At 35.6% G+C, this 112,389-nt stretch overlaps 4 protein-coding genes across 5 annotated transcripts; 1 reads left to right on the top strand and 3 right to left on the bottom strand.

Moving 5' to 3' along the window:
• Window positions 1-3,915: 3,915 nt before the first annotated feature.
• On the bottom strand, window positions 3,916-9,524 carry Tat (Tyrosine aminotransferase). Of its 2 annotated transcripts, none has more exons than XM_015323809.2 (11): window positions 8,940-9,512; window positions 8,081-8,185; window positions 7,942-8,009; window positions 7,079-7,237; window positions 6,405-6,596; window positions 5,858-5,940; window positions 5,655-5,724; window positions 5,031-5,159; window positions 4,796-4,879; window positions 4,408-4,506; window positions 3,916-4,333 (listed from the first exon to the last, which is right to left on the bottom strand). In XM_015323809.2, the coding sequence occupies exons 1-11, from the start codon at window positions 9,079-9,081 to the stop codon at window positions 4,184-4,186; spliced, it is 1,281 nt and encodes a 426-aa protein (XP_015179295.1). In that variant the 5' UTR covers window positions 9,082-9,512; the 3' UTR covers window positions 3,916-4,183. The 2 variants fall into 2 exon arrangements, 1 of the variants encoding a protein (XP_015179295.1); XR_016176526.1 differs by having other exon boundaries at window positions 4,316-4,333; window positions 4,706-4,879; window positions 8,940-9,524.
• Window positions 9,525-10,738: 1,214 nt separating this feature from the next.
• Col4a1 (Collagen type IV alpha 1) lies at window positions 10,739-22,469 on the bottom strand. The gene is given in 26 exon segments (XM_015323719.2): window positions 10,739-11,835; window positions 11,969-12,083; window positions 12,447-12,618; window positions 12,726-13,097; window positions 13,195-13,410; window positions 13,505-13,870; window positions 13,967-14,212; window positions 14,278-14,449; window positions 14,526-14,792; window positions 14,904-15,253; window positions 15,349-15,597; window positions 15,600-15,786; window positions 15,877-16,004; window positions 16,102-16,270; window positions 16,349-16,555; window positions 16,649-17,032; window positions 17,097-17,399; window positions 17,496-17,660; window positions 17,750-17,866; window positions 17,968-18,159; window positions 18,245-18,466; window positions 18,539-18,646; window positions 18,741-18,875; window positions 18,962-19,744; window positions 22,128-22,170; window positions 22,328-22,469. Coding segments are annotated over 26 exon segments (5,946 nt in total). The 5' UTR covers window positions 22,348-22,469; the 3' UTR covers window positions 10,739-11,577.
• A 1,035-nt stretch (window positions 22,470-23,504) lies between these two features.
• LOC107067849 (uncharacterized) lies at window positions 23,505-42,779 on the top strand. Its single transcript, XM_015323720.2, has 27 exons — window positions 23,505-23,640; window positions 30,297-30,482; window positions 34,428-34,472; window positions 34,581-34,802; window positions 34,921-34,983; window positions 35,609-35,845; window positions 35,928-36,089; window positions 36,169-36,295; window positions 36,373-36,522; window positions 36,627-36,803; window positions 36,892-37,056; window positions 37,169-37,518; window positions 37,600-37,849; window positions 37,938-38,131; window positions 38,244-38,450; window positions 38,523-38,628; window positions 38,747-39,291; window positions 39,368-39,566; window positions 39,677-39,876; window positions 39,944-40,043; window positions 40,125-40,310; window positions 40,419-40,711; window positions 40,808-40,895; window positions 40,986-41,156; window positions 41,279-41,464; window positions 41,558-41,850; window positions 41,935-42,779. Exons 1-27 carry the CDS (start codon window positions 23,533-23,535, stop codon window positions 42,394-42,396), a joined length of 5,472 nt encoding a protein of 1,823 aa, XP_015179206.1. The 5' UTR covers window positions 23,505-23,532; the 3' UTR covers window positions 42,397-42,779.
• Window positions 42,780-44,957: 2,178 nt separating this feature from the next.
• On the bottom strand, window positions 44,958-100,271 carry LOC107067890 (uncharacterized). The gene is given in 4 exon segments (XM_089172399.1): window positions 44,958-46,054; window positions 46,056-47,869; window positions 48,297-48,517; window positions 100,097-100,271. Coding segments are annotated over 3 exon segments (2,082 nt in total). The 5' UTR covers window positions 48,375-48,517; window positions 100,097-100,271; the 3' UTR covers window positions 44,958-45,864.
• Between the last annotated feature and the right edge of the window lie 12,118 nt (window positions 100,272-112,389).

The following is a 112,389-nucleotide window of genomic DNA, read 5'->3' as shown; positions in this document are numbered from 1 at the left end:
AACGATCGAAATACATATGATATATATATATACCGTATATTTTACTCGGAAGAAAAAAAAACCTCCCCCAAGAAAACAAAAACAGGGAAAACGAAGTAGGTGCGATACTTCACTGTTAAGAAGCCGGGTCGTTTGGGTGTTCCTCGTTCGTATCGTTTTTTTTTTTTTGACGAGGAAAAAATGCAAATAAAAAGGGTAATATAAAGAATATATATATTTATAATATAGGTTGAATGTGTAATTATAAAAGAAAAAAAGTTTATATATGATTTCGAAAGAAGCGACAATAACGCTTCGAAGTTGACGCGGCTGTGGGGCGCGGGCCACTACCTCCACGAGCCTCCCGGATCGTTCGGTAGAACAACGATGGTGGGGCTCTTCCATTTGGCGTGCCGACTCCCCCACCACCACCACCACCACCTCCACATCCAAACCCGTCTTCTCTCTCTCTCTCCAGAGAGAACTTCATTTCACGCATGCTCCTCGAGAGCGGTCTCTACCAGCACGATCCGCAACTTCTCCTGTCAAAGGTTACGCTCGCCTTTACGCTTCCCTTTACCCTACCCTACCCTACCTTACCCTACCCTATCCTACCCTTTCACTCCTACCTATCCTCTTTACACTTCCCCCTTTAACCCTTTATATTAGCGCAATGGAACTTTTAAGTCATCCTCCTTTTGTGTCTTTACGTTTAACTTGCTTTTTTTTCCTTTTTTTTTATTTTTGTATTTCAATTATCCTTAAAGTTGTTGCCTTTTTTCTTTTTTTTCGTGTTACTTGAAAACAATGTGATCTTATTTATTTATTTTGTATTTTTCTCTTTTTTCAACATAATCATATTATAAATTATGAAACATTTCTCTTCCGTTGCTCTAGACAAATAAAAGTAGCATCGTGCAATACTTTAAAATCGAAATAATATTAGGCTTTTATCTTCAAATTGAGCCGAGAGGAAGAGATAGTCTAATACCGGCTATTTGAATCATCTCTAAGATGAGTTATATATACATATATATATACCCTTCTCTCAGAGGGGAGCTTACTCTCCAACGATATCTGAATATTGCAATTTCATCCACTTCAACTTGACTCCATCATTCGCTTCAAGTTTCTCGCTTACTTCGTCTATCCGTAAGATGTAATCGCATACGCTTTAAAGGCTTAACGAGTCAATCATGTCTAAAGTTGAGGATAATATTTTATTTACAATATGTAATATACCAAGCAAAACAACATTTATTAGATCTTAGATACCTTCCATAATCTTAGACGAGAAGGAAAAATAACAAAAGAAATTATATTAATCGAACTGATATTTGAAAAATACATTTATCTTCGATGATCCCTTTGAGAAAAAAAAATAAACAAAAATTCTTTGATTCAATCAACTTGCACTATAGACATTGCAACCACGACGATGATCTATTACGATTTGATTTTTTTTCGAAATAATAAATCTTATTATATATAACAGTCTATTTTTTTCGTGTTTAAATCGCTAGACGAAAAAAAGGGTAAATTCAACTGGTACGAAAATCGATCGAGTTTTCGTTTCGCAAAGAGAATAAAAAAATATAATCACCGACAATATCATTCGACGCGTCACTTAACGACATTAAGAATGACGTTTTCCGTGGACAGAACACACAAGAGAAAGAGAGGGAGAGAGAGGCGCATTTAATATCGAATTATCTTTTCGATTTCGAGAGAGAGACTAATCATTTTACCTTTTGCACGAACGTTCTATGCATACCGATGTTTCACCTAATGCAACTAATACAACGTTTAAACCAATAAAATACATTTAAATCTCAACGAGAAAAAAAACATTTGGATGAAAATAAACGATCGAGCATAAGTAAGTTGTTCGACTTATTTCCAAGTGAGACTTTTATTTTTTTTGGTTGAAACTCTCGATAAAGAAAAAAAGAAAAAATAAAAGAAACAAATCTCTCTTAAAAAAAGAAAGAAAATTGGTTGCAAGTTCGAATTGAAAAGAAGTGCCAACGTAAGATTCGAGGAACGGATTCGTGTTTTTTTTTCTTTTTTTTCTTTCTTTTTCTCGCTCGAGAGGTTGCAGGGAGAAAGAAACGAGACGAGTGGAATGGCCTATCGAGTCGTACTAACGAGATGAAGCCGGAAGAAACGATCGAAGACGTCGAAGGTGTAATCGAGTTCCACGAATCCGAACGATCAATTTGTGTGTGTCTCAGCTAAATCGTGCGAATAATTTTAAACGAACTCTAATACAAATTTTCAGTATTCATTCACGGTCTCTAGAACCTTTGTTATTTAACACTTAAACAAACTTGTAAAATGATTTTACGTTTGATCGTAAATTTGATCTAACTTTTTTTCCATCATTTGTAATATACAATAGGTAAGAAGAAAAAAAAAAGGATTTTTACAAAAGGAAATGTTTATTGTAACGAACGGTAATAAGGTAAATAGTTAGTTACGTTTGATACGTACCTTAAAGTAAAAAGATCAACAACAATTCATTGATTAAACTAAAAATAAAAGTAACTCTCTCTCTCTCTCTCTCTCTCTCTCTCTCTCTCTCTCTCATCTCTACCCAAGAAGAAAAAGGAATGAAATGATTTAAATGGCGGACGTAGTAGCAAAGACGTAGTAGTAAAGACGTAGTAGCGCAATTGAAAAACGTTGTACTCGTACGTTAGCATTGACTTCGTTGGTTCATTAGATTCAACGTTCAATCGATCGACCACGACGACACGAAAAGCGAATTTCTCTGGAACAGACTAGCGTGCTTTTATACAAAAAGGAATACGGAACTATAATCGATTTTACTTACGGATTCAGACGTTCCCTACTATACTATTTATTCTCTTAAGCCTAGAAAATTCCGTTTTACTTCTAACAATAAGTGCCAATGCTTTTCCAACAACGTTCTGTCGTTCGTGAGATCTTTGAATTCTTTCGTTAAAGCAATAAGACCGAGAAAAATCAAGCCTTTTTTCGTATTCGTTTTCATTATTATTATTATTATTATTATTATTATTATTATTATTATTATTATTATTATTATTATTTCGATCATTTTATTTGGTAAAAATGCAGGCAATATTTCTTTAAAAGGATTATTACTCGCTTAAAAAAAAATAAAATGTAAGGTGAGTCGGGGTTTCTGCCACTTTGCTATATCTCCTATAATTATAAGTAGATATCGATAGGAGCAAGATTGAGGTGTTTATTATGTACAGCTGACCATACTGCGTGAATACTACAGTATACCAACGTAGTTTTTTGCTTTCTAAACACAGTTGGATTAAATTGGTGAGAATCTAAAATTTTCTGTAACTTTAATGTTTATTTTCTATCATATTTATACGTTTTTCTTAAAACGAGTTTTTGTATATTGTGTAGAATTAATAATATTTCATAACGGCACTGATTTTAAAACATAATAAGAAAGATTTTTTCTTTTTTTTTTACTTAACAATTTTTTTGTGCATTCGGGGCAAAATGCCACAAAATGAGAGTTGGGGTAATATGCCAGTGAAGACTTTTGTCCTGTGTGTCACATAAGTTTTTATAGTAAGAAAGGACCGAAATGCGATTGGGTGCAATGTGGCAAATGTGAAAAATGGATGCACGAAACTTGTTGTGAAAGTGAAACTTGTCCTCTATGTAAATCATAAAATTTGTCAAATTTCTTATTAATGTTATCTCGTTTTTTTGAAGCTATTTATTATAATTATTAATGTAGTTAATAGAAATTATATTTGTTATACTGTAAAAGTATTAAATTACGAGTTATTTGTGATATTTATATGAAATTAAGTTCTTTTTTGAGTAAGTGGCATATTACTCCTACATGTGGGGAATATGTCACTTTCAGTCGCACTAATTTATTGTTATTAATTAATAAATAAATAAATATTTAGACAAATGTTATTATGCATATAATAAATAGAGGCCATGTTTATTAAATCCACGTATTTAAGTTTCATTAAATTTATTTATGTACTTTTTAGATTGATTTTTTCCTTAGCTGTGGCATATTCCCCCGACTTACCTTATATTAAAACGATAATTCTTTTTATCGTAAGATTGTCATTGGTTGTGTCTATTTTATGAATAATATTATTATAGAATTTTCACGATAATTATTCTAATTCACATCTATTTCATTCGTCAAAGCATAACATGTAATAGTTATCTAATTTTCAATCAAACTTTTTTTCCTACTAATTTGTGACGTTTTGTAATGGTGTCTCCAGCAAAATTCTTCGATTCTTTTGCATGCTTCCTCAAGCATATCTTTAGGTATGGTAATTACCAGTCTCATATACGAAGGGTAGTCGAAACACTATAAGAAATAAAATTGACCGTATAAATAATAAATCAATAAGTTACTAAAGATCAAATTTATTTTTAACTTACTTGACCCGGCAGACAAAAAACGGATTCTTCCATGAGCAAACGTTGGACGAAATCAACGTCGGTATTAAATTCAGGAAAACAAGATAAGTCTATAAAAACCTGAAAATCAATACGACAATTAATATCGATCGTTTTATTTTAATTCATGAAAATGAAATAAAATAATCAAAGTGTATTGTGGACATGAAATTGATTAATGTTTGCAATAAAATGAAAAAAAAATATATATATATATATAATATTATAAATAATCGAAAATAGGAATGGAAATATTTGTGTGTTATTCAATTAGATTGACCGTAATATAGTTGTTGGACGTTAATGTGGATGATCTAGATTATATCATGATTGGAAGAGATGTTTCGATTCAAGCCTAATCGTAGTTTACCATCATATACATCGCACCGCCTGGCATTATCGGCTTCAATCCTGGTATCTTAGCTATACAATTATAACACAATTTCGAATGAGTCTGCAAAAAAAACAGTCCATTAAAAATATAACATAGTTGATTTGTTAACAATGATAAAAAGTAACCGATAGATTAATAACGGATTATAACATTGGATGAATAAAATGTAGAAAATGAGAGAGGGGTAAAAAAAGAAAAAGGAAAGACTTACGAACAAGATAGACATGACATCGTCGTAAAATTTTTGTGGTGTATTTTTTAAAATGGCAGGTAAGGCACCCTGTATAAGCGTATTGCTACCAATAATTCGTTGACTCAAACATTGCAAACCCTTGCGAATCTGAAACGTGATTGTCGAGATTTATAAACATATTTTACGAAAGAAAAAAAAAACAAGAGAAACAAAATGAGGAAAATTAATTTTTTTTTGCAAAGAAAATAATTGATTTATATACGGCAATACAAGCACACATTTTCTTTTTTGTTTGTATCGATTTTAAAGAAAAAAAGATATACATATATAAAAGTTGTTAAAGTTAAATTACGAATTGAAAATTGGAAAGATTGTCAGAACGATCTCGAGATAGGGGAGGGGTGGGGAGGGGAAGGGGAAGGGGGGGGGGGGTTGGTACAAAACTTTTCAAGTTTTATCGACAAAATTTAATCCGATCCACACTTTTAGCTTCGTACAACGAGTTTAAAGTAGAAGATTCGCGGATACCTTAGGATAGTGACCTCGATTCGAAAATAATCCTTTTGCAAAAAAAGTAGGTAATTAATTTCGACTTGGTCGATAGTCTTTTGTTTTAAAAAAGATCGATCTTTTTACACTTACCTCTTCCTCTAGTACATTTTGTTTGTCGTGGATGATTATCCATCCCATACGCCAGCCAGGTACCAAAAACCTTTAAGAATATTCACGTATGAATAAATCGTTGAAAAATTGATGAAGATTTAAAACCACTATCGATCAATAAAACATTCAACCATCTTATCTTATCTATTTGTTTTAATCTTAAAAATCTTTACAACGTTTACCTCTTTCCAAGACCGCTGCATAGTAAAATCGGAACTTCACTAGGGAGAGACGTTAACGAGTGAAAAGTCTGTCCAGGGAAAACCTAGTAGAAAATAAAGATCAGAATGAAATGATTTCAAATGCAAGTATATGGACGATGAATTTTTTTACGTCGTACGTGTTTATGAATATTTATCATCCCCGTTATTATTTCTTTCATTAGGTATCGAATATCGTGCAGCAAACTACTTCCATACGATACATTTTTTAAAAAGAATATGATTATTATCGATGTCTAACGACACACGAGGACACTATGTATGTTTTCTCGTTAGTTCGTAACTATCACACGTGTACGCAGTAGATATAGATATATAGATATATTATATATTTAACAAAACAAAAAAATAGATGGTAGGATTAATATTGAAACGAACGAATTTTATTGCGATTTTATAACGAACGAAAACGCTCACGATGGATATTTGCTTAAATTATTTAACGTTTGAACAAGTGTATGAGGATATAGGGAGAAAAATAAAAAATATAAAAAAAAAACGCTCTTACCATATGTTCGTAAATTTCGTCAGCGATGATAGGTAGGTAGTAACGTGTAGCAATATTCAGAATATCGAGTATATGGTTGCGGCTAAACACAGAACCGCATGGATTCGAGGGATTGTTTATAACTATCGCTGCCGTAGATTCGTCGATCTTCGTCTCCAGGTCATAGAGATCGATTTCCCAATTGCGTTCTGGCTGAAAGCAAACGATTAATATTAATAGAATCCAGCGAGAAGGACTCCTTTCTATTACCATTCGAGGTGGTGGTAGTCCCTGTTATTCATTCCCGTCACCCCCCAAAGGGAAAGAAAAAACGAATTGCTAAAGGAAGGGGTGACTTGTCGTGAATATATGAAAATTAGGGCAAATAATATTCCTGAGCTATTGTTTTAAACTACATAAAATTTGTTTTTTTTTTTTCTTTTCTTATATAAAATCTACGAAATAATATCTTTTAATATGTATATATATATATATATACATTTTTTGTTTGTTTGTTATTTTCAGTATTAGTAGTTCCACAATTGCTGTGTGTGCGCGTAACCGTAAACGATACAACGAATGGATTATTTTTTCGTTAATTATTAATTTGTATATATGACAAATTGTTGAATGAAAATAATTCGACAAATTTATCTTTGATAATTGTTGAACTTTAATACGATATAGAAACTTACGCAAAGATTGTAAGTCTTCACTACGATTCCAAGACCTTCTGCTAACGTTCGATAAATAGAAAAACCAGGACGTGGAATCAGAATGTTCTGTCCTTCTCTTGCCAATACAGTAATACAGAGATCCAGGGCACAGGAACAACCACTACAAAGGATCACGTCCTGGAGAAAAACGGATATAAGTAAGGAATAAGTAGAATTCAAGAATTTCATCGTAATTGAAATTTACTTTGACGTTCAATTCTTTAACGATTTATACGCTTACGTTAACACGTAATTATAATAATGGAAATATACGATCTAATAATCCAAAATTATAAAAATCTAATATTAAATAATAATAACTTTGAATGAACTAAATTAACCAAGTTAACAATACGCGAGTACAATTAAATTGTGAAACGGTTTTTTACAGAACGAAATAAATCATTATTATAATTTTAAAGTGTACCACAAGGAAATTCGTGATTAGCACGATTAGTAAAGGTACGATAGGGTATCGATGAGTTTCTCTTAAATTAAAAAAAAAAAAAAAAAAAAAAAAAAGCAATAACGCTTGCAGGGAATGATATTTTATTAATATTCATGAAAATGTCGATACCCGATATCGAAACATCTGGTAGAAAATAATATCATCGATAGTGGAGGGGAAGGGGGAGAAAAGCAAAAAAAAAATGAAAATAAATGAAAAAAAGTAGACAAAATAAGAATAAACTTAACGACACTGTATCGATCGTACTCTTTCTCTCTCTCTCTCTCTCTCCCTCTCTCTCTCTCTCTCTCTCTTCTCTCTCTCTCTCTCTCTCTCTCCCTCTCTCTCTCTCTCTTTCTCTCTCTTACTTATTTTTCTTCTAACTTGAACGTACCTTGGCTTCTACCTTAACGAAATCGGTAGAACTGTACTCGGCTACAGCTTCTCTTGCTTTTTCATAACCTACGTGAAGGAAAAAAGGAAATAAAATTCCTATTCTTGGATACGCGACTGCATTTTTATTCATATTTTACCTGTACTCGGAGCATAACCATTGTACATTTGCGAAGCAACACTTTCTTGAACAGCTTCAATTACCTCCTTTGCTGGTTTTAAGTTCCCAAAAGTCGTTGGATCACCTTCGAATGTGCAAACATTATTAGAAAACGTTACAATTTCATTCGTTTTATTATACTTTTTTATACACTTTTCGTACGTTTTTAACAAATATTACGAATTATTATTATTATTATTATTATTATTATTATTATCTCCGAAAAAATTGTCGAAAGCAGTTTTGTGTGAAAAATAAAAACCACGATGAATAATTTTGATCGTAAAACTCATCGACTCATTGATTCATATTCGATAATTCAATATTTCAAGGATGCAGTTTTAAAACCTTTTGTCAAATTTTTATACATTCGACATTAAAATGTAAAGTAAAGCATTTTCTATTGTCTTTTAGGTCGAATTTATCTGATTTCAAATTTATACATATCAACTATCATTTGTTCTTTCTTTTTCCAAAGAAATAATTAACGAATTTATCGTTATATATGAAATATTACTAAAGACATATTTTTTCTTTTTTATTAACACGAATTCATTTAAAAAACATTTATCTGAAAATGACGGATTTGATCGATCACCCAATCCAATCATTGAATATAAACAAACGATGGCATATCGATGTATCGTTTACACATGATACATAAAATATCAAATTTTTATTGAATAAATGTTTTTTCTACGTATTACATTTTTTAGAAAAAACCAATAAAACGTATTCCCTGACACAACCCCTTCGAAAAAAAAAGAAACAAAGAAAATGAAAATCGTTCTCCAAATTCATGTCAAAATAAAAGTTCAAAAATTCGTGATAAAACTCACCGATCGACAATGCGATCATTCTCTTCTTAGGATTAGGTTCTACGACGATGTTTTCAACGATCGATCTTATAGGGTTGTGCGTTCTTTTTGCAATATGAGAAGCTCGAACTTCCCATCGTGTTCGTGAATTTAAACCAGACATTTCATTCGATCACCGTTTAATCTGAATTTATTTGTTCTTTGAATAATAAAAAAAAAAAAGGAAAGAAAAGAGAAACAAAAACAATTTATCGATTAGATGATTCGAATAAGTTGCGTTGTTATTCGAAACATAGACGAATTAGAAAACGATTCAAAAATGATCACTACGATCAACTGTTCTTCGATCACTGAGTGGAGATCAACATATGACAATAATATTCGAAATGTTCGAAGGAGGCTGGAAAATAAACAAACCGGTCGGATTGGTCGGTTCAGTTCCACACCTTCTTTTATAATTAATTAAATACAGATTATATGTTTACGTCATTGATTAATATCCTCGTATCAATTTGTTGCACTATATTAGAATCAATAATCTTACATTTATTAATCTACTTTTGTTATATTGATTTACTTTTGATTGATCTTTTTATATTTCGAATGATCAACAAATCGTAACAATATCATTTATTCTTTTTCTTCTTTAAACTATACTATTCGATAAATATAATAATATTTCAAACAATAAAAAAAGAATAGTTAATTTTAAATAAAATTTTAAGAGGAATGCGGTAATTCCGGTTTTCATGAATAAGTTTGGTAATGGTCAAGGATTTGAACTTTATTGAAATTAGTGAATAAGATGATCAGTTCGAAATAAAAAAAAAAAACAAACAAAATATCTACCGGGAGTCTAGAATTTCTTCTATAATATTTCTTCTCACAGAGTAGAAAACAAAATTACGAGTTTGTTGATTTACCGAGCGCTACGAAAAGGTGTGCCCGTTTTCAATGAAAAATAAAACAGCGTATGCTAATTTGAATAGATCAACAAGATCGTTGAAAATAATATAAGAAAATAACATGATACACACAAACTAATTCTCCTATACGCATATTCATCTTACCATTTCATTTGCATTAAAACCGAGAAACTATTCGAGGAAATGTTCCATTTCGAATGAGCTTTGGATTAAACAAAAGTGCATGCAAGGAAATATCACTGCAGTATAAATGTTATTCCTTACTTCCGTCCTTTCGAATATCGAATAGTCAAATAATTTCAATACTTTTCCAAAAACAATGTATCCAATATATCACTAATTATAATATGTGCATATTTAAATAAAGAAACTTTCGCAATTGATAAACTATTTGTTTATCGAAGCTAAACGTTGTTTATAACAGTGTCCCAAGGTTGTCCTTGCAAAAATGCATTCGATCTTACCTGTTACTTGTTCTAGTTCGACGGTATAAACAAATAATAATTGACCACATTGATATCCGTTGAAAACATTTGAAAAAAAAAATAAAAACGAAGGTTCGATGGTCAAGAAAACAACAATAAAAACAACAACATTTGTACAAATAATACAATGTTGCAAACAAGGATGAAAAAAATTATTGAGATTTACAGAATGCTTTATTTTGTCGTTGAATGCGTTATTTTAAAACTATTAATTAGTCGATGTTAAAAAGGAAAGATAAAAAAAAAGAAAGAATTAAGGTAAGGCTCTGATATGCACACGGTTCGACCGTATTATTACGTATTATAGTTACGACTTACATATTATTTTATTTTTACATACATATTTACGTATGTAGATTAATTATATTGCATCTTCGGATGGACAAGACAAATGGATTGATTTAAAAGATAAATTTGAAAATGTCATTTTATTATCTACGTAGCAAAATACCTATTTATTTAAATATTTGGCTTCACACAATTACGAGGCTAAGGATCTTTTTTTTTTATATTTAATATACAATATGTAAAATGTGCCATATTGGATATGGGCAGTGTCCATGGTAGTACGATATAATCTTAACAAATTTTTCTTACAGTTTTTTATACTTTTTTTTTTAACGTTTTTGTATATATTTTTTTTCTTTTTAATTTCTTTTTTATTATTTTGTTTCTTCTTTTAACGAGATATAAATATATTTATATATTTATTATTTTACATGCTAAGTGGGATAGTACGCTAAGGCACTTGAATTGCTTGCTTGATTTAATAGTTATATAAAAATACGTAAGAAGAGAAATTGTCAAAAAGATCGGAAGGAAGAAACATTAATCGAATTGACGAAAGGTTACCACTGATTGATTGTAAGCGTGAAAGAAAGAACAGAAAAGGAAAAAAGAATATTGGAAGTTAGAGAAGTAGAAGAAGAAAAAAATAAGGGGATAAGAAAAATTCGATTATAAAGAAAAAAATAAGGAATCCTTGCGTTCGGATTAAATCTGACCTATTTAATTTTTTTTTATAATCTCTCTTTCTTTTTCTACTTTTTGTTTAAATTTATTCGTCGTATGCTTTCTTTCTTCTTTCGTAAGGCCATTGTGTCGTTGTTTCTTCTCAATAACGATCCCAAATGCGTTTTTATCGTTGCCGCGATAATAAAATAAAAGATAAAGAGAATACAAAGTAAAGGTGGAGAGTAGAGGGTGGGGTGGTGATGGGAAGGAAGGGAAAGGAAGAGATGGGAAAATTTACGTATTCTTTATACAAACTTGGCAGCGACTTATTCCTGACCTAAGGTTTCCTGCCTTTAAGGTCTCTTGTTTGGGCGCACGGAATTGTTGACTATCTTCTATGTTAGACATCCAAAAACTATACTCGTTCGAATAATAATGGCATTGACCTTTCGCGCCATTGCACTCGATGAAAGGAACCGCCCGGAAATCTTCCAAGCATGAACCAGAACCGGACAATGATTGTCCACCACCCTGAGCACCTGCGCCAGTGTGCTGAAAAGAAGAAGAAGAAAAAAAAAGATGGAAAAAGTAAGTAAGACGTGAGAGGAGAGTTTTCTCTCCTCTCATAAGAAAGAAGATGTTAAGGGGACAAATTTTGAAGAATTTCGTTTTTTCTATGACGTACCATTATGAAACTGTATCCAATCCAAAGGCCAGTCCATCCACTTGGACAATCCGGAACGTTTTGGGACTGACTGTGTACCGCTAGAACATTTGCCGGAACTTCGCATACTACGCATCTGTTATTTAAATAAAAAAAAATAAGAAAAATTCTCTTTTAGTACACCTTTTTATATAATAATATCATACATAGTATATCTCCTTCGAACTATTCAAATCGATGTGTGTAACCAATGTAATACGTATCACGAGGCATGACACGGTGTGACGCTTATCAATTATTAATAGCGACACTTCATTTTCATAACTTCATGCGTAAACCCCGCGCGAATTCATGTTTATTAATACGGATACAACACATTTATCGAAATACAATCTTAATCTAAGTCGATGCAAATTTTTATACGAATACATGGAAAATTATGCAAGAGTATTATTATATTTATTTCTACGAGATGTAAAAAACAAATACACAAACATACCTGGAGATGTATTCCTCTATCGCCGATTCTTCGATTGGCATCATAGGAATTGGACTATTCGTTGACAACCAATAAGAACGATCATTGCGACTAGCGTAATTGCAAACATCGTTGATATCGCAAACTAGGAAGGGCATTGTCGAGAATTTTCTTACGCACGAGCCAGCGCTACCTGTTTTTTTTTCCCCCGACAGAGATTTATTGAACGAGTTAATATGCCAATTAATAATTTTTTTTTCATTACGTATGACGTTAGAATAATTGATTTTTTTTTCTTACCTAGATCCTGAGAATGAGCTCTCTCGTCGCCGTCCGTGAATAATAAACTATATCCTTCCCATAATTTGATGTGACCTTGTTCACAGGAAGGTACAAATTGATTCTGACTATGTCGGACTAGTAAAATGCCGGTGAGATAATCGGGTGTTGTTTCGCATGGTTGACCTGGTTCTCCAGCAGGCCCAGGAGCACCAATAGGACCTTCAAGACCTGGCAAACCAGGTGAACCAGGTGGGCCGGCAAGACCTGTCAATCCAATTGGACCAGGAGGTCCCATAAATCCTGGAGCTCCTTTTGCACCGTTCACTCCTGGGAAACCAGGTGGTCCTGGAAGACCTTTCTCTCCTGATTGTCCAGGTAATCCAGCAGGACCTATTAAAAATTAATTCAAAATGATTACATATTAGATCATAGATTTAGTATATGTTTATGCTCAAATTAAATAAAAAGAATAGTTCTACAGTTATACCTGGATAACCGCGATCACCCTTCGGTCCTAATGGAGGTTCAATACAATCGTCACCTTTTTCACCCTTAGCACCAACGTATCCAACGGCACCCATTAAACCCATAGCACCAGGATATCCTCGATCTCCCTTTTCACCAGCTATTCCAGGAAGTCCAGTTGCTCCATCCCAACCAATATCACCCTTTTCTCCAGGAAGACCGTCCAAACCATTTTGACCTAATGTTATGTACACGAAAATTTGTACAATGTACGTGCATATCAAATTTTTAAAAAATAATTTCAAAGGCGTTTTATATAGCAAAAGTTTTACCTGGTTGGCCAGGCTCTCCTTTCTGTCCTGGGGCACCGAAAAGTCCTGGTTGTCCTCTGTCTCCCTTTGGACCTCTATCACCTGGTAAACCCGGTATTCCTTCGAGACCTGGCGCGCCATCGCGTCCAGGTGGACCAGTAAGACCGATAGGACCCTGGTCACCTTTTTCTCCTTGAGGTCCGACAGGACCATAAGGTCCAGTATCTCCTTTTGGTCCAGGCAATCCAGTAAGTCCTTGTTCTCCTTTCTCTCCTGGGCGACCCGGAAGTCCATCTCGTCCATGTTTACCCAACAAACCAGGTAAACCTTTCTCACCCTTAATTGTTATTCCAGGTTGACCAGGAATACCAGATGGACCTTGATCACCTGTTCAAAAGAGATCATTATAGCTTATTACAACTTACATACAAGCCTTAATCACACGGTTAATAAAAGAAAAAAATATATGATAGATAAGATTACCTTTAAGGCCTACCGCTCCAGGTGGGCCAGGACTTCCTACCGGACCAGGAAGACCTCTATCTCCTTTCTCTCCATCGTATCCAGCCATACCTTCCAAACCACGATCACCTTTAGCGCCAGGTAGTCCAGTTAAACCAGGATGACCAGGTTCACCCTTTTCTCCTTTGATTTGAATCGTTGGTCCTGGTGGTCCCTTGTCTCCTTTCTCACCGGGTGATCCAGGAATGCCAGCAATACCAGCAGGACCTTAAAACGATAAAGATCATCCGTTAGAATGATGAAAAAATCACAAAACAACGAATTTAACTCACCTGGAAGACCGCGATCGCCTTTAACTCCATCAAGTCCAGATCGTCCAGGTGCTCCCATTTTTCCCTCAGCTCCAGGGAAACCAGGTGCTCCAGGAGGTCCGACTTCTCCAACCTCACCTGGGAAACCATCCATACCAGGTGGACCTGGTTCTCCTGGTTCTCCTGGTAGACCCTTGATGATAACAATAATTGAAGTACGTGAAACCGGTAATTTTTTAAATTATTACATATAACTATTAAATATTTACCACGTCTCCTTTTAAGCCAACGAATCCTCGTACGCCTGCGTCACCTTTTGGACCTTGAAATCCTGGTAATCCATCACGTCCTGGTAACCCTGGCTCTCCTTTTAAACCAGGCAAACCGTCCCGTCCTATTCCTGGTCTTCCAGGCTCACCTTTGAGACCATCATATCCATCCTTCCCTGGTGGTCCAGGTGGTCCACGAATGCCAGGCATTCCAGGTTCACCTTTCTGTCCTTTTTCCGATACTTGACCTGGCTCTCCTTTCCGGCCCTAATAATATTCAAATAAAAATTAAAAAATATATATCTAATCACGCACAATCAGCTTAATGTATAATTATTATAAAAGATAGATTTGAAATAAATCTAAAGGGTAACGTACAGGTAACCCTGCTGGTCCTGTATCACCTTTCGGTCCGTCATACCCGGGTAATCCCTGTATACCACGAAGACCTTCTGGACCAATGTCTCCTTTTTCTCCTGGTAAACCAGGTCGACCAGGTTTTCCTTCCATACCAGGTAAGCCAGGGAAGCCTGGTGATCCTTTCTCGCCTCTTTCTCCTTTCAAACCAGGCAAACCTTCGCTTCCAGGTCGACCAGATGTACCAGGCAATCCACGTCGTCCAGGATATCCTTTAGGTCCATCAATGCCAGGAACTCCACGATCCCCTTTTGTACCAGGGAATCCTGGAAGTCCTGGTCTACCCGGTTCTCCTAATAATCCTGGTTCACCTATAAGTGAAACGTAATCACTTGTAAGCAACGATTTGATAGGATAGTAAACAAATAAAAATATCTTATTTGAATCAAAAAACAATATTTTGTACCTTTACTGCCGTCAGCTCCAGGCGTTCCAGCAACACCAGGAGGTCCTGGTGGTCCAATTGGTCCGTTATCTCCTTTCTCTCCTGGTATACCTGGTAATCCATTATTTCCTGGAAAGCCGATATCCCCTTTTTCACCAGTAAATCCTGTTAATCCTGGAGATCCAACTTGACCTTCTTTTCCTGGTGGGCCAGGAAGACCTTTTTCTCCCTTCAATCCTGGTGGCCCGGGTAAACCAGGACTACCTTTACAGATATTCCTGGTTCTCCTTTATCGCCTTTTCCTCCAGGAATACCTGGATACCCTCTAAGTCCTTCACGACCAGGTTCACCAGGGAAACCCATTGGTCCTGTGTTTCCTTTATCTCCTCTAGGACCAGGTAAACCACGTGGTCCGACAGGGCCAGTTGCACCACTAGGTCCAACATTTCCTGGGGGACCCTGATGTTGTCCGCCGAAACAAAGCGAAGGTTTACAGTTGTATCCATAAACAATGAATGATAGCATAAAAATTATCATTCATCTACTGACCTGAAGTCCTTGTAAACCTTTGTCACCTGTTGGCCCATCTTTTCCAGGAGGTCCTGGTTCACCTTTGTCGCCTGGACGACCTCTACTACCTTTTAGTCTATCCATAAAATTTAAAGGTTGACACATTCCTAAATAAAAGTAAAAACATAACTTTCTATTAAATATTCTCTTTGTATTTGCAATAAAACAAAATGTAACACTATATATAATAAATATAAATCTTACCAGGTTCACCCTTTTCACCGTAAAATCCAGGTTCACCTTTCGCTCCAGGAGCTCCAGGTCTTCCTGGCTCTCCAGGTTCTCCCTTCACACTAGTTCCTTTTTCACCTTTGCGTCCAGGTGTTCCTGATCTACCAGGCGTACCATCTTGTCCCGGAAATCCACGATCTCCCTACCATTATAATATACATTATGTTATGATCAAACTTAAAATTGTATTTATAAACGAGTAAAAAAAACCCAATAATACCGGCTGTCCTTTCAATCCGGGGAAACCTTCCAATCCTGGTCTACCCTTTTCTCCTGGCGGTCCTTCTGGTCCTGGCGGTCCTGGCCGACCCGTTTCTCCTCTCAATCCTTTATCACCTTTTTCTAATTTTAACATGTCTTTAGTAACTATGCCTGGCGCTCCAGGAGATCCTTGAGGTCCAGGAGATCCTGGAATGCCATCTCTTCCCTTTTGAAATAAAAATTAATCGTATCGTTAATTATCCTATTAATACATTAAATCATTATTCACATTTCATAAGCAATTTAAAGAAAAATATACCGGCGGTCCTGATGGTCCCATCGGTCCTGGCAGTCCATCCAATCCGGGTTCTCCTGGAAAACCACGTTCTCCGGGCGGGCCGCGCGAACCTGGCAAGCCAGGGTTACCATCGAATCCACGATCTCCTTTCGGTCCTCGGGCACCTGGTATGCAATCTTGACAACGACCACCGATATCTCCCTTTTCACCGGGTGATCCGGGGAAGCCAGGTGTACCATCTCTTCCTGGTGTACCAGGCTCTCCGCGTAATCCAGGTGCTCCCGGCGAACCTGGAATTCCATCCAAAGAATCTCCTGGTCGACCTCGTACTCCAACATAACCACGTTCTCCTTTTTGTCCTTTTTCTCCATCTCGACCAGGTGTACCATCCATTCCTTTAGGGCCCTACATAGGAATTAGACGGTAAATAATCGTTCCAGTTTATTTTTAAAGAAAAATCATTACTTACCATAATCGATAATCCTTTTTCACCAGGTAGACCTCGCGGACCTACTGGTCCTTGAGGACCATCGAAACCACGACGACCATCACCACCAGGAAATCCGGTAAGTCCTGGCTCTCCTTTTGCTCCTTTCTCTCCAGGCAACCCTTCCGGACCTGGAATTCCTTGCAAACCAGGTCCACCTTGTAAACCGATAGGACCTTTCGGACCAGGATCGCCCGGGAATCCATCGGAACCCCGAGGACCGATCGGTCCTGGAAATCCTCGTGGACCCTTGGGACCTGGTGGCCCTGGTCTTCCCTTACCACCCTAATAATCGTAATATTTTTCTTAAGTCGATGTCAATACATAATATTATGTAGGATGTAAAATGATGTTTGTCACGAATTTAAGAAAATAACTTACACCCGGTGGACCAGGTGGTCCTCTTAGCCCTGAAACGCCCATAGGTCCATCCTTACCAGGTTCTCCTTTTTGTCCTGGACGACCAGGAAGACCATCCAATCCGTCGTAACCTCGATCACCTTTACGACCAGGTGGTCCAGGAGGTCCAGAGAAACCGTCCCTACCCTAAAAAACATAGAAATTTACTTGAACGTCAGTAAATCTAGAAGGCAACAAAAAAAAACATTTTTCCAACAAACGGCTGCAAAACTTACACGAATACCTGGCGCTCCAGGAAGACCCTTTTCTCCTTTCATGCCTGCTGCACCGGGAAGACCATGATCTCCTATCATTCCTGGTTCTCCTTTTAGACCATCGAATCCCATTTCACCCTAAATCGTATCAATTCGCGTTATACAAAATCCCATATATTGCTTGAAATTAGTTTCAGCGAAAAATAATGAAAGGATTGGATTGAATTAGATTGAATTACTTTATCTCCTTTTTCTCCTGATTCACCAGGTGGTCCAGCCATTTCTGTTCCTATTGTTGACAATGGGACGAACGGTCCTGACGAACCAGGAGGACCTTGCTCTCCTTTCTGTCCTTTATCTCCTTTTAATCCTTCAAATCCAAGACCCATATTACCTTTCTCTCCTTTCTGTCCAGGGATACCAGGTGTACCCTATTATCAAACATAGATTTCTTCGTATACCATAGAATTTAGAAAATATATAGAAGTTTAATGTGTGTGTGAAAGAATTAATCACCTGTGGTCCACGTTCTCCTTTCGGACCGGGATAACCTCGTTGTCCTTGTAATCCTGGAGGTCCTGGAGGACCTCGTACACCATCTATTCCAGGCTCTCCTTTCTGACCAACTGGAAAATTTCCTGCAAAAGCTGGTTGACCCTTTTCTCCTTTCGGACCTGGAGAACCACGAAAACCTCGAGGTCCCATTTCACCAGGTTGACCGTCTTTACCTGGAGCACCCTATTAATGGTTCGGATAATATAAGTGTAATTACGCTTTGAGAAATGTGAACAAAATTCTATATGTACATACGTCTGTTCCATTGCAACCATCTCTACCAGGAAGTCCAGACGCTCCGGGTGGTCCTTGAACTCCAGGAATACCGTTTATTCCAGGAAATCCAGGCATACCCATTTTACCCTTTAAAAAGCGAAATTACATATTAATCGTAACCGAAACTATAGTAGTCTTACGCCCTAAAATATCTGACAATATCTAAAAATATCTTATTTACTCTATCTCCTTTTGATCCACGTGGTCCTTGTGGACCAGGATCACCTTTTTCTCCTTTCGGACCTAAGAGACCTTCCGATCCAGGAAATCCTTGTTGTCCTTTTGGCCCTTGTGGTCCAACAATACCGGGTGGTCCCTATTATATTAACAAAACATTAGTTTTTCGTCGTAAATGTAGATCCTCTAGTAGCGTCATTGATAATCCTTTAAAAGTCAACTCACGCGTGAACCTTTCTCAGCGAAGCATTTTGGTATGCAATTAGCCGAACCAGTGCAATTACGAGATCGATTTGCACCAGGTACAGTAACAACCGAGTAACTGCTTGGATAATTTCCCGATTCTCCAGCCGCTGCGTATCCACCTTGTCCTCTATTGTAACCAGTATTGTAACCACCAGGATTGTAACCAGTAGGATTGTAACCAGTATTATAACCAGTATTGTAACCACCAGGATTGTAATCAGTATTGTAACCAGATTCCCGACCAGAGGAAGAAGATGAAGAGTCCCGATCGTATGAATCAACAGGAGCTCGATTAATATCATAGTTTCGAGCATTATTCTCTGGAATTTGGCCTTGACTATAACTATAAGAATAACTAGGTTCTCTTTGACCGGAAGGATAGTTATATCGATTGTCTTGATTTCTCGATCCAGATGACTCTTCGCCATCCTGTCGTCTCCCAGATTCGGGATACTCTTGATTATATGGGTATTGATCCGAATAATTTGAATTTCTTGACCTATAAGATCCACCAGGTCTTAAGTTTTGATAATATTGTTCTTGTTGATTTTGAGAATTTTCTTCTGGGTAACCGTACTCGAGGCCGCTGCTCGAATTCCAATTATCGCCGTCATTTTTACTTAAATTCTTTAAATTGCCAAATACGAGTCCCCATTTTGCATTATCATAGTCATCGGTGCTGTTTGGGTTTCCAATGTCGCCTCGCATTGGTTCCGAAGGTACTACCGGTTGCTCGTTTCTATTCCATGTGTAATTATTTTCCTAACGAGAATAAAAAACAAAAATGGGGATTCAAAATCTTAGCGATCGGTTAGAATACGTTAAATGTTATTTGGATAATTTTAGAGTTATTTGGATAAATTAAAAAATAAAGAAAATAAAAATAGCATAAAGCTTTAATTAATCGTCATCGTTTTCCAGGAAAGTTTATTGTCTCATCTTCCTTTTTGTTTGGCTCTCTCGTTTAAATCTCGCAGTTACACCCGCCGACGGGAAGTACAAAGAGATAATTGCCTCGTTATCGCTCAGTAACGACAAGCCACCGTTCAGTATCGCATGCTTTTCAGACCTCGAAACGATTGAGTATGATCATTGAGAGATCGTCGTTCATTAACGAATCTTCGAAACGAAAATGTCATCATAGTTATTCTTATTTTTTACGCATTATCAAACATTTATAACGTTCATCGTGAGATATAAACTATCGTTTGAGTCATTTTTATTAACGATTGACTTTTTTTTCACATAATTTATAATATTTCTATCTTTTGAAAAATGTGCACTTTACTTCTGTATAAACGATAGAAAAAGATTAAACGAAAGCATTAAATCGAAAAATCAAATTCAAATTATTCTTTTATATCAATTACAATATAAATGAGAAAAACTAACAAATTGTAATTGCGTCAGGTTAAAAAGAGAATGAGTTACATTTACGATCGTTTATGATCACAATTGCGCGATCCACGCGCGGTTCGTACAATTTTGTCTTTAACGCGTCTCTAACCTAATTTTCTTATTTCAAGATAAAAGATATCTTTTCGTGACGGTTCACAAGAATTGTCCTTTTTATCGGCTATCTCGGCAGCTTTCGTAAAATCACGATTACGTAATGCAAAAGCAACCATAGTGAGAAAGACCTGAGTATATCGCGCCTACCGATCCCTTTACCCGCCCCCGACTATCACTTTCCTCACCCTCCTTTTCCCCCCTGGTACCCTCGACCTTCTTCTCCTTCGTAGTTTCTTTCTTCGGTTTCCTTCTGAATTCCCCTCGCCCCACCCCACACATTCCCTGAAGTTATCTTTCAGTGCAGCGCGGTACCGCGAATCAACCGTTAACTCGACGCTTCGGAACAACGTTGACGTTGGTTCGATGTATACCTACACGCTTATGCATAATACTTACGTGGGATGAGAGGACCATGCATACACTTGGACTTCTTAACTCGGCATTTCTTTTTTTTTTTTTTTTCTTATAAATTGTTCGCGCGCACTGCCAGGCAGGCAATCACGTTTCGAGATTGCCAGACGAGGCACTCACAGCCTGCAAACCGGTGCAGCGAAAAACCGGTATTCTACACGGTCGGTTCGTTACCGTGTTACGACATATTTATCGGCCCTTAAACACGCACCCCACCAAACGTCGCGTAAAGTCAACTGATCCGACTATCCCCGAAAATCCGAACGATCCTTTTATGTCTCGCTTAGATTATTCTGCAAATTATTCCTATTGGAAAAAAAAGGCTCGTTCGACAATTTGTTCTTATTATACAATTTATAATATTTTATATCCAAATAAATTTTAGTACTTTCTTTTTTAGTTCAATTTTTAATATCCTTTACTCGATACCGAAAATCATTTTTTTCGATTAACGAACTCGTCATGTAACTGGAAATTCTTGTAACATCCAAAGAAGTCTACTTTCTCGTTGTTCTTAGAATGCAGTTGAATCTAAATGTCGACGATACACAGTGAAGAAGAGAGGCTTCGATTTCATCGAAACGGAGAGCGAAAGCAAAAGTAGAAGCATTTCCGAACTATTTTCAGTAGTGAGTAAGAAGCAGTCTCGCATGTCGGTATATGTACGTACTAATGTAATAAAATTATGGTGAGCGCAGTTACGGCGCCCCGTGGGCGGACTGGTTCGCATCGTACGACTGCCCCATTTCTGATTTTGTAGCTTTTTGTAGCTGGGGCTACCCTTCCAAACGAAAAGATTTATTTCCAACTATGCAACCAATTCGATACGTTGCTACCCGAATAAATCTAAACGCGTAAGTTTTAGATTTATAGTTAGAGCGTAATAGTCATGGTCGTTAAATCGTCGATCGGATTTGAGAGAAGAGAGCGCGCAAACGTAAGCCTCGCACGTGCACGCACGTGAGACCCGACGGGGTGAGCGAGAGGAATCGTCGAGTAAGGCGCACTCGTTAGGTGTTTTCGATGAATGGAACAACGAAACAGGGCCCGAAGCAACAATCTATCGATATTCTGCCGCACCTCTTTTATGGACATTAAGGATATTTCTTTACGTCAGACGTTGGTTATTTTTCTTGGTGTGATCTTAATAGGATTAATATTCGCAAAGTGCTTTCACTTATAACTAACGATAAATATTTGTATGCATGCATAGTTTACGTACCCCGCTGACGATCCCGGCCAAGCAGACTAGGGATGCGACGAATCTGTAAATAAAAAGAATAAAAATGTATGAAAGAATGAAAACCTACCACCCCCTACGCCGAGTTAAAGGGTGAGAAAAAGAAAGAAAGAGAGGGATATATAATCGATAGGGGAGGATTTAAAATAAAGATGTTAGAAATAATAAAGTGTTAAACTTACCGCAATCCCAACCGGGTCATGTCGAGCTCCCTATTCCCGTAGCGGAGCTGGGGAGCCGAGAAGTCAGTCAAACAGGCACAGGTCAAACGTTAGCTACTCTTCTTCGAACGGATCTCTCAGTCTCACAAAATATCTCGCGTAACCCGGCACCGAGTGGACGCGCTCTGTGGACCGTCCCATCCAGGGAGGGCTCTGAATGAAGTCGGGTGGAGGGAAAGAAGGTGGAGGCAGAGTGGCGAGCCACGCAAGCTAGAATTCCTCCGCCAAAAGGATCCGCGTGCGCGTGCGATCGAAAGAAAAGAGCGCGCGAGTCGTGGTAGTGGGTCGTGGATCGTGGATCGTGGATTGTGGGTCGTGGGTCGTGGGTCGTAGTTGTGGTCGATGGTTATTGTCATCTGCGTCGTGGACGTGGTCGTTGCTTCTTCTCCTGGTGGTGGTTCACGTCTCCCCGTTGGTGGCTACTGCTCCTTTCTCGGTGTGTTTATCTCTCTCACGAGTGAAACCGTCGTTCGCTCGTTTGTGGGAGGGAGAAGGAGAGATCAACGGGGATAGTCCCCCGGCGGCGCTCCTTGTTGTCTTTGGCCCTCTTGTTCTCCGGTTTGGTGCACTCCTCTTCTCGACTCGCTCGCGAGCGGCTACACGGCCAGCTCCGAGCAGGTCGCGCGTCGTTCGACGACTGTTGCGCGGTCGTCGTGTTACTCTCGCGACCGGCGTACAACACTCGCGTAAGGATACCGGTGCGGCACGCCGGGGCCCCTCCCGTCCTCTCTTCGACGACACGCCGGCTCTCTGTGTGTGGCGGTTGAAGCGATCGAGTGGTCGCTATCCTATCTCTCTCTCTTTCTCTCTCTCTCTCTCTCTCTCTCTCTCTCTCTCGTATACACACATTCACATACACGCACACACGAGAGACCGTGCTTGCTCTCTTCCTATCTTTCTCTTTTTCTCTCAGACTCTTCTCTTCACTTGGTAGTTCTTTCTTTCTCTACCTCTGACCGTGGGCCCTTTCAAGACTCGTCCGCAACTCGACTGGACTCCTCTCTGCGCCACGCCACGAAGAAACACCGAATAGACGCGACCCAGACGTCGTCGAAACGATCGCTTGACTCGCTGAATTTTCGCGATAAAGGATCACCGACTCGTCAGGTAGACGAGCGAATCCTCTGGAGAGGGAGGTAAGGAGGTGGAGGAGGAGGCCATCCACGATGCGGCCAGTGGCCGCCAATTTGGATGGGCCTAGCCCTAACATCCTACGAATCGCCTGGGCCCTTCTTATTATCGTCCTTGGGTTTATACCTTCGAACGAAGCTGTGGTGAGTCCTTATATAAATATATATGTAATTATATATTTAGTAAATGCATATTCTCTCGTTAAGGATAACATTCGCTTGTTTGCTTGGTTGCTTGCTTACTTGCATGATTACTTGCCGCTTGCCTGTCAATCGATCGAAAGAAAAAAAGTAATCTGCGTGATGGCACGCTCGAAACACGCGGGCTTGCTTATGAACGTGGGTGAATTACGCTATTCTAGTTTCTTGTCTTTAACTTTTAACTAACGTGTGGGGAGACGACTTAATACGAACGTATCCAATTCATGCTTTTCCATTATTCTCAATGAAAGGTGCTACGATGACGTAACGTAACCTTTCATCATCTACCCTCTTTGATACATCTTCGAATGTTCGACCGGAGGGATCGGTCTATGAATTCAATCGTAAAAGATGGTTCATTCCAAGCCTGAATTATAGATCGTACGAAAGTGAATCTCAATAAAAAAAAGAATCCCTTTAAACTAACACTCCAAGTCGTAGAAAAATATCTATGTGGCATTGTATATATAGGTTGGGCCTAGTTCGAAAATAGTTTAGCTTTTCAAATAGTTTTATCTTTCTGTCTCATTGAAGTCACTCAGCAAGCAGGCAGGCAGGCAGTTCCGCAGGCGATTTCGACGCCCGGTGGTAGGGAACGGTCTTTGTTGTAGGAGACGAAAGAGGAAAGCCGACCGACCGAGTTAGGGGAGGTGTAGGACGATCGTCGTGTCGGTTTCGCAAGACCCAACGCCGGAATCATCCTCCGCTATTATGTTATCCATCTTCTTTCGAACTCAGTTGCCCAGACACGAATTTTATCTCCTACGCGCGCTCTCATTTCTTTCACGTCCCTTCTTATTCTTTTTTCTTTTAATTATTTAATTAAATTGGACCAATTATTGAAATCGATGCGACTTTACTTTTAAAACCCAATGGCTATTCGATTACATTCTGGTTGTCACGTACGTAAATGGTACTGAACGTCGATGAATAAACTGAGAATGGAAGGAAGCATCTATTTCGAGCTTCAGTAGCAAGTCTACACGACAATAGTATTACTTTCACCCGAACTGGAGTTTAATAGTGTGTTAAAATTACGATGTCAGCCCTGAGTTTACTAGCACGAAACTCGTTCGACTCCTTCGAAGTCCTACGATAATTCGAGAAATACCGTTAAACTGAACCCATAAATTCTTAAAATAATTTTACGTATTATTTCCTTTTTCTTACGAGAATGTAAAGAGAAAACCACGTCAAATCGTCGATAAGAAGAATTCATCTTTATGCTTCGTTATCATAAATCGAATATTACGAAGTAAAGCAACTTGCGAATGACATCACGCTTTGAAAATAATTTATTAGAAACTAGCATGAAAGTGATTGATTTATGACGATAAGAATTAGTAGAAAATCATTCGACAATCGAGAAATATTGCAAACGATGGTGATAACCCTTATGATGCGCGTACGCATTTATTTTGCGTGTACGTTAGCGTAAACTCCCCCTTCAAGTTCGACGCATCGTGCTTTGAAATAGTTTGTTTTAGAAAAATGTCAAACCAAATGAACCACGAACAAAGTTTATCGCCAAAGATTGTTCTCTACGTTTGTCGTTGATTCCCATAAATTCGAAAGATTGCAAATGAAATAAAGATATCGTTTAAGATTTCATTCATGAAAAATAAATTCACGTACTTTGATCTTTATTTAAAATTATTAAAAAAAAAAAAAAAGGGATGAATCATATAATCTACAATTTTTATATATATCTGTCGCGTGATAAATTCGAGAGAAACGAGTTACCGATAACGTTCTTCCTTCTATCCTTTCATTTAATTTCCTCCAAACATTTTTTTTTATTTTTATTCAACAATATCTTGATTCTTTAAACTAGGAAAAAAATGTAATTCTCATATACAGAAACATCCTTTGATTTTGTAACGGACTTAGTAGAAATTTGTATATTTGCTTTTACGAAAGATACTGATAAAATTCATTTTAATTGTGTCATAAACATAATTTCAGTTTCATTACACTGTTGTCACGATCCATCAAAAGGAACTCTTATCGCTCGATGAAATGCTTAGAGGTCTTTAATAATTTTCAATGAGATCAACGATCGTGAACTTTCTTGGTGGGTCAAGTTACCAGTCTTCTTGGCAATGAACGTTTAAATAAAATAAAAATATCATATTTCATATACAAATCTATAAATCGTGATTAAAATTTGCATAGAAACGTAAAGAAATAGATGAAGGAAGTTTATGTTTCTAGATACGTTTCAATCTTTATCAAATATTTAAGGGCGTAAGAATATATCTCTTACGAAACAAATAACCTCGATATAATATTATCTCTTGAGCTCGAAAGTTCAAGGGGTTAACCACGATGCGTAAAACGTTCTTTTGAAACAAGTAGTAGCTAACACGTTGACCAATTTTTATTATTTTATTATTTGAATGCGTGCTTGATTCAATAAACAGACTACAGTAAAGAAGATTCATTCTTTAAATTAATTATATTCATACAATTACTTATCTAAATAATATTATCTTCTTCTTGAATCTTTTTTACTTATTTTCATATAATTCGTATAAGCATTAATTTATATCAAACTTTGACTTTTTTTTCTCTCTCTTGCATAGCAGGATCGCCGGATCTTCTTTTAAAAGAAAGAAAAAAAATATCTATTGCGAGTTAAAAATAAAGCATCGTTTAGTCTTCATATCCGTTTCTATTTCCGCGTGAGCCGATAGTCTTTAGCGATGCAGCTATAACGAGATATTTTTTTTCTTTCTCTTTCTTATTCTTTTTTCTTTTTCTGCTTGTTCTCTTCTTCGTCCTACTCTTTCTCATATGTCGTCGATAAATTAAACCAGAAAGAAGCCTGACTCTTGGTATCCTCGCATTTCGCTGCATTCGGAAATACGAGGTCAGTCTCGAAATCGTAGGAAAAGTTCGAACGGCTGTCTGCGTGAGTGAGTCTCCTTAATCTCGAGCTTTATAAATCTAACTTAATCCATTAAAAAAGACCTCTTATCAAACGTATCATTTCGAATAACTATAATAATTAAACAAATAGAAAAGTTATGATAATCGAACTAATTTTAACCCCAATCATACAAAATTGATCATCAATTTTTGCTTTCGTTCTAATTTTGTATCACTCAATCAATTTTAATTATAAGAAGATTAAACACCAAAGATTTATTCGCATCCGAGAATTAACATTGACATTCGTTCGAATTGCTATAGGAAATAGCACAAGTATGATTATTAATTAAATCGAAGGATTCTAAGGTTACGTTAGGGTTCAATGCAATATTTGTTGAGAAAAATGCATCCACCGATCTTGACCGTAATTAACCTTCTACTATTAATTTAATCGATGTTTAATACGACGATACATTTAACGATGATACTAGTCCATCATGTTACTCATCATTTGAATATATCATTTTCCCGTTAAATATATTTCTGTAAAAAAACACTTAACTTAGTTAGCAACGCATAAAACAATTATTATCAATTAAGAAAATTGTCCCACACTCGTTAACCTCGTTTGCGTTAAACATCTAAGACGAAAAAATAATAATTAGTAAAATGACATTACCATAATTCTATGAAATTAAATGGAAAAGAAATAAACGCGGTTTCGAGTATCACAAAAGAAGAGAAGAAAAAAAAAGGGAAGAGAGAAAAAGAAAAGGACGAAATCTCTAAGGTATGCAGTCAAACGAACGGACAAACAGACGAACGGACAGTGAGAGAGAGAAAAAGAGAAAGAAAAAGAGAAATATATTAGCCAGAGGGAGAATTGAAGAATCACGATAGTCAAGAAGAAGTCGTCTTCTTCTACCTACGTCCTATAGCATCCACATTCGCTATTTCGCATGGTCAGCGTCATCCTCTTCGTTGAAGACGATCGCTTATGTTAGTGCAGCACGTTATGCAGATTCCACAAGACTCGTATCATATTTTCACTTCGCTTTCTGTATTTTTGTTCTCTCTCTATGTAATAAAGTAGATTTCTGCCATATACAATGAAAAAACAAATATATCGTTGATTTAGAACACCAAACAATTATAGAAAAAAAAGGAACAGAAAAAATTAATAGGAAAGTCAATAGTCGATAAGAAATATCAAGTTATATCGATATGCGCTGCTCTCTTTTACATTACTTTCTCGTTTAACGATCTGTTCTTAATTTCTTCGTATAGCTTTATTGTTTCTTATCAGTCAGTTCATTCTTATCGGAAATAAAACCAGGTAGACCAAACATCCTCATCATCATCATCATCATTATCATCATCTTAAACGTTCGTTGATCTTAAATGAAAAGATAAAAAAGTGCAAAAATCTCGTATCTTCGATCTGGATCATGTCTGTTAGAATTATTTTGGTTATTTGAAGAAGTTCAACAGCCGCCTAAAATGTTGCTTATGGTTAGATAGATAGATAGAGAGAGAGAGAGAGAGAGGAACGAATATTTTGAGTGATCTCGTAAACTTCCTCCGGTTCTCGGAATGAACTCGACTACGTGCACGTGGCGGACTTTTCTATCAACGCGAGATGAAGAACCTCGCTGCGAGTTGGTAAAATACTCGTGTGTAAGAAAAAAGGTTTAAAGTAAATTACGTTCGAAAGTAGTCAAATCCGTAAAAGGAAAAAGTAATTGTTTTAAATGAACGAAGTATATACTATATATTACAGATAAGCCATAAGCAATAAGAAAAAAGTAAGAAAAAGGTGTTATCGTTAATCGAGATATAATTTGCCGGCAGATCGGCACAGATCGGCGTAGTCTCGACGCCTAACATAAGCCGAGTGCACGGGAAATTATGTCACGCGGCGAATTACCGTTGCGCTTGTGTTACGTCATCGTAAGGCGCAAGGGGAAAAAAAAGTAATAAAAAAATAAAATAAAATAAAACGAAGCAACAAGTGCCGACGGTTTCTTCTCGATAATCACTTTCGAAGAGACAACTACTACCAAGACTGATGATGACAATGATGATGACGATGATTTAAATGACAACTACAATATTATAGGATTTTGTCAGAGTTTCTATTTGACCTAATGAAGATCTTCTTGTCACTTTTGTTAATTAACGTACTAGCTAGTAAAAATAAAAAAAAATAAAAACAAAAAATATTATAATAAATCTAATTGATAGAGAGAGAGAAAGAGAAAAAAGAAAGAGAGAGAATTAGTAGAGATTGAAAAGTCGAAGGTCTTTCAGTTAATTTATCCAACAGATTCGTTAAAAGTCGACGAACACAAAACGCTTAGTTGACACAAGTCGGAATATTCATTCACAAGGCAAACGCGTGGAAGCGGCTCTCCATTTTCGTTCTCCTCCGACGCTCTGCAAATAGAGTTACGCGTCCTTCGATGCTAGCACTCCTCCTTGCTTTAGTCAAGAAAAAAAAAACAAAAGGAAAAGATGACAACTGAGGCATTAGACTTTAACGTGTTCAACGATACTCCTGTTGACCACTTTAAACCCTCTTTGCAACTACTTCTTTTCTCTAAATATAATCCCTTAACAGAAATAATCGTCGATTTGAAAATAATTCGATATTATACTTAATGAAAATATTGACAACAACAAAATACAAACACAAATTGAAATGATTTAAATAGTTGGCATCATTTACGTAATTCGTTTTGTTAAGATTCAATGAATTTAACATAAACGAAGTGTTATACTACGACTATTTTCCCCAAAATGACTTCATCGACTAAACGGAAGACGACTAATCGTCGTACTAATATCGTAAAAACGACCTCGTGAAACGAACGAACGAACAAACGTTTGACGGGACTTGCCGAGGCCAAGAACGATCTACGCGATGTCGGAGAGCAAATGCATTTTCGCATCGACCTCGCGATTACGCTTAGGCATATCCTATGAATGCATGCATAGAACACGATGATACTCGTTTTGCTCGTGTCCTTCGTTTATGTTCGTCCTCATCGTCGTCATCATCATCATCATCATCATCATCATCATTGCTACCGTTGTCATCGTCATCGTTATCGTCATCGTACGGAATCGTCTATTTTCTCGTCGACCAGTCGCGTCAGGGTTTAATCTGATACCAACATGAACGCATATACAACAAATTCTTTTTTTCTTTTATCTTTTCCTTTACTACATACTTTGTGAATAAATTATATCTTTGAAAAATAATATCATCGTATATATTTTTCCTCTTAAACGTCATCAATGATTTTGTTACATCTTCAACAATACGTTTATTAATATCAAATTTTACATTAATACTCTATTAAATTGTTATGCAAATTTAACATTTTAAATACAAAATCTCATTAAAAAGATTGACAATTGACTTGAAAATAATTGCAAACAATTAGAATATGTACAACTACTTTCAAGATGATTTTAACTAACGGTGGACATTATTTTGCATGATAAAAAAGTAAATAATAACGCTTGATTATTCAACATATATTAACCTAATTAGGCTTCTTATTTAACAATATTAATTTAATACCGAAGAAGTTTACTTGGAATAAAATGAACAATTTTGTGTATAAACGTTGTGTATCAATAAACTGTCTATTTCAAAAGATACATAAAAACATAACGTGTAATAATGTCTATTATAATACATTCATTGTGGGTTTCAGATATGCCGGGACACCTACAAGTGCAATTGTACTGGTGTGAAAGGAGAACCTGGCCATCCTGGAATACCTGGACAGCTAGGATTAGAGGGACTTCCGGGTGAAGTTGGACCGGATGGACCACCAGGACCTAAAGGTGAAAAAGGTGCAGGCGGTGAATATGGCGGTACCGGAGAAAAGGGCTATCGAGTAAGTATTTATTTGACAGCATACAAATAAATGTTCTCATGGCAATAGGAATCTAACATTAGGCTACCAATAAATCTCACTTATTTGGAAGGTCAAACTCCCACGTGCGATTTATGTCTTTACAATATGTAAAAAAAAAAATGGACTTTTTTCTTCTTCGTTGTTCGAAAAGAAAATACTTAGATATGGAGAACGTTTAATACATCAGAAATAAAAAGAGTCGTAACGTCAGCGTCTAGAAAGAAGAGGAGAACCGTTTTCCAAATGCGGACAGGCTGAAAACGTTTTACAACTAACAACTCCCACGAATCCGCCCGCACTTATGGTTATTCGTTCAATACGATTCTAACTGAATCTTTTTTATTTTCTTATTTTTTTTTTCATTTTTTGATATAATTAATCGTTTCCGTTTTATCCCGATCTTTAAAAAAGCAAAAAAAAAGAAACTTCCTAAACAACGCTAAACGCATCTCATATTCTCATTGACGAGATATAAAACTCGTAGAATAAGATCAAAAACAGCATAATAATTCGCATAACATATGGATTGGATAAATTAGGACAATTATAGGGAATAAAAGCAAGAAAGAGAGAGAGAGAGAGAGGAAGAATATAAATAAAGAAAAAGGGTCGTAAAAAATAATTCACTCGAGAATGATGCATATCATACTTTTTAAAAGACGACAAGGACAATGCGTCGTGAAAAATAATTCGCGTAACAAAACATTGGGCACACAGTCATACGTTGTTTCTTTTTCTTTTTCTTTTTCTTTCTCTTTCTCTCTCTCTCTCTCTCTCTCTCTCTCTCTCTCTTTATTTCTCTCGATTTATTCTTAACGAACGCTCATCGGTTTGCGGAGAAACGAACGAGTTTACGAGAGAAGAAGGCATATCTCGTTTTATGCGTCGACCGAAAGACACCGGGGTTACGTGCAAGCTGGAGAAGTCTCTTTCAATGACGTCATGCTTCTTAAGAAGATCGAAGCGCGCACACAAGCTGGCTCGACAAAGCAAATGTGAGAGAGAAAGAGAATCGCCCACGGTGATGTTTTATGTTACCCAAAAGCAAACCGTCGGACCACGTTCTTGTTGAGAAAAAAATATCATTCGAAATGCAACACTCGGAGTTAAGTTTAACATTTTAGAACAAATTATTCCATTATATATATACATATATTACTTTCAGTTACTTTCCAATAATAGTCTAAACAACACGTGATATTTATCACTCAGATAAGGGATCTGTGTTAAAAAAAAAAAAAAAGTAGATAAGACACTTTAATTAAGGGCGTTATCCTCAACAACATCAAAGTTGATCTAAACTCTTTATGGGATCGAAAACGATTTGTCGTCTACTTTGAAAATTGCCGTAGGAGTAGTAACGGGGCACGGCACAATTCTGCGCTTTGGGTTAACGAAACGTAAACGTGGGCGTTTAATGATAAATTGCGGTATCTCGAGTTCCAACGCGTTTGGCATTGATCCCTATCTAACGTAACGATTACCCAGATATTACGCGTGTACCCACGTGCTTGACTGCATTCTCTTTCTTTCTCTCTCTTTCTCCGTCACTCTGCGTCACTCTCTCATTCTCATACAATAGTCCTCCTCCTCCTTCCCTCTCTCTCTCTCTCTCTCTCACTCTCTCTCTCACTCTCTCTCTCTCTCTCTCTCTCTCTCTCTCTCTCTCTCGTACGAACTAAATCGTTTTCGTATATAATATCCTGTTATCAAGATCCAAAGAAGCAACCCTAAGCGTTTTTGGGATATTCAAGGATAGTAATACTATACTCTTTATTTTGTACTTACATAAAACGAGAATAATTATATAACGTTAGTTTAATAGACGTCGATTAGGTTTTATAAGGAATCTAGAAAAAATTTTATCATAACATATTATCGAGAGTAAATATTATAATAGAATACTTTTCGTTGACACGTACGAGGGAAACGTTAAATCGTCAAATAAGAACGGAAAAAAAATAACGCACGTGGTAGACTGCTGTTTTGATTCGCTCCAAGAAACTAGGCTATCTAAGCGCCGATAAAGAAATCCCTGTTGACCAATTCGCTGAAAATAACGTCTCCGTATTCTCTTTATATATATATATATTATTCTTTCTCTTTCTTTCACCGAATTATCTTTGCTTTCGTCAATAAGCAAGACACAAAAAAGGAATCATAATATAATTTTTTTCTAAATATATTGAAATCTTCTTAATTATGCGAAACGGAATGATCACTTATCACTTAGCAATTTTCTTTTTATTTTCGTTTGGTAGGATAATTATTGTTCAATTATTTTCAATGGATTAATAGATATATTGTTCTGTAGTACATCGTTTAAAGATATTGCTTATGGTAACATTGCAGTTGCTAACAAAAAGGAACCAACATATTTAGCGATAAGTCTCATCGAACGGATACGCGAGCCAATCCTACGCGTTCCTTGCTCTTCCTATCGCAAATGCGGGGGTGAAGACCATTCTTGTTTCCGTCCTACTATTCACGAAACCGAGAACGCATTTGTCTCCGGAATGAAAGAATATAAATTTTCTTCTTCTCTTATCTCTTAAACGTTTACATACCTAAGAATAATAATTACCAATTAGCTTTCTCATCCGTTCGTAATAAGTTTCTCTAAAGTTCATCGTTCGTCTTGGACATTTCGTACTTTCCTTTTTTTTTTTTTTAAATGTTTCGATATACTTTCGATATACTTTCGATATTCGATGCTTCTCGATATATACATTTATGTTAAACTAATTTACCGAATGTCCAAAAATTGTAAAGATTAATGGTTGTAATAAAAAAAATAAAAAGAACATTCGATATTGTTACTATTTTTTGTTCTATTGTTTTTTTTTTTTTTTGTAAATTATTGTACCAATGGGTTTTATCCCGTTAACAAAAGAATAAACAAAATTAAACAAAATAACGATTTAGGATTATAATTTTGAAACTGCGATCGTTCGATACAAAAAGTAGAGGAAATAAATATTTCGATGTTACGAAATCTTCAGCAAAAATCGAGGACTAAGAATTCAAAAAAGAGGAACACGTGTCGGAACGAGCTATCCTTGTCCTTTGTTAAAAACGTTGAAAAATCATGGGGGGTTTCTTTCGAAATCAGGTCGTTGCGAACTCGGAATCTTGCGTATGTACGGAGAAGAGAAAAAGAGAGGACGAATGAGACAAAAGATGGAAGTCGCTCGTTGATAACGCACTTCCCATTGACAAGTGTACAAGTGTCTCTGTTTCTCTCTTCTCTCTCTCTCTCTCTCTTTCTCATTCACTGTTGCATCCCAACGCTTTCAAACCGGAAGTCGAATGATCTCATATCCAGATATTAGTTGATGCATACTCTCTTCCTTCTCTCCTCTTCGAATCCTCATCAAAACCACACCACGTCCTTTTTTTCGCAATTCACTCCTCTGACGATTGTTATATCGCCATTTTTTTTTCTTTTTTATTTTTTTTATCGATTACACCGTTCCAAGGTTGCGTACGACTATTTTCTTCTTCTTCTTTATCTATTTTTTTTTATTCCTTTAATAAAAATGTTTTTCTCTCTTAATTCGTAAATTAAACAGGGGGAAACAAAACAAAAAGAAAAACGTTCATATCGACATGAATTTTGGTTTAATATTGGAAGTGTCTGGAAGAAAACCATTTACGGTTACGTTTTAATACCAGACGCTACGATTGGGCCCCCTTTCCTTTTCGTGCATACGAAAGTGGTCCAGTCGAATGAAGAAACTTTAAATGGAAGTGTGTCAATTTCGTATGGTGTATGCCCGTAAAGGGCATACGAGAGAGTCTTTACAACGATGCGTTCATCTTTTTATACTTCCAAAACGTATATATATATTACATTAATAACGTAATCTTATATGATTTCATGAATTATGAATCATTTTTCTTTACTTTTTCCTTTTTTTTCAGGGTGAGCCCGGAATACGAGGATTCACTGGAGCTCCTGGACTTTCCGTAAGTACAATAATTAATTCTGATATTAAAATCATACAATCTCGAAGAGAAATAATATTTCAAAAAAAAGAAAAAATCAATAAAATTTGACTTTGAAAATATTCACAGGGTAACACAGGAATTCCTGGTGTTATGGGACCGGACGGTCTTGACGGATGTAACGGTACAGACGGTCGTGCCGGTGCACCAGGTATTTCTGGTGTTTATGGTGAACGGGGACCGGTAGGAGATATTGGAGATTATGGTCCACCTGGTGAACCTGGTGAAGGTGGAATCAATTCGGTAGGCGTGAAAGGAGTTCAGGGTGATTCCGGTATCAATGGACCTCAGGTAAATAATCTGTAATTTAATTAATATCATAATATTACGTTATCCTATATGATTTAGGCCATTGTTAAAGTAACATTAATTGTATTTATACGAGAAAAATGAATTATTTATTATACAGGGTTATCCAGGACCGTACGGAGTTCCAGGAGATATGGGTTATCCAGGAGAAACTGGCGATTTTGTAAGTAATTTTTTTTTTTTTTTAATCATCAACGATAACGGTCAATAATTATTTATACACGTTTTTCTAGGAATTATTTTCAATAAATTGATACAACCGAACGATAGCCTTTCAAAATTTTGTCCAATTGTAAAAGAGGATAAAACAATGATCATCGTCGTGAGACGTGATCATCTCTCTCGGTATTATGATTAAAAAGATCCATCGTCGTCCATGAAAAAGAAAAAAAAAAAAGAGAAAAAAAGAGATTAGTTCCCAAACAACAAGTAAGAAGCAAATTTTAATCGCTCGTACTAAAGTGACTGCGCGTGTACCGAAATCCGAACCGATGATACTCTATCTGCTGATACGACTATCACTGATAGCACAAACCAACTTTCTCGAGAGAAGATTCAAAAAAGAAAGAAAAAAAAATGACGAATATAATATAGACGACTATTTCGATTTCTCGATAGTACATCTCAGTTTTGAAAAATTTTACTACTATTTGTAGATAAAGAATTAGTTGAAAATCATTAAGACAATATCTATAATATGATATTATTACATGGAAATTATGTTAAACATCTTGATAGTTTTTTATTAACGTGTATGTATGTTAGACACTTCTCTTTAATATTTATAGGGCTATCCAGGTGGTCAAGGTCTACCAGGTATGGAAGGTGATCGAGGAGAAACTGTTTATGGTGTAAGAGGAGTACCTGGTGAACAAGGTGACAGAGGTGAACCTGGCTCTAGTAGTGAACAATACGTAAGAGGTAAGGGTACTAGCCCGGTCAAAGGATCTAAAGGTGTGAAAGGACAAAGAGGAGATTATGGATACCGTGGACGAAAAGGAGAAGTAGGAGCAAAGGGACCAATGGTAATGGGAATTTAATATCATTCATGTAGATGATTATTATTAACTAAAAGATGTTAGCAAAAAGGATTTCATATCTCCGTAGGGTCGACCAGGTTTTACTGGATCTAAAGGTTTCAAGGGTGAACAGGGGGATGACGGTCCAAGAGGAAAACAAGGTTACGAAGGACCAGCTGGACCCGCCGGAAGTAAGGGAGAAAAGGGTGCACCGGGTTATGCAGGAAATCCTGGATCAGACGGTCCCGATGTATGCATCCTTCGAAATCCTATAAAATCAATTTGCGTTTTGATATTTTCCATTAACTTTATTTACTATTTCGTTTCAGGGTGAATCCGGAGAAGTTGGTAATCAAGGTCCTCCAGGAAGGCAAGGAGCTGCTGGCGAACCAGGAACGTATATACCAGAACTCGACGAAATAATCGTTGGAAGTATTGGAATTCAAGGAGATCTCGGTAAATTTTGGTCTACAAATTCATCGAAAATATAAATGAACTTCGAATAAAATGTTGACTCTTCTCTTTTTCGATAGGGCCACCTGGTGAGCCAGGTGAACCAGGAACTCCTGGACTTCCTGGAAAAGTTGGATACATTGGTCCTCCAGGACCACCAGGACCTGCTGGACGACCAGGTGAACCAGGACGGAAAGGCTCTTCCATCAAAGGAGAACAAGGAGACGATGGTACGATAAGCAATTAAATATCTAGAAATCTTACGAAAAATTATATTATATACGTATATACTTACTATAGTCAAATAATAAATCATTATTTTGATATTTGACAGGCATTCCTGGACCAATCGGACAACAAGGACCACCCGGTCTTCCTGGTGCGCCTGGACTTATCGGTGCAAAAGGATTTCCTGGTGCCACAATTATAGGTCCACCAGGTCCCGATGGCAAACCTGGATTATCAGGGCTAGCTGGTCCACCTGGAGATCGTGGAGATCCGGGACCACCTGGTAATGAAAACTTCCTTTAGAGAATTAAAGATGATTATAAAATTTTAAAGGATAAATATGTTTGTAACCTTCGTGATCATATTTTTAGGAGAGAAAGGTTTTCCTGGAAAAGGAGTTCAAGTAAGAGGACCACCTGGAGAGCACGGTTTACCAGGATCTCCAGGATTGCCTGGTCCAGATGGATGGCCAGGTAGACCTGGTCCAAAAGGAGTTAAAGGCTACCGCGGAGATGACTGTGGCGTTTGTACGCCAGGTAATCGAAGAAAACATGAACATATAGAAACAGACATACATATAATTTAATATTAGATACTTACAGCGAGACTTACAATCCTATTATTAAAGCTCGTTATACGTTTATGTAGGATTACCTGGTGAAAAGGGTGAACGTGGTGATTCTGGACTGAGCGGATATTCGGGAACTCCTGGATTTCCTGGATTGCCTGGACCTCGAGGATTCAAGGGAATACAAGGAAAAACTGGTCCAGAAGGACCAATGGGATTGGAAGGAGACAGTGGAAGGCCAGGTATTGCTGGACCTCAAGGTCCTAAAGGACAGGCAGGAAAAGTCTTCTTACCGCCAGAAGAAAAGTACGTGAGTCCTCCTGGGGATATCGGTGATAAGGGATACCCTGGATTAGAAGGTCCTATGGGACCGTGGGGTAAAGTTGGTCCGATCGGAGATACCGGAGCACCAGGACCGAAAGGAGAAAAGGTATAAAATGTCTATATACATACACATATAATATGTACATATACATATAACTTGTATAATATTGTTAAATACGATTTTTAGGGTGATCACGGCCTTCCCGGCTTGTTTGGTCGTAATGGAACAGATGGATATGATGGTATACCTGGAGAAAAAGGTGAACCAGCCTCGATACCAATCGAATTTTTACGTGGCGATCCAGGATATGACGGTGTGCCCGGTATAAAAGGTATTGCTGGAGAATTTGGAAAGAAGGGAGAACCAGGTGATTCTACACAATTTTCGATCAAGGCACAGGGAGAAAAAGGATATAAAGGCGAAAGAGGTGCACCTGGTTAGTAACAATTAAAATAGTCTTATCCTAACTTGTAAGACTAACCATATCCTTTGACAATAAGATATTAATTAAACAATGTTTGCAGGCGAGCCTGGTTACAAAGGTTATCAAGGACAAACCGGTGACGAAGGTTTCCCTGGTTTGCCAGGACCTATGGGATCTCCTGGTTTATCGCTTCAAGGACCAATAGGTTTGAAAGGATATCCAGGAATGCCAGGCTTGCAAGGACCTCGTGGCACTGCTGGTTCTCCTGGACTTCAAGGACCAGACGGTTTCCCTGTAAGTATAAACACATTGTCAGTGAAAAATATGTCAAAGAAATAGTAATAACGTTATGATATAAATCACCAATCCAATTACAACATGCAATACTAAAAGATATTTATCGTAGGGTCGTGTTGGTAGTAAAGGAGATCGTGGTGATCCTGGCACAAATCTTCTTTACGGTGAAATAGGTGAACCCGGTTGGTACGGAAGTAAAGGTGAAATTGGAGATGCTGGACCACAAGGTTTCCCTGGTAGACCAGGATTAGATGGACTTAAAGGTATGAAAGGTGCCAAAGGAGCTCCTGGTTTCGAGGGCTTACCAGGTCTTCAGGTTAGTATGTTTATTGAAGAGAGGATTCTAAACGTTATCTTATTAAGTATATTATTATTTTTCTTACTATAGGGAGCTAAAGGCCAACGAGGATATAGTATACAGGGTACAAGAGGTCTTTCAGGAATACCAGGGCAACCAGGAATGCCTGGAAGAATTGGTGATGTAGGAGCTCGTGGTAAGTTACAAGGAAGAAATCATTTATAAGTAGACAGTAATGAGGTCGTAATAATATAAAGTTATGTAACACAAATTAAAAAGGAAAATAATTATGATACATTTATGTACTAATTCAGGACCAGACGGGCCGCCAGGATTCGACGGCATGAAAGGATTAAAAGGAGAAATTGGTTTCATTGGACGACGTGGCGATGATGGAGATATGGGTCCTCAAGGTTACCAAGGTTTAGATGGAAGTACAGGTTTACCTGGACCTCCAGGTCCGGAAGGTGACGTCGGTGAGATTGGTGAACCCGGACCACTCGGTCGGCCTGGTGTCGAAGGATTCGACGGTGTACCAGGTCCAAAGGGAGAAAAAGGAAATATAGGTATCACTGGTAGTCCAGGTTACCTTGGCCAAATAGGTCTAAAGGGTATTCAGGGTGACATTGGACCGGACGGAATACCTGGTCCACCGGGCGACAATTCCTTCAGTGGACCACAAGGTGATATGGGAGATCCTGGTTTTACTGGAGAGATCGGACCCGTTGGACGCGCTGGATTTGATGGTCGACCTGGTTTACCTGGAGAACCTGGCTTAGCTACGGATGGATTAAATGGTTTAACTGGAGAAAAAGGAGAACCAGGATTCGATGGATATAACGGACCACCTGGCCCTAAGGTAATAATCAAAGAAATATTGTTAATAGATATTTAGATTCTTAACAGAAAATAAATGGTAAATGTATTTTATTTAGGGAGAGATAGGTGACATGGGACCGGACGGATTTAAGGGAGAAAGAGGAGATCAAGGTTTCAGGGGTCGACCAGGCTATGCTGGAATTCCAGGTAGTTACGGAGCGAAAGGTCAACGTGGTCCAGCAGGATTACCTGGTTTTGACGGGCCAGATGGAAAGCCAGGTCCCGATGGTGATCCTGGTTTAATGGGCCGCCCAGGTAAAAACTCTTTCATTCAATATATATATATTCTATATATTATTTTAATTATAATATTATTATCGATACATATATCTAATTGCAAATGTAAAATTATTTAAATATTGTAGGTATGCCGGGAGACGATGGCTTGCCAGGTTATCCAGGTATTATGGGTGCACCAGGTCCTAAAGGTCAAGTAGGAGATCCTGGAATGGCATCGTATGCAGTTGCAGAAACAGGTGATCGAGGAAACCCGGGATTAAATGGCTTTCCAGGACAAAAAGGAGAATCAGGTGATCAAGGATATCTTGGAATACCGGGTCAAAAAGTTAGTTTATTTGTACCATACATTACTTCCCCTAAAAGAACTATTAATAAAAAAACAAAATATATAGGGTCAACAAGGTGATATAGGATATCCAGGAGAGTATGGTTTCTCAGGTTTCCCAGGATTAAAAGGAATAATGGGAGATGAAGGTCCTCCTGGTCTTCCCGGTAAAGTATTAAAGAAAAAACGATCATTGATTTTCATTTAGATCGAAAGTACAAATGTATATTATTTGCTTGTTTCGATAGGTCGAACCGAGACATTAGCCGAGCATGGTGAACCAGGACGAGCTGGTCTCGATGGAATGCCTGGAATTCCTGGTCGACCGGGTCAAAAAGGTGCTCCTGGAGAATACGGTTTTAATGGCCCTAAGGGAATTCGTGGAGATGTTGGATTTTCGATTCGTGGACCTAAAGGAATAATAGGAGATCAAGGTAAACGTCCTAGTACTAAATAAATAAACTTCATTTAGACGTGAATGAGAAGAAACGAAAAAGAAAGAAGTTAATTATTGATAATAATTAATGAATCGTATGATGCAGGTCCAACAGGATATGTAGGTTTCCCTGGTACGCCCGGTAACCAGGGATTACCTGGCATGTCAGGTATACTTGGTCCTAAAGGTTATGTTGGTGAACCAGGTGTATCCGCTAGTAGTGCAAAAGGTGCAAAAGGTGAACCAGGTTGGCCAGGGCTGGACGGTCGAATCGGTCCAAAAGGAGCAAGAGGTAACGCAGGTTTACCTGGTTCCCAAGGTTTACCTGGGCCTAAAGGAGAAACAGGAGATAGCGGAGAACCCGGATTACCAGGATTGCCTGGCCCTCCAGGACCACAGGTTATTTCTAATAAATATTTTTTTTCTTTCTTAATAATTGCTTAAGTTTTTAGTAAGTAGGTAACTTATATCAAATATTTTTGTCTTCTTATTAAGGGTCCGAAAGGAGATCGAGGTTTAAATCCATTTTTGAATTTCGATCGACGTGGACTTCCTGGAGATATGGGACCTGCAGGATTGCCAGGTAATGAAGAAATCAATTGAATTGACTTTATAACTGCATGAAAATAACTTACAAAACAAGATGTTTAAATAATTGTTTTTATTTTGATAGGATTTCCTGGACCTCGAGGTCCAATAGGCGACCCTGGTCCAGACGGATTTCCTGGACGAGAAGGAGAACGTGGTATGATCGGGTTACCTGGACCACAAGGACCTGAAGGTAAAGAAGGTCGTGCTGGTCATCCTGGCACACCTGGCACGGTTGGTAGACAAGGTCCCCCTGGTAAGTTTTAATATTAGACTCATTATTATATTGAACTATTGACTAACAATAAGTCGAAAAATAGTATTTTATTCAACTAGAATAAACAGTCGAGGATAATTTACCTTGAAATATTTATCTAGGCAATGTTGGCTTCCCCGGCATACCAGCAGCACCATCACGTGGCCCCGGTAATAGAGGATTCCATTTCGCTAGACACTCGCAATCCGTCATGATTCCACTTTGTCCAAAAAATACAGTTAAATTATGGGATGGATTTTCTTTACTTCATATTATGGGCAATGGTCGAGCCTACGCACAAGATCTTGGTAAGTACAGACAAATATACCTTATAGTATACTCTTATAAAAATTTATAATTGAAAAAATCGCATGCACTTTTACGATGCTTTTTAATTACAGGAAGTGCAGGAAGTTGCGTTAGAAAATTTTCAACGATGCCTTTTACATTCTGTAACATGAACGATGTTTGCTCTTATGCTAATCGTAACGATTATAGTTATTGGCTTAGTACCACCGAACCAATGCCAATGACGATGACACCTATTCCAGCCCCACAGATCGGTAGATACATATCAAGATGTTCAGTTTGCGAGGCTCCCACGAGGATTATTGCTATACACAGTCAATCTATGAATATACCAGAATGTCCTGGAGGTTGGGAAGAATTATGGATCGGTTATAGTTTTTACATGGTAATTACATAAGAATTCAAATTGATTTATTAAAATAATGGTTAAAATCTTGCTCATTATTAATTAACAAAATGAATGTTACAGCACAGAGACGCTGGTGCAGATGGCGGTGGTCAAGCATTGATCTCCCCAGGATCGTGTCTAGAAGAATTCCGTTTTAGACCATTTATCGAGTGTCGTGGCTTGGGTACCTGTAATTTCTTCACCACAGCGACTTCTTATTGGTTGGCGACTATCGAAGACTATGCTATGTTCCGTAAACCTTTGCAACAAACAATGAAAGCAGATCATACATCAAAAATCAGTCGTTGTGCTGTATGCCTTAGACGTCGTATAACCGAAGATCGTTCATTCAAACCAGAAGTAGGTAATATTTATCGTCGACCAACAAATTATCCACAGTCACGTTATTCCCCTAATTACCCACGGCAAAGAACGTCTGCTGGTAGAAATAATAATTATAATGTACCACGTGTACCATATCATTTTCGAAGAGGAGGCCGTTTACGTAAAACCAAACGAATAACAACAGAGGCACCGCCCTAATAAACGAGTCTTCAAATTAGGAGAATTTGAGTAGACAGTGATAAATAGACTCGTTCGATTAACCCTTCTTTGTACATATATTATAAAATTCATATGTATGTAAACTCTTTTTTCTTATGGCTATTGCTAAGTTAGCGAAAATACTCGATTAACTTTTAGCAATTGCACGATGGCCAAATGCGAATTTAAAATTATGTCAAATAACAATAAGAAAAGCGTCAATTTTCTCGCAATCCTGACACAATGGATATCAATTCAATTGAGATATTCACGAATATAATCAAATAATTAAATTAACATTCGCTCATATTACTATGGTACATTTCGTTAATATAAAGCTTTTTAAGTGTATGGAATAAAATAAAGATATTTTCTATAAGCTATTCCTTTGCTTTCTTTTCATAACAGTTTACAGTGACTTATATTATTCCTTATGTTACAGTCTATGGAATACGTCAAGCATCTAAATGTTTATAATTTGTTACTGGTAATTAAATAAGTTACATTTTATTTAATTGTAAGGTATGTTTAGATATGCCAAAGTGAATCTTTTGTAAAACAATTATTCATAATAAGTACTTATCAACCATCGGTTCTCTTTTGGTCGATAAATTCTTATGGTAAGTCTTAAGAAAAGTTATCGTTGATTTTTTAATCAGTTTACCGACATTCTTTACTTTCTTCCTATACTTTCATTGGATATTGCTTGCGTAATATCCAACCAATAAACGTTCTAGGCGGTAACGACAAGTACTTTTGACGTTCTAACTCTTTTATCATTATGCGCTCCGTTTATGTATTTTTCACGTTCAGGAATATCTGGAATTTTATTAAATTAAAAAATGAGAAAAAAACGTCAAAATTTGCATTCAAAGGTGTATATATTGAAGGTATTTTGATAGATACATTAATTTATATATTTCCAAGTAATTAGATATTTTTTTTATTAATTTTCATTCATTTATTAGAACTTCTACTAAACAAATTAACATTAAAATGTGTTGATATTAAAATGTAATATAAAAATATAAAGACGTTCTAATAAAAGTTATATTTGAAGATCATAATGGTAATTCTTTCTTATAATATCTTACACAAAATGAAATTCATTTGAATGTGATAATCGCTTTTATTGATTCATCTATTGATATTAAATGATTAAAAATGCGAATAATTAGATTGAACATAATAATAATAATAATAATAATAATAATAATAATAATAATAATAATAATAATAATAATAATAATAATAATAACAATTATAATAATAATTATAATAATATAATAATAGTAATAGTAATTTAGGATAACACTTTGATAATAAAATAAAATCAATTGACGATATATTTAAGTAGTCATAATTTGTAAATATGGAAAATATTCTGCACATTTTACGTATTTTTATTTTAAAACAGACTATTTTGTTAGGAACATTTACGATTTAAAAGGCACGTGATATTTTATCAGATCTTTTTCTTCGGTATTTTTAAAAATATTTTTCAATGTGTGTACATATTTGTATATATATATTTTCAATCTGATAAAACATACTAATTGCATAAACTTTGTTTTATGCATTTTTTACATAAGATTACAATAGAATAAGAATTTGTTCGTAAATCTTTCTTTTTTTTTCTATATTAGACAATGAAATATCTTTACTTAAATATTTACCAACAAAATTCTTTCTAGTCTTTCGATTATTAATCATACGTTTAGATATAGATCATAAATTTGTCGTATTACAAAATTATATATTACATAAATAGAAATAATATAAGCCAAAATTGCATTTAACTCTTTCGTTATTAGCAACTCATGTAAGGGTTGTGATCGATCTATATAAGGGTCTTAACATACGACGATTTGTATACATGAGCTAATTTATGTGAAATGATACTTGTGCTGAAGCATGCTTTAACGAAAGGGTTAAGTGTGTTTATAAATATATATTTATGTACAATTATAAATTATAGATTCATTCTCTCGCTGTACATTTTTTCTTTCTTTTCCTTTCTTTTTTTTCTTGTATATATTATACATTAACACATTTATATTTGTTGCGATATTGCTACTTTTTGTTGTCATATATAAGACTTTTTTCACAAGAATAAGTGATTATACAAGTGTATACATAAAAGATGAGCACACTTCTGTACCTATATATATATATATATATATATATATGTTACGAGTTTGACATAGAAAAATATTATATGTGTGTTATCTTTTACAATTTAAATATATATATGTTTTGTTCATAATTGTGAGAATACATATGGTCTGATCTTCTAATATCATTAAATACATTCAAACAAGACCAACAAAAAATATAAATTGCAAGGAGGAAGAAAAATCCATCTTACAATGTATAATGTACTACTATATTGCAACACATTTTTAAACTTGTGAAATATTAAATTGCATATTAAATTTAAATTATAATATTATATATATCTCTATATATATAATAGTTAAATAATAGCACAAAAATATTTACATCTTTTCAATGTTACAAATTGTAAGAATTGTTTCAACATTCATCGTATTATTGCAAAAGATACTAACTAGAAAGAGAAACCAATAAAACATCATTTACATAATCTGTGCGTTAAGTGATATGTATATCTACTAACATTCTATATTCAGTATAGATAATTAGAATAATATTTATACACCGGACGATGAGATGTGCTCGAATTTATCGTTAAACATTATCTCTGCATCACTCTACGAAAACTTTTAAGTAAGATTAAATTTCATACAAATAATATATTATTTAAGAACAAAAAACAACAACAAAGGTATACTACTATCTTTCTAAATAAAAATTTAAATAAATGAAATATATGATAAATAATTTTAGCGAAGGCGGCCATCTATCACAGTTCACACAATTTATATAATCTATCTCTAATTGTAATTCTTTATTTGATAAATAATACTCGGCTAATCCGTAATTCATTAAAAGCTACTTAAAATTACAAAAAATACATTTTTCATTCTACGATTCTCTCTTTCAAATAATTTAGTAATTTTTAATTTGATAATAAAAATATTCCACGTGCCACACTGCTACTACGAATTGTTGCTGTTGCTGCTGCTGTAAAGCTTTAACGAACTATAACAATAATCAAGAAATTTATTTCTTTTCAAGGCTTCTCATGCTGAAAAATATGCGTGATTTATTTAGAAGAAATACTAATTTTTAATTTCTTACTCTTTTTGCAGCCGAATCTTATTTGAAATAAGTAATCATAGTCGCATTTAAATTAATCGTTTATTTCTTTTAAAGAAATATCACTTTATTCAAAGCATTAAGCTTTCGTGTGACTTTTTATACAAGTTTTGGCATGGAATGTGATATTTTTATTTATAGAGAATATATTCTATCAGGATAATGATTAACATTCAATCATTTAACTATGGTTTGGTTCTCATTAAATTTCATTTAATCTTGATTTTATTATGGAAGAGAATCAGCACCATTTACTTTAACACCATTAGTTTCTTCTAAAGAAACTTTCTTTTGTTTTTCTTGCATTTTGATACTTTTTTTATTAGCATCATGAAGCTTCTTTGTGTCTGTACCATGTACACATTTTTCTTTATTTATATTACACAAATTATTCGAATTGTCATGATTTTTTTCCTTCTTTTTTAATCTCCTTACTATTTAATTCTATATCCGTTGTATTATTAATATCAGTTTCAATATGACTATTACATTTCTGTTTATTAGAATTAAAATCATTAATGGTTTTTAACGTAGGATCGTAATCATCACTTTTGTGTGAATGGGTTTTCATATGTTTGTCAAGTGACGAATACGAAGTGCAAATGAAATCGCAATCATTGCAATTAATGCTCTCGTTCTTATGATCACTTGTTACATGCTTTTTTAGATCATATCTATTACTAAATGACTCTTCACATAATCTACACGTAAAAGGTTTCTCACCGCTATGCATAGCAATGTGAATTTTGAAGTACCAATCCGTACTGAAGTGTTTGTTGCAATAATTACATTTCAAGTCTTTTTTACGGTTTCTTTTTCGTACATTTTTCTTAACTCCTGACCGTTTACGCTTTGGTAATTCTTCTTTTTTAGGATTTTCTTCTAAATTGCTACTTGGCTTGTCTACAGGTTTTGGTGATATAACAGGCTTTATATCTGGTACAGTTAAAGCTGGTAATGAATTATCTGCCATAATACAAAATTTTGGAATACCTTGTGTTTGATGTAATAACGATGGCTGTGTTATTAAATTAGTAATTGGTACAACACGAATAGGAGTTATAAATGGTTTAGAATTTAGGGAAGAATCTGTAATAATATGAGATTGCGATAACAACCAATCATTCAATAATATAGTTTGTACGTCGGTTTGAGGTGAGTTAGTCAAATTTATTACTTTATTTGGAATCGTAGTAATTGAAGTATTCATTATAGGTTTACTGTCTGGTATATGAGTTATATTAGTTTGCAATGCATTAGTTTCGTTAGAGCCTGCATTTTTATTTAGAACTATATTTTGCTGTGGAAATACCAGAGGTATATTTAGTGGAAATTTTGAAGAGAACATATTACCGATGTTATCCGTTTGTTGCTGATTAATTTGGTTAGACGAGGAAGTTATAATCATACCAGATTGATTAGGAGACTGCGTTTTAGGAATAATTATTAACTCATCATTATTTCTTAAAAAATCCATAGCACGATTATATCCTGTTATTGGATCCATATAATCTTGTTTTTTTGCTTTTGCATTTTCTAACATTTGCAATTCTCTTTCGCGCATTCGTTCTTTCAAAAGTTGCGTGCTATCTATTTTATTATGCCTGTATTCATTTCGTCTTTTGCAATTCTTATGATGTACTCGAGATTTTAATGTTTTCAATCTAACACCACAGATATCACATATTTTATCTTTATCATATCTGTTTAATCCTATAATTGCTCTACGACAACGATCATGGTCGATACTTAATGCGTCACAGGAACTGTTCTTACAATGTTTCGACACAGGTGCATCTATTTCACATTCGTCTATATTAAAAGCTAACATAAGAGATATTCCATTGTTATCTATACACTGTTCAACAATAACATCACAAGTAATGTTCTCACAAGGTTCACAGTGTCCGCAATCCTTTTTCCTTCTTCTAATGGGTAGCAAGGAGATTTCAGATTTTCCTTCTGTTTTGGAAGGTAAAAGATTTTCATCTTCCACATTTTCATCCTTATTTGATTTATTACAATGTATAGTTAATTCTGATTGTTTGTCTCTACTTAAATCCGAATGGGTACCATTGTTTTTATTTCCATATACATTCGTGGAGATTTCGACAGTACTTGAGTTGGTAGCGTTTGATGTCAAATTTGATTTAGGTTGATTATTCAATGGAACAGTTTTGATAATAATATTAGGCTGATTAAGAAGCCGTCTTACTGGTTCAGACTGTAATATCTGTAAATTATAAACATTGTTATAGTAAATAATATTGAGCACATGGAATATCTCAAATGTAAATCATAGTTGATCTATTAAGACAATCGCTATTGGTGTCACATAATTGTATTACATCTATTTTCATTAAGAGTCGAGCATTGCACATTTGTGGTAGTAATTAATGCAACAAATAAGTATAAAGCAGTGGATAGAAACTCTTTTTCAAAGTACAGTAACAAACACGCTAATTAATCATATGAGTTTCAAGCAGCACAATCACATTGTTAAGATTTCTTGTTGAAAACATTACATGATCGCATAGCAGGGCATTTGTCGACACAATTTTTCTAAAGACTATAGACGTATATGATTCATCAATAAATTGTTGTTACGCTTACATGATAGCATCCCCTATATGTATTGAAATATTTGCATTAATACTTACTTCGGATAAAGTCTTCTCAACATTATTAGATGATAATGGATTTAAGCTGATAAATTGCGGCAGTGATGTGTAAGCCATATTAAACACAAAATACGCACAGATTTGAATTTCTGCAAGCACTGCGATTGTGATTAGTGATCGGTGACTTAGAAGAAGAAGAAGAAGAAGAATATTAACAATTATTTAAATTGTTAAATGGACTGCTATTCCTCGAGTTCTTTCTGAAAAACAAATAGGAATTAAACCACATTTTACTTTGTTAGAAAAGAATAGGTTAGTTGATTAAAATCATCTTTATTAGGATAAACACATGAAAAAAAAATTGAAAGATATTTAATAAGCGTAGTGATTACCGTTAAATAAGCTACTTATTACCTATGATCAAGATAAATTAACAATTATAATTAATAACCAAAAAGAAGCAACTAATAATCCAAGAATCCTCAAATGTAATTTAATCGATTTCTTTTATTTTGTCTTCTTTTTTATTTAGCTTCTTTTTTGTGAAACATAAATTTTTTTTTTACTACTTTTCATATAAATCGATTGAAAAAAATAATAGATGAATCAACATACCTCAAGAAAATTGTAACGAATAATCCTATTATATATCTACACTTCACCATAATTACCGGCAATCGTAAATTACCAGAAGCCATTTTATTAATGAAATATTCATATTTACACACTATCGTCAATGTGACAGCTTATGACATAGCCAAAGGTAGCCGTTTATGCGGTTCTGATTGGACACGGTTTACCTCCTGCGCCATCTGCACGAAATCGAATATTATCTCGAACTAATATCGAAATAAATCAAACGATTTATTTTTATTCTCGAAATTAGATGACGTACATTAAATTATTCTAATAGTAATAAATAATATAATTGTAAATAAGTAATAATTATATTTTTAATTAATTGATTATCCAATATTTTGTTTTAAAATTGTTTTTAACTATTAATGAAATTTTTGTTTTAGTTTCAGTTTTTTCCCTGTGATTCAAGTTAAAAGAATTTAAGAAGAACAATTGTTATAAACATCTTTCGGTTATATTTTATTTTCAATATTATATTATTATTATTTTATTTTTTTATATTTAACTACGCATGTAAATGTCGATAAGATCAAATGCAGAAAACTGTAATAGTTCATATACATAAAAAAGTAATAGTTCATATATTCCACGAGAGAGGTCCTTAGTATGAAATATTTTAACATAGCGGAATTTCAAGTTGTTCTTTGCGATGGGGACGATGGTCTTATAGGTCCGATATTATTATTGTTATTTGGTTGTACCATGACCTCCTTTTACACAACGCTTCGTGCATTCGTACTAACCGATCGTGAAAACATCATGCCGAATAAGTAAATTCTAATCATTTGCTAATCAAATTGTCTTTTCTTTTCAAACACAAAATATTTTGAAAAAGTCTAATTATTCGTCTGATCTTTAAACTATTACCAATACAAATTCGTATAATTCATATTATTTATCAATTTATGTAATAATAAATACAATCTTTTAATTTATATTTAATCAAACAAGCCACTGATAATAGACCGATTTTTTTTTCAACTTTTCCAGTCACATGGTACGCTTATCTTGCGCGCGAAATTTAATTCAAAAAACTTTAAATTCAATTTTTTTAATTCAAATTTGACGATGGGTTAAGCAATAGGCTTGCACGCGCATGAGAGAATCCAACATCGCGATATATATATATATATATTATATACATATAGATGAACATTCAGTCTCTCGTCATGTGCATGTGTCAAAATCAATATTTGGCGTCACTAGGTTATGATAACGCTGCAGTATATCGCGCCAGTACATACATATGTGTGTGTACGTGTGCATAATGCTAATGTACATATGTTCCTGTCGTGCGACACGTTCCTTTTTATTTTTATTTTTTTATTTTTAATCAAATATTAATTCTTTATCTATCCATCGAACTTATCGTCCCAATTTTTTTTTTGCCTCTTCATATATTACAAAAAATAATTCTAATAAGTATTATAATAGGCAAAAGTAGATATATATGAAAATATATACAATATAGGAAAAAGAACTATCGACTTTGAAATAAATACAGATTTTTTCCTTGTTTTTTTTTTTTTTATTTATCATAACTAATACATGTAAGTAGATGTAAATCCATTTTCCTAATAAACGATCCTATTATAATAAATTATTAAAATTTTTAATTAAAATTAATTTTAATGAATAATTTCAATATATTATTTAATTATTTATTAATGAATTTGAAACGAAGTTTATTAGCAAAGAGATAATGCAAAGGTTTAAGTTTGGCTTTTTCATTTTATTCTTCCACTAGTGAATATTTGCTAGGAGTATAGACATATGTATGTATGTATATATATATATACATATACGTAGACAGCGCAAGTAAACGTAAGTGCATCATATATATAAGAGAAGATTCTGTGTTTGTGGGTCCGGATATATAAGTCGACGTTGTTACCGCATCTATCACGTCTTCTATTGCAACAGATGCCTGTTGCTATGCAGCCAGTACGACACCGACCTGTTTTCGACCATCTACGATTCCTCCCAACCCCCTTCCGAACGCCTCTTAACCCTCTTTTTCTTCTCGATGACGACGACGACGAACTTTATCTACCTTCTCATAGAATCATATTTCATTATTAACGTTTCATCTGTGTATTTGAGATACGCAATAAAATTACGAGCGTGACGAAAAAAAAAACATCGAAAATTTTCAAACTTATAATCCTAAATCCTATTTTCTTGGGATTGAGGTGGGAGAGTTAAGAATAATAATTAAAAGAGAAACTTATAAACTATTTAATGGAATATGTATGATATCGATCAAATACAACAATATCAACTTTATTACCTGTAATAATGCGTTTAATTGTTATAATTAGCGAAATGGATTATTCGTATTTCCTCTATCATACAAATTCCAAAATCTATTGCGATGTGGAATACGAGAGGTAAAAAAAAAAGAAAATAGAAAGAGAAAGAGTCTGAAAAAAATAGAAAAAATATACTATATCTATATGTATATTAATGCCTCCACGATTATTGAAAATTATTGGAAAAAGCAAATGCAATTAATTTAATCGGAAATTTTTTGATCGTGTCATTGGTGATTCTTGATAAAATTTCGTATTAAACTATTTTCGATAAATTGAACTTTCTATTTGATTTATGGATCATCAAAAAGGGTTAATAGGAAAGTTAAAAATTTAGAAAATTTTTACTTTTTAAATTTCTTTGCTTTTTTTTTTTTTTTTTTTTTTAATATGGTTGTTTAGTAGATGGCGTCGCGTTGAAACGATAAGAAAGAAAAGAAAAAAACGTAGCGTCCCTATCGCGCGTAATTAAGGACCAAGAGGGGGTGGATCGGAGATAGAGGCGGAGAAGGATGAGAGAGAGAGAGAGAGGAGAGGGGTATATAACATCGATCGGTTCTCTCGCGTATAGATATACACACATGTACACGCAGCCACGCACGCATACAGCTGCGTAGTCCCGCGTGGCCAGGAGAGGGCGAGGAATATAAGGGTGGTAAAGGGGTGAAGAGAGTAAGGGGTTTCGTTGTCGAGGTTGTTCGTGCCGAGGGAGACGAAGAAGAAAGAAAAGAGATGGAGATATATAGTCGTTAAAGAAAGAGAAGGAAGGAAGGAAGGTTTAAGAGCTTGCCGAAAGTAAGATAGAAAGAATGTGTGTGTGTGAGAGAGAGAGAGAGAGAGAAAGAAAGAAAAAGAATGAAGGAAAGAAAGAAAGTAAATATATGAAGAAAGAAGAAGAAGAATGGAAGAGGACAAGAGAGAAATATGGACGTTCGGTTGGCTCCGAACCTACCCTAAATCGAAGAAGCATGGGACACACCCTGGAAGAAAATGGGGATGTGGGGTGGTGGTGATGGTGGTGGTTTGGCTGGGCAGGATGGGATAGTACCATCGTCTCGTCCCCACCTTTTATCTTTCTCTCTCTCCGTCATCCTCTCACTCTTCGATATCTTATTTCGTTGTCTCACCCTCTTCCTCTCTACCATCGGACGAACTACCCCCGAAGCATCTCTCGCGTAGGTAACGCGACGGAAGCGCAGCCTCGGCCCAGCAGCAGCCTCTTCGACGAGCCTCGTCTATCCACCGGCGTCGATTCGCCAATGAGGGCCACCCCGCGACGAGGCAGGTGTGCGGGCCACAATGGAAGACGCTGTGTAGAGAGACAGATGCATCAGAGACGGAGAGATGTAGCGCACCCTCTCTCTCTCTTTCTTGGTATGTATATACATGTGTGAGCAAGAGGGAAAGAAAGAGAAAGGGATGTAGTTTGAAAAGAGAAAGAGAGAGGGCGAGGGTGACGGAGATGGAGTGGGAGAGGAGACGGTGGGGGAGAGGGAGAGAGAAGGAGACAGTGAGACGCGGCAACGCCCATTTTTTGATAAGCTAGTTACCCGTCGCCGCCACCACCGCCGCCGCCGCCGCCGCCACTGCCGCACTACCGCACGAGGGGGTGTTTTGAGGCGCAAGGCTGCGTGGGAGGTGAGACGAAGGAGGAACGAGAAGGAGAGAGAGAGAGATAGAGAGAGGGAGACTGAGCAACGATGAGAAGGAGGTAAAGGGGTGGCTAAAGGGGTGGGAGAGGTGAGTGGGTACGCCGGGTGTCGGCTTCTACGGAGATCAATAACTGCATAAAAATAAAGTGAGGCTCTGGCCCGCTACCTTTAACCCACACTACCCCTTCCGAGTTCTCCACCTTCACCTTTTCCTCCACCTCTAACGGCGTAGTTCTCCTACGCCGCCCCTCGGACGCCTCCTCCTCCTCCTCTACGCAACGTCTTTCGAGCTCGATCCCTCTTCACCCTCTCCACCCGTTTCTACCTCTCACTCCTCATTCCTCTCCTCTTTCATCTCCTCTTACTCTTTCTCTTACACCTTCCTGCCTCCAATGAGAATCCGGAGGTTATTGCTTGTATTTTCTTAAGGGATGAATTCTTCTCAAGGAGAGTCCTAACACCGATACCAGCATCATAACCGTACACTTTCATCAACGTGCTTACTCACTTGTTATAACAATTCGCCTACTTGTGGTCCTTGTAACTGGGTGATGGGAAAAGGGGGGTGTAATTTTTTTCGTTTATTTCATTTTTGACCTCTTATTCTATACATCAGTCTTAAGGAATCGTATTTCCTATTCTTCCATGTATTTATATATATGAAAAAAATCAATGGAATTCTTTGGAAAAGAAAAATATGTACGATGATTTTTCTATCTCAAATTTTTGTAATTTTTTTTTTCATTTTCATTTAAAAGAAATTTATGATCGATAAGGAAAGGATGCGATCGAGTTGAAAGATCGTAGACTTTGATAGTTGGAAGTACGTGCATTGAACCCTGCAACGGTTCCTCGTGTTTAGAAAGCAACAAGTCCTTCTTAAGCTACCATGCGAGTCTGGATTTTACTTGGAAACCGAATACAAGAGATCGATACGTTTATCTCGAGGATTCTATGAACGTTTCTAGCAATAATCGAAAAGTACGTTTCTTTCTTATTTGTTCTTTTCTTTTTGTTAAGAAAAAGAAGAAAAATAAGTAAAAAGAAAAAAAAATAATAAATGGAATCTATATATCCTGCTCGACAATGACAATCTTTTCTCGTATCCTGAAATGACACAAAGAAGTTGCATCGATCCTCTTCCAAGAAAGTTATCGTGTTTCCACAGATTTCGTTTTACACTAGCATGCGTACTACTACTACTACAACTATTACTACTACCTCGCTGTTATCGTTTATCCACCACAAATGTGCCTTCCGCGAAAAGAAATTGGATATAAATTAGTCCTACCAACGACCGAACTTCGTAGAAACTATATTTTCTTCTTGGCTTTTCCTATAATCTCATCTACACATGCACGCATATATGTTTTTTTCTTATTTTATCATTTATTATTGGATTAAAATTCACCGTCGAAAAATTCCAAAGTAATAATGTTAAATTATGAATATCGTTTTATTCCGATTCGGTTCGTTCGTAAATATTTAAATAACTCGATTTAAATTGTTGTACAAATCATCGATATACATGTGGTAAATAGAGATTTGGAAAAAAATCTTACGAATTTCTTTCGTTTTCTTTTATTTTATTTTCTTCGTATTCCTTATAACACGTATAAACACAACAGGATACTTGTGTGCGGTACTCAGCAAAATATGAAAATTTAATTGCGGCCCAGCGTAAAACGCTTTGAAAATACGTTTTGCCCTTCTGCGTCACCGGTCGAGTTTCGTTACACGAGCGCGCGCGACTTCAAAGATGAGATCTTAAACGGTTCGCGGATAATGAGCTCGCCGACAATTTTCGATCCAACTTCATTCCTCTTTTTCCCCCCTTTCTCCTTTTTTTATTTTATCGGTAAGACATATTGGTCGACAATTTTATCGAATTTTATACCAACGATAAAATATGTATTTCCAACTTTCTCTTTCACATTTTATCAAAATCAATGTGTTTTTCTCAATTTATTTCATTGACGATGAATCTAAAATTAACGAATAGAAATTTCGATAGAAAAATAGTAAGATAATCGAATGTAGGCAATAATAAAAAAAAAGAGAATAAAGAAAAAAGAAATAAAAGGAAGAAAAAAAGTTTAAAAATTCTGATAAATATTTCATGGGACGAAGAAAACATATGGAAGTGATTAAGGTTGTTTCGTAGTATATGACGCGTTAATAAATATTTCCTAAGTAAATGATATATTCAAAAGGGGAAGTTATATTTTTTGAAAATAAGAATTTTCGGGTTAGCACGCGACCCCGACGACTATGACGACTACGACGACGACGACGACGATGTATAATCGTGGGAGAAATTTTGAAGCCCTCTCTTCGGGATAAGTGCTCGGTGTGCTCGGTGTCTCGAAAGGGCTAAGAAGAGAAGAAGGGTCTCGTCGCCCCTACGTCTACGTGGCGTTCGTACATAAATCACGTAGTAGGGGTAGGTCAGTACGGGCTATCCTCGGAGGGTTAAAACTTTCAGGGGAGCGGCATGCACCGGTCGAGACACGCAAATTTAGGGTGGGTCGTCTCTATTTCTTTCTTTCTCTCTCTCTCTCTCTCTTTTTTTCTTTCTTTCTTTTCATCATACCTGCTACCTAACTTTTACACGAAACTTCTTTACACTTGTTTGTGACGATACAAACTCAAGAGAAATACGGGAAATCGTACATAAACAAATACAACGTAATTTAATGTTTAAAAAAAAAAATAATTTTCACCTCCTTCATATATATATTTTTTTTTATTTCTCTCCTTGTATCCTCCTATATCTCGTGACATTTGTAATTTTTTTGCAACGAAATAGCACGTGAACTTGAACGATTTGAATCGTAAAATAAAAGATGATTGAATTATGAAAACAACACAAAAAAAATTATCTAGACCTCGTTTTCTTCGATCATTCAAATAGAATATTTTATTACCCTTTCCCCCTCCCCTAACTCCCTCTCTTTCTCCTAAAATGATCGATGCTCGCATTATCGTATGATAAAAGTTTCAACGAAACGAATTTAGTCGTACCGCGTGGAATTTATTTACGAGACCAGACGCGTAGTCCATAATAAAAGTTTCGATAATTAATTTGGCCGCTTTGTGCGGAATTCAACGTAACGCGAATTGCGATATTACGCAACGCGAAAAAGCAGTATCCACTCGGTTATACGATTTTATATGAAGCACAAAACGTTATTTTGTTCATGGTTTGAAAAGCGTCATGGAACAGAGAGATAAAATATATTACGAAAACGATCCTACTCGTGACATTCATTTCGTACATTTATATAAATACTAATATTATGTAATAAGTATTAATAAGAATAGACGAATGATTTCTAAAAGATAGAAAAGAAAAGAAGAGAAAAATCGTTAAAAAGAACAACAACAAAAAGGAGGAGGAAGAAGATAGTTACCAACAATGATACTATAATTTAATTTATAAAAAAAAAGTACGTAATTATATTATAACATATCTTTGATCTTTATTTTATTTCATACACATGTTTGTGTATGCGAAAATACTTCAATATGCGGATAAGGATTAGCAAAATACACTTGTCTCGAAATTATAACGACGTCTACCCAATACGCAACGTGTACTTTGGTAACATTTACACTGTGTATACCGTTAAAGTCAGGAGAATGTGCGAGAGACAACTGCTGATGTTGGCGTCGAAACTATAGCGAAATGTGGTTCCCAGTTACAAATGGTGCTACGAGTTTAACACCAATTAACTTAACGCGAATCCTGGAGAAATTTTCGCGACACTCGTGAGCACGATGATAAAACCACAATTTCATAGTAATTATACCGCATTTGTTTACGAATTAACTATATAATGTTTATAGAATGAAAATGAGACCAGAAAATATGTTGTTATAATTGTTAATTTCATATTCAAGTATCTTCTTGAGTACTTTTGAATAATACTCAATAATTAAAAGAAAACAAAAAACAAAGGATATTTCATTCAAGATAATTTAAAATTTGATTTACTTAAACGTTCCACCTATTTACTTTGAAGTCTTACCTTATTATTTTCTTTCAAAAATTTTAGTTGGAACGCATAAGATGATGGTTGGTTGTTGAATAGAAATAACTACGTGTGGTCCCAACGTGGACGACACTAACAGAGAGTTCTTGATTGTCGAAGAAGAAAAAGTACGAGCGTGTGTTCCATCGCTCAATGCCGAAGAGAAAAAAAGGTGTACCGATACAGGTCGTTGAGCAACACCCTGTAGAACCCTAACCCGGAAGTAAAGGTGCACACACGCATCCGCGCGGCTGGATAACAAATCGACCATTGCTCTAGGTAATAAAACCTTTTCTAAGATTTTTTCTCGCGCGATATTGCCGATCCCTTGTGTATCGTCAAAGACACTGTTTTATTCTCGCTCGACTTGAGGAAATGAGACTACGCTATGACCTCCTAGCGTGACCTTTCTACGAGGATAAAATATTTCTATTCGATTTATAGGATTAGTATTTCTTTTTTTTATCATTCGTATCGAGATCAAAATTAAGAATACCTTTACAGGACCATCCGGGAGGGTTATTATTATTTATTGATCATTTATGCCAGACACTAAACAAAATCTAATGGCGAACGAGAGAAAAAGAGACAGAGAGAGAGAAAAAGAGGAATCGATGCATAGATCTACATTATAATTTTAATCGTTCATTTAGAGTACTTAAAATTGTCTTCTCAAAAAAAAAAGAAAGAAAAAAAATAGCTGCATTGAGTTAAGAAGCGAAAGAAAAGAGGGAGGGAAAGTGAAAGAGAGAAAGAGACAGAGAGAGGCAAACATAAGAGAAAGACAATGAGAGGGGAAAGAGAAAGGCAGAGAGGGCCTGGACGGTGGGGAGGAGAGAGAATGGTAAAGGGAACCCTGAAAAGGGTTGCCAGGAGTGTGCAATACTTTTCCGTGAGAGTCTCCGACGCTCGTCTACCGGTGTGCGAGTTGTAAGGATTTGCCTATAGAGCTTTGAAAAGGGCAGACATTCGGAGTCCTTTTAAAAACTTGCATCGATCTGAGACCAGCTCACTTATGGAACAAACATTGTTGTTTCCTTGGAAAGATCGTTATTCCTAGAGCGTTGGTCGATTTTCTTTTTTTTTCGTTCTTTCCTATTCTTTTCTTTTATTTTTCCTTTTCTTTTTTTATTTTTTTTTCTAGAAAATTGTCAAGCCACGTTTAAAAATCGTAGAGAGAATATCGATCCCATTTTTGCTTTTCTCGATGTATCAAAGAAATACCTTGGAAGGATGGTGGAAGGTACGTTACGTTCGAAAAGCGTTCGAAATTCAAAAGGAAAAAAAGAGAGAGGGGGAGGAGAGAGGATAGAGTAGTAATCGGACTCGGTTGATCGACGAATGACAAATCGCAACGGTATTCGGGAGCACCTGAAATTCTTTCTTCGCTTCCAATGCTTTTGGAGCAGCAGTCGTTACCGCGGAGGTACCCCTCGGTACCTCGGCAAAAAGACGAACGGCCCCGGTACGAGTATATATATATATATATATATATATGTATGTATGCGAGCGAGTAAGCTCGTGAGAGAAAGAGAGAGAAAAAGAGAGAGAGAGAGAGTTCTGAAAAGGGGTTGCGATGCGAGTGCAATACTTTTCCGTGAGACGGCACCAGTGTCGTCGGCCCTCAGGGGTGGGTTCAGGCTGGACTGGTGGGTAGAGAGAACTGGTAGGGGGGGATGCGTGGGGTCAACGACCGCAGTTGGGGTGGCTTCCCCCTACCTGCCACCTCTACACCCTCTTCCATCACTCCCCTTAGTCGTACGGCAGGCCACGTTGCGGTAGGTGGAGGTTGGGGCAGGTTAGGCTTAGCTTAGGGTTCAATATCGGGGAAAAAACACGGGCTTTTATTTGATCGCTCGCGTACGTTCTCTCTGCTTGTCTCTCTGGCTACAGAGACGAATACAACGTGAGAGCGAAGGACCCACGAGTGCGATGGTTAAACGTTGAGAGAGAGAGAAAGAAAGAAAGAAAGAGAGAGAGAGAGAGAGAAAGAGGAAATCACGTCCATACCTCTATGATCCTATGAATACATCGGAGCATGAGAAGAGGGCGCATTCATGGTTACCCCAACTCGATGAAAAAGCGCGGCATAACTCATCGGAAAATTCCAATTCGGTTTCGTTACGATCGCTCCACGAACTTTATGCTTTTCTGCCCATGCAATAAGACTCTCGAGTTCTGATCGGTACAAGTGTTACGGATTTTCGATCAGTTACTTTTTATACTTTTCTTTCGTAAAACGAACCTTCTTTTCTTTTCTTTTCTTTCTTCCTTTCTTATCAAAGTATCGAAGTATTTTTTATTCTTGATTGGAAAAGTATTGTCTTATATCTCGTGACGTTATTATTATGCTGTAAACGCGAATCAAAGTCGAGTAGTTTGAGAAGTACATTCTCTTATCGATTTAACTAATTAATTTTATGGCTTTTCTTCGAATTCTTCAACTTTTGAGACTTTTTACAATTTTGTTCCTTTTTTCATTCTAGGTTTTTGAAAAGATATAAAATATATATATATATATATATATATTATGTATATACAATCTAAATCTATGTACGTCGTAGTTTCTAAGCGATTGCAAAGCAAATCGAGCGAAACCGTTCGATGCAACGAATGTGTGAGTATGTGTGTTGATTTACCATATTCTCTCTTCTTCCTCTTCTCTTCCCTTTCGTTCTCTATTGTTTTATGAACACACGTGTGTCGCGCCAACTTTAAATCCGATTATGAGCTTGTGCTATGCGTTGAGACCGAAAGAACATACAATTTATGTCCTCGTGTTTTCCTATTTCGCGGTTTATATTCTCAAATCGAGACTTGAGATTCAACCAAAGTAATTCGATCTTATCGGTCGATTTAGTTGCGTTATATTTGAAAACAATTTTTCTATTTGTAATAATAATATTTCACGCTACCGTATTCACCGTTATTTATTATTTTCGAAAAATAATAAAATATCTTTGTTATTTTCTAACTAACGTACAATATTTTTCTAAAATTTGGAAAGCTTTTTGATTAAATTAATGGAAAGAAAAAAAAAGAAAAAAACAAAAACAAAAGAAAAGGAAAAAAATTATCTTACACGCGAATGTGTGTTTTTTATTTTCTTCTTCGTTGCAACTTTTTTATAGTTTTCTTTTTTTTTTATTGTCGACACACCATAAAAATACTTTCATATGGAATAACTTATTGAATTTGACAAAGATATCGAAACACTCTCGGATGATAGTTAGTTAAAAGAAACATAAATAAATAAAGAAAAAGAAAGAAGGAAAGAGAGAGCATATATAAGCGTGTCGTGTTTGCAAGATAAAAAAATAGAAAAAAAAAGAGAAAAGGAGAGACAGAGAGTGTGTGTGTGTGTGTGTGTGTGTGTGTGTGTGTGTGTGTGTGTGAGTCTCTTCTGACAGAGTTAGCACGGTACAGGCGACAGTTACAAGCTGCTTCCATTTCCGTAATTAAATTCTGATGCCTCGAACGTGCGAAATTCTCCTTTCGCGAGGCCACTCTCTTTCTCGCGGACACACGCGTTTCCGCAATTTACAATGCGAATCCCCTGTTTCGAAGGAAACTTGCTATGCCAATGACGTTGTCGATCTTTCGTTTCTGCCTACCCCCATTGGTAGTTAGATTATCGTTAGGAAATGTCCTTCCAAGTGGTGGACTAAGATTGAAAACTGTACGTTTGATTTTAATGAAATTTAAAAATGCGTATATTCAATGAGAAACGTTGAAAGAAGAAAAAAATATTGATGGAAATAGTTAAAAGACAGTAAGTAAAATGTAAGTTATCGAAGAAGAAAAATAATAAGAATAGAGAGAGAGAGAGAGAGAGAGAGAGAGAGAGAGAGAGAGAGAGAGAGAGAGAGAGGTCTTTGGTTACTTTATCGAGTTCCTATCGGTAATAATTGAACGTTTTTATGCGATATGTCTTGGATATCGAACAAAGATAAAAAGAAAAGAAAAGAAAAAGAAAAAAAAGAGAATATAAAAAGAAAAAACCTTACATACACAATCGTATTTGAACCGCGGCGCCTCGCCCTGCTGTAAATATACTAATTACGGTAGGGGTCGATACTCGTGTCCGTCGGGGATGAGGGTAAAATAGGAAAGAAGGGCTGTTTGCTCGTTGGAGAGGGGGTGAAAATGAAAATTTAAACGGGAGATCGATCGCGCCCCTTTTTCGAAGACATCGTTGTTACGTTGAGAGAAAGAGAAAGAGAAAGAGAGAGAGAGAGAGAGAGAGAGGGAGAGAGAAGCAATGCAAGAAAGAGTTTTTCCTTGCCGAAGGAGGACAATTTTTTTTCATTTAAAATTGACAATATTTTTTTAATACATACACGTTTCGTGAATAAAAACGCCGTTGACTGTCGAAATCGTTTTATCTAACAGAAAGAAAAGAAAATTTATTGTTCCCTATTTTTCAATTAAAATTTATTCTAATTAGATATGTGTACTTGATTTTATTTATTTTTATTCTTTTCTTTTCTTTTCTTTGTCAGTAAATTTCATTGCGAGAATCGTGTGACGTTTTCTCGCGATAACAATGGCATAGAGAAATTTAAAAAAGAAAAAAAAAGGTATTTGAAATAAATTCAGGAAAATTGAGTGGCGGTTATCGGTTACCCCCTCCCCCACCATCATCACCACCATGGTAGTATTCAACATGTTAATAACAGACAATGAACGATACGCGTGCGTTCTGTTTGTAGCTACCTCTTTTGCGGATGACGTATCGATCGCGTGAAATACGTTTTAACGGTCTAAAATTAAACAGCGTAGTATCCTGTATCGCGATCATAGAAGAGTTCTTTTTCTACGGTGCGTGTTCTAGGATCTCGTGCGTGGCACACGCGACTAACCGTCGAATCAGACCGAAACACGGAACCACCGCACGTTGACGAGCGATAATTTAGCGTAACCTGAATTTCTAAAAATGTCGAGTAAAAGCTAGGAATTACTAAATATTACCTTTTATCGATAAGTCCTTTGTTTACCGTACAAATTTAATTACTTTCGAGGACAAACAAAAAAAGAAAATATAAAATAGAAACAGTCTTATCTCTTATCATGTTTTTTCTTTAAAAGCCATAATATTTGTATAATTACTTCCGAGAACAACAAAAAAAAAAATAGAAATAGTCTCGTATCTCTTATAAAAGTTTTCGTTTAAAAAGACATAATATTTGTATATGTTGGATAAAAGTAAAACGCCTATCGAATGTCAGAATGATGACCTTTCGGAAAGGGGACGATTTCGATGTCTGGTAGTTGTTCGTAAAAACGATAATACGATATATCCCTTTTATCGGTTGTTGTTGTTGTTCGTCGTGAATCCAAGACGATGGAGTTTTTCTAAGTAAGATTATAAGAAAAGACGGGGTAAAAGTAGGGGAAGCAGCACCCTGGAGAGGAAGCAGATCTAGAAGGACTCCCCGGAAACTTGAGGAAATGCGAAACGCGGTTACTCGAGTCGCAAAACAAAACGGTTCTCGGTAGGAGGTCGTTCGATCCTTTTGATTAACCTATTTATTTCTCTCCTACACACTCTCTCTCTCTCACACACACACATTCACACTCATGTCTTTTAGCTTTTCGAACTACTTCGACGACAAGAACAACTACAACAACGACGACGACGACGATGACGATGACGATGACGACAAGTAGGAACGTTGACTGAATCGTACATACTTCGATACCTTCCCATAAAATCTTGTATTGTTAGAAAATGGTCGACGAAATCGAGGCTATGCCACTTCATAGAAGTGAACCCACCAGCAGTCGACGACGACGACGACGACGTTTTCATTATTATTTTCTTCTGAAAAGGTATAAGCACGTTGTATATTGCCCAGGCGAGCAGCAGCAGCAGCTAATTGCTGCTTCCAACGATGTGGTTTTTGCACCTTCGATAGAAGTACCCAAGTACCCCTATTCCGATTGGATCAGACGTCATCGTTTTAAGAGAAAGATTCTTTGACGAACGTTCTTCGTCACCTCTTAAACTCTTCTGGACCCTTATTTTTCAAGAAACAGGGCTAGTATAAACATATTCAACCCCATAAATACATTTCACACTACTCATTGATTCTTTATATATCCTTTATTAAGTGGTGTGAAATTACATTTCTTTATCCCTTTACCTTTTTTCCTTTTTCTTTGCCTTTCTTTCTTTCTTTCCATTTTTTCCCCTTTAAATCGACATTTCTTTTTCTTCTCTACAATAGTAGTTTATTACGTCAAATAAAAAGGATAAATAGAAAACAATAAATAATAAACTTGGTAATATTTAATTTTACATTTTGTAAATATGCGTGCAATTGAAAACGTTGTAGGAGGATTCAAGTGGTTGGTTTAATTTGATATTATTTGAAAATATTATTTGGATTATTTATAGAAGCTATGTAAATGGAACCATTAGTTACATTTTCGATCTGTAGAGATCTTCTAAGCGGATTTCATGATTCTAATCGTCGCGTAACGAACTGCTAGAACGGATTGTAAATTTGACGTTCTCTCGACAGTTAATACCGGGTATCATCGAGAATTGTCATCTCTGTTTCCCCAAGTACTACTGCAATTCATGTGTTCTAATTGGATTAAATTCGGGGATGTAGAGAGAGAGATAGATAAATAGATAGATAGATAGAGAAAGAGAGTATAGTTTGTGAGTAAACGAATTTGGGTAAGCATTTCGATTGACTTGTGCGATTATAAATTAAATTTCGAATGAATTTCGTAAACTTTGTCAAAACAAAACTAACGAAATATTATAACTTTTCAGATTGATTTCTATTACGTTTATACGATTAATATAATTAACACGTTAAATGTTGCGAAAGATCAATTAATAGTATATAATTTTGTAGATTTTATTTTCTATTTCTCTAACATAAGATATTTGTTAATGTTTCGATCATAACAAATTCAAATAAAATATTTCTATATTTAAATACGATTAAAACATTACGTACACAATTTTTGTCGTCGTTTTGTATAAATTCTTTGTTTTTCTCCTTTTTTTTTTTTTTTTTAAATACAACATTCACATAAAAATAAATGAGATATATTATAAAAAAGAAAAAAGAAAATTAAAAAGACACACAAGCATTTATAATGATACTCGATTCTTATATTTGATATAAGATGTATAATTCTCGTGTTTTACATTTTACAAAATAAATTCTAGAATTTTTTAGACGATATCTGGGATAATCCCAGGGTATAATAAATTGAGCTTCGAATAAATTATAATAAAATTTGCGATGATAGAATTATTTTTGTTAAAGTTTTTTTATTATTATTTTTTCTTAATAGGAATTTTTTTTCGACAACGACATTTTCTTTGTAAAATCGAATCATTTTTTCGCATACTTTGCAACGAATTTTCTGCAGCAAGTGCTGCCACCGGTTTAAGTCTTTGAGATTCGTCAAACAGACCGGAAAATTTGTAGGCTGCGTAACTCAACGTAGGCGAGCACATGTGTACGAATATGTGTATATTCAAGAGTATATGCCTTGTACATTTTCCTTCTCTTTCTTTCTCGTTATACATAGATATATGCATGATGGTCTTAGAAATAAGGTAAATTTCTTATTTTAACGTGAACGACATTACAGTGATCTTGTCAAATCACTGACATCACTGATCGAGGTCATCATTCCCTCCTTCGATTCTCTCTTTCCCCTCACTCCTTCCTTTTTTATCACTGTCATCATATTGTTTCTCCTCCTCCTGCTCCTCCTCCTCTTCATTTTATTCGAGGCATCTAAAGTAAACCGTTGAAAGATTAATAGTAAGCTATAAATATTGAATTATTACTTGAACGATATATAAATTTATGCATTTTTTCGATATTTAATATCAAAACAAGATTAGACTATGATTTAATGTTTCTTTTTTTTTTTTTTTCTAAGAAAAAAAATCAAAAAGTGACATATAATATATGTACCCATAATTATAAAAGTAATCTAATGTAAGTCAAAATTTATAAAAAAAAAAATCAGTTTATCAGTTATTTCACGCCACATTATTTTAAATTAAATTAATTCAATGTAATTTACACGATATTATCAAAAATGAACCGTTAGATAGTGTTTGTTATTTCAATATTATGTAGAATAATTCATTTAGTGTACAAATGTAATTCTTTTGATATCTCGAAGAGATAATTTTCATAATTATGGACACATATGTATAAATATATAATTTATTTATTGTTTTACCAAATATCACGATTGATAGGTGTTTGAAATCGTTGTAAAAAATATTCAAAATTCTTTTAAATAAAAAATATTAATACGATAGGAAAATAGAGAATGACAAGCACGACAGCTACGACAACGACGACGACAACGAATGCTAAAAGGAGGATGAATGCGGTCGTTGAGGAGGGTCAGGGCCCGCGCCCACATCGCAAACGATATTTTCAGGTCGTGCAGTAGGCATATAAATGTTTGGCGTTGCTAGTCGTTGAGACGTGGTTGCAGGTCACTCACCGAATATGAGTGAACCACCACCAGCCATATACTCTTCCGAACTCACTTGGCTTCCCGATTGCCAACAGACACTCGACTATTCATTTGCTACAGTCTGTTCTTTCATATTTAACAAAAAAAAAAAAGAAAAAAAAGAGGGGAAAACAAAAAGAAAAAGTAAATTGATTGATCTCTATAGGATTGTTATTTCATCGAAATATTTTTCTTAATTTGTATCTTTAATTAGAATAATCAATTTAGTTTTGAAAATAAATGAACAACGTAAATTTATTTTCAATTAACTAACTTTTCCAAATAATAATTCGTTTATTTGATTTTATTTGTAAATTTCTTATTTCTTTTTTTTTTTTTTGATTTGTCGAAAAGAAAAGGAAGACAAATCTTTGTCGTTTGATAGAGTGAACGCGGAGATGAGTACGATGACATTTACGCACACGTAGAAAGATCGAAGACGACGACGTTGCTTGAATAAGCGGAAAGTGGGTTAAAATGTCTGAATGGATGTACTGAAAATACAAGTAGTTCAAGGCACGTAATATTACTTTCAAGATAAAGCAGCGTAAAGTCAGTGGCGTTAGCATTAATGACTCGTGTTACTTTATATACTGTATATACTATATATTATATATAGTTATTATGTAGATACACGTGCATGTATAATACATATAATATATATATATATATATGTATATATGCGTATACCATATATAAATATATATACATGCATATATATAGTTGTTCTATTTGGCAGTTACACACGGATGCGTTCGTGTTATACACGGACCAAGGTGTTTATTCGACTCGCTCGAAAAGTAAGAGGTCGATGCCGCTTCCGTTAAATTATTAAAATGTACGTTCTAGCTTTAATCGTATTTTCGTAATGTAAAAGTCAGTGTAACGGCACGAACGGATAGGTACTCTAGCGAATCTAGAACACGTCCGTTCTTTAAACACTAATATCTAAATAGCGACCCGATTTTCATTTGTATTTTTTCTTTTTTTTGCAAATTTTCTTCCAAGTATTTGCGTAAAAAAAAAAAGAAAAAAAAAGATTCTTTCTTTCTGTTTTTCAATGCACTTTCACGTTTATCCTGCGTCAGCGATATTTCGAACGGTACGTTGGAAAACGGTGCTTCGTTTTTTTTTTTAACGATGATATCTTTCGTGTTAAAAAAAAAAAAAAATAAAAATATAAATTATTATTTCATTTCTATAGGAAGACAATTTTTTCCTTTTTCATTTTATTTTTTTAACGTTATTATACCATTCTCGCGTACGAGGCGTTTCAATTCCGACACGGGTTATACGGTGAACTGGAGGAATGAAAAAAAAAGGAAAATACATATATATATAAAAAAAAACTAAAGAAGGAATGAGATTCAACCGCGTGCAAACCACTCATCGCCGACCATACTTAACGATAAAAGTGTACCGCGTCAATGACCTTGCGTACATGCGTACGGGCTAAAAGTGCAGGCGGCGAATAAAATGCCCTCGACTATATCAAAAGCATTCAATTTTACAGTAGCCACGAAAATTGTTTGGGCTTAAAGAAATATTGTACTAACGGTACCAGGCTTCTTATATTTACGGGAATATGCAAGAATTCGTTCTAACGTCGTACATTTATTTTACGGATTTATTAAACGTGTTTATGAAATTTTATCGGAAGGCTTTTCTTTCTTGTTTTTTTTTTTTTTTATATTTATATTTATATTTATATTTACATTGTTTTGTCAAATTTTATTTATGATTAATAATAAACATTCAATAATTTCGCGTAGAGAAATTATGTTTAAGATTTTTAAGTATTTTAAAATAAGAAAAAGAAATTATTATTTCTGCGCACATTATCTTTTTTGTCATTTATTTATTATTTGTCAAAATTAAATAATAATTTTACCTTACTAAAATTCGATTTATATTTGAAAAGAAAATAGAAAAAGAAACTTAGAATTTATAAAATCATAATGCAGCACCATCTATTGTATTCTAACAGTATAAAAGGACTAAAATAACTTTAAATAATATGTCCCTAAATTAACAATAAACAAATTATACATCGCTAAATATAGTACTCTATCTTTTAAGTTAAAGAAAAACAAATGAAATAAATAAATTTTTATTTAGATCAGTAAAATAGTTTCGATGTTTATCACGGACAAACAATTATAACTAAAAAACGTAATATAATATCATATAGATAATAACTATTATTAATAAAGTAAAATAATAATTTTAAAAGTACAGCTTATTGTATAATAGAAGATTCCTTAACAAACTTTTTGGATAAATTTAATGAGATAATAAACTTGCAAAGGGGAAGGAAAAAAAATATATATATAAACGAATTTTAAAAAATATCTGAAATCTTTCGGCGTTATTTCAAAATGAATTCGAAGTTTTAAATCGACGTTTCAGGCACGACCTCGTCTCTCTGGTGTTAATAAGCTCTTGGCTTCTTCCATGGCGAGCAAAGTTAATCGGATTCGGCGAGAGGCTTAGTGACGAAACTTTGCGGAAGGAAAAAAAAAATTCAAATAAAAAAGATGGTATATGTCCATAGCTAAGCTGGTCATTTGTTGGTTGGTGGTTCCTACAACTATTGTTGCAAAAAGAAATCTTACTTTAATATTTATGACGCGTAACTCGCCAAACAACATTTGATTTATATTTTCACTGAAAATGAAGAAGACCTTGGCACGTTCTTCTTCTGCTTCATTCCAATTTTTTTTTCCTCCCCTTTCCTTTTGTTAATAATTTTTTTTCCCATACTCTTTTGTTTGTTTGTTTTTTTTTTTATTGTTATCACGCGTTCATCATAATAACGTAGATTTTATGTATTCTTTTCTCTCTCTCTCTCTCTCTCTCTCTCTCTCTCTCTCTCTCTCTCTCTAACTCTCATTCATTTTCTTTTTTATTTTATAGTCTAAAGTTTAAAATCATTGCACGTTGAAATAGGGTTCTCCTTTTATGTTTGGTGTTTCGTGTATGAAAAGAGTACTCCTATAGATTTCAAGAGTCACTCATGTGGGTACTTTTATCTTTTAATTCGCTTCTAACGGAATAAACAAATCATTGGTAGATAGGTATACCTATATTAAAAGTGACTTTTCAAACAATTTCGGTTCACGAGTGGTTTTATCATCGATATGAAAATATATACAATTATTTGCTTGTATAATTATTATTTGACATTTTCGAAAAATCATTTTTTATCGATAATTTAATAACAATTACAACACAATAATTTACTTTTTCAAAACAATTTCAATCTAACGTATAGCAAAATCATTTTACATAATTTTGTTTAAAAATTATTCCATTTATTATCATCATTATCCCTAATATTGTTGTATTTAAACAAACAAAATAATAGATTAGTCAAAGAAGCACACGAGCGTAGAGATTTTAAACGAGTCGTCTAAAGTAAAATTGGAATGGCACCATGGGGAAGGCCGCCACATTTGGCGCCCTTCAAAAAAGAAAAGCAAAAAAAAAGAAGAAAAAGAAAAGGAAGAAGAAGAAAAAAGAGAAAGAAAAAAGAAGAAGAAAAAAGAGAAAGAAAAAAGAAGAAGAAAAAAGGAAAAAACACGAGTGGAAAGGGGTGGTTGGTGGTGGTGTTTCGTAACGGGAAAAGGGTTGAGGGCATAGAAGCGTGTAATTTTGTTGCTGACTGTACTACGTGCTTTGGGACAATAGCTTCGCCGTGGTGGCACGCAATCCGAACGCAACCGCGTGCTTAGTGAGGAAGGTTAGGATCGAACATGCGCCTGGAAATATTTTGTCCAAACTATGACGGCGACTTTGTCCGCCGTCAGCCCTCTCACTCTTTCTCTCTCTCTCTTTCTCTCTCTTTCCCTCTGTCGACAAGGTATAACGGAGTTTTTTGGGGTAGGTCCTGGAAATTCTCCTCCTCACGGCTCGTCGAAACGCATAGTCGTCCCTACCAGCCCTTTAAGAAAGGTTCGAGAAAGAGGGGTGGACACAGAGGTCTCTCTCTCTCTCTCTCTCTTTCTCTCTGCATGTCTCGACTTTGGACAAAAATTACTCGATATTTTGCTTGTGTTACGCTTAAAGTTCAAATTATATTCCCATTTTATACGATTATTTACCAACTGTTTATTTATTACAATATTATTATTATTATTATTATTATTATTATTATTATTATTAAACATTTATATTTTAAATGCGTAAAAAAATTGTCTATATATAACAAGGAGTATATAAGGCGTTTATATAAAATAATCGGATAACTGATGGGAAGATTTTATTTTTTATTTTATTGTTATCAATAACATTGGTCACAACAACACAGTTCGAAGGCAATCTTTCGAAACTATCACCACCATCATTCCCTAAACGAAAACAAAAGCTCCATTCTTTTATCGAAAACTTTTGCAAAACGATATGTAGAATGAGTGGTATTTTCGATTCGTAGAGTGATATTCGGTATTTCGGCCGATCGAGATCGATCGTGCGAGCTAGCTACTAGCTAGCTAGCTCGTTTTCAACGGTTGTTTCCTTTCGATTGAAAAAACGATCGAGGGGAGTTAAAAAAAAAAAAGAATGAGTGAGTGAGAGAGAGAGAGGAAGAGAGAGAGGGAGGGAGATTTTTTCAAGTAGCGATACACAGAACCCGCGCGAGGGTGCGTACGTGAATGGCCGCACGGCCGACTCGGTCATTCGCCCTCGAAATCCGACATGAAAATTAAAGAGAGGGCTCTCTTTCTCTCTCTCTCTCTCTCTCTCTCTTAGCAAAGAGAAAACGAGAGAGAGAGAGGGAGAGAGAGAATCGAACAATACCACGGTGGTTTTGTCTGCCATTGGGACGAAACGACATACGAGGAAGGAAAAGTCTTTTTTAACATGGATCGATAAAACATAGGGAAAAAAATAACAAAAAAAAAAAGGATATATAGTATATAACCTTCGAATAGGGAAAACTCGAACACCCTTCAGAAATCTGACGAAATTTGTACTCGTGACATTTTCAAAGAGTTGAGACTCTTTCTCTCTCTCTCTCTGTTTTTCTCTTTTTCTCTGATCAAACTCAACAAGATTCTATGTGTTTTAAAACTTTTTATTTATTCACTCGTTTTTATTTATACCTGTTTTCTTATTTTTTTTTCTATTATAAATTAGTTTATGTTATAATTTATTATGTTATAAATACGGTTTTAATATAAATAATAATTGCAATAATTTTAATCCTTTGCACTCGAAGTTTTTTTTCATTCATATTATCAGCAACTGAATTTCGATTGAAAAAGTAATATTCACATATTATAAATAAGTGATATATATGCGCATTTAATAGAAAAGTCATAATTGATATGTTGTAGACTAAATTGAATTTGCTTTTTTTATTTTTTTTATTTTTATTTATTTTCTTCATTATTTCCATAGCGGAGCCCTCGAGTGCAAAGGTTTAAATAAAAAAAATAAAAAATAAAAAAATAAAAAAATCTCTTTAAAAGAAATTAATGTAACAATATTTGTGTGTGTGTGTGAATATTGACACAAATTTATTAGACTTTTTTTTTACGATGTTTCCATATGAAATAATTCATGTTTTTTTCTTCTTTTCTTTCTATTTAGGTCGAATACATATTTTTAAAAAAAGACAAAAATTACTCTCGAAGGGAAAGTCCTCATTTTGTTTTTGTTCTTATCGACGTAGACATTCTTTTTTTCAGTTGGTTGTTGCTAAACGTCGTTCTGACACGCGATATATTATAACAACATCGATTGATCTTATGGAGAATACCTTAATGCTTTTATGGTAGTAGCAGGTTAGAGAAAAAAAAAATCGTAAGACATTCATTTTCGTTTAACGATCATCGACAACCCGTGAGATGCAACTGGACACACTTAAAGTAAAAGAAAGTAAGAAAGAAAGAAGGAGAAGAGAAAAAAAGAGAGAAGAGAGAATAGCGTAGGAGAGAATATGCGTGTGTATGCGTAAGTACGAGAAAGAGAGAGAAAGAGATAGAAAGGTTTCCTCTCACACACATAAAACGCAGGGCCGTTATCGATCCACGTTTTTCCAGCGTATGATAACTCGTTGCGGAACGTTGATCGAAGAGCACAAAGTACACAATTACGAGCGCCCGCCCGCAGCACGGTTGGTGCCCTTTCAAAGGATAAAAAGTAGCGAAAGAGCGACTAAGAGAGAGAGAAAAAGAGAGAGAGAGAAAGAGAGAGAGAGAGAGAGAGTTGAAAGAGAAAAGAGGGAATAAAAAAAAAAAAGAAAAGGAAAAAAAAAGTTGGCGCAGAGTTTCGCCTTTTCGTCGCGTTTAATTTCTTCCCTCGGCTTCGAATCGCTTCGAAAAAGGTCGCTTTGCTCTCTCTCTTTCTCTTTTTTTCTTTTTTTTTTCTATATCTTTTTTCGCTTTTCTCGCTCTCTTTCTCTTTCTCTCTTGGTCGTATAACGGCTCCATCGGGGGATGGATATATTAGCCTGACGTTTTCCTGCTGATATGACTTTAATATCGAGACACGATACTCGTTGCACGACGAGTACCCGTGGGTACCAAAAGTATACAATGAAAATATTTCGTTAGGTTAGTGTACACGTATATGACGATATAAGAGTTATATATATATAATGTAAAAAGCAAAAAAAAAGAACCAAAGAAGAGTTGCATATAGAAGAGTTTACCTGGGTTTGGGGTAACCAGGGGGTTGAAAATAAAGAGATAAATAAATAAGTAATAATAATAATTAAAAACAAAAAGAGGGAATACCGCAAGTGAAGTTAATGAAAGTTGAAAAGAAAGGATTCGTATGTTACGAAAAAAAAAAATCGGAAAAATAGGATCGTCATCTATAAATCATTTTTTGAAAAGATGGAACGAAGAAGAAGAAGAAGTTGGGAAACGTAGAAAAATGTGTGCGCATCGTCGCAAATTGGAAGATGGAAAATGAGGAAAATGCGTGTGGTGGATTCCAACATAAGCGTGTGCAGGATACGCTAAACGCTTATGAAGTCGTAGTGTACTGTTGTACGGTACGCTAATTTCTGGATCACGCAAAGCCGACGCGTGCTCGTAACGGAGAAGAAAGACTTATTTAATTTCGCTCGACTACTACTCCGGGTTTTCTTCGTGCCTCGTTGAATATACTCTACTCATACTCGACTAATAATCTACCACCAAAGAATTCATTCATTATTATTCGAGTAGATTTTTTTTCTCTTTCTCTCTCTCTCTCTCTCTCTCTCTCTTTCTCTTTCTTATTCTTCTCTTCTCTTTTTCTTTCTCGAACATATTTTACACATGCAGCCGACCAATTTGAAAGTTCGTTTTTCTATTTATACGATTTTACTTATGCATCTATGTATCTATGCGTTAGACATAATTATTTGTTATTAAAACTGTTATCTTAATGGATAGATGGTAGGTTTATAGATATACGAGCGTTTAAATATGTGTTGCATAATACATAATTATTGTATTTAATGTTTCCTTTTTTTTAATGTATTCAATTATTAAAAAAAAGTGATAAAAGGATTAGAAATTATTAGGAGGAATTTAAAGAGTTTCGCATAATTTATTCGTATTATTAAAATTATTTATTGTAAGAGGAATAATTTTTCTCGTCGAAGAGCAGCTGTTACGATCACCTGCCAAATAATATAATATCACGTGTGCAAGCTTTTAAGATTTTGTAAACTATCGGGAAGATTTCAAAATAGGGAGGAAGGGTTAAATTTTCCTTTTGAAATATTCAACGATGTTTATAGATCAACTTCGAAGATCAAGTAAGAAATTACAAACAAACAGACAGTTTAGATTTCAATGTTTACACGATCTTTACGATCTAATGACAAGAAAACGGACAGTAAATAGCAAACATTTGAATATTTGACAGTTCTCGAATGCGCTTAGATTTCGCTAATCAATCGTTCGATGAACATAACACGCACTAGTTATCAAAGATGTTTGAATTAGATTACGTATAATCGATCGATATTTGGATATTTTTGATTGTAATAATTACTAGTATTCTTACACATACACACACACACACACACATATATATATAGATAGATAGGTGTGTTTATAATCGTGAAACGAATAAAATCGCGAGATCGTTAGTGGGTCGGCTTTACTCGGCACGCGTGCTATCGATTTGGTTTCCTTGCAGCTGGATGACAAGGTAGGGTAACCCAACACGCGTTAATCGCACCTATATAGGGGCAGCTTCGTAGACCAGGTTACGGTGAATCGGCATGCAGGATTAGTCACGAGTAAGCTCGTTCCTGGGTAACGACAGCTGCTACCGCCATGCACCACCGTCTTCTACGACTGCAACCGTTACCACTACTACCGCTAATAACATTTATCGCTTTACCAACAATGACGTCGTCGTCGTAGTCGTCGTCGTCGTCGTCGTCGTTGTCGTTGCCTTCGTTAACGAAAAACTTAACCCATTGACTACCAGATATATTTAGATCGTCTTGCTCTAAGTGCCAAGGTTTTATTAGAATATACATGAAATTCTACAAAATATAATAATATTAAGTTACTGATATAATATTGTAATGGTATTTACAAATAATTGATAATTCATGTTTTTGTTTGCACCATATAAATTTTGTACTCATCTTTTTTGAATAATTCTTAACTCAAATAACCATTTGTAATTAATCTAAAATTTTAGCACCACGCTACGAGAGATATCTTGTATTTGGCAGTCAATGGATTAAACTTCAACCATCACGGTCATTATTTACTTTTGTCCATCATTTTATTTCTATATTCTATGTTATAGATATTAATTGAACTTTTAGCAATTACCTAAATCTAGTATCTAAATTTGTCACTTTGTTAGGAGAATGAATTTTATTGATAAATAAATCTAATAGTCCTCACGATGGGGGAAATTTGTTGCAAAGAATTCGAGAATAAGCCAAAGAAGAAATTACAAATAACCATAGGTAATTTCTTACAAATCATGTTCAGCCATGCGAAGAATATTTCTCTTTTGGTCCTAAAGGTAGCACAAGAGGGCGCCAGATGGATAACGTTTGTAAGGATACAGTCGGGAGAAGCTGATACGCAGTTTTCTCCTTGGAAAGAACAAGAAGAAGACGAATAGAAGACGAGGAGAAGAAGGAAGGGGCAGATTGGCCCAAAAAGTCGTGCAAAAGTCGAGAAGAAAAAGAAAAAGAAGAAGAAGAATGAGGATAAGGTGAAGGGTGAGGAAGAGAAGGGTGATGAAGAGAGGAGTCCAGGACCGGCTAAGGACCGTCGTTGGTTTCCCTGCCCCTCCCCAAACCACTCTTTACCTCTCTCTTTCTCTCTCTCTCTTTTCCCTTTTCCTTCTTTCCAATAGAAGAGAGCCCTTTAGCTGGGAGACGACTCGTCTTCTTTCCACCTGAACACGGTACGCACAGGTGCGACGAGGAAACTAAAGTAGAGGAGAGGTGTAGAGTCGGTTGAACGAGGAGGGGACGATGGCACTGACCTAAAGTAACGCGTTTGCTGCGGCCAGATCTCGAAGAAGAAAGAAAGAAAGAAAGAAAGAAGTACGCCAGACTGAAAACGGAGCACCTTCGATGAAGAATAAGAGGAGAACGAGAAAGAGAGAGAGAGAGAGAGAGAGGAAGAAAGAAAAGATGGCGACGTTAATGGCCTACGTCGATGGATTGAGATACTTGTCTTTTTTGTTTATTTTTTTATTTTTTTTTTTTTTTTACGTGAACTTTCATATAGTCTCGCGTTTCTCGATTGATTTTTATTTTAATCAAATTTCATCATTTTTTTTATATTTCATTAACGTTAGTATACGCATATTCGATTGTTTCCGTAAATCGTTAATCATTGACGAATTATGTGCCTTGTTTGATATTTTAATTTTCAAAGTATCCTATAGTATTATATAGGTATCATATAATTAGATATTATTATCTAATTGTAATTGTTTGACCTTCGTTGTGTCTATCCATATGCAAAAGAGAGTGTACTCATTTTTTCAATGCATATACTACACTACTAGTCATTCAATATTATCGATCATTTGAGCAGCCTCTTTTCACGCTCGGCGTCATCGGTTCGGCGAACTTTCCGGTTGAAAGTCGTATTTGGGGTAAGAGTCTTGGCTTCGTTCTCCCGTCTGGGTGGTCTTTTCCATCTCTCTCTCTTTCTCTCTTCACATTCATCCATCTTTCTCGGTTACTTTCTCACGAGAGAGTGCGTTCATACGACACTCGACACGTTCGTTTCGATCGATCGCGAAGGAACTAACTCCGGGCGGAAACGCTTAACGTCCTTCAGTACGCGACACAGCACATATGCTACATAAGCTTTCGAGAGTCTACCGGGTGTCTGCGAAAGATAAGGAGGACGGCCCTTCAGCCGAGACTGTCTGACACTGGGCTAGGTCAGTCGTAGCTTATACGGCCAACAACGTTACACTGAAACCACGAGCATGCTTGTTATCGATCCTAAACAAATCGAGACGTTACTTTTCTTTTCTTTTCTTTTCTCTATCTCTCTCTCTCTCTCTCTCTCTCTCTCTCTCTCTTCTTTTTTTGTGATTATTTGACATCATCGTTGCATTATTTATTATTACAAATTTATTATTAAAATTAGTGTTTAAGCTAAAGCGTACCAGAGAACAATCTTTCGGTGTAACCTTTGAAAAAAATGGGAACCTTTGAAAAAGAGCTGAGATAACGAAATTGTCAACGAGCGGACTCTCTCTCTCTCTCTCTATATATATATATATCTGTCCTGTCCTGTCCTGTCCTGTTATTTTTCTTTGTTTTTTTTTTTTGAAAAAGAAAAAAGAGATTAGAGTGTTCACACGCACGGGTCGAGGCATTCAGTTTTCCACAAAGGCGGCCTGTTTCGGGCCGTCCAATGGCGCCACCTGCTCGGACTTCAACGTTGAAAGTATGTATCGTCGTCGGTGCAAATAGAATTTCAAGAGTCGCGTATTAAACCCTTTATACCGCTCTCGCCCGCAACCTTTTACGACCTTACGGGAACGGTTTCTATGGTAATACCGCGAGGACCTTTTGGAAGGAAGTAATGCTTTCTCTCCCACAAAATTTCCTCGTGAAATAAGCGATGAACGTAGAGCTCTGGATGGCTGGTTGCTTGGTTGCTTGGTTGGTTGGTTGGTGACGAGAAAGGAAAAGAAAAAAAAATGAGAATCTTTATGCGGGCAAGGACACATCGTCGTTTCGGTTAACCTATTTTGGATTTTATCCCTAGATATTCCTCTTCCTTTCTTTTTTTCTTTTTCGTTAGAAAATTCATTGAAAACGTTTTACGTGGTTTAATCTTTGCTTTTTAAATAGCAGTTTTATATTTGCATTACAAGTTTTAAATTAGAAATAAATTTTGTTTTCTGATTTTGAATTTCTTATTTTTTGTTTTTTCAGTTACGACAAATCAAATTAGAGATAAAATATTAAGTAAACGTCAGGAGTAAGATCGTAACAACACTGACCTACTTAAGCGTTCTATTTTTATCAACGTAAGATAAAACAAGAAGTAACAATAAAAATAAATAAATATATATATATATAAGAAGTCGTGCTTTTCCTGGAGCATAAACGGCACTTAAGGCGTGAATCGTTGTTGGTTATCTAAAAACATACATACATATATGCAGCGTCTGTAATTACGACATAGTTACGACACCGAAGAAGTACCATGAGAACGCGTAAATGTCCAACGTGCGTTAACTCAGGTAACTACACATCATTTCAACCAGTATATATTTTATTCAGTACTTATGTTTTACAGTTAAGATTGGATTTGTCAATAAGCTAATGTCAATATTTGTAATATTTCTGTATATAAATACATTTGAAATAATATACATATAACAATCGATACGGGTAATATTATATTCAAAAGAATTCCATTACTCATTGGCTAAGACAGACCCGATACTTGAAATCTCATGGAACGTTATTTTCTTACTTGTAACATAAAAGTGCATGTACAATACTACATTCTTGAGAGTTTTAAAAAATCGATTGAAAATAAAATAAGACTACGTGTGTGTGTATGTATGTATGTGTTTCTCCGCCCGAAGCAGAAATATGACGAGCTTGTAAATAATGAATAAACCAAAGGAAATAATATTTCACGTTTAGTTTTAGTCTATTTTTAAAATATTGTTTATATATATTTATATCAAAAGTTCGTCTTGATAACATGAATTTTGTATTTAACTTGCGAAAGATCGATTACGGTCGACCTGATTTTTTTTTTTTTTTTTTTTTTTTAAAGAAAACGCGAAAAGAAAGTATTCAGTATGAAAAGTGTAAATTATAAAAAAAAAACGTTCCTTTTGTTTTTACTTATGTATTTTTTATTTCCTTGTTGTTATTGTTTTATTCCTTTTCGTTCGTCGAATGCATGCACGTCGCGAATCGACCTTGCTCGTCTTTTCGTCGATTTCGAGAGTGTGCAATCTCTCGAGAGGTCGAGGTTGTAAATCGACTACGACAATGCTTCGGCAACTTTTCGTCGTGGCCTTCGTAAGTTTTAAAACGCCATTTTATGTTAGCCATCCTCCAAGCGTTTCTTCTTCTTCGTTTTCTTCTTCTTTTTCTTTTTCTTTCTTTCCATCGTCCTTCATTTAAACTCCTACTCTTCTTCCTATCTTTCGCTCCACTTTGTTGCACTCACTCACATCAGATGTTTTTTCATTCACATTTTTTTTTTTACATTTCTTTTTCCTTATCAAAAACTTTCATTTAAATTTACGCGGCGGATACATTACTTACTTGCTTTCCAATGATGAATTCGTATTCGATTTCGTAAATTAAAAAAAAAAAAACAAAAATTACGGAATTTTTCGAATGAATTTAAATTGTTAATAGATTAACCGATTTTTAACAGGATTAAAAAAAAAAATAAAATAAAATAAAAACACAAAAGATAGAAGAAAACAAACGAGAAAAATAGGATACAGTGTCTAACGATAATAAATCCTCTTAAAAGAGAAAGAAAATAAAAATAAACTAGTGAGGTGGGGTGGAGGAGATCGGGGAAGAAAAAATAACTGCGTGCTTTGGGCAAGCTGTCAATCAAAGTCGCGCTTCGAAATGAAATACATATGGTCGACATGCATCGGCACGGCCAACAATTTTTTCTTTTTTTTTTTCGACGGAAAATCCTCTATCCTCTCTCTCTTTCTCTCTCTCTCTTTCTCTCTCACTCTATTTTTATTTTTATTTTTTTATTCTCTATCTCGTTGATCGTCGGATTTGATTGTCATATTTTGTTTCTCCCTTCCCCCCCCATTCTCACACTTTTTATATTGTTTCCTCGTTCGATGAAATATCGAACGAAAGCAATTTCCCTAATTTTTCCCACCACGCTTTGTTGATTCTCGCAAACGTTTTAGCTATTAACACGATCGCTATATATATATAAGAGTTATTATTCGCGAATTTAATTAATAATAAATATAATAAAATAATAAAAATAATAAAATATTTAATATAAATAATTAATAATTAATTATTATTAGTTGACTAGACTATTTGTTAATAAACAAATAATTCACAATAAAATAATATTGTGATTATAAATTGAGATATAAACTATCCTATCTTTCAAGTTGGATGAAACTGCACACAGTGTGCAAAAATTTTATTAAAATCGGTTCAGTAGTTTAGGAGTCCATTGCCGACAAACAACGTGACACGTAATTTATATATATTAAAATATAGTAGGTGCAAAAAGTATTTGTAAACCGATCAATTTGAAATAAAATGTTGTGAAACTGTAGTTTATTACCTAATTTTTTATAAACAATGAATTTATACATATTCTTAAAAGTCTTTACAATAGATGTAATGAAACAAAAAGAACACAATCGTACAAAAGAGACTTGTCGATATAAAAATGTCTAATATAAAATGCAGCATATGAAAGAATAAATTCCCAAAGTCTGTATCGATAAAGAATACTTACAATTTAAATACTTTCAGAGATGCATAAGATGTGTACATTGTTTTAAAAATATTTACAGTAACTTTTATAGACGATTCATACGAAGATCATTCTACATGACCTTCTGTGCTATGAGATACTACATTCTATTTATTCTACTCATTATTTTTAAAATAATTATAAGTAACAAGAGTAAAAATTTAATTTGTAATCGAAAAAAGAAACATAAATTTATAACATATCAAAATTATTTTCTATTTAATGAACGTTAAAACATATGAAACGTTTAAACCAATGTATATATGTAGAAACAATCTGAAATGTAATTAGTTATATTAAAATATGAAAATAATTGGTAATTAATTAAAAGAAAGGTTTATTATTGTTTAAAAGCAAAATCTAAAAAACAGATTAAAGTGGTCTTTAGTTAGATTTCACTTGCTATGGAATACATAGCATAACAAAATATGATAAACATTACATGAAAAGTAATATCCATTGCCCAGGTTTAACCACGAGGAAGTAACCGCTTTTTAAGTCCCAAGAGGAATGTGTATCCTAAAGATGCCCACATTTGAAAATAATTCAAAGGAAAGAACCTACCTCTAAGGCCCCACCATAAGAGCACCATCCAAAAAATCTTTAAAATTATTATGTGTATATATATAAATACGATTAAATTTTTATATTGGTTAATTTTTGGTTGGAATAATTTAAACAATAGAATTCTTTTTTCGAATGGTTTAAATACAAAAGTTGTGCTAACAGTCTTAGAAAGGGAGAGGGATAAAGAGAGAAAGAGAGAGAAAGAGAGAATTTAAGGAGAGGTAGAAACAACATCAATTTAAGCCACATGCATCGCTCTGGCTTCGTATTTAGGTGGATAATCGGCTTACAAAGTCGGCCTACCGGGGCAGCAACGGATGCATGCAAGTGTCTGTACGATGCAGTTTACTTGCATTGCACTTTGCTCGCCATTCTCGTTGCATGTCATTAGACGCGACTTTTAGTGTCGTCGAAGCTTTCCTCCTTTTGCTTTAATTACAAAACGAGAATTAGAAGGAAGGAAGAGAGAGAGAGAGAGAGAGAGAGAAGAGAGAGAGAGAGGAGAGATCGTTGCTTGGAATTAGTCTACCTATCTCGTTTAATCGTTTTATACAAACATAGAAATTCTAATGCTCGAAAGATAACCGTTAGAATAGAACTAGAAATTAGAGTTAGAATTAGAAATAAAGAGTTATTTCAGTTTTTTTTTTCTTTTTTTTTTTAAGTGGATGGGTAATTTTTTTTTCATTTTTCAAAGGAAACAAAAAATACATATTCATTTTTAATTTATATTTTTGTAAGATTTTTGTAAGCAACGCATATAAAAAAACAAAACAAAGAAAAGAATAAATAAAAACATTTCTAACTAAAAACTATGATGGTCTAGTTTCATTTTCTTTTCCTACCTTTTCCTTCTCTCTTGCACGCAGCATCACCTGTTGCATGACAGCTGGACAATAATATTTCGAGTATGTCCTATATAGAAAAAAAAAATAGATAAAAAAAATGGGATAAAATACGTAGAATTTAAATTTTTTTAGTTGGAATAATACGATAAGATAGATTTAATAAAGAAATTTTTTAACTCACGCAAATGAATAAAAACTGTCCGAATTATTATAAATTAATTGAATGTATTCAAATATACGTAGTTTATGATTATAGTTATCGAAATTTACGTACTTATCGATTATATTGACTTAACTCTATATCACAAAATACCGTTCGATATTTGGGAAATTTCTCTTATCTACACGGAAATGTGTGAACATGGCTGGTGCCTATGTACCATGGGTGCTTCCGGTAAGTGAAACTGGTTGGTCCATTGGGTGTCGTGAGTGTCGAGCTTGTGTTTCTCGATTTACGTTGTCGAGAGTCTATTCCCGAATACCATGAAATTTCATATAAACCATGAATTACGAGAAACGTTATATAGTATAATACTTCGCCATAAGATTCATTTAATAAGTAAAAAACAAAATGTATGAGTTATAGATAAAATAAAGAGAGAGAGAGAGAGAGAGAGAGAGAGAGAAAGATCAAAAATTAGTATAATATTTATCCAATAAGAAATGAATGTAACAATTATTGAAATTCATTGAAACGTACGTTATCAAAAGTAAGTTTAATTCAACAGGCTGTTACGATTTGGCTACACCGATAAGATCGGATTTCTTCATGTGAGCTCGTGTTATCGGTTCTTATCGTCGATTGCGACGGAACTCGATATTCAAAGAGTTTAAGGAAGAAGAGAGACGAAAGTAAAGTCGTGCTAGCAAAAGAGAAAAGAAAAGAAAAGAAAAGAAAAGAAAAGAAAAGAAAAGAAAAGAAAAGAAAAAAAAAGAAAAGGAAAGAAAAGAAAAGGAAAGGAAGAAAGCGTTCCTTGGAAATTTCCATAAGCACTAAACCAAAAGGCATCGTATGGGCAATACATGCGTAGGCGAAGTATTAAGTTTCGGGGAAACATAAGGCGTTGTAGTTGAGTCGTGAATTATTAAATATTATATTTAATTCCGATGAATCGAAAGATCGGATATCATGAATTATTATTATTATTATTATTTTTATTTTATTTAAAATCTTTAAACGATTGTTTAACGAGAATACTTTTTCGGACCAGACCGTAATGAATTGAAAAGTCTCTTCACAATCTGATATAAAAATGAATTCTTTCTTTTTCTAGTCAAACTTATTTTTATCTATTTTTATCTATTATAAAAATTTGTAAAAAATGAATAAAATCTTAAAAAGAAATTATTTAAAACTCGCCTTATAGTATATTATATATCTAAAATTAACTACGAAAGTGACGATATAAAATTTATCACGAGTGACACGGTTTTGGCAAGGAATTATTATCACCCTTAGATCAATATAATTGTTAAGTAACTATGATAGAACTTAATGAGCGTGTTCTCGTTTAAGTACGTTTAAACCTTTGGGATATAGAGTTAGTTAGAAAAATCTAATCGTCCCTTAGTACATCGGTAGTACTAGACCTAACTAACCCCCCTGATAGTGGTTGTGTTTTAAGTCTTTGTCTCAAAGACTTTACACGCAATTTTTGTAGAAAATCATTAAATAGGTAAATCGTTTGTATAGGAAGTAAAGATAATGTGCATTATGTTAACCCAGACGCCGCAACACGGTAAAACGCTTTGAACGTAAAGGATATTAAAGTTTTGAACGCGGACGAACGAACGATGGCGAAAAGGCGAATTAAAGTCAAAAGAGAAGAAAACGTTTACAACGATGAAGAAGAAGAAGAAGAAGAAGATGAAGAAGAAGACTTAGTAATAGTAGTAGAAGAGGTAAAGAAGAGTGTTCTCTCTTTTTCTCTCTTTCTCTCACTCTCTCTCTCTCTCTCTCTCTCTCTCTCTCTCTCTTACTCTCTCTCATAATCGTCTTTTTCGAAAGACGACAACACCGTGAAATTATTTAGCTTATAAGATACGTGATAATCACCGATCATCGGCCGATCGCTCCAATTAACGTCAAAATATTTGCGCTAAAATTACAGTCCCGGTAGACGACAACGACGACCAGGAGGAAAAGGAGGAGGAGGAGGAGAAGGAGGAGGAAGACGAGGAGGAAGAGGAGGAGGTTGAGAGCGAAACGAATTGGGGTAAGGGGCTAAGAAGGGTAGGGGAAGGGGAAGAGGGACGAAACCTCGCCCAACACCACCGATGGGTAATCGATACAAAAGTCCACAAGGGTTGGGCCGCCTTAGTGGCCCCGGCCGTGTGTTATGCGCATACAAACGTGCAGTCGACCGCACTAGAGTGTGCAATTGCACCACCAACTAGTGAACTTTTTACAAACGAACGTTGGCAATGAGGCAGAGAGAGAGAGAGAGACAGAGGAGGGGTTGAGTCTTTTTTTTTTAGGTGAAAAGGTTGAACAAAGATAATGGAATATTGTTACCACCTTACATTTATTCCTCGAGTTGAAATTTTTCGTGTTAAAATACTGCATTTGCATAAACAAAATCATCGATCCTTATATCTTTTCGATTTCATTAATATTAAAAATAACATATATTTTTATATATTTTCATAATTTCGATTTGATCGTGGATCGATATAGAAACAAATTTTCATTAATTTTTATCAAATTCGTTCGTACACTGTGAGATATTGTTCAATAGGAAGCGACGGAAAAGCGTCGAACTCGCCAAGAACGATGATAACGAAAAATATACGAACAAAATTACGAAGTACGTAGAATTAATTTGTCCGATCATTACTTGTATTAATTTGTATTAATTTTTAATACAAATTAATTCATTGTAAGAAGAAAGAAAAAGGGAGAGAAAGGAAAAAAGGAAAAAGTTTTAATGATAACAAAATAAGCCTTTTGCAACATTATCAAAACTTTTCTTTTTTTTATCTCTATCCCCCTCTGATAAACAAAGCCGACCAATACAACTACACAAAAAACAACTAATACATACTTCTTTCCCATAACGAAAATTCAAAAAAAAAAAAAAAGAAAAACTTAACATCCATCCAGCGCATTTTTCTCTATAGCAAGCAGTCCATGCCTGGACGAGCGCATTTGCGTTAAGCACGCGCTAATCGAAGCCTACGCGGTCGAGAAGGGTTAGAGAAGAACACAGAGAGAGAGAGAGAGAGAGAGTAAAAGAGAGAGAAAGAAAAAGAGAGTGAGAGAGAAGCAAAGGCTCGCGTCTGGCTCGCGCTCAACAGCGAGGAGAAGAGCGGCGTAATAAAGGCGCCCTTTTAATGGCCAATACTAATCAATGAAATACGAAGTCACGGAGCTGTCTATCTTTCTCTTTTTCTCTTTCATACATACATACATACATACATACATACATACATACATACATACATACATACATACATACATACATACATAACATATATGTACATACGTACACGGATATACAAGCATTCGCATAGAGTGAAAGAGGAAGAGCGATGGAACGATGCTGAGTTCGTGCAAACTAAGGGGGTACGCAGTTTTCTCTCTTTCTCACTCTCCTTTTTTCTCTCTCTCTTTTACTTGTATAGATGCACGTATGCACGCACGTATGCACGCACGTACGCACGCCACTCTTTTTCTCCCCTCGACCAAGCTAACTCTGCTCCATACTGAAAGACCATATCTGTATGTGTGTGTGTGTGTTTGTGTGTGAGAGAGGCCACGATATTTTTCAGGATGGGATATTTAACGCGTTGGTCAGGTCAGTAACCCCAGGCAGTCGGGGCCCTGCGATTGGCCGGCCTCGACGACGCTCTGCCACGAATTCCCGGCCCCTCATTGGCCGAGCCGGGCCCTGGACCTACACCAACCTCGTGCGTACCTATACGAGTATACTGCATCATTTCTATCCTTATTCTTCCTCATGTTTTATATCCAACTCTCTCTTTTCTTTCTCTGTGTGTAGATTTGTTTAAGTGTGTGTTTGTGTTTTTATTTATTTGTGTGAATGTGCATGTGCATGTGAAGAAGACGGACCACGCGATACGTCATAGTAGAGAGTGCCGATGTATACTCGAGCCAAACTTTTCCAGTTGTGATATTAGAGTGAATGAGACAGAGTCAGAGAACGAATGTGAGAGAAGGAGAGACAGAGAAAAAGAGAGGGAATGATATAGAAGACTTAAAAGAGAAGGAAGAAGAAGAAGAAGAAGAAGAAGAAAAGTACATTATGCGTGTAAGAGACTCGGCGTGTTCTCACGGCCGAGTCAGGCAAGTTTTTCGGTTCTTTTTCGATTCTTCGGTAAACTGCGAGACATAACGAATACTCTCTCTTTCTCTCACTCACACTTCTCTTTTCCTCTTTTACCTTTCTTTTCCTCTTTTCTTTTTTTTTCTTAGCATGTATAACGTATGTATACTAATTCGATCATGGTCGAATCCGTGAATACTTTCTCAGCTTGAATTTAAAATGATGAATCGCGGACAATCTTCTTTGCTCATTTTTTTTCCTATTATATCTCCTTCATATTTATCTCTTGAAAAATTCGAGGACGATTTTTTCTTTCAAACGATAATTATTATTTTTGTTTTTCTTTACTTTATCAAGAATTAATTTATATAATTGCGTCATTAACAAGTTTTTCATAAAAGCCGATATATAAATTCATAATAGTTATAAAAACTTATTATGTATATGAGAATATGACACAAGGTTTTCACCATGCGCGTGTACAATGTATGATAATTTAAATATTAAATGTAAATATATTGATAATAATTGCCGCAAATTTTTTTTCATGTTTTTTCCTTTTTTTTTTGAATCATTCTTTTTACCTCGGCTCACTTCAATAGTCGAGGTGCTTTAACATCGAAGGAATATTGCATCAGATTAATATCGAACGCAGTTGTATAACAAGGATCATTTGTAACATTGTAGACGTGATATCGGGCGTGTGCAATTAAATCAACAGCGAGTGGTTAATAGTGAAGAACCTAATCTCTCTCTCTCTTTCTCACACATATATATATATATATATATATATATATATATTGATAGCAGGTAGGTAAATCAAAAGGGTAGATATGCCAAATCCATAGGAAGCCCACCCAGATGATATGACACGGCAACTAGTCAAAATTTCGAATAGTATGCTCTTTCGACATACAAATTTATATTACTCAGTGCCATAAGCGCTCTGTATGATGATATGGAATCTCGTTTGATAAACGTCAACGCGGTGCCACATCAAAATCATTGGGCTGCTCTACGAATACGTCGGTTATCTCTATGTATATGAAGAGCTCTAGAGAAAGAGACAGTATGTATGTGAGTGTGAGAAAGATAGAGAGAGAGAGAGAGAGAGAGAGAGAGAGAAAGAGAGAGAGAAAAGCCAGCTTGTAACCGTGCAAGGGTTAAGCCCTTTTTGTCCAGAAGGACGAGCATCGAATAACCAAAGAGAAAGAGAGAGTGAGAGAGAGAGAGAGAGAGAGTGGCGCCCCTTTATGGAGCGAAGGTTAATCCAGCGTATCTCTATGGAGCGTTAACGTCGAATCGTCGCTAATGGCGAACGAACGAGCAATGCATGACATTCCAATAACGTGTCGTTGGATCATTGATAACCACCCTTGGCTTGGACGAGTTACTAATTGGATGACATTACATGCTAACCCTTAAATAAACTTTATTTCCTATTATTATCAACCACAATCTACATTTTGACTATTTCTAGAAAATAACCTTGAAATCTTAGCAAAAGGTTTGTACCCAAGAGAGTTACGATTTAAGAACCGTTAACGGTAGCATAAACGTGAGCTCGCGAGAGTCGTACGAGTGTATTGGTGACTGGAGGTAGGTGTAAGGATGGTCTTCTACTCAACAGAAAGAGAGAGAGAGAGAGAGAGAAATAGAATGAGAGAAAGAGATGGAGATATGTACGTTCAGATGTAGGCTACCAGAGTCACGACCCTCTTCTTCTTCTTCTTCTTCTTCTTCTTCCTCCTCTTCTTCTTACAATCGTTACTCCTTCTTCTTCTTTTTATTCTTCTTCGAGTTACTTCTTCTTTACTTATTCACTCACTTATCTTTTTTATCAAGCTTACATTTATAATTATTCTCTCATTTTCTGTTCATTTTGATAAAAAGACAAGAAAAATAAAGTTTAGGATTATTTTAATGATAAATAGAGAAGGGAATAGAAGTGGGTGGGTGTTAGTAGGAGAATATCAGAATGCTTTTAGATGATTTAGTAGGTATTCCTCGAAGACTCCTTGAGATTATGGTAGGACCAATGTATGCCGAGTGGGTATCCACGTTATTAGGTTGCACGCGTTGTCAAACGCTCTGTTCATTGTCTCTCATTGATGCCGACCCGACCCGACTCGACTCGACTTCGACCCTCGAAAACGCACACAACACTACGTTGTTGTTGTCGTCGTCGTACGCGTCGGTAACGCTTGGATTCCCTTCTCAACTTGACCACCCGACCCGTCTGCAGACCTTACTACTAACTACCCTTTCCAACCAGCCACGTTCCTTTTAACCAGACTTGGACTGAAGGCTTGCTAGGTGCGATAACAAGCTACCTACCTACCTACATACCTACCTATCTACCTACCTACCTTATACTACACCGGTAACATTACCCTTCTTTCTTTCTTTTTTTTTCTTTTTTCTTTTTGACTTCGTCGTCGTTGGTTCCGTTGTAGGACCACTCGAGACGAGAAGAAGCGTGCCGCTTCGCTTTCGAAGAAATTCACCTCGTGTAACCATTCTTCGGCCTTCTTACCGTTACCTACTGCAAAACTTTCTTAAAACGTTCTTTGATAGACAAGAAGAAGAAGAAGAAGAAGAAGTAGAAGAAGATAGTTTCAGTTGAGAAGATGGAATCTCTTTCTCTCTAAGTGTGTATGTGTGTGTGTCTAATCGTTTAAAACGTTCGAGTGTATTTTCTGATTTCAGAAATTAATTTGTAATATTTTATCATGTTGAAATTTTAATAATGTAATATATCTAGAGTAATATATACGATAACGTTTAAGTATTATTTTTTCATACTTTTGATATTTTTAATAAAAATTATTAATAAGCGTAGAGATAATTTCTTTTGTTTTGTGTTTTCTTTTTTTGTTGACATATGAAAGTAGCAAGGATAATTTAGAAAATTTAGGAATTCGTTATTGGAATTTGTTTCTTTCGTTTGATGGTATCATTTTGTTCGTATAATCCTTGAATGAATAAAATAAATGCAAAGAAAGAAATTAAATTATTTCTATTATCTATGGGATAAACATGTACATGTACGTGGGAATTTTATAGAGAATTAATTTCATATCAACGATGAGCGAAAGAGAGAAGAAAGTATTACGAACGAAAGAGAATATTTGCGAGGTTGCCGAGATAAAACACATGCTTTTAATTTCTCTCGTTTATTAATTGCTATGCATTTAACATAAAAAAAAACAAACAAACAAACAAAACAAAAAGCCCTGAAAGGATTTCTTCAAAGCATTTACTTTCCTACATAGTTCAATGTATCCTCTTATTTTTCGCGTTACAGTATCACGCGCACTCGTTTCTCTTTGATACATATTCGTACTATAATAATAATTAATAATTACTAGAAGCAGTAGCACTCGTAATTAAGTATTTCTCGTAACCGTCGAACATATAGAGCTGATTAAGTCGTTTGTAACGTTTATTTACGGATCGTTCGTCAAAGTATACACACCGTGTTAATATACTATAAAAATAACACGGATCATTCGAATTATTTGATATGAAAAAATATATATATATATGGATATAGAATAAAAAAGAAATGAATAAAAAAATTAACAAATACACACACACACACACTCATACATGCGCTTACACGCAAAAAAAAGATATATATATATATTAAATTCGTCTTATTAGAGAAAAAGAGAGAGAGAGAGAGCGTGGTATAATATAAAATATTAAAATATACGTATAATATAATATTCATCGTCGATCAATAAAATATAAAAACTGTTTGAAAAAAAAAACTATGTTAAAATCATTATTTGTATAAAGAATTATGTAGATTTTTGTATAAAGAACAAAGAGAAAATATCGTTAATGTATATGTATGTGTGTGTGTCGACCATTATAGATTATTAACATAATTTTATATTCGGTCTTAACGTCGTCATTGGCGAGACTCCTCGTTGATTGAGCGTCAATGTAACTCGGTTCTCGAGAGTTTGTCGGCAGCACGGTGAAAGTCTCTTTGAGGTGGATCAAGGTGGTAAGCACGAACGACGACGGGCTTTAAAGAGGTGGTGCTCGAATAAACTGAATTTCGGCTAGAGTGCCACTTCACAAGAAAAGGACTGAAAGAGATGAAGAGAGATAGAGAGAGAGAGAAAGAGAGAGGGACCAAAAAGCGCGAACGAACGGTCCATGCTATAGATAGCACAAAAACGTTTTAACCCTTCAAAAGGCCACCACTACTACCACCACCTTCATTTGCTCTCTCACCGAAGGTGATAACGCGAGAGAAGACTTCGTTCACATTTTCATATTATATACCGTAGAATATTATTTCCCCCACTCTCGTAATATTTCATTTATATTATCCTACTATTCCCGTTAAATGCGAGAATCATTTCGGGTTACGAGAATCAAAGATACAAATTACAATATATAATAATACTTACAAATTATACCTATACATTTTCAAAATAGAATACGTTATTTACAAAAACGTTCAACACACGTTAATAATATTTTTATTATAACTCTAATCTTTTTAGTGTGCTTTTTACAATTCTTAATTGGTTTTCTACAGAAAAAATGAAACAATATTTTTGTTATCTTAATAGGAAACATTTAAAGTTTGTTAAATTTCAATTAATTTTGATTGAAAAATCATTTCGAACGATTGTTAAATTATGTACGAAATAACAGATTATTTTTCAGTTTTGATGGAATCCGATTGAATGAGAATAACCTACATGATGTAATATGCTAACAGGAGTTAAGAAAGAATTGCAAGGTTTATTTCTGAACGAATATAAAGTATAGTGAAAGATACCAAAGTACATATGTATAATAATGTGATGATACTTGTCCCAACAAGCTGAAGATGCATCTTTAATGTTTAACAAATATTCTCATTCGAAGTATTAAGATATATAAAACGTGTAAATTATGCGTGAAATCATTTGAAGTATAGTTATAAGAAATTCAACAAATACGGGGACAATTGTTCTTGAGTGCAATAAAAAAGGTGAATAATATTGGAATCATTATTTCATGAAGTAAAATTTTTCAATCTTATAATTTTATACGTTCTCTTTTATATATACGTTTACCAGCACGAATTTTTAATTAGGATTGTTAATTGGATAGAAATGCTATAATGCACATACGTAGATGCACGAGGATAAAAAGTTTTAGATTTAGGAGTACTAATTTGGAATTTGGGTTGTAGTGCCGGAGATACGAGAGAGCTTACAGCTATCGAACTTCTCCTACCTTCTTCCTCCCAATCGGGTCTTTTTTCATACCCTGGAAAGAAGGAAAGGGAATGAATGGGAAGGGTATGGTTTAGCGAAGGCAAGTAGTACACAGTACTTGCTCGTAACTTTCGCAATTAAATCTGTATGCGAGTCAAAAGGGACCAAGTCTCATTTTTATTTTACAAGCATGAGTTTCGTCCTACCTCTTCTCTTATTTCTAACCACCCGACCCCCCAACCTCATCCCAGCCCACCCCAGCCCACCCTCTCTCTCTCTCTCTTTTTTTTAAAGCCGCAGACGGCATCGAGGAGGGTCTCTTCTCGAGCGACTGTGCGACGACGGAAAATCGTTGTTGACGGACTCGAGTGCACGTAGGGAATGTCGAGGACGCGACATACGTGTTGCCCTTATCCTACGGCAGCGATTTTTCAAATTACCTGGCAGCTTCAGAATCGAGAGAAAACATCGACGAGATTAGTTAGAGGGTGCTCGTGCCTGTTAACGCTCTATAAACGAGTCCTGAATACAGCAGAGACTCGTGGTATTCGTCCCGCTGATGCGATGCGATGCGATGCAATGCTGCTGCAGTACTGCATTACATTGCAATCCCTGTATGAATCGACTCGAGAGCTGACCGTGTATCTCTACTATCCCCCTATACTACCTCCACCGATCTCCTCCCAACCTCACTTCACCACCCGCGCAAAAACCCTAGTAAATGTAACTTATATTTATCGCTATAGATGTACACTGAATTTTTTCTTTATATTAATTTCCATGCTACAGAATGAGAGATTTACTTATAGGGCTATTTTTGTCAGACATGTTTTTTCTTTTTCTTTTTTAAAGGATTTTTTCTTTTTCTGTTAATTTCAATCTACTTGAAATTTAATGAATTATAAATCTTTCTTTCTATTGAAATTTTATAGAATAATTTAACTTCCTATTACTTTGTATAAAGTATAATAGTTTGAAAAATTGTAATATTGATTTCCATTTATTTTTTAATATATATATATATTTTATTAATTGACATTTAAAGAGTTAGAAAGTTTAACGCGTTTTGAATAATGAATTTTTGTTGGTATTAGTGATAATTGGACCATGCCTATAGACAATGGTAGGTATATTCGATATTCCCTACCGCATATATGGTAACATTGTCTGTAGCAATAAGCTTAAGGAGCTGATGAACGGATTTTGGTTTGATAATCATTGTCTGTTTAGGTATCTTACTACTATACATATATACACATTGAATCTATGTGTAGATTATTTAAGTATATTCAGTTATAATCGCAAGGATGAAAGTGGGGTAGGGGGGAGAACAAGACTATTCGATTAAATGTTAAAATATTATTTTACATTACGTAACGTAAAAGAATAGATCTGTACCAATAGATAATAGATATGAAATGTTGATAATTATTCGAAATGCTTAGTCGATATCTACCATTGATGCAGGATTATTAACGTAATGTCGTTTCATGTCAATTGTCGCAAATACTAGCATATATTACATACGAAGATGAGTAGGATAGTAATGATTACATTCGAAACTATCTACACTAAATCGATTTCGCTTTGGTTTACATAAGATTCTAATCTGATAATCAATAATCGTGACAATTAAATAACAAATAATTACCGAATTATTCAGATCGCAAATACATAAATTGCGTAAAAGTATACAAGTACTATGTTATTTTAAATATCTCTTTTAAAAATATTTTTAAAATATGTTTCTTTTTTTTGCCCCCCCCCCCTCAAAAACAAAAGTTACATAAAATATAAACGAATGACTGAACTATCATTCGCTATATTATACTTGTCAGTAATTTTCTCCTATCATTAATATAATCGAATCAAATTGGTATCTGAACAAAGTTTCTAATAGCGTAGTATAATACTCAATATGAGCAAGAATGATTCGACTTGATATATATTCTTGACGAAAATTCCACCGAAATTTGGACGAGTAAAATTAGTGACCAGGTTCAATCACTATACGTTACTGCCTTTGCACGAAACTATGTCGCGTTTCGGGATTATTATAAGTTTACGTAGAATTAATAATCAAGGTATTAACCGAACAAACTGTGGAAGATTATGCGAATATATTTGAAATTAGCTGACAGAATTCAGAATAAAGGGGTACTCTCTCTCTCTCTCTCTCTCTTTCCCTAGGGTTCTCATTTGGATGGAATGTTTACACTCGACTTACGTTTCCTCACGGTTAATGAATTTTCTCTGGTCCAAACCCCATACAAGAAGGGTAGGGTATGTCAAAAGGTATTTCTCGCGGACTTAAATGAGATTTATATTCGCTGTCCTTCCCCATTCACCATCCCAAAAATTTATCGAAACAATACAAATGAAATTGCAATATAAAAATATTTGATCTTCTTCTTTTATCAATTTTGAATTGTTACCAATTGAACTCGATGTAAAATGGTACACGTGTGATTGGATTTTCGTGTTATAAATAATATAGTTTATATTTTTTTTGTCCCTTTTTTTTGTTTCGTTGAAAAAAAAAAAAAAAAGAAAGGAAGGAAAATAAAAATCATTCATTTTCTTTGACATTCTTCTTTTGCTTTATTTTTTTTTTTTTTTACTTTTTCTTTTTTCTTTTCTTTTCTTTTCTTTTCTTTTCTTTTCTTTTCTTTTCTTTTCTTTTCTTTTTTTTTCACGTGCTAAGTAGTCAAAGAGAGTTTTTTTTTTCGGGACGTGATAATAAATGGACCGAAAGCTAAATTAACGTCGATACATATACACAGGCGAAGATCAGCCAAAGGATTTTGTTCGTATCAGTCAACAAAGTTGTTAAAGGCGTGCCATGAATGTTTAGAGCGTTATTATTATTTAAAAAACGCCCTTTCGCTTCGCGACTTTTTTGCCGCTAACAGAGAAAGAGAGAGTGAGAAAGAGAGCGAGAGAACGAGAGAGAAAGAGAGAGAGAGAGAGAGAGAGATTCCGTTTCTCGGCAGTGATTAAAAATAAAGTTAAGCGCAAAATAAATTTTACGTGTGATTACTTACATTATCGGTTATTTTAGTAGGGGGGAAATGCGCGACGAGGCCTCGTTACGACGAGAAGTTTTATAAAAATATTGGAAAAACGCAAAAGAGAAAAGAAAAAGCTCTGTTGCTTCTCTTTACGTTGACGTCAATAGAAACTTTAAGGAAAAGGAGAGCACGAAATTGTACGAGTTTATTTCTCTTTATTATTGCGTGGGATTTCATCCCATTTCATAACCACCCCACTCCCATCACAATCCATAACCCAATCCATTCAAATAAATTATTATTATAGGAATCATCTTTGTACCGTTATCCGTCGATTTCGATCAATCAAATGTTAATTTTTTTCATAAATTGAAACATTACTTTAAACATTTTAATAATAAATATAAATAATAATCGTTTATCAATTTGTATTGTATAATTAAGATAACGGATGATCGTTTCAACGTGTTAACGAAGAAAATTAGCGTTCAATGAAGCATTAGTCTCATATGTTTGCGATTCGTTAGATTGTCGTTTTAGTCGTCGTAGTTTTACTTTGTCGTTGATGATGTGTCGTCTATGTGTCGTCACGCACGCACTCTGACGGCATACAGAATCGATCCTGGGAATCGAACTTCCGCTCGGTAAGTTCTTCCGGTACGCGAGAGTCCCATTCTATATGACACTGGAACAGGAAGTTGGATTTTGTCGTAAGAACTTTGGTAAATCTCGTATAAGAAGAAGAAGAAGAAGAACATCGGAGATTTCCTATTAAAAAACGATTTCGATCACGATCAGTAAAAATCATTCATAATTCTTATCAGATTCTAAAACGAAAATGGGGATTTCTTCTTACTTCTTTGGTTTATCGTTTCTCATAGAAATCATCGAAAAGAAAAAAAAAGAGAGAAAGAAAATGATCTCATTTTCACTGACACACTTCTTCAAAACTAAATTCTTCTAACATGAAACGTATCAACGAAGATAAATGATAGAAATGGAAATAGGAAGAAAATCAAATGAATATGATGAAAATGTGAGATGATGATGATGACTCGTACCGAAAAAGGGGAACGCGATCTTTGGATTGTGTGCCTTCCTTCATCCTTCGTGGCCGAGCTTCGGCTGTTTTCATGGCCGTCATTTAGTAGGTTCGTTCACCCCTGGGCGCAGGGTCGTACGAGGAGAGTAGAGGAGAGGAGAGAAGGGATGACGGTCGAGGAGGAAGGAGGAGGAGGAGGTGGAGAAGGTGGAGGAGGTGGCGAAGGAGAGGAGAGGAGAAGAGAAGAGAGGAGAGGGGCCAGACGGCACGTACGGCTCGCCGTGCTGCAAACGGAGGAGACGTCGGAGGAAGGAGGCAACGAGGGGATTCCGGAGAGCTCGACGAAGCTTCTGCGTCGGAGCGACGAGGAAGAACAGAGAAGGAAGAAGAAGAAGAAGAAGACGAAGAGGAGCGAAACGGGAAACAGAGAGAGAAAGAGAGAGAGAGAGAGAGAGAGAGAGAGAGTGTGTGTGAGGGGAAAGGAGAGATTGCGAGTAGTCGAAGGGTCGAGTAGGTAGGTGAGGAGAAAGCTGTTGGTAGTAGTGATAGTAGTAGTAGTAGTAGTAGTAGTAGTAGTAGTAGTAGTAGTAGTAGTAGTAGTAGTAGTAGTAGTAGTAGTAATAATAATAGTAGTAGTAGTAGTGCTGCTTCTGGTGCTGCTGCTGCTGCTAGTGCTGCTGTTGCTGCTGCTGCTGCTGCTGTTGGTGTTGGTGATGGCAATGAAGAAGGAAGAAGGGGAACACACAAAGAGAGAGAAAGAGACCAAGGGAAAAAGAGTTCAGGCAGGTCTGGGATCGGACGAGGGTGAATGCGTGACGGTGTGTGCCTTAGGCTTTTCTCTCTCTCTCTCTTTCTGTTTCATTCTATCGTTCCTTCCTTCTCTAACTTTGCTTTAACTTGCCTTGCCTTAGAGAAGACTGCCTGCCTGTGCCTACTTGCTTGCTTGCCTTCTTGCTTGCCTGCCTGCACGCCTCCCTTCTTCATCCTTCCTTCCTTCCTTCTTTCCCCCTTGTCCAGTCATCCTCCTAAACCTGCTCTCAAAGTCAGCAGATTTTTTTGGGGGATGCATACCCCTTTCTTTTGGATCTATTTTCTATGTAGAGTTTTTTTTTTTTTTAAGGAAACTTGGTCTTTGATTATATATCTTTTTGATATAATCGTTATGTTTAGTTATTTAGAATGTTAAATAGGATATGTTATATGTGCAATAAAAAATCTTGTAATAATTAAATGCTGAGATACACAATTAACATTTTATTTAATTAGATATTTACCAATAAATATTTATTCAATTTGATTGCACAGAACGAATGACGTCTAAATTTAGGTTTCCCAACGGAAATGTTTGCACGTACGAGGAAAAAGTGTGGATCACTAGTGCCGATAAAAGACACCATAGGGTTGAGATCACAAACAAGGCGAATACTTCGAAGGCGATTATGTTGATGTTTGCGATCGGTAAGTCACGCGACCTTTTGGTTCTACTTAATTGCTTCGATCTTTTCGATCTTGCAGCTTGTTGATCCACTAGCATTTATTCGACGTAAGATCTTTCTGCTTCGATTCAATATGATAAAAAAAATAAAAAGTCACTTCATGAATATAAAATTATTGAAATAATTTATTTTATTATGATTAAAGTAGGCAAACGTATTCTATACGATATATTTAAGATATCAAATTTAATATAAAAATTAATAAAAGTTTAATCATTTATTAGTAAAAGAAAAAAAAGGAAAGGAAACACGCGAAGGAAGAGAGAGAGAGAGAGAGAGTGAGAGAGTGTGTGAGGGGAAGGGGAAGGCAGAAGGCAGGTCGTTAACATGAAAGTTTCCTGGCGAACGATAAGGTTGTTCGTAATTCGCATCTCCTGCTCGATCAGGAGATGCATGCACATCGGAGCTTCAATTTCCATGATGGATGGGATCGGCCAGAGTCGTCCGTTCGATGCTCCATCAACGGACCACGACGCACCTGTCCAAGGTTTCCCTATCTACGAAGTGGTGTCACTAAATTTAGGTTTTCACCGGAAATGACCGTAAACTCAAAATAATCATTCGGATGTTACGTGCATGGGCAGATTATTAATTAATTAGGGTAGGGGAATGGTTCGTTTTTTTTTTTTTTTTATTAAATTACGATAATATAAGATAACGTTTTTGTTTTCGGTACTACGTTATAAAAGATTATCTTTACGAGGTGAAAGTGTTCTATATAGTACTTTTCAAGGCTACATGATGGGAGGTGTTTCAAGGTTATTATGGTAACACCGCCGCGTGATCTTTCATATTTAATTTCAATCGAAATCGTTTAACTTGATAAATTAATGGAACGTTTTAAAGAGAAGGTCTATTATATTTAATACTTATATTTACTATATTATAGTAGTATAAATATATAGTATTATATATTAATACTACTATATTTATTTAATTAATTAAATAACAGTGATCGAATTAATTTTCCAATTTTGCAGGTAAAATTTAAACGAGAGTTTTCTAATAGTTAAGAAATAAAGGTAAGTGTCGTGTATCAAACACATCAGGTATACCGCCAGATGATCCTCTCAAATTCTTTACACTATCAGTTTATCGTAGAAGATATATATACATATAAAGAGAGGATGGTGACAACCTCGCGAACTATTCTCATCGTCTTAACCGCTTTGACTCGTATTTCATGATGAAAGAACCCATTTTCACCAAAACTAAGCTTCTTCGAGGATCATTTCACATACTTTTCGTCGATCGTGAATTCGAGTCGCTTTTACTTTGTAACAAAACGCGTTTACGTCGCTAAACGATCCTTTCCTATCTCTATCGCGATTCAAAGGAATTCCCGAGGAAATATAATAATGATCTTAAGTATTATTATTATTATTATTGTTAACGTTCTATCTTTCTTACAAGACGTTTACATTTTATTTTTATTTTGAGTTTTTGTTTTTTTTTTTTTTTACCATTCTACAAATTTTCAAACGATTATTCTTTAGAAAATGTTAATATTTTTGTATTCGTTTTTCTCATTGACAACTATGACTTTTAAAATTAATTAATCCTTTGGTTACATTTGACGTATCAGTACGTTATGCACATTTTTGAGCAAGGATGCACAGGAGGTTCTGATACGTCATTAAAACTGAGACGAGCTTTAATTATTGTTCATTCTGGTTTATTTCAAAGTAATAAGTAATTTTTTCTTTATATTAATATAATTATATGTAATATTATATTTAATGTTAATTTAAATTAGTATAATTTTTCAAAGTAATTTTCAAATAAATGCATACCCAAAGGATTAATTTCGATTATATGGAAAAAAATTTGATTAATGCTTGGGCAACGACCCAATACTAGGAATGCGTGTAATGCGTGCAATGCGTGAAATCGTATACACGCGAAACCTCGAAATGATAAAATCGCGTTAACTAGTCTTCCTCCGGACAAACGCACGTGCACGTTGTATATGCGATCCTCTAACACACGTGTTGTACACACATGCGACTGTTTCACAATGTTTTCTTTTCGATCGTTCTATTTCTACTATTTTTCTCTTACTTCGGTATTCTCGATTTAGATAAGATGGAAGATACGTTTTCCGTTTTCTCTTTCTCTTTTTTTTCTTCTCTATTCTAAATTCTTATTGTTAATAAAATCAACTTGATAATTGTAAATAATTTAATAAATATAAATATAACTATTATTTATTAAATATTATTTTATATATACGTAATTTTTATATTTAAAATTTTCATAAATAATTTAATTAATATTATTTATTAATTAAATATAATAATAAAAATTAAATAAAATAAAATATAACAAATTTATCAATTTTATCTAAATTTATGAAATAATGATAATAATGTTTAAATCTAATAAATAATAAATAGAAATGATCTATCGAATTTTAAATGTTTTTTTATAATTAAAAAGTTCAAATCATAAAACTGAAGATCGAACTATAATTTTTATCTCTTCTTTGCAAAAATAAGATAAAGAAGAAAAAGAAAAATAAATTCGTAATCATCGTATCAAAAGCATCGATGTGATCGTAAAGGACTTAACATAGTTATCCTTCGGGTATATATACGTCCAGCACAGAAGAATCATTATATCAGGATAACTCTAGTACATCTCATACTTTATTATTCATTCAAATGAGATTGAAATTTGATTTGTTATTAAAAGTCTGCTTTCTATTTCTACAGTTATATTCGTGGTTATTCATTCTTATCTTTACTTGTACATTGAGAATGTACGTTTTGATAGTCGTGCTGTTCTATTTGATCTAATTTACGAATGAAATTTCCATTTCATACTATAGCTATATATTCACCTTTTATAAATTTATATAATACCCTTATTTAAGTATACCTTATTTCATATATTTTAAAAAGGTCAGTTTAGTTATTTCATGAATAAACGGATTTCACAAAATATTGCTAACATCTATAATAAAAAAAAAATACGTATATCATAAGCATATATATATGAAAGTATTAGTAAAGTAGAATAATTGTGCATGCGTTAGGCGAGATATTACTTGATAGTGTGTGGGCGTTGAAGGTAAATTTCGCTCGCGTTATCGTCGCAAGCTAACGCAGTGGTGTGCACCAAGCGTAAAACCAGGTAGTGAAGAGTTTTCAAGTGGCAGCTGCCATCCAAATGCACCGCGTTTATGACGCAAACGCGGCCGAGTTGCTGCCGACCGATAGAAATTCGTTTCGTTTTAGAGATCACGAAACTTTTCAACGTGTATACCTACCTATCTACCTACTTCATCGATCATTTTCTTTTATATCTTTCTTTCAATTTTTATTTTTGTATTTATTTATTTATTTCATACACTATATATATATGTATATTATAATCTTTTTTTCTACTTGTATTATTTTATTACTCGTTTCATTCAACTTAGTGATAACCGGTTCTAATCATTTTCCATAAACATCTTTATTATTTATTTGCACATGTGGTTGTTTTACTATGACAACATGCACACAGATGGTTTGTGTTGTTTAGCGGTAAGATCTACTGCTATTGGTTTTAAGGATCATTATGACTATTCTCACATCGGTAACTACAAGAAGGTAACAAAGTAAAGGCATTTATGTCCGAATGAATGCTCTTACTTCCACTCGTTTAATTAAAATTCTCCTCGTATAATCGCAGTTCATTCGGACTAGCTCGTAACACGTTCGAGTTATGCTTCACGTTGAATGGCGTCTGTGCAATAGTAAGGATACTTTACAGCGCCGTGAGGATGATTATCATGTCGCTAGTATCCTCATACATCTCTTTTGTTCTTAACCTTAGTGTTATCTGGGGGCTTTAATTAAATCGAGCTCCGACATTCGCGCTTTCCTTTCTTTTTTTTTTTTGCTTTACTTAAACGTTTTCTTTTTTACATTTTTTTTTCTACTTCTTTTTTTTTCACAAGGAAAGAAATAAAATAGATCTCTCGAGAAAATATGAAACAGACCATGTGTTTTTTTTTTAATTCTTTTTCTGTTTCTTTTCATACAAAAATTTTGATCAATCATCGATCGAATCTTCTTTTTTTTCTTCTTCTACGTGCAACATTAGGGTCTAATAATTCTAATATGCATTTAGTTCTAAATACGATCTATTTAATTAAAAAAAAAATGAAATGTATGTATGTATGTGTGTGTTAAGTAATTTTTGTTGTTACAAGTCGACTTATTTCGATAGAAAATATTCTAGTGAAATTTTCTCTCACCAATGACTCTTAAATCTTCTTTTTTTCTTCTTCTTCTTTCGTCCATGGGAGGACGAATATATTCCTTCTTCTTCTTCTTCTTCCTCGCATAGGTCGAAAAGCGATTGTAACGAAGAATTCAAGACACCCAGCACGACATTCAAGCGAGAGAGTACGAAAATTTTTACGACGGATACTTTAGAGCGAACGACCGAAGGGTTGCAATGAAAAGAGAAAGACAAGAGTACAAGTAGAAAAAGAAGAAGAAAAAGAAACTGTAGAAAAAGAGAGAAAGAAATAATATGACGAAGAAGAAGCAAGGAGTACGGAATCAGGGCTTCGTAAAACGACGTAAGCGAGCGTCGGAATGGCTCGTAATGCTTGACGAAGGTATAACCTTAAAAACAGGGGTTGAGGGAGTGAGTGACGCGGTAGTGGAAAAAGGGAATGAGTCGACCTGAGAAAGTTGAAGATGAAGAAGAAGAAGAAGAAGAAGAAAGAAAAGAAGTAGAAAGAGAACGATGAGGTTGGGGGTGGGGGGTTGTAAGGGAGATTGAGAGGGTAGACGAGTATTCCTTCTGGGGGGGTCTCGACGTTACCTCTCTACGTAGGTTTGCTAGCAAGGGGTGGGAGATCAGGAGGTGAGGTAAAGCAAGAAGGAGGCCTCTCTAGGTAAATGAAACGATGTCGTTGACGACATTTGGAACAGATAATGGCGCGAATGTGCCGCGGGGGTGAACGAACCGAGGGTTGGACTGGGTTCAGTTGGTTGGGTCGGCTTGGGTTGGGTTGGTTGGCTGGTTGGTATCACATCAGCTATCGATCTTATAACGCTGTGTGTTTCCCGTTGTCTCTTCGTTCAGCCTCTCTCTCCCTCTCTCTCTCTCTCTCTCTCTCTCTCTATGTATACATATATATCTTTCTCTTTCTATCTTTCCTTCCTCCCTATTCGCACGCACGACTATCATCTCTCTCTGTTTTTTTACTTCCTATCTCTGTTTTGCTCTTCCTTCCGTATCATCTTCTTCTTTCATAATCTTCTTCCTCTCTCGAATGTGTTACTTTCTTTTTTTACCGTTTTTTCCTATACTTTTTTTTTCTTACTACTACTATCGGTACTACTATCTTTCTCTCTTTCTCTTTTCTTTTTTTTTCTTCCTCTCTCTTTTAGACTACGTTAAGTCCGCTTCGTCGTCGTCGTCGTCGTCGTCGTCGTCGTCGTCGTCGTCGTCGTCGTCGTTATCATCGTCTCCTACGTCGGCATCAACCCTTTCGCTACTCTTTCTATTTACCTACACGGAGCAGCTCACCCCATGCGTATGGGGAATGCATGGATGCGTGCGTGGATGCGTGCATACGCGTGTTACGCGCCCACGTACCCGGAGACGTTAATTTTCCGGGAAATTATTTCGCCGAGAAAAGCCGACGTTAGTACAGGAGGGGTCTCTTCTACTGTGCCTCTGGTGGTGCTGTTGCTACTACTGCTACTGGTAGTGGTTGGTGGTGGTGGTGGTTGGTGGTGATAGTGGTGGATAGTGGTGGTGGTACTGCTGCGAGGGAGGGACCGAACGAGAAAGAGATATAAAAGGGCGTAGGAGGAGGATGAAGAGGAGGAGGAGGAAGAAGGGAGGGGGTGAGGAACGTTAAAGGTATGCTTCTGTCGGTGAAAGAGAAAAAAGTAGGATGACGGTGACGAGGATGGTGATACGATAGCATGAAGACTATATTTTCGTCTTTCTCTCTCTCCCTCTCTTTTACCTTCCGGGCTATGACCCATATGCGCTTCTTACACATATACACGCATAACTTCAACCTCATACCATTCTCTATACTTTTCACATCAACCCGACTAAACCCATCCCCTCTACACTACACTACTAGATGATTTTATTTGCCAGGGTTTTGTCGGCACAGCCTTGAGTAGATTATAACTCTTTATGTTTAATATCCTTTTAAAGCTCTAACAAAATTCAATCGAGTCGATACCCTTTCGATATACCCACCCTACTACTATTACTCAACTATCAACTTAATCTTATTTATTCTACATGGTTCGACGTGAAAAATATCATTACTCCGTTCGGTAAGTTTGGTGGTTTGTTTTTATTGTTTTAATATTTTAAGATTTATCGTGTTATTATTTTTTTTTTTTTTTTTGGTTATTTCAATATTTTTATTTTATAATGTATGTGTCCGTAATTTTGAAAGTGGTCTAAGTCAGAATTAAAAAAAAAGAGTTTATCACTTATTAAGCACTAAATAAAGCACTAACTAAAAAATTCAATGTAATTTTCACGATATTGTCAAAAATGAATCGTTAGATAATGTTTGTTATTTCATATAGTGTTCAAATATAAATCTTTAAATATCTCGAAACAAGAGATAGACCACTTTCCAGACTTAGACCACTTTCATAATTATGGGCACATATGAGCCGTTCAGTGCACACATCGATTAATTCCACTTTTTGAAAAATCTTAAATTTAAGTGTCAAAGCATTTGGTATAGTCATAACTTTTTATATTTATAATAATTTTTCTTGAATAATAAAGATTAACACTATTAAATGGCAAAATTTGTTTGACCATTGAATAATAAGTAATACAACAATATACATTATTTCATCGCATTTCTCAACTTTATGTTTTATGGAGTTAATCGATGTGTGCACTGAACGGCTTATATGTCAGTTTTCGAAGAAAATTATTCACCATCATATTCGTAATTTCATCTCACGTTCAAATATTTTCCTTCCTCTCTAATTTATTATTAGTCTCATTTATTAATCTCTTATCAGTTCTTGTAAAAAAAAAAAAAAAAAACATTTGAACAAAGTAGAAAACAAAAATGTAAATTTGACCGGGAAACAAAATTAAAAAAATAATTATAAAGAGAATGGGAAGGGGAAAGCGTAAAAAGGATTAATTTACATATACAAGAGATTTTTGTTTTGATAAAGAAACGTTTGAAATTAAACGATGATGAAACATCGATAAATTAAACATCGAATATTAATGCATAATCGTTCGAGATACGTTCTATAACTATTGCATTTACCCAAAAAATAAATAATAATAATAATTCTAAAAAAAAAAAAATGAAAAAAGTGAATGCTAAAAATGTATATAAAAGAAAAAAAAAAGGAAAAGAAAACATAAAAGATTCCACTAATAATTGATCCAATCAGCTCTTTAATTATAATCCTAATTTAGTCTCTCATAAAAAAAAAAAGAGAAAACAGAAAAAATTGAATTTACCTTATATTAAAAAGGCCAACCAACATCAATATCATTTACAAAGTGGACATGTAATAATACCAATGTCCCAGATATATCGAGTCGTTTAATTTTCGCACAGTATCATCTTACTCGGTAGGATGCCGTCAATCGATCGTGTTTGTAGGAGAAGAAGAAACGGGAAACGTGAAGAGAAGAGATGGTTGTTGCGAAAATGTTTCGAACGAGTTGAAGGGATCTCTTAATCCATAAGGGATGAAAAGGAGAGTTACTAGCGTGAGAAAGAAAGAGAAAGAGAAAACGAACGAGGGTTTGAGCGACGTTCGAAACCGGAAGTCGGTTTCTCAGTCGGACAGAAGGTAGAACTGCTGGAGGAGAAAGGAAAAGGGTAAGAGGAGAGGGTGAGAGAAGGGTGAGAGAAGGGTGAGGGTAGTGTTGGTATTCGTAGACTCCTCTGAACGTACGCATGTACGTTCTGTGGAGACGTGCCGATCAGAGCTGTCAGGTTATTGTCTCGGCTTTTAATGGAACATCATGAGGCGCGAAATACAGTGCTGCTGAACTGAATTAAATGTCGGTGCGGTTTGCATTGAGGTCCTCGTCGTCGTCCTAGTCGTCCTAGTCGTAGTCGTAGTCGTAGTCGTAGTCGTAATCGTAGTCGTTGAGGCCGATGCATAATAATGAAGGTAGGCCGGTTGAGTAGGTGGGTACTTCAATTCTCTCAAAACGAACGAAAGAGAGAAACGAATCGAGAACGACGAGGATGTAAAATGCTAATAGAGAAAAGAGAGATGATGGAAAGATTGGACGTCAGATATATATATATATATATATATATATAGAATATAATTACTGAATTATGTACGATCAACAACGTGTTCGGTTTTGTCAAAAATTCGTTATCAAAATTCTTACCTGTAGTGTTAATCGGGAGAAACTATTATCTAAATTAATATCGAATAAAATTCAAGCGTTTGCAAGTTGTTATCGCGGTATTATAAAAACTTTGATGATAATAAAAGTTTAGCAAATAATAATTTTAAAAAAACACACACACACAATTGAGAATTACGCGTACGCGATAAAAAAGTTACAAATTATTTACGACGGTTTTTCTAAAAAAAAAAAGAAATAAAAGGACAATTACTTTTGTCATTTTTGTAAAATCGACGGGGTTAGAAATACTTTTATAACATGATATATTTTGTAACCGCGTATTACAATTTATTGTCGGATGATTGACTAGTTAAAGAATCATTTTCAACAATATATTATATCATATATAGGAAAATAAAATATAGGTAGTATGAAAATCTAAAAAAACAAAAGAGAGAATAACCCATTTATATTTTGGCGTTTTAATCGGAATAACAGGGGGGGGGGGGGAAAACAAAAAAAAATAAAGAAACAAAGTTGATCGAGATACGTATAGATAGATCAAATTGAAAAATCAGTACGCTTTTACGAGAGTGGAAGAGTGAACGAGAAAGAGAGAAAAACATATTCATCTATCTATCTATCTATCTATCTAGATAAATAGATAGATAGATAGATAGATAGATAGTTCGTGTATCGGAGGCGATAGAGCGGTGGTATTAATTAGCCATATCCGATATCCATTTTATTTCGTTTGGCCGATGAGTTTGGCGATCGTTGCGCACATGTCTCAAAATAAACGGTTGTCAATTAAGCGGTCTGAGGGAGATGTTACCACGCGTGTGGGTGGAGCACGAAGTGACCGTACGACTGAGTGAGTGAACCAGAGGGTGATCTATATACAGATAGATAGATAGATAGTTAGGTAGATAGATAGATAGATAGATAGAATGAGCAAGGAGAGAGAGAGAGAGAAAGAAATAGAATTCAGAGAGAGGGGAAAATACCGTCGACGCGTGACGAACGATCTGTATCTCGTCGCGGATTACGCGCACCATCCGGACTCCCCCAACGTTTCGATAAAACTATTACATGTATATATATATATTGATTCGTTATCGGTATATTCGTTCTTTTCGCAGCTCGACCCTTTCATTATTACCCCCTCCTCCCGAAAAAATGATTAGTTTATTGACTCGATATATTCATCGATTCGTATATACACACACACACATATATACACATATGGTGAAGGGTGTGGAAAGCTTTCATATGAGATCATTTTTCCTGACGAAATTATTCTCAGCGATGCGTTATGACTTTACCTGTGACCTTACTCTGGACTCCAAATTTAAATTTACGGGAGTATCATAGGAACCGGCATTTAATTTTTTTCTTTTGGGATTAAATCTTTTTACCGTCGTTCAGAAAAATGAAATAATAATTATTGTATGTGTAATTTTATTTGAAATTAAACGTAATTACGTGTATTATATTGAAAGGGGTTACAAGTAGTTACATATAGAAGGATAACGCGATCATAATTATTTCCAACTGTTTAAAAAATTATAACTTGCATTTTTTAAGGTATACCTAGTAAGGTCATTTTGTTTAAAATTTAACGAGATCTCTCTATATATTTATCATAGTCCTTTCTAACTTGTTATCCTTACCAATTGAAGAAGATTTATCGCAAATCAATGCAACTGATATCTACCATAAAAAGATACCAACGTACATGTACTATTAATTTCTTCCTAGAGACCACCATGAAGAAAAATAGAAGAAAAAGAAGAAGAAAGGAGGGACAAATATATAAATATATAAAATAAAAGAATAAATTGAACCAAGAGGAAAAATACTTTTTTGAAGAAACCACTCTCTCACGAGACACATCTTGGTCGTATAAGCGTGGCCACCGGAAGTTGTCGTTTCCCAACTAAGAAAGACGAAGACAGATAACACAAGCATGACGATAAAAAAGATAAAGAAAATGATTAGTAGGAAGAGAAGGAGAAGGAAGAGAGAGGACTAGAAAGACGATAGAAAGACGATAGAAAGACGGACGAAGCTAAAGCCTATGCCGCTTTTAAATATAGTCAGCTATCTGGTTATACTTGTATGTGTGTCATGTGTATTTGTGTTCGTCCACGTGGAGTGAGCATATATGCGTACACATTGCTACGTTATCAAAGGATTGAGAAGGCAGGCGAAGCGCCTCTGCATGAAATTTTGCGTGCATTATAAATGAACGCGCAGCCTTCTTGCAGGTGGGGGACAAGAAAGAGATGGAGGGAGAGATGGGAAAGGGGGCTGCGTACGAAGGAGCAAGTGTGCGTGTTTTAAAAGAGAGAAAGCGAGAGAGCAAAGTCAGAGCAACGTAGTTGTGTTGTGTTGGGTTAGGTTGGGCCTGGAAGCGTTGGTTGGTTGGTTGGTCGGTCGGACGTGGCTCTAACCTACCGTAACGCTATAAAAATAACGGGTGACTTCTGTCCCCCTTCTTCTTCTTCTTCTTCTTCGTCTTCTTTGGTCTTCTTTCGTCTTCTTCTTTCTTTTCTCTCTTTACATCGTCGTCGATCATCTCGTCTTCCTCTCTCACACGTCTACGTTCCACTACTATCTTCGTTACACCAACATCCTACTAGCACTGCTGCTCCTGCTGCTATTGCTCCTGCTGCTGCTGTTGCTGCTGATGCTACTCCTGTGCTATTGCTTTTTCTCTTCAATGCATATAGTACTTGCAAAAGAAGAAAAATAGAAACGAAATAAGAGAAAGAGAGAGCATGTGCGTGCAGAGCATGTGTTACGCGAAAGGGGCCCCCGTTCGTACATTGCCGAGTGTGTTTGCTTCGACACAAAAATGCCTGCCTTGGCAGCACGATCTTCCTTCTTGTAGGGCCCCTTAAGGAACTCTACCTTGCCTACTACTATGCACCATCTGTGATCTTCCACGACAATACTATTATATTTTTCTATTTGACTTTTAGTTAAAGGGTTAGTTTCTTTTTAAATTCTTAGACTAGTCGGATGAATTTTTATAGAACAAAAAATGTGCAAGATTTATTTAAATTGAATGGTACACATTGATACACATCCAGCGATAAACATTTATTTTTATATACACTTTTATTGACCTTTTTATACGTAGGCGTGTAGAATGTAAGAATATATATATACATATATGTATTGAAATATAAATTCAAAAGGGAAGAAAAAAGGATACGAGTGCGGTAAAGCTTTCGTCACGAATGCTTCAAGACGCACCAATTAAAAAACTCGAGTTAGGCCTGACTTTAGATGACGTTATTAGGAGGAGGAGCCTTCTCTTTAGACTGGGAACCCCATTGGCCGACACGTTTTGAAGGTGGAGACCTGGGAAAAAGCCCACTATACTTTCGAGGAATAAGGTATCCAAACATAGGGAGTTATGTGTATTTCAAAGAATTTATTTCTCGATCCTTTGCATTAGTCATTTTTAGAATTGCACATAATCGTTGTGACATTGTTCGAAGGGGGTTGTTTTGCCAATCTTTATTCGATTGGTTAGAACGTTCGTGAAAATTATTTTATCGTTGTAGTATATTGTATATTAATTTTCCAATCGTTCGTTTAATCGTACGAATTTCTAATCAGAAATATTCATATCGTTGTTAATGGTAAACAAATTTCAAATCATTTTGCTTTATCCAATCATTTCGAGTGTCATAATTTTCCTACCTATTTTTTTCTAAATATCTAATAATAATAATAATAATTATAAATAATTTGTTGGAATTTCGATAGACTCTTGGAAATTCTTTTAATTCAAAAGTTTACGAACCTTTTTTTCATCTATAAATAAAATTTTAACAGAGAAAGAAAATGCAACGTTAAGAGGAACGCGTGTTTAGGAGCGTAAGAAGAGAAGTATCGCGTCGGGGAAAAAAAAAGATAGTTCGAGCCACGCCTTCTCTCGTTTTCGAGGCATCACGCGAATTTCAATGAAACTCGTACGTAAGTAAGTCTGCGATCCTACGAGCACGTTAACTCCCTTCGTCTTTCGAAGATCGGCCTTCGCGGAATACCGCGGAGTAGCTAGGGCCATCATGTGCTTCTTCTTCTTCTTTTTCTTCTTTTTTACTTTTTTCTTATTCCGTACGTTCTCCTTTCCCCCTTTAGCGTTTCCTGTCGGTTCTTCTCTTCGTCTCGATACCAACCATCAACATTGTACGACGACAACGACGATGAGGATGACGATGAGAGGTTTGTCTTCTTGCTCCTTTCTCTTATCCTTTTTTTCCTCCCTCTCTCTCTCTCTTTCTCTCTCTCTCTTTTTCTCTGTTGCTTTCTCCATTATGCCAGAAGCTGTAGACAAGGAGAGAAGTCAGTGAAACAGGTGCCAACCGGTTCGAGAAAGTTTCCACCAATAAGCTGCGTTAAGCCCTTACCGTCGTACCGAGTGGTACTTCCGAAGACAGGTGCCTGCCTACGACCCCGTACGTTATGTCCTTTTACATGCTTTTTAAACATTTAACTCTTCTTTCATTCCGTTTATTCTGTCATTATTAATCCGATTAGTTTATTTTCACTCTTTGGACACATATTTTTTTCTTTTTTATTATTTTTCTTATCACACCATTATTTAAAGGAATTTATTGAGTGTATTATTATTACCTATATTAGCATAATAGTTTATAGATTTCTTAGAAAGTAATGAATTTATAGTCGGATATTTGCACAAGTGTAGTACATCAACATCTTCAATTGAATTCATAAACGTTTCTCATCATATAGATATGTATATATATTTTCACCTGTTCGTCACGTAGTAAAAAAAAAGAAAAAAGTTACCATCTATCATAACATCTCGAATAGATTAACGTAGACCAGACACCTCAAACTCGAAGCACAAAGCTAGAGACACGATCCTCCGTGTCCACTAGACCTGACCTTATTCCCACCTCCTCTTCCTCCTCTTCCTCCTTCTCCTCCTCCTCCTCTTCCTCGTCCTCCTCCTTATCCATCGGGTCAGCTCCTTCATCGTCGTCAGTGTCGTCGGCAACGATGACATCGAGAGCTCGTCTACCCATGAAAAGCAGTTTCGCACACGTGGTTCGTCTTCTTGCAAAAGGCAAGAAAGTTAAAAAGAAAAAGAGAGAAAAAAACACACATACACGCACATACACATACATAGAAAAAAGAGAGAGAGAAGGGAGAAGTAATGAGAGGGAGAAAGAAAGAGATAGACAGAACGAGGAGTGGCAGGGTCGGTTGGCAGGGTTGGTGGTTGGCAGGGCTGGTGTTGGCAGAATGGCTCGCAACCAGTGTGTGTGAGTGTTTGTATATGTGTGTGTGTGTATAGTACGGTAAGGCACGGAACGAAGCAGTGCAGAGCGGAAGGAAGAGGCACGGGGGCTCGTACACGCCCCCTATGCGTCTGCTGGGGGAATGGGGGTGGTTGCTGAGCGGTAGCGGTAACGGTAGCGGCGGCCTAAAGGGTAGCTATACGCACTGCGAGTTACGTTGGGGTAGGCCTATGCTTGGCCTGCGTGGGCGTGGGTGGCTCCACCCCGTCGAGGATCATCCTTCTGGCTGGAGGGATGAAAGAAAGCGAGCTAGCTAGCTAGCTAGCTAGCTGGCTTGCTAGCTTGCTTGCTTGCTTGCTTGCTGGGTTTGCTAGCAAACGACCGACCGACCGACCGACCGAACGAACGAACACACTCGTCCGACCGAGAGAGACGAAACTATCAGGTATGCCAGAAGAAAAGAGAAAAACGACTTTGATAGAGAGTGAGACAGATTGACTGACAGACAGACAGAGAGAAAGAGAGAGAAAGGGAACTGTTTTATTCTCTCGCTCTCTCTCTCTCTCTGTCTCTTTGACTCTTTCTGGCGTGCCATGCGGAGGCAGCGCCGATCGAGGCGACTCTATGAGAGTCTCCCAACGTCTGCATCAACTCGTGTTGGTATATACTCACATACATACACATACACTTATACACACATTCTCTCGCATTCTCTCTCGTACGCACTTACCCATGGCGGCCGACTATACCGGGCCTTCCACCCTCGTTTCCGGATTTTTCCTTCGTCCGAGTCATCAACCCTCGCGAACGACCTGCGGTCATCCACCTGGTCGACACTCGGCCTACCTCGAAACTTGAAACCCAGTGCAGCAGCAGCAGCAACACCACCACCACCACCACCATCATTATCATCAGCAGCAGTAGCATCGATGCTCTATCTGACCGGCACCAACCAAAGACCTCGTTTCTTTTCAATGACGATGGATATATGAAGGAGAAACGAAGGAATACCTTCTTCTTCTATGGTCTCTTCATCGTTACCAATTAACGCAAACCGAAGTGAAACAGAGATGAAGGAGACCTTCCTTCCACCTTTGCTTATCAATAGACAGATATGTATGTCTGACCGAACATTCAATGATTTTCTCTTTCTCTCTTCCCAGTAATTAGGATAATGTTTCCAGATATTATCAGATCTTTTTGAATTTTATTTCTTTTTATTACCGCGTCGAGGCTTTTTTCTTTTTCTTTTTTTTTCAATATTAATACCCCGTCGTTTCAAATTTGAATTATCGAAGAATTTATCGAACCTTTTCGTTATTTTCTTTTGACTTTTTCTTTTTTTTTATTCATCTCTTAAATCTTTTCAACATTGTAATTTTGAATTTTTAAAGAAATATAACGTATCACGAATCACGACAGTCATTTGTCTTATACTTTGAAATATTTTACATTTCTAGGGATAATTCAATATATACATATATATATATATATATATATATATTATCCGCCAATGAATTTATTATCCTAGGAAGAAAGAGATAGAGAGTTCATATTGTACGTCGAGACGTTCGTTTCTATAATGTTCCCTCGATACATCGTTACGTTTCATTTGCGGTGTCATGGATGTTTATCGTGCCTTCCGGTGACGATTTCCAGAAGAGAAAAAAGATAAACGAAGAGAAAGCTAGAGAACATTTGCTTTGAGAATATACCGACATATTCGAGATCCATCTCGAAGGAGTCACAGGATATAAACATAAGTACGAACCACCCATGGGGAATATAAGCGAGTTATTCTATAAATGTTTATTCGTCTTGTAATAAAATGTCTACCGACGAACTAAAACGATTCAAATTCGTAATCTTTTTTATTGTCTCTTAAAAAATGCATGATTTCGCGTATCTCTCGTAAAAAGAAAAAAAAATCAAACCAAACTCGAAATAAAATGAAACGAAATAAACGAACGTTGGGAAAATTGTAAACAAAAATTCTATTGCAATTTCGTTGATATCGTAAAATAAAATAAAAGACAAAAAATAAGACGTTAAAAAATGGTAGGCGTTAAATCATCCACCACCATTATCATCGTCAGAAGGTATGGAAGAAAAAGAAGAAGGTAGTAGAGTGGAGGAAGACGCTCGCGTTATTTTCTGTCTCTGTCGATCAGCAAGCAGACCTTAGGTAGAGCATTCTGAAGAAAATCTGGGCGGCGAAGTGTAGAATGTGGCTAGGTGGTGGTCGAGAATAATAAGAAGAATAAAATAAGAAGAATAAGAAGAATAAGAAGAAGAGGAAAGAGGAAACCGAGCGAGCTCAGCCAAGCAAGTAAATTCAGGAGACGTTGTGGGCCGGGCCCTTGGTTGGCCTTGTTGGTACCCTTGGATTTCGGTCGGTGTCCTTGGCACTGATGGCGGCCACTCGGTCCACGAACATTTTATTCCTCTCATCGTCGTCGTCTTCGTCGTCGTCCATCGCGATGCATTCTACTTTTCTCCCTTTATCCAACTTGCCCCCTTTTCCCTCCCCCTCCTACCCTGAATCTTCTCTCTTTCTCTTTTATTTATTTATTCTTTTGGGCCGGCGGCCGCTCTTTGTCCCTCGACGCGTCGGCTGGTTGGTTGGTTGTTCGCTTCGTTGGACGTTGAACGTTGCTCCTTCGAATACTTCTGCTTAGGGTATACTGACCTACCACGACTGCCATGAGAAAGACGAAGAGAAAAAGAAAGAGAAAGAGACTACTCAGTAAGAGAGAGAGAGAGAGAGAGAGAAAAGGAGAAAAAGAGAGAATGATAGGTACAACGTCGTATAAGAAAGAGAAAAAGAGAGAGAGAGAGAGTGAGTGAGTGAGAGAGAGGGAGGAAGGGAGGGAACGTACCTGGCAGGTAGGTACACACCTCACTTCGGCGGGCCAGC

Source organism: Polistes dominula, unplaced genomic scaffold (assembly GCF_049000335.1).
Source record: "Polistes dominula isolate Pdom_NZ unplaced genomic scaffold, Pdom_raw_medaka contig_73, whole genome shotgun sequence".
NCBI classification, from domain to species: Eukaryota; Metazoa; Arthropoda; class Insecta; order Hymenoptera; family Vespidae; genus Polistes; species Polistes dominula.
The sequence above is the reverse complement of the archived record's forward strand: the minus strand, read 5'-3'. Positions and strand labels throughout refer to the sequence as shown.

Bases quoted from the DNA above. Each gene is read 5' to 3' on its own strand.
- Tat (XM_015323809.2), bottom strand. From the start codon at position 9,081: ATGTCTGGTTTAAATTCACGAACACGATGGGAAGTTCGAGCTTCTCAT. The intron at 8,010-8,080 runs GTAAAATATGAA...TCCTTCACGTAG, and splicing joins TGGTTATGCTCCGAGTACAG to GTTATGAAAAAGCAAGAGAA. The intron at 6,597-7,078 runs GTAAGTTTCTAT...GTTTGCTTTCAG, and splicing joins TGAAGACTTACAATCTTTGC to CCAGAACGCAATTGGGAAAT.
- LOC107067849 (XM_015323720.2), top strand. From the start codon at position 23,533: ATGCGGCCAGTGGCCGCCAATTTGGATGGGCCTAGCCCTAACATCCTA. The intron at 34,473-34,580 runs GTAAGTACAATA...AAATATTCACAG, and splicing joins CTGGAGCTCCTGGACTTTCC to GGTAACACAGGAATTCCTGG. The intron at 39,877-39,943 runs GTTAGTTTATTT...CAAAATATATAG, and splicing joins TTGGAATACCGGGTCAAAAA to GGTCAACAAGGTGATATAGG.